Source organism: Lathamus discolor, chromosome W (assembly GCF_037157495.1).
Source record: "Lathamus discolor isolate bLatDis1 chromosome W, bLatDis1.hap1, whole genome shotgun sequence".
NCBI classification, from domain to species: Eukaryota; Metazoa; Chordata; class Aves; order Psittaciformes; family Psittacidae; genus Lathamus; species Lathamus discolor.
The window spans coordinates 25827529-25971707 of record NC_088908.1 but is presented as its reverse complement, the minus strand read 5'-3'; the positions used below and the strand labels follow the sequence as shown (position 1 = coordinate 25971707).

The window sequence follows — 144179 nt, the reverse complement described above, 5'->3', positions numbered from 1 at the left end:
GAGGGATCGCGTCGGGGTCACCATTTGTGGGAATCGCCGGGAGACGAGCTCATCAGATGATGACCAACAAGTCTCATTTATTGCTAAGCAGATGGATACTTATATACCTTGCTTGCATGTTTATAGTTTGGTTACAGAGAGATCATTGGCTTACAGCTTTTACATGTTACAAGATCATTGGTTTGTAGCTTCTACATTTTTGCAGCTACACCGTACACCCCCCCACCATCCTCCTTCTCATGCACTTATCACTTAGTGGCCTTGGCTGTGATTGGTCATAGTATGTTGCTGTTTGCCGGTGTCCTTCATTTCCTCATTATCTGGCGTGAGAGGTTTGCACCATCTTCTACACAGATGTCTTGTTTCAGCTCGTTGATGGGAGCATGACCTTTTGACCTTTTTCGACAAGCCAATCCTCCACATTTACCTGCTGATGTGAAGTTTTAGTCCCAGAACTGTATCTGGTAGGAACTTTCATGGAATGGTTTATGTTAGAAATGTGAAATACGAGTTCACTCCTCTAATAGAGATAACAGGGTTTTATTGAGGGACAAAGTCAATAAAGCAAAATCATTAGCACTGGGCACATGACTGCAGCCAGAGGAGCACTGATTAGCATTTGTTATAGGTTTATATACTTTCACTACTGCATTAACCATATACATATTCATAATTCCTGCATATAGGCTGGGAATACTATAACTACCTCCAGGAACTTATTATCATAAGTCTCTTCCTCTTGGCATCTACGCACTGCTCTCCAGTGATTGTGGGCAGGGGTCTTGAGGATGAAGTAAGCAGTCTTTCTCATGTGAGTAGGGGTCTTCAAGATGAAGTAAGCAGTCTTCCTCACAGTGTACTTTTCACCTTTGGCACAGTTGGATGCCCCAGTAATCACAAAACCAGCTGAAACCAGCCATATCTGCAATTCTTCTGATAGCTGGCAAAGACTTAGAACAGTGTGACCTTCCTGCAAATTTATTGCAGGATGGGCAAACAAGGAGTATCCCAAGCTAGCAGATGTTTGGGAGGCTCTGTCTCTAAACTAACTGATAAGTAGGAGGATGGTGTGAAATAATTTGTTCATGTTTAGTGGGGCCACTAAATTCCACAGATTTACAACACAAACATTGTTCTTTATCTTTGACCTAAGTTAGGCTAAAAGTACTTTAAACCCTATGTTTTCTAGGCACTAGCTTTTCTTATATCAAGCCCCCCCCCTTTTCTTTTACCTTTACAAATTCTTTTGCTATTGAAGAATGGGGTTGATTGAAGAATAGGGTGGATTGAAGAATGGGGTTGACTGAAGAATAGGGTGGATTGAAGAATGGGGTTGACTGAAGAATAGGGTGGATTGAAGAATGGGGTTGACTGAAGAATAGGGTTGTAAATAAGTAACCTCAAGAACGTTAGGCTTTGTTAGCAGCTATAGAGAAAAGGAAATTACTAAGATAAACTTTGCCAGAACCACCTGGTGGTTGCTGGTGTGACAATGATCCTAAAACAAAGTGATGAAGAAATAATCACCAGGGGTCCAAAAGCCCACTACCCCATTTTTATATGCATACAGGAGGCATTCTATAAAAAGTATGATGTAATGTATGTAATCTAATGATTATGTATGTTTAAGGACAATATAATCACAACCTGGTTGATGCCTGGGAGAGACATGCTTGGAGGAGTGATCCCTCGTGTCTCCTGGCATTGCAATAAAGAATACCTGCTTGTCAACTTAAAACTTTGTTGGCAAGTTCCTGGAGATTTCTCTGAATCAATTTGGCACCCCAGATGGGACACTCTCTGCTCGGCTGCAGGATCGGCTGAGGACGAGGCTCCCTAGGGCTCTTGGAATTTTTTCCCGAAGGGACCCCTCGACTCATTTGGATCACTGTGGGAGCAGGCAAGGATCATCTCATAAAAGGTATTATTTTCTTTTATATAGTCTGTAAGATGCAGGGGGCATCTTGGTTTGGTAAATTGATTTGGAAAGCATACGCAAGGTTTGGAAGCCTTCCGTAAATCGAGATAGGAAATCTCATGGGTAAAGGCGTATACCCAATTGCTAGTGTCCGTTTGGTATACACCCACAAGAAGCAGGGAGCATCTTGTGGTTTGGGTCCTAAAAGACGCAGTGGGTGTCTTGTAGAAAAGGTTTTGAATTTTACTGGTATTTGACTTATGTTGTGGCTTGTTATAGTTATGATTTTGGTCTTGTGATTTTGGTATTGGTGACAGGCTGTTATAACTGTGTCATTAATTGTTGTCTCTGTTTCAAGTGTTGTAACTGTGTGGAGTGTGTCTATTTTGTGACTTGTTACAGTGATGATTTTGGTCTTGTGATTTTGGTATTGGTGACAGACTGTTTTAACTGTGTCATTAATTGTGGTTTGTTTGGTAGAATTTTAGTCTCTGTCTCTGTTTCAAGTGTTGTAACTGTGTGGAGTGTGTCTGTGGGATCCCATGTGAGTGTGTGTGTGAATGTGAGATTAGTAATGGGAAATTGACAGAGTGGAGAAATCTTGAAAAAGAGTCCTTTAGGGTATATTTTGGCACATTGGAAAGAACTGGGAGGGTTTCCTGGGGGTTCATTAAATAAGAAAACTTTGGTGAAATATTGTAACCAATGGTGGCCATTGTATACTCTGGAGGATCAGGAGAAATGGCCTAAAAATGGAACTCTGAATTATAATACATTGTTATAATTAATGTTGTTTTTGAGGCGGCAGGGAAAATGGGATGAAGCAATATATGCAGATATGTTTTTCATGCTGTGAAACTACCCGGAATGGCAGAAAGGATGTGGAATTAATATAGCACCTTCGGATCCTTTAATTTTAGCTTTAGAAAAAGAAAGGAAGCAGGCTGGGAATAGATTGGAAAGATGTTGTTCAGGTTATGATATTGGGGAAATGTGTTTGAAACTTAAGAAAAGAGTTTAGGATAACATGGTTGGGGACAGAATGGAGGATTATGTTTCTCCAAAGGTACCAGATCAGAGATCACCTCCTATTCAGGAGGAATCCTCTGATTCAGATGAAGAGCAAGAACAAAGTGTAGAAAAAATTTCTTCCACTCCTGTTGCCGCCCATGTCCGTAGTAAAACTAAGACTGTCCTGCAAGCCCCTCTTACGGAAGCAATGGGACCGGAGGGATGTACCAGGATAAAAGTAAATTTCTCTTTAGGAGATTTGGATAATTTGAAGCAGATTGCAAAAGAGTATCTAAATGACCCTGTAGGGGTAGTTAAGAAATTTGAGATGCTGGTAAAAAGTCAGGATCCTGATTGGAAGGACATAGATATAATATTGGATGCATTAACAGAGACAGAAAAACAATTGGTTATAAAAACTGCTTGTACACAGGTAAATGCTCAAATTACTGCAGGGGCAATAGCTGGGAGGGTTGAAGATCATATCCCCCTTACAGCTCCAGACTGGGATTATAATGATGCTGGAGATTATGCATCTCTAAAGAGATATCAAAATTGGATTAAATATGGGCTTGAAAATGCTATACCTAAAGTAGTAAATTTGTTGGTGCTGTTTGGGGGGGGAGGGGGGTGTTATAGAAGGACTTCTCTTAGTCTGGATCAATGTGCAAACTGTAAAGGGTTTGGACACTTGAAAAGGGAATGTCCACAAGGAAAACAACAAACTCAACTGACTACTGAACTAGAATTAGATTGACGGTGACCTGGGGAATCTACCATAGCGGATCCACTGGTTAAAATCAAGCTAGGGACCACAGAAAAAGAAGTGGAATTTCTTATAGATACTGGGGCAACTTATTCGGTCCTGAATCAAGATCTAACATTAAAAGGAAAAGAGTCTGTAACGGTTGTGGGAGCTACTGGCCGTCAAGAAAAAGCATTCTTTCTAAAACCTTTAAAATATAAGATAGGAAAACAGATTGGTGTGCATAAATTCTTATATATGCCAAATTCACTGAAATCCTTAGTGGGACAAGACTTATTAGAACATTTGGAGGCAATAATAACATTTAAAGAAGGAGAAATGGAATTGAAGGTAAAAGATGATCAGTTGATTAAAATTCTGAGTTTATCTTTAATCCAACAGAAAATTAATGAGAACCTTCCTGAAATAGAAGAAGTTTTTAACCAGATATACCCAGGAGTATGGGCATCTGAAATTCCAGGTAAGGCAAAAAATGCTTTGCCTATTAAAGTAGAAATAAAAAGGGGGGCCTGCCCAGTTAGAATAAAACAATATCCCTTAAAATTGGAGGATCGGAAGGGAATCAAAGAAATCATTGATAAATTTTTAAAATATGGATTATTAATTGAATGTGAATTGGAATATAATACTCCTATCTTGCCAGTAAAGAAATACGATGGGAAAAGTTACAGATTATTTCAAGATCTCAGAGCAATCAACAAAATTGTGGAGGATATTCATCCAGTAGTAGCTAATCCATATACCTTATTAATTAAATTGAATAATAATCAGAAGCGGTTTACCATTCTGGACTTAAAGGATGCATTTTTCTGTCTGCCCCTGGCCAAAGAAAGTCAAGATTTATTTGCTTTTGAATGGGAAAATCCTGAAACAGGAAGAAGGACGCAGCTCACCTGGACGGTGTTACCTCAGGGATTTAAAAACAGTCCAACCATTTTCGGAAATCAATTGGCACAAGAATTAGAATCCTGGAAAGCACCCACCCAGACAGGCACTTTACTACAATATGTTGACGACCTGTTAATTGCTACCAAAACTGAGAAAGAATGTGTACAATGGACTGTAGAACTGTTAAACTTTCTAGGGCTAAATGGATACCAGGTATCTAAATTGGAGGCTCAACTAATTCAAACTAGAGTATCTTATTTAGGATACGAAATAACAGGAGGACAATGAGAACTTGGAGCAGCTCGGAAGAAAGCAATCTGCCAAACACCACGACCATCCACGGTTAAAGATCTCTGGACATTTCTGGGAATGACAGGATGGTGTTGACTCTGGATCCATGATTATGGTGTTCTAGTAAGACCCTTATATGAGCTGCTAAAAGAAAATCCAGCATTTCTAAAATGATCAGATAAAGCTGAAGAAGCATTTAAATGTTTAAAGACAGAACTCATGAGATCTCCAGCTCTGGGGCTCTCAGACATAACTAAACACTTTTCACTATATTCCTGTGAGAAACAGGGAATTGCCTTGGGGGTTTTGGCTTAAAGATTGGGACCTTATAAAAGAGCAGTGGCCTATTTTTCAAAACAACTGGATGAACCAAGTAAACGCTGGTCTGGATGCTTGAGAGCAGTGGCAGCAGTTATCTTAAACATCCAAGAGGCCCAAAAATTTACACTGGGACAAAAGATCACCATGTTAGTATCACATGCAGTATCAGCAGTCCTAGAACAAAAAGGTACACATTGGCTATCGCCATCATGTTTCTTGAAGTATCAAACCATCCTAGTAGAACTGGATGATGTGGAAATTGTGATCACTAATGTTGTGAATCCAGCATCTTTCCTTCAGGAAACCCCTACTGAACTGTTGACTCACGACTGCTTGGCCACTATAGAGACGGTATATTCAAGCCGACCAGATCTGAAGGAGGAGCCTCTAGAGGGTGCAGATTCCTGGTTTACCAATGGCAGCAGCTTTGTTAAAGATGGTAAACAAAGAGCAGGATATGCCATAACTACAACTTCAAAGGTAATAGAAGCTAAACCATTACCTTCTAACGCCTCAGCACAAAAGGCAGAAATAATAGTCCTGACTAGAGCCTTGGAGTTGGCAAAGGACAAGTGGATAAACAGGCAGCAGAAACAGAAAGAATGGAGGTGATGTCCTTAATTCCTGATGGTAAACTGGTAGTTGAGCAAAATAAACCTAGGTACTCTAAAGAAGATATGAAACTAATTGAAGACTTGGAAGGACAGGAAAATGAAAAGGGTTGGATAAAAATACCTGATGGGCGAGTAGTGTTCCCCTATAATCAATTATGGAAGTTGATACAAGAAGAATATAACAAAACTCACTGGGGAAGTAATGCCTTGTATAAACATTAAAACAAACAGATCATAGGAAGAAATTTATATACCATAGTGTAATTAGTGACAAAACAATGTCAACTATGTCTGAAAAATAACCCTAAGACTGAAAACAGGAATCAGGTAGGGACAACTGGAAAAGGGAATTATCTGGGACAACAGTGGCAAATCGATTTTTCTGAATTACCTAGAAAAGGAGGTTATCGATATTTGTTGGTATTGACAGATACTTTTTCAGGGTGGCCAGAAGCATTTCCTTGCAGGACAAATAATGCAAAACAAGTGATTAAGGTGCTATTAAGTGAAATAATACCTCGTTTTGGGGTACCAGCAACTATCTCCTTTGACCACGGTACACATTTCAGTGCAAAATTATTACAAGAAATCAGCAAGAAATTGGAAATAGATTGGCAATTACATGTTCCATATAGGCCTCAGGCCAGTGGGCAAGTGGAAAAAATGAATTACTTAATTAAACAACAGCTTGGGAAGATTTGTCAAGAGACTAAGTTGTATTGGTATCAAGCATTACCATTGGCCTTATTGAGAATCAATCAGAACAAAACCTTGGTCAAAGGAGGGAATTAGCCCATTTGAGATTCTATATGGAAGGCCATATCAATCTCAATTTAAAGGAGAGAGCCTTCAAGAAGTAGGAGAAGGATACCTTCAACAGTTCTTGCTAAACTTGGGAAAACAGTTAGAAGAAATAAATGGCAGAGTGTTAGGGACCAGGGCCAGAGGTTTAGATTATCCTATTCATCCTTTTAAGCCAGGAGATTGGGTTTTTATTAAGAATTTTGCTGGTGATCCCCTAGAAGAGGAGTGGACCATACCAGGTATTACTGACTACCTTTACAGCAGTGAAGATAAAGGAACAGCCTGCTTGGATACATTACTCAAGAATCAAGAAGGCGCCAGAACCAGAAACACATCAGAACCAAGAAAAAGTATGGTGCATCAAGTCTTCAGGACCCACGCATATGAGACTACATCAATCATAATTTGGACTTGTATAATAATAGGTGTAGAAGCATGGAATCAAAATCTATATCTGAGATTGATACAAAATGTTACTAATGTCTTAAACAAGAGTGATTGTTGGATCTGTACTTAGCTCCTTAAATCAGGAGAGAGACTGGGTATTCCTTTAATTGGCCTCCCTATCCCCTTTAAGACAAATTGGAATAGATTCTGGAGAGATCCTGTTTATACCGACAAGAGCCATGCAAATTTACAGGTTTTAAGGATACAAGACTCAAATATGTCAGAAGTTAAATGTGTAACCCCTAACAAAACTCTTAATCAAGGCAACATGTCAGTAGGAAATTACCCCTATTGCAGCTGGGCAATGCAACTTCACCTTCGAAAACCTTTAACTGGTTATTGGAATGCTCCTGAAGGGAAAGGGTGGTATTGGTTATGTGGAGAAAATACCCATAAGGCTTTGCCTCCTAACTGGAAAGGGACATGCACACTAGGAGTAGTGGTTCCAAACTTTACAGTAATTGATATTCATCCCTCTGGAACCTGAGTTCGGAGTTTTATTAAAAGAATCAAACAAGGATATAATCCCATAGCAGAATGAAACACTGCTTTCCATAGCTTTGTTAGATGGCTTATTCCATCTCTAGGTGTTAGTGAATTAGAAAAAGCAATTGTAAATATCTCAGCTGCAATTCAGGAAATGGAAAATCTGCTGATGCTATTCTAGCATTACAAGAAGAAATAACCAGCCTGTCTAAAGTAGTGCTCCAAAATCGAATGGCATTAGATACACTGTTAGCATCCCAAGGAGGAGTTTGTTCTGTAATCAATGATAGCTGTTGTTCCTATATAGATCAAAATGGAAGAATTACTACTGATTTAAAGGAAATGTGGAAACAAGTTAAAATATTTCATGAGGTGGCGCAGGACAACACCTCATGGGGATTTGAGGAAATTTGGGAAAAATTAACATCATGGGTACCCAATCTTTCCTGGTTGAGACAGTTGTTTTTTACTGTATTTGTAATAATAGGAATGGTTGTAATTACATGCGTAACGGTCCAATGCTCCTTTTGGTGTTGCAAACAAACCATGATGAACTATGACGAATGGAAGAGAAACAAAAGTAAGCATCAAGTAGAAGCAGGGAAATACTTCAGGAAACTTTAAATAAAAATGAAATAACTCAGTTGCAAAAGAATTTGCAATAGGACAAGAAAAGGGTGGATTGAAGAAGGGGGTTGATTGACTAGATGATCTTTTGAGGTCCCTTCCAACCCTTGGGATTCTGTGATTCTGTGAAGAATAGGGTTGTAAATAAGTAACCTCAAGAATGTTAGGCTTTGTTAGCAGCTATAGAGAAAAGGAAATTACTAAGATAAGCTTTGCCAGAACCACCTGGTGGTTACTGGTATGACAAGGATCCTAAAACAAAGTGATGAAGAAATAACCACCAGGGGTCTGAAAGCCCACTACCCCATTTTTATATGCATACAGGAGGCATTCTATAAAAAGTATGATGTAATGTATGTAATCTAATGATTATGTATAAGGACAATATAATCACAACCTGGTTGATGCCTGGGAGAGACACGCTTGGAGGAGTGATCCCCTGTGTCTCCTGGCACCGCAATAAAGAATACCTGCTTGTCAACTTAAAACTTTATTGGCAAGTTCCTGGAGATTTCTCTGAATCACTATGTCACCCCATTTTGCTCAAGAGTTCTGGCCATTTTCAACTTGTTGTCTAATCTTGCATCTTTAGCAAGCTTTGTGAACTCATACAGTTATATCCACGTAGTAACACCTATGTTTTGCAAAAGGCAATACATTTATGTGTTTATCACAGAAGGGACCTTAAATATAATCTGATTTTTTTTTTCATTCCCGATCATCTATGAATTCAAAGCTGAAAGGGGTATTTGTTTCTCTCTGCTGTTTTCCTTTAAAAATGCACTTTATAAAGCCTCGCGTTGCCTCCTCCAGCTGCCATGCTAAGTGATGCTTGCTCTGTGCTGGGTTGGGTAGGGTTCGCTGAGGTTTTGCAGACTGTGGCTGGTGCCGTGTCCCTGTCCTTCCGCCTGGCACCCTGGCAGCGGTGGCAGCATCTTTACCGAGCATGTCCTCCAACAGGGCCAGGAAAGTGAAGATGGCCAACAAGTCCTGTTCGGAGTGCGACCAGTAGATGAGGCGGCTGCTAGGCCCGCTCCCCGCTCGAGCCGCGGTGGTTAGTAACTACGGGGTTCAAAGGGCGGCCCCGCGAGTGGAGAGAGTGCTGTCCCGCCCCCCCCCCCCCCCCCCCCCCCCCCCCCCCCCCGCCTGAGGCAGGATACGAAGCCTGCCCCGCCAGCCCGTGGTTGGGGTTGGCTGTCTCAGGCCGATAGGGAGCTCTGTGGTGGAGGACTCTCCGGCCGCCTCATCGAGGATAGGTGTCGCCACGGCTGACGTGAGGGATGGGAGCCGGGGGAGGCCCGCATCCCTCGTCTGCGGTCGGTGAGGGTGGCTGGGCCGAGCGGAGCTGTGGGTGAAACACCGTTTTCCTCTTGCGAGTAATGTGATAGTTATGCTGAAGGATTTCTGTGGGATGTGAAGAAGTGTTTATGTTCTAGTGTTGTTTAGAAACTAGGTAATTTATTAAGAACTTAGTAATTTATGTCATGGAGTTTGCCCTTTAAATGAATAATGAGCCTAAGGCTACTCAGAAGAGCCTTCAGTTTTCTCATGGAGCAGTTCATAAACAGCAAGATTTAGACCTTTGCTGCCATTTCTATCGTGCAAATGTAAAGGTGATCTGTTGTTTGTGCCTCACTGTGGTTTTGTTATGGGTACAGAATGGAGCTACTTAAACGTTAACAGCAGATGATTTTCACTGTTACAGTATCAGAAGCTGTCTTCATCTGTTTTCTTTGCCAGTGATGATTTTGCTGTAAAACCAGGCCGTGTGATGGAGACAGCAGCATCCCACTGCAGGAGGCTGCTGGGGGCTTCTCTGTGTGACCCTGAGAATACCAGGTTTTTTGTTTGTGTTTTGGTTTTGGTTTTGTTTGGTGGATTGGGTGGTTTGGTTTTTTTTTTTTTTGTTTTAACTTACAAAGACTAAAAAGAGTCATTTCTTCTGACTTGAATAGATTTTATAGTGTTCCAGCTCATTCTGGAGTGGTTTGGAATGTTAAGCTGTGCAGGGCCATCCTTTCATTTTTTAAGGAAGAGATGAAACTTTGCAAATGCTCATGTGTTGAGCATACAATTGAAGTACTACCTAAGGGGGGGGGGGGGAAGTCATGTGCCAAGTTCTGCTTGTTCAGTTGGTGAAAGAAGAAATGAAAATTACCAAGGAGTTGAATATGAGAGGGATGCTGGTTTTTTTTTATAATAACCGTGATGAATGTCAAACCGCCACCAGTAGGAAGAGCAAGTAAGCAAACATTACAGGCTCTTTAAACTGATGCTGATTGTTATAAATTGAGACCACAACGGATCATAATCCAATTGAAATTTTATTAATTATAGCAAGTAGAATATGAGCAAAGACAGCGCTGGACGACAGGGGAGTCTGCGCTCCGCCAACTGCCGTACTGAGCAGTTCAAACAGTCCCTTTTTATACATCTTTACTTCCGTGTTCATGAAGTAGTGGAGGTACTCTGCGCATGCTTCAGCTGTTGTTAGGGGGTCGTTTTCTGCCCCCTGATGGTCGTTGAGGCCGAAGTGAGAAGTCTTCCTCTTTTGTCCCATTGTTGACCCCTCTACTCCTATGTCCTTTGTTCGTCTTATCTCTGCCATTTCCTGGAACATCTTACAGCTATCTTTAGGCAACATCTGCTATGTTTGCATAAGCGATAAGCGATTGCGGTTGGCGACTGTTAGTCTATGTAAGCGATTGCGGTTATTGCCTAACCTTTACATTGGGCTTAACATAAATCTTAATAAACAATATCCTAATTCATAGTTTCTTACAATCCCCCCTTTTTCTTTTATCCTATTATTGTTTATTAGATGCTGCTTTCATTTTCAGAATTGTAAGCCAACCTTTTTCCACACTCACAACATTTATCATAACACTCACAAGGTAATTCCTTACAATCACAGGTGTAAGAAACTATGAATTAGGATATTGTTTATTATGATTTATGTTAAGCTCAATGTAAAGGTTAGGAAATAAAAAGTATGAAATTGTTTACTCAAACAGTCATCGGACGCAGCTTGTAAAATCACCGCAATCACTTACATAGACTAACAGGCGCCAACTGCAATCGCTTATCACTTATGCAAATATAGCGGATGTTGCCTAAAGATAGCTGTAAGATGTTCCAGGAAATGGCTGTAAGATGTTCCAGGAAATGGCTGTAAGATGTTCCAGGAAATGGCAGAGATAAGACGAACAAAGGACATAGCAGTAGAGGGGTCAACAATGGGACAAAAGAGGAAGATTTCTCACTTCGGCCTCAACGACCATCAGGGGGCAGAAAAAGACCCCCTAACAACAGCTGAAGCATGCGCAAAGTACCTCCACTACTTCATGAACACGGAAGTAAAGATGTATAAAAAGGGACTGTTTAAACTACTTAACACGGCAGTTGGCGGAGCACAGACTCCCCTGTCGTCCAGCGCTGTCTTTGCTCATATTCTACTTGCTATAATTAATAAAATTTTAATTGGATTATGATCCGTTGTGGTCTCAATTTATAACAATTTCTGGTACCGTGACTCGGATAAGGAACGGTGGGCTTTGGTCCTCCGGGGAGGCGCCCCACGACATTTCGCGGCCCCGCGACCAACAGCTTACCTCATCCTTACCGACGAACCTAAATGCTAGAATATGAGCAAAGGAGAAAACGGCAAAATCCCATAAAAATTCTGTGCACGAGAGTCCGGACGAAGACGCAGGACGCGTAAGTATATTGCGAAATTTTCCGCGGAGCGAAATTGTTCACGGCAGGTCTGCAGAGTGAAATTGTTCACGGCAGATCTGCAGAGTGATTGTTCACGGCAGGTCTGCAGAGTGAAATTGTTCACGGCAGATCTGCAGAGTGATTGTTCACGGCAGGTCTGCAGAGTGAAATTGTTCACGGCAGATCTGCAGAGTGAGATTGTTCACGGCAGGTCTGCAGAGTGAAATTGTTCACGGCAGATCTGCAGAGTGACATTGTTCACAGCAGGTCTGCAGAGTGAAATTGTTCACGGCAGATCTGCAGAGTGAGATTGTTCACGGCAGGTCTGCAGAGTGAAATTGTTCACGGCAGATCTGCAGAGTGAGATTGTTCACGGCAGGTCTGCAGAGTGAAATTGTTCATGGCAGATCTGCAGAGTGATTGTTCACGGCAGAGTTGTTCGCGGGTTTACCGTTTGGGCGGGATTGGGTTTCCTGGAATATAACGAATGAGAGGTTCGATATACTGAACCAAACGAGTGTGGACCCTTAAGTACTGTGGTTCCCATCTCCCGCGAGGGACTGGGCCAGGAACAAGGGGGAGCGAGTGAGTGTGTGTTCGGAGATATTCCAGAAGATGGGGGCAAAGGGCAGCAAGCCTTCGACTCCCATAGGAAGGGTACCCGTTGTACCTAGGAATACCCCTCTGGCATATATCTTAGACAATTGGAGATATCTCACTGGAGCCCTAGGGAAAGATAAGCAAAAAATGATAGAATATTGTACTAAGATATGGGGAGGGAAGAAGATTTCTAAAAATCTTTTTTGGCCAGTTTATGGGTCAGAAGAAGATTGGGTAAGACAGCAATTAAACCTCTGGGTTAATAATAAAAAACCCCTTAACCCGGAGGAGAGTCAATATGCGGAAGTGTGGTTAGAAAAACCGGGAGCTAGACTTTATCCGCTGAATGAAATAAAAGCTAAACAAAAAAAAAAGAAGGAAGAGTTAAATGAAACCCTTCTAACCCCCCCTCCTTACATTCCTCCTCCTGCTCCCACAGCCCCCCCAGAGGTCCCCAGAGCATCCACTCCCCCACCAGAGTCGGAACAAGAGTCTCCCCCTCCTCCTAGACGCATAACTAGGAGTCAAAAAGGGGCAGCTCAGATGTACCCCCTAAGGGAAATACCCATGGGGGGACCTCAACCTGTGATCGGATATATTTCCATACCCTTAAATTCGGCTGACCTACGAGATTTTAAAAGAACCGAGATGGGAAACTTAATTGAGGACCCACTCGGAGTGGCAGAAAGATTAGATCAATTTTTGGGACCAAACCTTTATACTTGGGATGAGATGCAATCTATCCTTGGTCAATTATTTACTACTGAGGAAAGAGATATGATTAGACGAGCAGGAATGAGACTGTGGGATGCTCAACATGTCCAGGGACCCCAAGCAGATGTTAAATGGCCACTACAAAGACCTAATTGGGATAATCAGGATCCGGTGCATAGAACTCATATGCAGGACCTGAGAACTATAGTAATTCAGGGAATTAGAGAAGCAGTACCCCGTGGCCAAAATATTAATAAAGCATTTAACAAAATGCAAAAGAAAGATGAAAGCCCTACTGAGTGGCTGGAACGACTGAGGAAAGCCCTTCAGCTGTACTCTGGGATAAATCCAGATGACCCTTTAGGGCAAGCGCTCCTAAAAACTCAGTTTGTAGCAAAATCATGGGAAGATATCAGAAAGAAGATTGAAAAGTTAGAAGACTGGCAGAATAGAGGGTTGGATGAATTATTAAGGGAAGCTCAGAAAGTCTACGTAAGGCGGGAAGAAGAAAGCAGAAAGCAACAAGTAAAAATGATGGTAGAAGCGGTCAGAGAGGATCGCAAAGGGCGAACTGATGAATATAGATTTGCGGGAACGAAACAAGGGAATGTAATAATAGAGAAGGAGCAGAGACGCTGTTTTTACTGTGGAAAGAAGGGACATATAAAGAAGAATTGTAAAGAAAGGATCAGGGACGAAGGCATATTGAAAATGGAATAGGAAAGTCAGGGGCTCTATATTTTCGGGGACCGGAGTCATCAAGAGCCCTTGATAAAATTAAAAATAGGTCCCCATAAACAAGAGTTCACCTTTTTAGTAGACACTGGAGCTGAGAAATCAACTATTAAGCAAATACCTGAGGGATGTAAAGTTTCCTCTGAAAAGGTACAAGTAATTGGGGCAAAAGGAGAACCCTTTAAAGTAAGCAAAATCAAAAATGTGGTATTCGAAACTGAAAATAAATTTGGAATGGGTGAACTCTTGCTCGTCCCCGAAGCAGAAGTTAATCTGTTAGGACGACATTTAATTGTTGAATTACAATTGGAGATAAAAATACAAAATCAAGAGCTAACAGTGTCTGCTTATCCTTTGACTGTGGATGATCAAAAACAAATTAACCCCGATGCCTGGTACTCTCCGGACACAATTAGTAGACTGGAAATTCCACCGATTAAAATCAAAATTTCCGAACCCCACATACCTGTGAGGGTAAGGCAATATCCCATATCCCTAGAGGGACGGAGGGGATTAAAGCCAGAAATTGATCGATTGTTAGCACAAGGAATCTTAGAGCCTTGTATGTCACCCTTTAACACCCCCATTTTGCCTGTAAAGAAATCAAAAGGGAAATATCAGCTCTCACATGATTTAAGGGAAATAAACAAAAGAACCATCACCCGGTTCCCTGTAGTAGCAAATCCATACACACTGCTAAGCAAACTAGGACCCCATAGCTCCTGGTATAGTGTGGTTGATTTAAAGGATGCCTTTTGGGCCTGTCCACTGGCAGAAGAATGCCGTGATTATTTTGCCTTTGAATGGGAAGACATAGAGACAGGTCCTAGACAGCAATTGAGATGGACCGTGCTTCCCCAGGGGTTCACTGAGTCCCCTAATCTGTTTGGACAGGCCCTGGAAGAGCTCTTAAAAGAATACCAGGTACAAACGGGAAATGTGCTGTTACAGTATGTAGATGATCTGCTCATAGCAGGGAATAATCAGGAGGATGTAAGAAAGGAAAGCATTCGACTTCTAAACTTTCTTGCACAAAAGGGATTGCGGGTATCACAAGAAAAATTACAATTTGTGGAGGAAAAAGTGAAATATTTGGGACATTATTTGTTTAATGGCCAAAAGATATTGGATCCAGAGCGCATTAAAGGAATTCTGGAACTACCTATGCCTGTTACTAAGAGGCAAATTCGGCAGGCATTAGGGTTATTTGGGTATTGTAGGCAGTGGATAGAGAACTATAGTTTTAAAGTTAAATTCTTATATGAACAATTGTCCAAGGACAAAATACCCAAGTGGACCCCTCAGGATCAAGAGCAGTTTGCTAGTCTCAAAAGAGAGTTAAGTCAAGCACCAGTTTTAAGCCTACCTGATTTAAAGCGGCCATTCCATTTATATGTTAACATACATGAAGGAACGGCATTTGGGGTATTAACACAAGAATGGGCCGGACAAAAGAAACCGGTGGCATACTTATCAAAGCTGCTGGACCCTGTGAGCAGGGGTTGGCCGAGTTGTTTACAAATCATTGTTGCTGCTGCCTTATTACTTGAGGAAACAAATCGCATTACCTTTAATGGAGAAGTTGTCTTATATGCACCTCATAACATCAGGGGAGTGTTACAACAAAAAGCAGAAAAATGGCTTACAGATAGCCGATTATTAAAGTATGAGGGAATACTTATAGAATCCCCTAAACTATCTTTGAAAACTATTGGAGCAGTTAACCCTGCTGAATTTTTGTACTCAGGAGAAGGTAATGAACTAGTGCACAATTGCTTTCAAACAATTGAACAGCAGACGCGCATTAGGCCAGACTTAGAAGAAGAAGAACTACAATGTGGAGAAGTATTATTTATAGATGGGTCATCACGAATAATGGAAGGTAAACGATTGTCTGGATATGCCATTGTTAAGTTGGAAAAAGGAGAATTTAAGACAATAGAATCAGGCCCCCTGAGTGCCAGTTGGTCGGCTCAAGCCTGTGAGCTGTATGCATTGTGGAAAGCATTAGTGTCGCTGAAGGAAAAGGATGGAACTATATATACAGACTCACGCTATGCGTTCGGAGTAGTACACACTTTTGGAAAAATATGGGAGGAAAGAGGATTCGTTAACTCACAGGGAAAAGAACTGATACACCCAGAATTAATTCGGCAAGTTCTGGGGGCATTGAAAATGCCGAATAAAATAGCAGTTGTACATATAAAGGGACACCAGCGAGGTACAAGTTATCAAGTTAGGGGAAATAATGCAGCCGATACAGAAGCAAAGCGAGTGGCAGGCAATTATAGTATGATTTTGACTATGCAACAAGTACCTGTTAATAAAAATTTAAATTTTGAATCTGCAGAAAAGGAAAAACTAGAACAAATGGGAGCTAAGGAACAAGATGGCAAGTACATATTGCCAGATGGGAGAGAAGTCTTGCCAAAGGGCATTGCACTCGAAATATTTTCAAAAATACACAGTAAAACACACTGGGGAACCCAGGCGTTAGTTGATCATTTCAATCAAGTTTGCCTGTATAGGCGTGTATAATATAGCAAAGGCAGTCACAGCAGCCTGCGAGACCTGTCAAAAGGTCAATCGAAACAATATGAGACAAAGATCTTTTGGAGGACGTTCCCCAGCATACAGACCTTTCTCACACATACAAGTGGATTTTACTGAACTACCCAGGGTAGGACGTTACAGATATTTATTAGTAATAGTGGATCATTTAACACATTATGTTGAGGCTTTTCCTACCTCCAAGACAACTGCTAACCAAGTTACTAAAGTGTTACTTGAAAACATTATACCTCGATATGGAGTACCTGAAGTAATTGATTCAGACAGAGGAACACACTTTGTGTCAAAAATTGTTAGAGATCTAACAGAGAGCTTGGGTATTAAATGGGAATACCATACACCATGGCATCCACAAAGTTCGGGAAAAGTTGAAAGAATGAATGGAGAAATTAAAACTATTTTGACTAAATTAATGATAGAAACCAAATTATCATGGATTAGGTGCCTACCCATGGCATTGTTAATCCTCAGAACAAGACCCCGAGCAGATACGGGAATATCAGCGTTTGAGATGATGTATGGAATGTCTTATAGGATTGAAAATCCACAAACAAATATTTTAATTCGAGACCGTGTGATTAATGAATATGTTTCACAATTAGCAGAATATCGTAACAAGCTCTGGGAACATGGACTGATTGTGCAACGACCCCTTTTGGACTTAAAAATTCACAACGTTAAACCCGGAGATTGGATACTGATTAAAGTGTGGAAGGAAGAAACCCTAAAACCCAATTGGGAGGGACCTTATCTTGTTTTGCTTGCAACAGAAACAACTGTCCGGACTGCTGAGCGCGAATGGACTCATGCCAGTCGCATTAAAGGCCCAGTGACGAGACCCCACTGGAAAGTAATCAGTGCTCCAGGTGACACCAAGATAATCTTGAAAAGATAACGTAATGATAGAAACTTTATTTGATTATTTTGCCACATTGCCTTTTGGTATAAAGTGTGTATTGCTGTTTATATTGGCTATATTTGGTTCTCTTTTTATCTATTATATATGGAAGCATACAAACTGTGCTAAAGGAAATTGCTAAGTTCATGCAAGCACACAATATTGAATATAGAAAATATACTGATGTAAATAATGTATGTACTCTAAATATACGAATTAGGTGTAATAATTTGAATTCAAATTGTTATCCATTTGCTTGTTTTAAGTGTAAGGTATGTCAGGATAAATGGTGGACAGACTGTAAATATGGATACCCTCCAATAGGAGTTTGTACACAGTGTTGGAAAATCCAGAGAACTCTCATTGAGTGGAAACTAAAACAATTAGAGTCTAAACAAGAAATTATTCAAGAATCCCATGAGTGGTGGGAAATTTTCACCAAAGGAATAAACCCTCAATATTATTGTTACCATCCCAACCAAACAGTCCCATTTGTGGCTGACATCTTAGCCATAAAAGTGTAGAAGGGAAGTACTAACTGTGTCTTGCTTTGCCCCATTGATTAGAGCTGCAAAGTGGGAGGTCTATGTAAACAGGCAGAAAGCCCAAAGCAGCTATTCTCCTGAAGAATTCCCTTGCTGCCAAGAAGATGGTACACCCCGTGGCTCGAAGCAACCGAGTCAACGGGCGAGGCAGAGGAGAACTAAACTGTGGAGAAAAGAACCAGAACAATGGGATGCAAAAACAGCAATGGCCAAACTTCCCCAGGACTGGTGAAAATATACTTAAACTGGAAAAATTGACAGACACCCTTTTTCCTGGTATACCGTTAGTTTTGTTATTGATAATAACGCAAGCAAATGAAAACCCTCATGAACCTATGAACTGGACAATAACAAACATAAAATATCCAAATAATCCAAAATTAGTAGCAACAAAGAAATGGAAAGGATTCCACCCTTTTTGGCACATCCTAAACACACAGTTTATTCTACGTATAATATGCCTACCACAAACATGGGCTAAGGGAATGAACTACCAACCCCACCAACCTTTTAAGTGGACCCTACTCCGATTTGAAGATCAACAGGTTATCACAACCCAAATAACACCGGGTGAACCAAGCTTTAATGTTACTCTATGTCAGCTTGTCCCGAGACCCCGATGCTGGGAATACCTGGGATTCTATATGTGCCCTAGTTCGAATCCTGGAAAGGGATATTGTAACTTCCCTAATCAATATTACTGCAGTTATTGGGGTTGTGAGACCATAGCCCCTGGTTGGATACTGGGCAGTGGTATAGACAAATACCTAAAGGTTCAGTGGGGTCCATATGGGTGCAGACCACCACAAGGGTGGAAAGGACATGGAAACTGTAAATACCTCTTCTTAAATGTCACCAACCCCGGAGACAAAGGATGGATAATTGGAAAAGTGTGGGGAGTGAGGTATACGGAACCAGGGACAGATAAGGGCGGTTTAATTCTCATAAAAAAGGAAGTAGTCCCAAACGATCCCTTACCAGTAAGACCAAATCTGGTCCTGAATCCACCCACTTTCTCTGAAGAAAAGGTTGCCCCCGCAAGTATAGCACCCACTTCTCCTGACTCCCTTTCGGAAACGACTAATAACATTGTATCCTGGGATCTAAAATTACCAGAATCCAAAGATCCTTTATGGAGTATAATGCAAGCCTCTTATCGTGCCCTTAATGAAAGCCAGCCAGATTTTACTAAAGAGTGCTGGTTGTGTTACGATGTTAGACCACCATATTATGAGGCAATTGGAAAAGTAGGAAAAATTCAATGGTCTAGTGGTTTGAATCCCCGAGAATGCCCATGGAATGAACAGAAAAATCATACGCAAGGAATTACTATTCAAATAGTAACAGGTCAAGGAAAATGTATAGGTACAGTGCCCAAAAATTATCAGTATTTATGCAATTTAAATGCATCAATTACTACAAAAACTATAGAGAGACACAAAAATAGAAATGACAAATGGGCCATCCCGACACCAGGAACTAAATGGGTTTGTTCAGACATCGGAGTAACGCCTTGCCTATCCCTGAATGTGCTTGATCAATCTCAGTTTTGTATACAGGTAATTATTGTTCCTCGCCTGATCTATCACACCTCTGAGGAGGTGTTACGCCACTTTGAAGGAAACCTGAGTATACAAAAACGAGAGCCAATTACAGTAGTAACCCTAGCTACACTGCTGATAGCGGGCGGAGTTGGAGCAGGTACAGGCATAGCCTCCATAGTAAAAAGTCAAGAATTACAAAATCTACAGGTGGCTGTAAATGAGGATTTAACAAAGATAGAACAATCTATTGAAAATTTAGCTGATTCCATAAAGTCTTTGTCAGAAGTAGTCCTGCAAAATAGAAGAGGACTGGATTTATTGTTCTTAAAAGACGGAGGATTGTGTGTAGCTCTTAACGAAGAATGTTGCTCTTTTGCTGACCATAGAGGAGTAGTTAAGGACACCATGGCCGAACTTCGAAAAAGGTTAGAGCAACGAAAGAAAAATTACGAGGCAAATAGGTCATGGTATGAAAACTGGTTTAATGTGTCACCTTGGTTAACCACTTTGTTGTCTGCTTTAGCAGGACCGCTTATTATATTGGTTTTGGGACTTATATTTGGGCCTTGTATATTACGCTATATTTTACACTTTATTAGAGAACGGTTTGACATAGCTAAACTGCTTATTTTAACTACGGGATCTGGGGTAAAATATAAGAGTGTATCTATTGATGAGGATGAAGATTGTTGTCAATGTATCATGCCACGTAAAAAATATACCTGTGATTGTAAGGAATTACCTTGTGAGTGTTATGATAAGTGTTGGGAGTGTGGAAAAAGGTTAGCATACAATTCTGAAAATGAAAGTAGCGTTTGATAAACAATAATAGCATAAAAAAAAAGAAAAAGGGGGGATTGTAAGAAACTATGAATTAGGATATTGTTTATAAAGATTTATGTTAAGCTCAATGTAAAGGTTAGGAAATAAAAAGTATGAAATTGTTTACTCAAACAGTCATCGGACGCAGCTTGTAAAATCACCGCAATCACTTACATAGACTAACAGGCGCCAACTGCAATCGCTTATCACTTATGCAAATATAGCGGATGTTGCCTAAAGATAGCTGTAAGATGTTCCAGGAAATGGCTGTAAGATGTTCCAGGAAATGGCAGAGATAAGACGAACAAAGGACATAGCAGTAGAGGGGTCAACAATGGGACAAAAGAGGAAGATTTCTCACTTCGGCCTCAACGACCATCAGGGGGCAGAAAACGACCCCCTAACAACAGCTGAAGCATGCGCAGAGTACCTCCACTACTTCATGAACATGGAAGTAAAGATGTATAAAAAGGGACTGTTTAAACTACTTAACACGGCAGTTGGCGGAGCGCAGACTCCCCTGTCGTCCAGCGCTGTCTTTACTCATATTCTACTTGCTATAATTAATAAAATTTTAATTGGATTATGATCCGTTGTGGTCTCAATTTATAACAACAGGTATAGATTTTACGTGGTATGACACATTCACAACAATCTTCATCCTCATTAATAGATACACTCTTATATTTTGCCCCAGATCTCGTAGTTAAAATAAGCAGTTTAGCTATGTCAAACCGTTCTCTAATAAAGTGTAAAATATAGCGTAATATACAAGGCCCAAATATAAGTCCCAAAACCAATATAATAAGCGGTCCTGCTAAAGCAGACAACAAAGTGGTTAGCCAAGGTGAAATATTAAACCAGTTTTCATACCATGACCTGCACGCCTCACGATCTTTCTTACGTTGATTTAACCTTTTCCGGAGTTCTACATTAAGGTTGTACAGGGAATTCAGGTTGTCCCGTCCCAGTGAAAGTGGTTATCACTTTGGATGTTTCTCAGGATATTAATTCCCACTTTAATGGTTCATGGGGGTTTCCATTTGCTTGGGTTATTATCAATAACAAAACTAACGGTATACCAGGAAAAAGGGTGTCTGTCAATGTTGCCAATTTAAGTATATTTTTACCAGTCCTGGGGAAGTTCGGCCATTGCTGTTTTTGCATCCCATTGTTCTGGTTCTTTTCTCCACAGTTTATTCCTCCTCTGCCTCGCCCGTCGACTCGGTTGCTTTGAGCCACGGGGTGTACCATCTTCTCGGCAGCAAGGGAATTCTTCAGGAGAACAGCTGTTTCGGGCTTTCTGCCTGTTTACATAGGCTTCCCACTTTGCAGCCTTAACTAATGGGGCAAAGCAAGATACAGTTAGTACTTCCCTTCTACACTTTATAATCAAAATTTCGGCTATAAAGGGGACTGGTTCATTGGAGTGGTAACAATAATATTGAGGGTTTATTCCTTTGTCAAAAATCTCCCACCACTCATGGGATTCCCAAATAATTTCTTGTTTTAGACTCTAATTGTTTTAATTTCCACTCAGTGAGAGTTCTTTGGATTTTCCAACACTGTGTGCAAACTCCTATTGGAGGGCATCCACATTCATAGTGTGTCCACCATTTATCCTGACATACCTTACACCTAAAACAAGCAAAAGGATAACAATTGCAATTCAAATTATTACACCTAATTCGTATATCTAGAGTACATACATTATTTACATCAGCATATCTTCTATATTCACTATTGTGTGGTTGCATAAGTTTAGCAATTTCCTTCAACACACTTTGTACGCTTCCATATATAATAGAAAAGAGGAGAAATAATTATAGCAAATATAAACAGCAATACACACTTTATACCAAAAGATAATGCGGCAAAATAATTAAATAAAGTCTCTATCATTACGTTATCTTTTCAGGATTTTCTTGGTGTCAGCTGGAGTACTGATTACTTTCCAGTGGGGTCTCGTCACTGGGCCTTTAATGCGACTGGCTCCAATATTTTCTGGCCGTTAAACAAATAATGTCCCAAATATTTCACTTTTTCCACCACAAATTGTAACTTTTCTTGTGATACCCGTAGGCCCTTTTGTGCAAGAAAGTTTAGAAATAGAATGCTTTCTTTTCTTACATCCTCCTTATTATTCCCTGCTATGAGCAGATCATCTACATACTGTAACAGCACGTTCCCCGTTTGTACCTGGTATTCTTTTAAGAGCTCTTCCAGGTATGTTTGTAGCCCATATCCCTGGGAATACCTGATACAGTATATCTTCAATCTGACTTCTCCCTCGACATGATTAGTGATCAAAATTAAGCTCTTAACATTTCTATATACTGTTGGTCGTTTACTTTTAAAGTGATCTCGCCTCCTTTGAAAGTAAAGGTTGCTCCCAAGTGTTCTAACAAATCTCTCCCCAAAAGAGCTTTTGCGGAGTTAGGCATATACAAAAACTTATGGATGCCCCATTGTTTTCCCAATTGATATTTTAGTAGTTTACAAAAATAAGCCTTTTCACCTTGGCCAGTCGCCCCTTTTATCATCATATAATCGTCCCCAAAGGTATTAAAGCTTTGTTTAAAACTGAATACATTGCACCTGTATCAACCAAAAATTCCATTATAACCAGTGGATCTGCTAGGGAAGATTCCCCTGGTCCCGTCAGCCTAGTTCCAATTCAGTCACCCGAGCCACCCCATGGCACTCCCACTAGGGTAGTCTCACTCCCAGCGTCCAAACTCCTCATAGCACTCACACCGATCCGGTTCCACAGAAGAGGAGGTCACTCCCCCACTTCTGTCCGACATTCGTCCTCCACCAGTTTCAAAGCAACCAGCGCAGCCGTGGCTGTAGCACGACCCAGCTTTTTCTTTTCTACCTATTTCCAATTCCTATACACTCTCCATGCTTCCTCCTTCACTCCCATCCACATTTATTCATCAACCGTTCAATCCCGTCTGTCAACATGTCTGTCTGCCTGCCCCAGCACCCATTCCATGCTCAAACACAGGAACTGCGGGAGCTTCCCTCCTTTCCCCTTCGGTTTTCCCTTTTTTATTTATTTATTTATTATTTTTCACAGGTGCTCACCCTGCTCTGCAGGGGTTACAGATGCCTGCCTCTGCAACAGCACTTCTGGTTTAACCCCTTCTTAACCCTGAATGTGAATGTGCTGCTTGTTGCCAGTGACAGCAATTTCCTCCTCCTTATCAATACCTGATAGGACAGAGGCAGAGGGTGCTCCTCTCGGAGGTACCTGTGATATATAATTTTCTTGATGACTGTCCCAATATCACAGGCTGAACAACATCTCTCCAGCTTAGCTTTCTGTTTTTCCCTGTCCTTTTCCAAAACCAAAATTAGGGATCTGGCAGAGTTATATTAATTTCACATTCTGTCTGCCACACCAGGTGCTTTCTTAAAGTGAAACATATCTGCATGCATTACTTCATTGCATTTTCTTGGCCACCTCAAAACCAACATAAATTGTAAAAAAAAAAAGCATTAGAATTCAGAGTTCCATTTTTAGGCCATTTTTCCTGATTTTCCAAAGTTTATAAAGGCCACCATTGATTACAATATTTTACCAATGTTTTCTTGTTTACCGAGCCCCCAGAAGAACCTCCCAGTTCTTTCCAATGTGCCAAAATGTAACCCAATGGGCTTTTCTTCACAATTCCCTTGTTTTGACCGGCTCCCATTTCAAACAATCACTTACAAATCTCTATAGCTTCTCTTTCCCAGTGCTCTGCAAATGCACTTAAAATATGAGAGCACCTACACACAAGTTTTATGATATTCCCAGGGGATTCAGTAAGATAGTATCTCTGGGTTCTGCAGATCAACTCCCCTGTCATTAGAACATAGTTTCAGTTCCAGCAAAATTTACACTGCCTTAGTATCCACAGCAGGTTCCACTGTTCAAAACTTATTATGCACTCATATGTCAGGTTACGAAGGTTTTCCTGATATCCCCCGTTGATTGTCCCAAAAAGAGAGACATTAATTGTTGTATTCCCATTTTATTTTTTTTTTCCTTTGTAACCACATCTTCTCAAATTTTCTTTGATACCTTTTATAAACCCTTTCTCAGTTTTCCATTCTAACTTCCCGGAAGTCCGCCAGGATTTTGTGGTTTTTCTCCACAAAGTAATCTTTTATTTCTGGTCACCGATTAGATAATTATAATTTTCTACCTGGCAGTGTTTTGTAAGAGACCCCGAGCAGTATCTGCCCCACCGGTGTCCTGAGTGGCAATATCCACGTGAAATGCCACCCATCACATACAGTTACACTCCTACAAGGCACATACTCTCACAGGGCATATAGGAAATTCCCTTGCCCTTGTATTTCGTAAAGTTATCCACTGCGGGAGGGGTAGCCGGACCTTCCCCCGCTTTCTAAGTTGCTTGATGGTTATACACAGACAAGACACAGGACAGAAAAAAACATAAACGCTTCGTCCGTCTCCGGCCGCTCCCCTCGTGGAGACACGGAACCGCGAATTAGGACTCCACACTCGCTTCGTAGCTACGCTACGTCTCAGTCACACAGAAACACATGGGATCCCACACACTCCCACTATGGTTCCGCTTACCCTTCTCCTGCTTCCTACACGGTCATTAGCAGGTCCGCCCTGGCTCCCAAAACTTGGGATGCAGCGAAAACCCGGGCTCGCCCGATCCGCCTCCAGGATCGCTTGCAGCCGCGCTATCGGTCGACGAGCCCCCAGCTTGCAAGCCCTACCTGCCAAGGGGAACTCCGCTGTGCGCCAGACGTCTCTGCACGCCTTACCAGCAGCCCCGGCCACGCGTACGCCCTACAGGCCCCCCAAAGTACCTAAATTCCAAGCATACCGCCTCTCCGCAGCCGGCGCAGGTCGCTGTCTGCCCCCGCAGTGAGCGGATGAGAAGCGGAGCTCCCCCAGGCAAGCGGCCTGGGGGTGGGGCTTAGGATATCCGCTCCTCACCCGATCCTGCAGCCGAACAGGATCGCCAAATTGATTTTTGGCTCGCCAAATTGATACGCGGATTGACTCCACAACTCGTTAAAGTTGTAAAGTAGGTATGCTTTATTCAGCGCTGAGGTGCATGGGGATCGTTCCTCCAAAGTATGCACACCCAGGGTCGTTTTTCCTTTACATTTATTCCCTTACGCCTATACATATTTAGTATCTGTCCCCGCTTCATATTATACCTTCTTTTTCTTTTGTTTAGTTTTTTTTATCTCATTCAGCGGGTAAAGTTTAGCTCCCGGTCTTTTTAGCCACACTTCCGCATATTGACTCTCCTCAGGGTTAAGGGTTTTTTTATTATTAACCCAGAGGTTTAATTGCTGTCTTACCCAATCTTCTTCTGACCCATAGATTGGCCAAAAAACATTTTTAAAAATCTTCTTCCCTCCCCATATCTTAGTACAATATTCTATCATTTTTTGCTTATCTTTCCCTAAGGTTCCAGGGAGACATCTCCAATTGTCTAAGATATATGCCAGAGGGGTATTCTTAGGTACAGTGGGTACCCATCCCATGGGAGTCGAAGGCTTGCTGCCCTTCGCCCCCATCTTCTGGAATATCTCCGAACACGCACTCACTCGCTCCCCCTTGTTCCTGGCCCAGTCCCTCGCGGGATATGGGAAACGCAGTACTTAAGGGTCCACACTCACTTGGTTCAGTATATCGAACCTCTCATTCGTTATATTCCAGGAAACCCAATCCCGCCCGAACGGTAAACCCGCGAACAATCTCTGCCATGAACCAATTTCACTCTGCAGTCCTCCGCCGCGAACAATTTCGCTCTGCGGAAAGTTTCGCAATATACTTACGCGTCCTGCGTCTTCGTCCGGACTCCCGTGCACAGAATTTTTATGGGATTTTACCGGTTCCTTCTTTGCTCATATTCTAGCATTTAGGTTCGTCGGTAAGGATGAGGTAAGCTGTCGGTCGCGGGGCCGCGAAATGTCGCAGGGCGCCTCCCCGGAGGACCAAAGCCCACCGTTCCTTATCCGAGTCACGGCACCAGAAATTGTTATAAATTGAGACCACAACGGATCATAATCCAATTGAAATTTTATTAATTATAGCAAGTAGAATATGAGCAAAGACAGTGCTGGACGACAGGGGAGTCTGCGCTCCGCCAACTGCCGTACTGAGCAGTTCAAACAGTCCCTTTTTATACATCTTTACTTCCATGTTCATGAAGTAGTGGAGGTACTCTGCGGATGCTTCAGCTGTTGTTAGGGGGTCGTTTTCTGCCCCCTAATGGTCGTTGAGGCCGAAGTGAGAAGTCTTCCTCTTTTGTCCCATTGTTGACCCCTCTACTCCTATGTCCTTTGTTCGTCTTATCTCTGCCATTTCCTGGAACATCTTACAGCTATCTTTAGGCAACATCCGCTATGTTTGCATAAGCGATAAGCGATTGCGGTTGGCGACTGTTAGTCTATGTAAGCGATTGCGGCTATTGCCTAACCTTTATATTGGGCTTAACATAAATCTTAATAAACAATATCCTAATTCATAGTTTCTTACACTGATCCTTTCCTGTTCTTCTGTGCTTTAAAACTGAAACACATGGTATGCATGTTTCAATTCAGGACAAGAGGAAACTGCCTCAAGCCACACCAGGGGAGGTTCAGACTAGATATTAGGAACAATTTCTTCCCTGAAAGGTCATGTTATAAATTGAGACCACAACGAATCATAATCCAATTGAAATTTTATTAATTATAGCAAGTAGAATATGATCAAAGACAGCGCTGGACGACAGGGGAGTCTGCGCTCCGCCAACTGCCGTGCTGAGCAGTTCAAACAGTCCCTTTTTATACATCTTTACTTCCATGTTCATGAAGTAGTGGAGGTACTTTGCGCATGCTTCAGCTGTTGTTAGGGGGTCGTTTTCTGCCCCCTGATGGTCGTTGAGGCCGAAGTGAGAAATCTTCCTCTTTTATCCCATTGTTAACCCCTCTACTCCTATGTCCTTTGTTCGTCTTATCTCTGCCATTTCCTGGAACATCTTACAGCTATCTTTAGGCAACATCCGCTATGTTTGCATAAGCGATAAGCGATTGCAGTTGGAGCCTGTTAGTCTATGTAAGTGATTGCGGTTATTTTACAAGCTGCGTCCGGTGACTGTTTGAGTAAGCAATTTAATACTTTTTATTGCTTAACCTTTACATTGGGCTTAACATAAATCTTAATAAACAATATCCTAATTCATAGTTTCTTACAATCCCCCCTTTTTCTTTTTTTTTATGCTATTATTGTTTATCAAACGCTACTTTCATTTTCAGAATTGTATGCTAACCTTTTTCCACACTCCCAACACTTATCATAACACTCACAAGGTAATTCCTTACAATCACAGGTATATTTTTTACGTGGCATGATACATTGACAACAATCTTCATCCTCATCAATAGATACACTCTTATATTTTACCCCAGATCCCGTAGTTAAAATAAGCAGTTTAGCTATGTCAAACCGTTCTCTAATAAAGTGTAAAATATAGCGTAATATACAAGGCCCAAATATAAGTCCCAAAACCAATATAATAAGCGGTCCTGCTAAAGCAGACAACAAAGTGGTTAACCAAGGTGACACATTAAACCAGTTTTCATACCATGACCTATTTGCCTCGTAATTTTTCTTTCGTTGCTCTAACCTTTTTCGAAGTTCGGCCATGGTGTCCTTAACTACTCCTCTATGGTCAGCAAAAGAGCAACATTCTTCGTTAAGAGCTACACACAATCCTCCGTCTTTTAAGAACAATAAATCCAGTCCTCTTCTATTTTGCAGGACTACTTCTGACAAAGACTTTATGGAATCAGCTAAATTTTCAATAGATTGTTCTATCTTTGTTAAATCCTCATTTACAGCCACCTGTAGATTTTGTAATTCTTGACTTTTTACTATGGAGGCTATGCCTGTACCTGCTCCAACTCCGCCCGCTATCAGCAGTGTAGCTAGGGTTACTACTGTAATTGGCTCTCGTTTTTGTATACTCAGGTTTCCTTCAAAGTGGCGTAACACCTCCTCAGAGGTGTGATAGATCAGGCGAGGAACAATAATTACCTGTATACAAAACTGAGATTGATCAAGCACATTCAGGGATAGGCAAGGCGTTACTCCGATGTCTGAACAAACCCATTTAGTTCCTGGTGTCGGGATGGCCCATTTGTCATTTCTATTTTTGTGTCTCTCTATAGTTTTTGTAGTAATTGATGCATTTAAATTGCATAAATACTGATAATTTTTGGGCACTGTACCTATACATTTTCCTTGACCTGTTACTATTTGAATAGTAATTCCTTGCGTATGATTTTTCTGTTCATTCCATGGGCATTCTCGGGGATTCAAACCACTAGACCATTGAATTTTTCCTACTTTTCCAATTGCCTCATAATATGGTGGTCTAACATCGTAACACAACCAGCACTCTTTAGTAAAATCTGGCTGGCTTTCATTAAGGGCACGATAAGAGGCTTGCATTATACTCCACAAAGGATCTTTGGATTCTGGTAATTCTAGATCCCTGGATACAATGTTATTAGTCGTTTCCGAAAGGGAGTCAGGAGAAGTGGGCGCTATACTTGCGGGGGCAACCTTTTCTTCAGAGAAAGTGGGTGGATTCAGGACCAGATTTGGTAGAGCAACCTTTTCTTCAGAAAAAATGGGTGGATTCAGGACCAGATTTGGTCCTACTGGTAAGGGATCGTTTGGGACTACTTCCTTTTTTATGAGAATTAAACCGCCCTTATCTGTCCCTGGTTCCGTATACCTCACTCCCCACACTTTTCCAATTATCCATCCTTTGTCTCCGGGGTTGGTGACATTTAAGAAGAGGTATTTACAGTTTCCATGTCCTTTCCACCCTTGTGGTGGTCTGCACCCATATGGACCCCACTGAACCTTTAGGTATTTGTCTATACCACTGCCCAGTATCCAACCAGGGGCTATGGTCTCACAACCCCAATAACTGCAGTAATATTGATTAGGGAAGTTACAATATCCCTTTCCAGGATTCGAACTAGGGCACATATAGAATCCCAGGTATTCCCAGCATCGGGGTCTCGGGACAAGCTGACATAGAGTAACATTAAAGCTTGGTTCACCCGGTGTTATTTGGGTTGTGATAACCTGTTGATCTTCAAATCGGAGTAGGGTCCACTTAAAAGGTTGGTGGGGTTGGTAGTTCATTCCCTTAGCCCATGTTTGTGGTAGGCATATTATACGTAGAATAAACTGTGTGTTTAGGATGTGCCAAAAAGGGTGGAATCCTTTCCATTTCTTTGTTGCTACTAATTTTGGATTATTTGGATATTTTATGTTTGTTATTGTCCAGTTCATAGGTTCATGAGGGTTTTCATTTGCTTGCGTTATTATCAATAACAAAACTAACGGTATACCAGGAAAAAGGGTGTCTGTCAGTTTTGCCAATTTAAGTATATTTTCACCAGTCCTGGGGAAGTTTGGCCATTGCTGTTTTTGCATCCCATTGTTCTGGTTCTTTTCTCCACAGTTTATTCCTCCTCTGCCTCGCCCGTTGACTCGGTTGCTTCGAGCCACGGGGTGTACCATCTTCTTGGCAGCAAGGGAATTCTTCAGGAGAATAGCTGCTTTGGGCTTTCTGCCTGTTTACATAGACCTCCCACTTTGCAGCTCTAATCAATGGGGCAAAGCAAGACACAGTTAGTACTTCCCTTCTACACTTTTATGGCTAAGATGTCAGCCACAAATGGGACTGTTTGGTTGGGATGGTAACAATAATATTGAGGGTTTATTCCTTTGGTGAAAATTTCCCACCACTCATGGGATTCTTGAATAATTTCTTGTTTAGACTCTAATTGTTTTAGTTTCCACTCAATGAGAGTTCTCTGGATTTTCCAACACTGTGTACAAACTCCTATTGGAGGGTATCCATATTTACAGTCTGTCCACCATTTATCCTGACATACCTTACACTTAAAACAAGCAAATGGATAACAATTTGAATTCAAATTATTACACCTAATTCGTATATTTAGAGTACATACATTATTTACATCAGTATATTTTCTATATTCAATATTGTGTGCTTGCATGAACTTAGCAATTTCCTTTAGCACAGTTTGTATGCTTCCATATATAATAGATAAAAAGAGAACCAAATATAGCCAATATAAACAGCAATACACACTTTATACCAAAAGGCAATGTGGCAAAATAATCAAATAAAGTTTCTATCATTACGTTATCTTTTCAAGATTATCTTGGTGTCACCTGGAGCACTGATTACTTTCCAGTGGGGTCTCGTCACTGGGCCTTTAATGCGACTGGCATGAGTCCATTCGCGCTCAGCAGTCCGGACAGTTGTTTCTGTTGCAAGCAAAACAAGATAAGGTCCCTCCCAATTGGGTTTTAGGGTTTCTTCCTTCCACACTTTAATCAGTATCCAATCTCCGGGTTTAACATTGTGAATTTTTAAGTCCAACGGGGGTCGTTGCACAATCAGTCCATGTTCCCAGAGCTTGTTACGATATTCTGCTAATTGTGAAACATATTCATTAATCACACGGTCCCGAATTAAAATATTTGTTTGTGGACTTTCAATCCTATAAGACATTCCATACACCATTTCAAACGCTGATATTCCTACATCTGCTTGGGGTCTGGTTCTGAGAATTAATAGTGCCATGGGTAGGCATTTAATCCATGATAATTTGGTTTCTATCATTAGTTTAGTCAAAGTAATTTTAATTTCTCCATTCATTCTTTCAACTTTTCCTGAACTTTGTGGATGCCATGGTGTATGGTATTCCCACTTAATACCCAAGCTTTCTGTTAGATCCCTAACAATTTTTGACACAAAATGTGTCCCTCTGTCCGAGTCAATTACTTCAGGTACTCCATATCGAGGTATAATGTGTTCAAGTAACACTTTAGTAACTTGGTTAGCAGTTGCCCTGGAGGTAGGAAAAGCCTCAACATAATGTGTTAAATGATCCACTATTACTAATAAATATTTATAATGCCCTACCCTAGGTAGTTCAGTAAAATCCACTTGTATGTGTGAGAAAGGTCTATATGCTGGGGAACGTCCTCCAAGAGGTTTTTGTCTCCTATTGCTCCGATTAACCTTTTGACAGGTCTCGCAGGCTGCCGTGACTGTCTTTGCTATATTATATATGCCAATACAGGCAAACTGTTGATTAAAATGATCAACTAACGCCTGGGTTCCCCAGTGTGTTTTACTGTGTATTTTGGAAAATATTTCAAGTGCTATGCCCTTCGGCAAGACTTCCCTTCCATCTGACAATATGTATTTCCCATCTTGTTCTTTAGCTCCCATTTGTTCTAGTTTTTCCTTTTCTACAGACTCAAAACTCAAATTTTTACTAATAGGTACTTGTTGCATAGTCAAAATCATACTATAATTGCCTGCCACTCGTTTTGCTTCTGTATCGGCTGCATTATTTCCCCTAACTTGATAACTTGTATCTCGCTGGTGTCCCTTTATATGTACAACTGCTATTTTGTTCGGCATTTTTAATGCCCCCAGAACTCGCCGAATTAATTCCTGGTGTATCAGTTCTTTCCCTTGTGAGTTAACAAATCCTCTTTCCTCCCATATTTTTCCAAAAGTGTGTACTACTCCGAACGCATAGCGTGAGTCTGTATATATAGTTCCATTCTTTTCTTTCAGTAATACTAATGCTTTCCACAATGCATATAGCTCACAGGCTTGAGCCGACCAGCTGGCACTTAGGGGGCCTGATTCTATTGTCTTAAATTCTCCCTTTTCTAACTTAATAATGGCATATCCAGACAATCGTTTACCTTCCACTATTCGTGATGACCCATCTATAAATAATACTTCTCCACATTGTAGTTCTGTTTCTTCTAAATCTGGCCTAATGCGCGTCTGTTGTTCAATTGTTTGAAAACAATTGTGCAATAGTTCATTACCTTCTCCTGGGAACAAAAATTCAGCAGGGTTAACTGCTCCAATAGTTTTCAAAGATAGTTTAGGGGATTCGATAAGTATTCCCTCATACTTTAGTAATCGGCTATCTGTAAGCCATTTTTCTGCTTTTTGTTGTAACACTCCCCTGATGTTATGAGGTGCATATAAGACAACTTCTCCATTAAAGGTAATGCGATTCGTTTCCTCAAGTAGTAAGGCAGCAGCAACAATGATTTGTAAACAACTCGGCCAACCTCTACTCACAGGGTCCAATAGTTTTGATAAGTATGCCACCGGTTTCTTTTGTCCGGCCCATTCTTGTGTTAATACCCCAAATGCCGTTCCTTCATGTATGTTAACATATAAATGGAATGGCCGCTTTAAATCCGGTAGGCTTAAAACTGGTGCTTGACTTAACTCCCTTTTGAGACTAGCAAACTGCTCTTGATCCTGAGGGGTCCACTTGGGTATTTTGTCCTTGGACAATTGTTCATATAAGAATTTAACTTTAAAACTATAGTTCTCTATCCACTGCCTACAATACCCAAATAACCCTAATGCCTGCCGAATTTGCCTCTTAGTAACAGGCATAGGTAGTTCCAGAATTCCTTTAATGCGCTCTGGATCCAATATCTTTTGGCCATTAAACAAATAATGTCCCAAATATTTCACTTTTTCCTCCACAAATTGTAATTTTTCTTGTGATACCCGCAATCCCTTTTGTGCAAGAAAGTTTAGAAGTCGAATGCTTTCCTTTCTTACATCCTCCTGATTATTCCCTGCTATGAGCAGATCATCAACATACTGTAACAGCACATTTCCCGTTTGTACCTGGTATTCTTTTAAGAGCTCTTCCAGGGCCTGTCCAAACAGATTAGGGGACTCAGTGAACCCCTGGGGAAGCACGGTCCATCTCAATTGCTGTCTAGGACCTGTCTCTATGTCTTCCCATTCAAAGGCAAAATAATCACGGCATTCTTCTGCCAGTGGACAGGCCCAAAAGGCATCCTTTAAATCAACCACACTATACCAGGAGTTATGGGGTCCTAGTTTGCTTAGCAGTGTGTATGGATTTGCTACTACAGGGAACCGGGTGATGGTTCTTTTATTTATTTCCCTTAAATCATGTACGAGCCGATATTTCCCATTTGGTTTCTTTATAGGCAAAATGGGGGTGTTAAAGGGTGACATACAAGGCTCTAAAATCCCTTGCGCTAACAATCGATCAATTTCTGGCTTTAATCCTCTCCGTCCTTCTAGGGATATGGGATATTGCCTTACCCTCACAGGTATGTGGGGTTCAGAAATTTGGATTTTAATCGATGGAATTTCTAGTCTGCTAATTGTGTCCGGAGAGTACCAGATATCGGGATTAATTTGTTTTTGATCATCCACGGTCAAAGGAAAAGCAGACACTGTTAGCTCTCGATTTTTTACTTTAATTTCTAATTGCAGTTCAATAATTAAATCCCGTCCTAACAGATTAAATTCTGCTTCGGGGACGAGCAAGAGTTCACCCATTCCAAATTTATTTTCGGTTTCGAATACCACATTTTTAATTTTGCTTACTTTAAAGGGTTCCCCTTTTGCCCCAATTACTTGTACCTTTTCAGAGGAAACTTTACATCCCTCAGGTATTTGCTTAATAGTTGATTTCTCAGCCCCAGTGTCTACTAGGAAGGTGAACTCTTGTTTATGGGGACCTATTCTTAATTTTATCAAGGGCTCATGATGACTCCGGTCCCCTAAAATATAGAGCCCCTGACTCTCCTATTCCGTTTTCAATATTTCCTCATCCCTGATCCTTTCTCTGCAATTCTTCTTTATATGTCCTTTTTTTCCACAGTAAAAACAACGTCCCTGTTTCTTCATTACCACTACGTTCCTTTGTTTTATTCCATCAGGTCTGTATTTACCAGTTCGCCCTTTGCAATCCTCTCTGACCGCTTCTACCATCAATTTTACTTGTCGCTTGCTGCTCTCTTCTTCCCGCCTTACGTAGACTTTCTGAGCTTCCCTTAATAATTCATCCAACCCTCTATTCTGCCAGTCTTCTAACTTTTCAATCTTCTTTCTGATATCTTCCCATGATTTTGCCACAAACTGAGTTTTGAGGAGCGCTTGCCCTAAAGGGTCGTCTGGATTCACCCCAGAGTACAACTGAAGGGCTTTCCTCAGTCGTTCCAACCACTCAGTAGGGCTTTCATCTTTCTTTTGCATTTCATTAAATACTTTATTAATATTCTGGCCACGGGGTACTGCTTCTCTAATTCCCTGAATTACTATAGTTCTCAGGTCCTGCATATGGGTTCTATGCACTGGATCTTGATTATCCCAATTAGGTTTTTGGAGTGGCCATTTAATATCTGCTTGGGGTCCCTGAACATGTTGAGCATCCCACAGTCTCATTCCTGCTCGTCTAATCATATCTCTTTCCTCAGTAGTGAATAATTGACCAAGGATAGATTGCATCTCATCCCAAGTATAAAGATTTGGTCCTAAAAATTGATCTAATCTTTCTGCCACTCCGAGTGGGTCCTCAATTAAGTTTCCCATCTCGGTTCTTTTAAAGTCTCGTAGGTCAGCTGAATTTAAGGGTACGGAAATATATCCAATCACAGGTTGAGGCCCCCCCATGGGTATTTCCCTTAGGGGGTACATCTGAACTGCCCCTTTTTGACTCCTAGTTACGCGTCTAGGAGCAGGGGGATACTCTTGCTCTGACTCTGGTGGGGGAGTGGATGCTCTGGGGACCTCCGGAGGGGCTGTAGGAGCAGGAGGAGTAATGTAAGAAGGGGGGGTTAGCAGGGTTTCGTCTAACTCTTCCTTCTGTTTCTTTTGTTTAGTTTTTATTTCATTCAGCGGGTAAAGTCTAGCTCCCGGTCTTTTTAGCCACACTTCCGCATACTGATTCTCTTCCGGGTTGAGAGGTTTCTTATTATTAACCCAGAGGTTTAATTGCTGTCTTACCCAATCTTCTTCTGACCCATAGACTGGCTAGAAGACATTTTTAAAAATCTTCTTCCCTCCCCATATCTTAGTACAATATTCTATCATCTTTTGCTTATCTTTCCCTAGGGCTCCAGTGAGACATCTCCAATTGTCTAAGATATATGCCAGAGGGGTATTCCTAGGTACAACGGGTACCCTTCCCATGGGAGTCGAAGGCTTGCTGCCCTTCGCCCCCATCTTCTGGAATATCTCCGAACACACACTCACTCGCTCCCCCTTGTTCCTGGCCCAGTCCCTCGCGGGATATGGGAACCGCAGTACTTAAGGGTCCACACTCGCTTGGTTCAGTATATCGAACCTCTCATTCGTTATATTCCAGGAAACCCAAACCCGCCCGAACGGTAAACCCGCGAACAATTCTCTGCCGTGAACAATTTCACTCTGCAGACCTCCGCCGTGAACTATTTCGCTCTGCGGAAAGTTTCGCAATATACTTACGCGTCCTGCGTCTTCGTCCGGACTCCCGTGCACAGAATTTTTATGGGATTTTACCGGTTCCTTCTTTGCTCATATTCTAGCATTTAGGTTTGTCGGTAAGGATGAGGTAAGCTGTTGGTCGCGGGGCCGCGAAATGTCACAGGGCGCCTCCCCGGAGGACCAAAGCCCACCGTTCCTTATCCGAGTCACGGCACCAGAAATTGTTATAAATTGAGACCACAACGGATCATAATCCAATTAAAATTTTATTAATTATAGCAAGTAGAATATGATCAAAGACAGCGCTGGACGACAGGGAAGTCTGCGCTCCGCCAACTGCCGTGCTGAGCAGTTCAAACAGTCCCTTTTTATACATCTTTACTTCCGTGTTCATGAAGTAGTGGAGGTACTCTGCGCATGCTTCAGCTGTTGTTAGGGGGTCGTTTTCTGCCCCCTGATGGTCGTTGAGGCCGAAGTGAGAAATCTTCCTCTTTTGTCCCATTGTTGACCCCTCTACTCCTATGTCCTTTGTTCGTCTTATCTCTGCCATTTCCTGGAACATCTTACAGCTATCTTTAGGCAACATCCGCTATGTTTGCATAAGTGATAAGCGATTGCGGTTGGCGCCTGTTAGTCTATGTAAGTGATTGCGGTTATTTTACAAGCTGCGTCCGGTGACTGTTTGAGTAAGCAATTTCATACTTTTTATTGCCTAACCTTTACATTGGGCTTAACATAAATCTTAATAAACAATATCCTAATTCATAGTTTCTTACAGTCAGGCATTGGAACAGGCTGCCCAGGACAGTGGTGGAATCACGGTCCCCGGAAGTGTTCACAGCCCGAGTAGATGAGGCCTTCAGTGACATGGTTTAGTGGTGGCCTTGGCAGTGCTGGGAAAACAGTTGGACTTGATGATCTTAATGGTCTTTTCCAAGAGAGTTGATTCTATGATTCTAATGTAGATTTTCTGTTAGCAGCTCTTCTGTGGCTAACATAAAATTAATGTGCATTGCATGTGTCCTGCCCTGGCACAAGTATTGCTGTAGGACCTTGCTCTCCAGTCCCAAATGTTTGAGAGGGGACAAAAAAAATAAACCCACAGTACAAGTCAGCCCCTTGCAGAGTGTGGGGAAGCTCCTGTATGACTTTGATGCAGAGGGTTGACCAATGTACAGGGGGGTCGTACAAGGGGGTCGTACAAGGGGGTCGTACAAGGGGGTTGTACAAGGGGGTTGTACAAGGGGGTTGTACAAGAGGAGATAAAGGAATTTTGCCTGTTTAACAGAAAGCATTGTTTGCAAATACCTGTCAAGCTTGCCATGCAGTACCAGGACAATAGGCTATTGATAAGGGGGAGAAACAGTCTGATAAGAGGAAGAAACACATTGATAAGGGGGAGGAACAGTTACTTAGTTCCAGTGAAGACCAGCTTTGTGGTTTGGACTTCGACCAGACACCTAAAGAGCATGCGTGACAGCTAGAGGTGAAAAGTTCAGGCTCGAGGAAGACTCATTTACTTCATCTTGAAGACCCCTACTCACAAGAGGAAGCCTCATTTACTTCATCTTGAGACCCTCGCCCATGACCGGGGGGGGGGGGGGCACTGCGCAGACACAAAGGACCTTCTAGCTCATTATAATATGAAGCGGGGATAGGACATGAATATGTATAGGTTTATTGTGCAACCTTATGAATATGTATAACTTTAGAGAATAAATGTAGAGGGAAACAACACTGAGGCAGGGATGCCTTTGGAGGAGCTATCCCCCATGCATCTCAGCGCTGAATAAAAGCGTATCTACTTTACAACTTTAACGAGTTGTGGAGTCTCTCCGCGTATCAACTTTTAAGTGGTTGTCCTGTGCTAGCATTTCTTAAATCCTTCCATAAACAAGGGCATTGCATTTGTTTCTGATTACTTCACCAGAAGTGGCATGCATGGAAGTATTTAGACAACCACAATTATTGGAGTCTAATACTGAGTAACACTACTTAGTCTTTCAAACTTTTTCTGTTGTAATTAAAATCATATGTAGTTGTCATTTAGGCTTCTTTTCTCTTAATTAAAAAAAAAAGTTTTTGATATTTTCACCGTCGAAGCACAGCCCCGTTTAACTAGGGAGCCTGAAGTACTTGCAGTCAGAATAAATAATTATAATTTCTTAATTCATGTAAACTTTCTTGTATAAGAAAATAGTTTTCTTTTTGCTTATGAAAATGTTGGAGTAAAATAGTGTTTGTAGGGCTATGTTGCATTAGTTATGTTACAGGATGCTATCAGTGTAGGTCTTCAAAGGGTAACTGGTACATTTCAGTGAATAAGCCCCTTCCTACCTAATCCCCTCATGGCCCCTGTCCTGGGTTCAGCAGTAGCAGTCATTTTTTCTCCTTCTTAGTAGCTGGTGCAGTGCTGTGTTTTTGACTTTCGGCCTGGGAACAGCGCTGATAACACTGATGTTTAGTCTGACCAAGGACTTTGTGAGTTTCATGCTCTGCCAGGGAGGAGGGGAAGCTGTGAGGAAGCAGAGACAGGACACCTGACCCAAACTGACCAAAGAAGTATTCCATACCACAGCACGTCATGCCCAGGATGTAATGGAGAGTTACCCGGAAGGGCTAGTTTACTGCAGGGTTGGACTAGGTATCGGTCGGTGCTTGGTCGGGCTGGGGGGGTGAGTTAGAGAGAGACTTCGTGGCTGACTTGCCGACAGGGTTTAAACCACGACAGTTCTTTTTGGTGCCCAATGTGGGGCACAAGGGGTTGAGATAACGACAGATCTGACCAGAGTGTGTCTAATCGTATTTGTGATAAGCATTTATTGTTTTGGATTAATAGTCACTCGTCACAATGCTGATTTATTGGCTGTCAAAGTTGTTGCTTCTGATCTCACAGTTTCAAAATGTTGTACATTACTTAGAGCTGGTATTTGCTGCGTTAGTGTTTATCAAGTGTGGGGCTTGGGCTAAGGTTCTTGTTTCACTGTACTTCATGGCAATGACTTGTAATACGGGCGGGCTCCGGCAAGAGGGCGGGATGGACGTGGCCATGGACTTGTACGTGGCCGTCCCGCTGCTCTTCACCATCCTGGCCCTTGTCCTTGCCTCTGTCTTCGTAAGGCTGCGGGGAGCCAAGGAGGAGTGGCCCCGGGAGCCAGCGTTGGCCGAAGTGGCCCGGGAGAGCGGCCCCAGGGACCAAGTGGCGGCGGGAGCGGGGCCGGAGGCCAGGAGGGAGCGGCTGCCGGTGGAGGAGGTCGGGGCGGTCGAGGAGCGGGAGGAGGTGGCTGCTGAGCAGCGGGAGAAGGCATCGAAGGAGCCAAGCCCCGCGGAAGAGCTGAGCCCTGCAGCCGAGCCCAGCCCCGCGGTGGCTGAGAGCATTCCCCGGCAGCTGCCTGCCGAGCCCCACAAGCCTGAGCCCCAGGAGGATGCAGAGAGCAAGATACCACCTTTGGGAGCCTCAGCTGGGTCCAGCCTCGGGCACCTGGGACAAGTGGAGGATGCAGGAGAGCACGCAGCATTTCCCAACAAGGCAGAGGAGGAAGATCTGGACTCAGAAAAAGAGAAGCTGGTGGTGAGAGAGCCGGCAAGCACAGCAGCTACACCAGCCCCAGTGACAAGTACAGCAGCATCATTTGAGAGTTCTGAAGGTTTTGAATGGCCTTTGGGTACCCTTGGGACCTGCCTGCTGATTGTGATGGGGATCATCATGTTGGCATACATACAGAGTGTGTTTTACCCACGACCATTTTGTCTGAACTCAAAAGTTAAGCAGAGTCATGTTTGGGTCTTGTCTAGGGTTAGACGACAATATAGGAGGTGCAGGAGATTTTCCCCAAGGCTGGACAGTCATGAGTGGCAGGGTGTGTGAGAGAGTATGGGCCAGTATCTAGTCCACTGGGCCCCTCCAGTGCTCTGGAAGTGTCAGAGATAGAAGGCAGCTGTGTGTGGAGTTCCTGACGACAGCTTGCAGAGACTGCTGAAGGGGACGGTGAATTATTTTGAGCCTGGGGGGCCCATGACACTTCAGGCCATCAGAGCAGAGATGGAACATAGAGATGGACTCATGATTGAGGGGTGGACTTAGCAATGGACACTGTTGCCCAGGTTATTCACAAGTGTGAACACTGCACACAGCCTCTCCTGCTCTGAGAGACTGTTACAAGAGATGGAGCCTGACATCATGGACTAGATGGATTCAGCAGCTTTATAGGGACTGGTCCATGCACTAAGATAAGAGTGCACTGAGATAAGAGTGATGGTATATCGAAAATGTGGGATCTGAGCATGACGTGAATGGTATGGAATAAGGGGTGGATACTGTCCTGGGTTCAGCAGCAGCAGTCATTTTTTCTCCTTCTTAGTAGCTGGTGCAGTGCTGTGTTTTTGACTTTCGGCCTGGGAACAGCGCTGATAACACTGATGTTTAGTCTGACCAAGGACTTTGTGAGTCTCATGCTCTGCCAGGGAGGAGGGGAAGCCGGGAGGAAGCAGAGACAGGACACCTGACCCAAACTGACCAAAGAAGTATTCCATACCACAGCACGTCATGCCCAGGATGTAATGGAGAGTTACCCGGAAGGGCTAGTTTACTGCAGGGTTGGACTAGGTATCAGTCGGTGCTTGGTCGGGCTGGGGGGGTGAGTGAGAGAGAGACTTTGTGGCTGACTTGCCGACAGGGTTTAAACCACAACATCCCCAAACACACACACCCCACCTTTGTGCCAAACCTGTAATGCAAGAACAATCTTGTTCTGTTATGTACGGTTAAGTTCATTGAAAAATATGTGTCTGTTCCAACCCCCTTGGTTGATTTTAACCAAATTATTTTAGTCTGAATCTGGAAAGATAATTATTGGAGAGACCCTGGTCTTCAAAGCTAGGATTAAATGGCTACTCCTCTATCCCCTTAACAATGCAATCTATCTGCTAGATAGTGTTTTCTAGTACTCTTATACTGACATATGAATAAGGAGATAAGTGTGCGCATAGTCTGCTAAATTCTGAGCTTTATGGTTCAATAAACCTTGATTAGAGTCTCGATAAAGGGAATGAAAAGGTCTCTGTTTATAGATACCTGTATTAAAATTCTATCTGTAAGCTGTTTGTAGGGTGAAGTACAAGAGTTAAGATGTGCTACAGAAAGCAAAATAACTTGTTTATTCTGAGTAGCAGTTAAGTTCCCCTTTACAAATTCATGTACTAATTTGGTAGGTCTTTTCCTAGCCAGTAGAACACTGGAATTTGGTTCTTGTGTGTGTCCAGTAAAACTGAGCAGGCAGTCACGGTTCTGTATTCCTTTTTGTTTCTGTGGACACAGGCAAGCTTGCAGAGACATGTCTTAAAGAATTACCCGTCAGAAATTATAACCTGCTTTTTTTCCCCCACTGTCATGCTTCAACATAACTTGACTTTAATGTGTGATCTTTTCCAGATCTTTTAAACTTGCTTTGATTTGTTTTCAGTTTTAAACCTAATCAAAGCAACATTGTGTATTCCTTACTATTTTAAAAGATGTCAGCTTTAAGTGAAAGTAATGAAGTTTGTAATTTATCAGCATCCCTTTTTTTAATTGCTCAGTATAAGGTTTTCGTCTTTTTTCCATGTAAGTGTGTGTCGTGGTTTAAACAAAGTCACCCATATTTCACACAGTTGCTCTCACTCCCCCCCTTCTTGCCCTCCCCCTACTCCTGGAGGGACGGAGAGGAGAATCAAAAAAAATGCAACTCCCACGGGTTGAGGTAAGAACAGTTTAGTAACTAAGCTATAACACAAATCACTACTGCTACCACCAATAATAACAATGGTAAAGGAAATAACAAGAGGAAAGAATACAACACCTCAACACCAGCCGACCAATAACTCACCCCACTCCCCCCAGCCGAGCACCGACCAATACCTCGTCCAGCCCTGCAGTCCTCGCCCTTCTGGGTAACTCTCCATTACATCCTGGGCATGACGTGCTGTGGTATGGAATACCTCTTTGGCTAGTTTGGGTCAGGTGTCCTGTCTCTGCTTCCTCCCAGCCTCCCCTCCTCCCTGGCAGAGCATGAGGCTCAGAAAGTCCTTGGCCAGACCAAACATTTGAGCAGCAACTAAAAACATCGGCGTTACCAGCACTGTTCCTAGGCCAAAAAATCCAAACACAGCACTGCACTAGCTCCTAAGAGAAAAATGACTGCTACTGCTGAACCCAGGACAGTGTGGTATTTCCAGCTTTTCTCATCTTGTTTTAAATCGACTTATGCTGGGGGGATGTACTGCTCCTGACAGCTTAGCTGAGGAGGAGAAGCACTAGAGTCTCAAACCTTTTAGTCTGCAGTCACCTTTGCCTAGCTGTGGTAGATTATTTGCATTTTGCCTTAACCAGGCCCTTGTATAACCACCCAGAGTCATCTGCAGGTTTCTGTAGAGTGTGGTACAAATGCACTTGGTTTGCTTTGGGTCTGTTGTACCTCCTGTTTGAAGCTGCTCCTGCTCTGTAGAGCAGTTGCTTTCAGATGCTTCCAAAAGTGAATGGATTGAGAATGTACTGACACTTTGAATTCATACTTTTCTTTTTTTTTTTTTTAACATTTTTCAAAAGTAAATAAAGGAAGCAAACCTGGGAATGTCTGACTGATTTGACTGGGTTATTTGAGAGTTCTGAAGAGAAACTGTATTTCTACTTGTCCTGGGTTCAGCTGTAGTAGCTGGTACAGTGCTGTGTTTTTGACTTTAAGAACAGTGCTGAAAACACATCAGTGTTTTAGTTGTTGCTAACTAATGCTTGCCCCAATCAAGGACTTTGCAGTCTCTCATGCTCTGACAGTGAGGAGGGGCACAGGAAGCCAGGAAGAAGCAGAGCCAGGACACCTGACACAAAATAGCCAAAGGAGTATTCCATACCACAGCATGTCATGCCCAGTATATAAACAGGGGGGAGTCACCTGGAAGGCCCAGATATGGCTGTTTGGGTTGGGCTGGGTATCAGTCAGTGGGTGGTGAGCAATTGTATTCTCTCCCCTTATTTTCCCTTATCATTATTATTATTGGTAGTGGTAGTAGTAGTTTTGTGTTACACCTTAGTTACTGGACTGTTCTTATCTCAACCATGGGATTTACATTCTTTCGATTCTCCTCCCCATCCCTCTGGGAGCGGGGGGAGGAAGGGGGGGAGTGAGCCAGCAGCTGTGTGCTTCTGAGTTACGGGCTGGTCTTAAACCAGGACACTACTCTAGTTCACCCTTGCTTTACTGCTCTCTACTTTCCTCTACCCTCTTCCTGACAGTCTGGGGAAGAGGGTTTATAGTATAAAACAGTCACAAACTCTACGTTTCAAGCTTGGTTTCTAACAACTGCATAAAGAAAAGGCTTGGCAGGTGATTCATAGCAGAACCTGTTTTTTACTATGCTTAAATACAAATATATAATAGCACAGGCCATAATTTCCACTATAGAATGAATTTGAAGAGGTATCTCCAAGGACAAAATGCAAGTTACGAGTGGTTTTTGTTCACTGGACAGGAATTTTGTCATTGATACATGGACTGACTCCACAACTCGTTAAAGTTGTAAAGTAGGTATGCTTTTTATTCAGCACTGAGATGCATGGGGATAGCTCCTTCAAAGTATGCACACCCAGGGTAGTTTTTCCCTCTACATTTATTCTCTTAAGGTATAAATATGCATTAGATAACTCAATACGCCTATACATACTTAGTATCTATCCCCGCTTCGTATCATAATGAGCTAGAAGGTCCTTTGCACCTGTGTAGTGCCCCCCTCTTGTCATGGTCAGGGGTCTCAAGATGTAGTAAACGAGTCTTCCTCTTAAACTTTTCACCTTTTAGTCTTTATGCACGGCCTTAGGGTTTGGTCGGTGTCCCAGCCATAAACCATCTGCTTCTCCTCCTTATCAGTAGAATCAGGTGCCTGCTTTTCCTTATCAATAGCTGCTTATCAATAGAACCAGGTGTATGCTTTTCCTTATCAACAGAACCAGGCATCTGCTTCTCCCCTTATCAGTAGTTAGTGCCTTTGTTCTGCTTAGTAGGCATGATAGGTATTTACAACAGGCAATACTTTTGCTTAAGCAATCAAATTCCTCTAACCCCCTTGTACACCCCCCCCCGTACATTAATTGGACCCCCGTACATTGGTCAGCCCTCTGCATCAATAAGATCCAAACCTGTAACTCTGACTTCAAAACCAAGCAGATGGAAAAACCCACCAGCATTAAACATTCAGTTATTCAAAGCTTTTTTTGCATGTAGCATTTTGCAAGAATAATGTTCCCCCTGGTTATTGTTGTAGGTTTGCTTAGAGATGTAACAAAAATGGCATTTTATTTATTTTGGGGGGGGGGGAGGGGAGGGTGGGTGTTTGTTTGGTTGGTTTTTTTACTGCTTTTTGGGTGTTCTTTTTTCAGAGAAGGAATATCTGGGGGGCTCTGTAGGATCTATATGGTTGGAGCATCAGATCCTAAATTACTTTTACTAACAAATGAAGGGGCTGCTTTGCAGCAATCTTGTAATCAGTTATCTGCAGAAATATTTTAAATGTTGCTTATTTGCTTGTACAAATAAGGCCAGGAAACTGCTCATCACTGGATTTTTAACTATATACCATTCAAGAAATATGTTAAGCCTGTTCCTGTTTTTGTGTAATTTTTTTTTGCTAAACACTACTTTTATTTCAAGTGTATTGCTGTGTGAAGTGTTTAATGGGGCTATTACAAAATATCCCTTCTTTGTGCTTTCTTAACTGGAGGAAATTATTTGCTTAAAAATCAAAATCTATTTCTAAAAGACAGCAAGTCTGGTTTTAACCATGACCGAGGTGAAACATGTAATGTCGAGTACATGTACAAGAGTTGCCATAAAGCCAGAGGTTCTTTTTTGGTATCACCTCTATCATAGTTGGAACCATGAATCTTCAGATGACTTGAGGCAAATAAATTAACCGTATCTTCAGAGACATTTCTTATCTTTCAGTCACCAGCTAAAAAATAACAGAAATAGAGCATAATTTCTTCTTCTAATCTCTCTCGTGTTTCACATATCATGGTTTTTAAGGAATATGAGTAAATATGACAGGAGGCAAAAACTGACAGTCAAAGTTCTGGAAAGCAGTGAGCTAACGTATTATTCTGTGTCATCTTGTTTTAGAAGTATGCCTGTCTGCAAAAGTGGGGAGAAATTGGAAGAAGGGAGTAAACACAGCAGTAACTAAAATTTTAGAAAATCAGGTAAGCTCAAGGAAGAGAGTAGTGCAAAACCTAAGCATGTGCTTAGTAACAGAGGAACCCAAGCTGAAAGCAAGAAGCTTCTGGAAGGTATGTATTACTCCAGGCATGCTCAAGCTTTGACTCTTGAATGTGCAGCAGACAAACTGGAAATTAATAGCCTTTTATTTCTCACTACCTGATTTACTCAAATATAACTAACTTTGTCCACCAGTACTGGGAAAACAGATTTGGTCTCATCTCCTCCAAGATGACTGTCCCTTAGATCAAACTCCACAAAATGCTGGAAAATCAAGACATTGAAAGCAGCACCTTTGGTTGGACAGTTGTTTTTTTTTGATTTTTTTTGTTTTGTTTTGTTTGTTTTTTTGTTTGTTTTTTGTTTTCTTTGGAATTACAGTGAGCCAAACTGAGATCAGTAGCTGTTCAGAGATAGCATGAAGGTAGTGGCAGTATCACATAACAAACCTAATAAATTCTTTCCCCTTAAAAAATCTGAACAAGCCCTCCCTCTTACCCTCTCTGAAAAAGGGGCATGTTGTCATTGGGAATATTTTTTTTTTTTTTTATCAGCAAGTTTCATTGCCATGTCAGGGCTAGATTCCTAGGATGCATCTGTCAGGGCATTGCCTTCTTGCCCCTTTTGTGGAAAACCCAAGAAGCACTGCCTCAAGGCATCCCTTGGAGTCTTGCTCACTCTGTCTCTGCCCTCTAAGCAGGTAGAGGGTGTACCAGGGGGAGGAGTGTCCTGGATGGGTCTGCAGTGCCTGAGCTACCCATTGTATTTGCCCGCAGAGTGATTTCAGATTTTAGGTGCAGTGAGCTTGAACCCTGCAGGTTTTTTGTTTGCTTTATGGAAATCCAGGTTCAATCCGTAGCACTGCTGGAAAGCCAGCAGAGCAATTAAACCTCTGATTAAGCCATGAACATGAATAATGGCTGTCTCAAGCCTGTTGGTGTTAGGATTTTAAACCTTTGGGAGGGTTTCTTGATACCTTTTCAGATGCATAACTGTGTAGGTTATTTTAACTGATGGGTTACTTTGTTCCCTCTGTTTTGCTGTCATTTTTGTCAAGGATAGTTTATTAACAGCTTATTTTATTCAGAGACAAAAAGTAGGAAAAAGCTGGAGAAAACAAGGGAGCATGTGAGAAGGTGAGCATTTTTAGTGCTGTAGCCCACAAAGCTGACTCCAAATGCCAAGTTAAGGAGAGAACAGCACAGCAGCAAGTAGTAGAAGGTGCTGGCAAAACACATAGCTCTAAGAGCTGTCAACAGCAAAAAGACTTTGGCGTCAAAGCTTTGAATCAACACAATGGTCTTCCCTTTGTAAATCAAGATCATGTGGGCAAGCAAAATGTTCCTGCTAAAGCACATGATATGGACAGAGTCCCATGCCTAGATGAGTGCTACAGGCAGCGTGTTCAACAGAAACTTTAAGAGGATGAAAACAAACCTTCATTGTAAAGTGCGGCATCCCAAGAAGCTGTACCCTCCACATCTTGGGCTATATCTCACACAGGGTATGAAGTGACACATACCAGATAATGGCCTTGTTGGTAGCTTTCTGTGTGATCTGAAACAATTTCATGTGCTAGAAGGAAAAAAAAGTTAAAGCATTTATTGAAACACTTATTTGCTACAGCCCCAAGAAACGGTTGGCAGAGTGCACGTGTATCACTTGCCTTACTTTTGGTGTGAAAAACACTGGTTAAAGCATAATGGCTACTATGAGTTTGAGATTTTTTTTGAGCTTTACATGATACCAATAATGACCTCATCAGAAATACCTAATTGAAGGTATACACCTTCTTATGCAACTTAAACCACTGCCTTTTCAGCAACAGCTCAGGAACTAATGGAGTTTCAGAGCCCTGCTGACAGACCTAGCTTTCCCATTTATAACAAACCAGAGTCAGCTTTACGTCAAATTCTGTCTGCATCAAGAGAAGACATTGACAGTATTTCCATTTCTGCTCAAAATCTGAGCAGCAAGGTCCCATGCTGCATTCAACACCGGGACATACAGTAAAAGCCTACCAACCACAGTTAGCAGGGTACACACCAAACTGGAAACTACTTCTGTCAGACACAATGTTCTCTATCTTCCACTTTAAATTAGGAAAATAATAACAAAAGATGGCATTTTCAAGTGTTATTTTACATATTAAAAAAAGGAAAAAAAAAAAAAAAGAGCAACTGCACTGTGGAGTCCTATGCCAACCTACAAATGAGAAACCAGAACATAAGCTTTTGAAGTAGAAGATACTTCGACACTAGAGAAAAGCAGCAGTACTCCATAATCAAGGCACAAAATGTCCTGGTGCATCAACAACACCTACAATAAGGTATAAACTCCTGCATGAACACAAGATAAGCAATTTATAGGCTTTTAGAAATGCCTGAGCCTTATCCCCGTTAGATACGCTGCAAATACTGAAGAAAAACAGTTGATGCAAACACAATTTTCTGCTTTACTTGTTCATTAACCTTTTTTCCTCTGAAAAAAAGGTTTAAACCATGACAAGCAACAAGGAAGCAAGGGACAGATAACTGCCTCCTTCAGCTGCACTATCAGCTCCTGCACTGTAGCCTTTGCCTAGCTTTGAAGAAAGGACTATCATAAGTTCCCACAAGCAAGTTACAGAAGTCACAACACACAGCAGCTGAACTCAGCAGAAGTTGAGGGGAGCTGGCTTTTGGTGTGGGTTTTTTTTTTTTTTTTGGTGTGTGTGGCTTTTTTGGTTCTTTCAGGTTTTGTTTCTCTGTTGTTTGGGTTTTTTGGTTTTGTTTTGGGGGGTTTTTGAGGGGGGGGTTGTTTTGGGTTTGTTGTTTGTGTTTTTTTTTAAATAAAGCCTGGTGATCTGTAAGTTACCTTGCACTTGGTAAACAAGATTCTTTTTTTTTTTTCTTCAAAACCCACCAAACTAGCTTGTGAGAAGTCTACTGCATGGATGATCAGAGTAGGTAATACAAGTTATCCTGCAGATAACAATTAGAAAAGTGTATTATCACAGCAGCAAACATAATTCTGGATCATGCCTTTCCTCATAACAGCAACTATTCTTCAACATACAAAGTGAACATTATACCTATGGTGTAGAATTTTCTTATTTTCTAATAGCTCTATGGGAAGACTTCATAAGATCCATACTTAGTTTCATACTTGATTCAGCTGCACTCTGTAGATGGTTAATATTTTGGGTGAATGTGTGACTAGTTAGGATGTTCATTTCACTTAAAAACCTGGTAACTTGCAGTACTCAAGTGAATTACATAGTATTGAAATACAGCAGAATTTATGGCAAGCTTATGGAGCCTACCAAACAGCCTGAATTGTGTCTATACAGGTACCTTAAGCTGGATAACAGAGTATAAATAAAATAAGCAGAAGGTTTTGCTTCTGTTCCATTCTAAAGTGCAATTTCATCTAATCTCCAAATAATTAAATATTTTTCTTTAGATAACTGATGTGCTCACAGCCTGTTCCACACATTAATTTTACTTCCATCTACTCACATGCTTGTGCTTAGTACCGTAATGAATGAGATTTATCCAAGGAGGTTTTCTGCTTCTTCCTAGTTGGATTTATTAGGACTACAACCAACCAGTCACCCTTAAGACATTTAAAATGAACACTACCCAAGACAGAAGATGGGTTAGCTACAGAAGCAGATCAGGACAGCTGCCAGACTACAGATGAAGCCTGGGTGCACACAATGCAACTCTGCAAAAATCATTGAGCTGCCTGGAATTCACCAAAAACGCATAAGCATTTTATACCACATCTGAAGCATTATCCTGCAGTATTTAAGGCAACTTCAGAACTTCTCTCTCACAGTACAGGAGCTCAAAGATGAACCAGAGAGAAAAAAAATATTTTTCACATATTTAAACTGGTACTTACTGCCACAGGAAATCACAAGACATTAACAAGAATTAAGGGGCTGGAATTTTAATCAGGGGATGATCAAGAACAAACAGAGCCCTCTTAAAATCAGTCTTGTTAAAAGCACTTAAACATCTACATAAATTTAGCATTTTGCATTACCTAATTTTTTCCATTCATCTCTCAAATAATATTACAGGTTTTGCCCCCTCCACCTCTAGAGAATGTAGTATTAAACTGATAACAACATACACAACTTGAAAGTCTGTCCAGAAGCATAAGAACTCTGCAATTCTTGCTTTATAAATCATACAGTTAATTTCTGCCTCATTATCTAGATACTACTGCTACTGTTTATATTCCACACTTAGGTCAATTAACAGACTGTGATGGTTACAGCAAGTGCTGCTTAAAGTTTGATTATTAAATGCTGCAGGCAGACTTTCAGTTTTACTAGGAAAACTGAATGTCCCCTTATTTTTACTGGAAACTAAAAAGCATTTCTCAATAAGAGATATTTCTATGCTAAAATTTCAGGTTTTCCTCCCTAAGAAACACCAACGTGTGCTCCAGAAGCTCTATAGAGCTGAGCTCAGCAACGGAAAGCCACCTTGTTTGCGAGAAAGGACGTTCACTAGGACAGTCTGAAACCGCAGGCCTGAAAGGTCGGGAGAAACTACCCCGGGGGGAGACTACTAAGCAGACAAGAGAAGCGCACCTGCACAGCGCCAGAGGAGCCACAGCCCAGGGCCGGCAGGAGCAGCACGCCATAACATACCTCAACTCGGGCCCTCCTACGGCCTCCGCAACCAGCCAAGGCCCGCCCTCACCGCTCGCCGGAAGCGGCCGCTGACAGCGCTCCCGAGTAGGAACTCGCTCGCTCACACTCGCTCACACTCGCTCACACTCGCTCACACTCGCTCACACTCGCTCACACTCGCTCACACTCGCTCACACTCGCTCACACTCGCTCACACTCGCTCACACTCCAGCGACTGGACTACACCCAGTGCTCCCGCAGCCACCCAGTGCTCCCGCAGCCCCTCACCATAGTCGCCCCGCCGCCACACACGACCCCTGCCAACAACAGCCTACAGCCCCACGCACCGTCATATGACTACGCCACCACACCCTTCCCATTGGGCCGCTCTGAGGAAGTGGTGCGCTCCGGGCCAATTGGCGTAGAAGCCGATGATTGGCGGTGAAGCCAGCCAATCTGCTGTCGGACCTTGCCGCGCAGAGGTTTGCGCGCTGCGGTGGGGCGAGTGGGAGTGGCGATTGGTCTTCACTCAGCCCAGCGTCATCAAGTACCGCGCGGGGACGGTGGGGGTGACGGCAGTGGGGCTCGCCGGGGCCTGGTCAAGCTGCGCCGCCAGGCTCCTCCCCGGTTGGTTTCGACCTTCTTTGTCTGCGATTGGTGTGAAAGAAGCCACAGGCCTGAGGGTGTGGCGGTCAGTGGAGCTGCCGCCGCGGGCCTCGGACTGCCAGTGATGAAGAAAGGGCGGCGCGACCCTGGATCGCTGAGCTCTGCCGCAGCTCTTTCCCTGAGCGTGTGCTGCAGCCGCGGTGCCTTGATCAAGATCCCTAATTTAAAATATCCTTAATTAAAAAAGAGGAGGTGATCCCAATCCCCTTCTTTTCCCTAGTCTCTTTTGCTCTTCTCAGCCAGTAGTGGCTCTTTCTGCTTCACTGGGTTGCAAAGGACCAAATGGTTAAACAGGAGACCTGTTCAACCGCTGAGTACTTCACAAATTAATGCCAACAGTTTCATTTGAGGCAAATGCACTATACAATTATCACTCTTGTTGTTCTTTAGGTATAAATCCAGCCTCTCTGAAGCACAGCAGATGAACCTTGATTTCTCAAAACCACTCTATAACGGCTGCACTATTCACTGCATGCAGGTGGGTAATGCTTGGAGGGATCCTTATGTACTTAAATGCTTAGTGAAACACCAAACAGAAATAGCACTCACAATGTAAGCAGCTGATTCATTCAGTATATCTGAAGGGTCTTGCTTAGCCCATCCTGGAAATGGAGACAGCTGTAGCAAACCAGGACTTTCCTTACAGTGAAATCTCCAACCTATGCCATATTTGCCTTAAGGAGAAAGCAAAAGTTTTGTATCAAACATACAGAAAAGGATCTTGAGTTACTTATCCTAAAATAAATGAAACCTGTGTGAGAAACTATAGACTAGTGTATTGTTTATTAAGATATATGTTAAGCCAAATGTAAAGGAACTGACAGAGATAAAACACAGCTGGCCAAGATAAGATAGCCGCAAGATGTCCCAGGAACTGGCAGAGATAAGACTAACAACTCCCTGCAAAGACATATGGGTGAAGTATCAAAGGAGGATGACTTCTCACCTTGGTCTCATCGATCACCAGGAGGCAGGAAACTACCCCCTAACAACAACTGAAGCATGCGCAGAGTACCTCCACTATTTCATGAACACGGAAGTAAAGATGTATAAAAAGGGGCTGTTTGAAATACTTAACACGGCAGTTGGCAGAGCGCAGACTCCCCTGTCGTCCAGCGCTGTCTTTGCTCATATTCTACTTGCTATAATTAATAAAATTTTAATTGGATTATGATCCGTTGTGGTCTCAATTTATAACAATTTCTGGTGCCGTGACTCGGATAAGGAACGGTGGGCTTTGGTCCTCCGGGGAGGCGCCCCGCGACATTTCGTGGCCCTGCGACCAACAGCTTACCTCATCCTTACCGACGAACCTAAATGCTAGAATATGAGCAAAGAAGGAACCGGTAAAATCCCATAAAAATTCTGTGCACCGGAGTCCGGACGAAGACGCAGGACGCATAAGTATATTGCGAAATTTTCCGCAGAGCGAAATTGTTCGCGGCGGAGGACTGCAGAGTGATTGTTCACGGCAGAGTAGTTCGCAGGTTTGCCGTTCGGGCGGGATTGGGTTTCCTGGAATATAACGAATGAGAGGTTCGATATACTGAACCAAGCGAGTGTGGACCCTTAAGTACTGCGGTTCCCATATCCCGCGAGGGACTGGGCCAGGAACAAGGGGGAGCGAGTGAGTGCGTGTTCGGAGATATTCCAGAAGATGGGGGCAAAGGGCAGCAAGCCTTCGACTCCCATGGGATGGGTACCCATTGTACCTAAGAATACCCCTCTGGCATATATCTTAGACAATTGGAGATGTCTCCCTGGAACCTTAGGGAAAGATAAGCAAAAAATGATAGAATATTGTACTAAGATATGGGGAGGGAAGAAGATTTTTAAAAATGTTTTTTTTTTTTTTGGCCAGTATATGGGTCAGAAGAAGATTGGGTAAGACAGCAATTAAACCTCTGGGTTAATAATAAGAAACCCCTTAACCCTGAGGAGAGTCAATATGCGGAAGTGTGGCTAAAAAGACCGGGAGCTAGACTTTACCCGCTGAATGAGATAAAAAAAAAAAAACTAAACAAAAGAAAAAGAAGGTATAATATGAAGCGGGGACAGATACTAAATATGTATAGGCGTAAGGGAATAAATGTAAAGGAAAAACGACCCTGGGTGTGCATACTTTGGAGGAACGATCCCCATGCACCTCAGCGCTGAATAAAGCATACCTACTTTACAACTTTAACGAGTTGTGGAGTCAATCCGCGTATCAATTTGGCGAGCCAGCCAGGAGGCCTCTGTTCGGCTGCAGGATCGGGTGAGGAGCGGATATCCTAAGCCCCACCCCCAGGCCGCTTGCCTGGGGGAGCTCCGCTTATCATCCGCTCACTGCGGGGACAGACAGCGACCTGCGCCGGCTGCGGAGAGGCGGTATGCTTGGAATTTAGGTACTTTGGGGGGCCTGTAGGGCGTACGCGTGGCCCGGGGCTCCTGGTAAGGCGTGCAGAGACGTCTGGCGCACAGCGGAGTTCCCCTTGGCAGGTAGGGCTTGCAAGCTGGGGGCTCGTCGACCGATAGCGCGGCTGCAAGCGATCCTGGAGGCGGATCGGGCGAGCCCGGGTTTTCGCTGCATCCCAAGTTTTGGGAGCCAAGGCGGACCTGCTAATGACCGTGTAGGAAGCAGGAGAAGGGTAAGCGGAACCATAGTGGGAGTGTGTGGGATCCCATGTGTTTCTGTGTGACTGAGACGTAGCGAAGCTACGAAGCGAGTGTGGAGTCCTAATCCGCGGTTCCGTGTCTCCGCGAGGGGAGCGGCCGGAGACGGACGAAGCGTTTATGTTTTTCTGTCCTGTGTCTTGTCTGTGTATAACCATCAAGCAACTTAGAAAGCGGGGGAAGGTCCGGCTACCCCTCCCGCAGTGGATAACTTTACGAAATACAAGGGCAAGGGAATTTCCTATATGCCCTGTGAGAGTATGTGCCTTGTAGGAGTGTAACTGTATGTGATGGGTGGCATTTCACGTGGATATTGCCACTCAGGACACCGGTGGGGCAGATACTGCTCGGGGTCTCTTAAAAAACACTGCCAGGTAGAAAATTATAATTACCTAATCGGTGACCAGAAATAAAAGATTACTTTGTGGAGAAAAACCACAAAATCCTGGCAGACTTCCGGGAAGTTAGAATGGAAAACTGAGAAAAGGTTTATAAAAGGTATCAAAGAAAATTTGAGAAGATGTGGTTACAAAGGGAAAAAAAAAATAAAATGGGAATACAACAATTAATGTCTCTCTTTTTGGGACAATCAACGGGGGATATTAGGAAAACCTTCGTAACCTGACATATGAGTGCATAATAAGTTTTGAACAGTGGAACCTGCTGTGGATACTAGGGCTGTGTAAATTTTGCTGAAACTGAAACTATGTTCTAATGACAGGGGAGTTGATCTGCAGAACCCAGAGATACTATCTTACTGAATCCCCTGAGAATATCATAAAACTTGTGTGTAGGTGCTCTCATATTTTAAGTGCATTTGCAGAGCACTGGGAAAGAGAAGCTATAGAGATTTGTAAGTGATTGTTTGAAATGGGAGCCGGTCAAAACAAGGGAATTGTGAAGAAAAGCCCATTGGGTTACATTTTGGCACATTGGAAAGAACTGGGAGGTTCTTCTGGGGGCTCGGTAAACAAGAAAACATTGGTAAAATATTGTAATCAATGGTGGCCTTTATAAACTTTGGAAAATCAGGAAAAATGGCCTAAAAATGGAACTCTGAATTCTAATGCATTTTTTTACAATTTATGTTGGTTTTGAGGTGGCCAAGAAAATGCAATGAAGTAATGTATGCAGATATGTTTCACTTTAAGAAAGTATCTGGAGTGGCAGACAGAATGTGAAATTAATATAACTCTGCCAGATCCCTAATTTTGGTTTTGGAAAAGGACAGGGAAAAACAGAAAGCTAAGCTGGAGAGATGTTGTTCAGCCTGTGATATTGGGACAGTCATCAAGAAAATTATATATCACAGGTACCTCCGAGAGGAGCACCCTCTGCCTCTGTCCTATCAGGTATTGATAAGGAGGAGGAAATTGCTGTCACTGGCAACAAGCAGCACATTCACATTCAGGGTTAAGAAGGGGTTAAACCAGAAGTGCTGTTGCAGAGGCAGGCATCTGTAACCCCTGCAGAGCAGGGTGAGCACCTGTGAAAAATAATAAATAAATAAATAAATAAATAAAAAAGGGAAAACCGAAGGGGAAAGGAGGGAAGCTCCCGCAGTTCCTGTGTTTGAGCATGGAATGGGTGCTGGGGCAGGCAGACAGACATGTTGACAGACGGGATTGAACGGTTGATGAATAAATGTGGATGGGAGTGAAGGAGGAAGCATGGAGAGTGTATAGGAATTGGAAATAGGTAGAAAAGAAAAAGCTGGGTCGTGCTACAGCCACGGCTGCGCTGGTTGCTTTAAAACTGGTGGAGGACGAATGTCGGACAGAAGTGGGGGAGTGACCTCCTCTTCTGTGGAACCGGATCGGTGTGAGTGCTATGAGGAGTTTGGACGCTGGGAGTGAGACTACCCTAGTGGGAGTGCCATGGGGTGGCTCGGGTGACTGAATTGGAACTAGGCTGACGGGACCAGGGGAATCTTCCCTAGCAGATCCACTGGTTATAATGGAATTTTTGGTTGATACAGGTGCAATGTATTCAGTTTTAAACAAAGCTTTAATACCTTTGGGGACGATTATATGATGATAAAAGGGGCGACTGGCCAAGGTGAAAAGGCTTATTTTTGTAAACTACTAAAATATCAATTGGGAAAACAATGGGGCATCCATAAGTTTTTGTATATGCCTAACTCCGCAAAAGCTCTTTTGGGGAGAGATTTGTTAGAACACTTGGGAGCAACCTTTACTTTCAAAGGAGGCGAGATCACTTTAAAAGTAAACGACCAACAGTATATAGAAATGTTAAGAGCTTAATTTTGATCACTAATCATGTCGAGGGAGAAGTCAGATTGAAGATATACTGTATCAGGTATTCCCAGGGATATGGGCTACAAACATACCTGGAAGAGCTCTTAAAAGAATACCAGGTACAAACGGGGAACGTGCTGTTACAGTATGTAGATGATCTGCTCATAGCAGGGAATAATAAGGAGGATGTAAGAAAAGAAAGCATTCTATTTCTAAACTTTCTTGCACAAAAGGGCCTACGGGTATCACAAGAAAAGTTACAATTTGTGGTGGAAAAAGTGAAATATTTGGGACATTATTTGTTTAACGGCCAGAAAATATTGGAGCCAGTCGCATTAAAGGCCCAGTGACGAGACCCCACTGGAAAGTAATCAGTACTCCAGGTGACACCAAGAAAATCCTGAAAAGATAACGTAATGATAGAGACTTTATTTAATTATTTTGCCGCATTATCTTTTGGTATAAAGTGTGTATTGCTGTTTATATTTGCTATAATTATTTCTCCTCTTTTCTATTATATATGGAAGCGTACAAAGTGTGTTGAAGGAAATTGCTAAACTTATGCAACCACACAATAGTGAATATAGAAGATATGCTGATGTAAATAATGTATGTACTCTAGATATACGAATTAGGTGTAATAATTTGAATTGCAATTGTTATCCATTTGCTTGTTTTAGGTGTAAGGTATGTCAGGATAGATGGTGGACACACTGTGAATGTGGATGCCCTCCAATAGGAGTTTGCACACAGTGTTGGAAAATCCAAAGAACACTCACTGAGTGGAAATTAAAACAATTAGAGTCTAAAACAAGAAATTATTTGGGAATCCCATGAGTGGTGGGAGATTTTTGCCAAATGAATAAACCCTCAATATTATTGTTACCACTCCAATGAACCAGTCCCCTTTATAGCCGAAATTTTGATTATAAAGTGTAGAAGGGAAGTACTAACTGTATCTTGCTTTGCCCCATTAGTTAAGGCTGCAAAGTGGGAAGCCTATGTAAACAGGCAGAAAGCCCGAAACAGCTGTTCTCCTGAAGAATTCCCTTGCTGCCGAGAAGATGGTACACCCCGTGGCTCAAAGCAACCGAGTCGACGGGCGAGGCAGAGGAGGAATAAACTGTGGAGAAAAGAACCACAACAATGGAATGCAAAAACAGCAATGGCCAAACTTCCCCAGGACTGGTAAAAATATACTTAAATTGGCAAAATTGACAGACACCCTTTTTCCTGGTATACCGTTAGTTTTGTTATTGATAATAACCCAAGCAAATGGAAACCCGCATGAACCATTAAAGTGGGAATTAATATCGTGGGAAACATCCAAAGTGATAACCACTTTCACTGGGACGGGACACCCTGAATTCCCTGTACAACCTTAATGTAGAACTCCGGAAAAGGTTAGATCAACGTAAGAAAGATCGTGAGGCGGGCAGGTCATGGTATGAAAACTGGTTTAATATTTCACCTTGGCTAACCACTTTGTTGTCTGCTTTAGCAGGGCCGCTTATTATATTGATTTTGGGACTTATATTTGGGCCTTGTATATTACGCTATATTTTACACTTTATTAGAGAATGGTTTGACATAGCTAAACTGCTTATTTTAACTACGGGATCTGGGGTAAAATATAAGAGTGTATCTATTGATGAGGATGAAGATTGTTGTGAATGTGTCATGCCATATAAAAAATATACCTATGATTGTAAGGAATTACCTTGTGAGTGTTATGATAAATGTTGGGAGTGTGAAAAAAGGTTGGCTTACAATTCTGAAAATGAAAGTAGTGTTTAATAAACAATAATAGGATAAAAAAAAAAGGGGGGGATTGTGAGAAACTATAGACTAGTGTATTGTTTATTAAGATATATGTTAAGCCAAATGTAAAGGAACTGACAGAGATAAAACACAGCTGGCCAAGATAAGATAGCCGCAAGATGTCCCAGGAACTGGCAGAGATAAGACTAACAACTCCCTGCAAAGACATATGGGTGAAGGATCAAAGGAGGAAGACTTCTCACCTTGGTCTCATCGATCACCAGGAGGCAGGAAACTACCCCCTAACAACAACTGAAGCATGCGCAGAGTACTTCCACTATTTCATGAACAAAGAAGTAAAGATGTATAAAAAGGGGCTGTTTGAAATACTTAACACGGCAGTTGGCGGAGCACAGACTCCCCTGTCGTCCAGCGCTGTCTTTGCTCATATTCTACTTGCTATAATTAATAAAATTTTAATTGGATTATGATCCGTTGTGGTCTCAATTTATAACACCTGTCTTCCCTGTTGTGTAATTGGATGCTGTGGTTAATTCTATTAGCACGTATCCATGGCACTGCTGAAAAGCTTCTGTTAGTGTTTAGCACTTCACCTTCCTTCCTCTGAGTCTAACAAGAAGTCATAGTTTAAGCCCAGCCGGTAACTCAGAACCACGCAGCTGCTTGCTCACTCCCCCACTTCTCCCCCCACACACACACTCCTGGAAGGATGGGGAGGAGAATTGAAAGAATGTATATCCCACAGGTTGAGATAAGAACAGTCCAGTAACTGAGGTATAATAAAAAACCGCTAATACTACTACCAATAATAATAATAATAATAAGGGAAATAACAAGGGGAGAGAATACAATTGCTCACTACCCACCAACTGATACCCAGCCCGACCCGAGCAGCAGTCTGGGCCTTCTGGGTAACTCTCCCTGTTTATATACTGGGCATAACGTGCTGTGGTATGGAATATCCCTTTGGCTAGTTTGGGTCAGGTGTCCTGTCTCTGCTTCTTTCTGGCTTCCCATGACCCTCCTCCCTGGCAGAGCATGACACTGAAAAGCCCTTGATCGGGGCAAGCATTACCTAGCAACAACTAATAAAATCAATGTTTTATCAGCATTATACTAAAGTAAAACACAGCACTGCACCAGCTACTCAGAAGGAGAAAAATGACTGCTACAGCTAAACCAAGGACACCAGCATAGCATGACCAAACAAAAGGTCCAACTAACCCAAACCTGAGTTTCCTACCTAGGATATGAAATAGCAGGAGGACAGAGAGAACTTGGAGCTGCTAGAAAGGAAGCCATTTGTCAGACTCCATGACCGTCGACCATCAAGGAGATCCGGACATTCCTCAGAATAACTGGATGGTGCAGACTATGGATCCATGATTATGGTGTTCTGGTAAGACCACTATATGAACTGTTGAAAGGAACCCCTCACCAGGAACCAGGGTAGGAAATCCTGTTTGTTTAAATGCCACAGATGTAGGTCACCATTCAAACTGCAATCATACTATTAATGTAGATGGTATCGTAGTTCGGTAGCGGCCCATTCCTAAAGGGAAAGGATGGTACTGGTTATGTGAAGAAAACGCTTTTAAAACTCTATCACCCAACTGGAAGGGGACATGCAGCTTAGGTGCTGTAATACCCAATTTCACTATTATTGACAGGTATCCTTCCGGGACCTCAATTAGAAGCTTTGCTAAACGGATTAAGCGAGGGTTTAACCCTATTGTTGGACGGCACACTGCATTTCATAGTTTTGTAAGAGGGCTAATTCCATCTTTGGGAATAAGTGAATTAGAGAAGGCAATTGTAAATATCTCAGCAACCATAGAGGAAATGGAAAGTAAAAACATTGATATAATCCAGGCAGAACAACAAGAGATAACCAGCCTATCTAAGGTGGTATTACAAAACCGAATGGCTCTAGACATGTTATTGGCATCACAAGGAGGGGTTTGTTCCATAATCAATGAAAGTTGTTGTTCCTATATAGACCAAAGTGGCAGAACTGAAACAGATCTGGAGGAAATTTGGGAACAAACTAAGGTATTTCATGAAATGGCCATGGATGACACCTCCTGGGGGTTTGAAGAAATATGGAAAAAGTTAACTTCATGATTACCTGATCTCTCCTGGTTGAGGCAACTGGTTGCATGAATATTGGTGTTAATTATTTTAATATTGATTACTTGTGGTATGATACAATGTTCCCTCTGGTGTTGCAAACGATCTATGATAAATAATGAAGATGGGAAAAGGAATGAAATTAAGCACCAAGTAGAAACGGGAAATTATTTCAAAAAGACTTTTGATGGTAATGGTAATATATGAAACGTTGCAAAAGAATTTGCAAAAGGACAGAAAAAGGGGGGATTTGAGACAAGTGGGGCACAAAATCGGAAAATGGAATATATAAACCTTTAGAATTAGTTTTAAGTAATGTTAAGTTTGATGGCTTTGTAACAGTAGCAATGGAAAATTACTGAGGTGTAGGATACATAGAGAAAAAATAGAGTCCAGCTAGATATCATACTGAGAATTCTCACACAAGATAAATCATTATAGTTGACATAGTTTTAAGAAAAACAGTCTAGAAGAACAGGACACAGGGATAAGGAGTATCTGGGAATTGCAGGCGTCCAGGATGGGCTACAGTTAAACTAACTGATAAGTAGGAGGATAGGAGTCTCTGGTGCTAACAAGCCAATTAAACTGGTATGAGCATCTACTGCGCATGCTTCAAAGGCTGCCAGAAGCGATGAAGATTGTTGGAAGAAGTAAACGACCCTCAGAGACCACCACCACAATTCTGTACGCATGCAGGGAACTTTCTGGAAAGTTATGTAATCAATACATAGCCTCATGAATATGTATGTATGCCCAGTGACTATAAAAGGACGGCTTGTGTGGCAATTGGGGAGACACACATTAGGTGGAGCTGTCCCCCGTGTCTCTCAGCGCCACAATAAAGAATACCTGCTTGTCAACTTGAAAACTTTGTTGGCGAGTTTGTTCCTGAAGTCTTCTCCAAATCATATGTTCTGTTTAAAACAATTTTTAAAAAATTCTTCCCTGTGAGGGTGGTGAGGCACTGGCACAGGATGCCCAGATAAACTGTGGCTGCCCCATCCCTGGCAGTGTTCAATGCCAGCTTGGACAGGGCTTGGAGCAACCTGGTCTACTGGAAGATGTCCCTGCCCATGGCACAGGGGTGGAACTGGATGAGCTTTAAGATCCCTTCCCACCCAAACCAGGCTGAGATTCTATGATCTTACTCTGCTTGCTCGCCTTCATCTGGTAAGATATTCCTGGTACACTGCAAGAGATAGTTCCTAAGAAAGAGGCCTCTAAGAGGATGCTGTACTCCGCGGCACATCTCCACCAGGTCTTTCAAAATATCTTTCCTGGACTGTGGAAATGACTTGACATAGACCACACCTACTGTTATCAGGAGATACCTGCAAAAGGCACAGGATCAAACAATAAATTGTAAACAACAACAAAACACTTAAAGGTAACAGTTCCTTTCTTCCATCCTGGCAGTATTACCAAAGCACAGAAAGCAATACAGTATCACCTAGGTCCCATAATTTTGGATATTAAATTAGCTTTCAACTCCTGCTATCCTCTGCCAGAGAGCACAGCAAGTCTGAACAGCTACCTGGCCTCATCACAATGCTTTACACATAGTTCTGAATGCTCTCAGATCAGCTTGTCTATACTTTCAGCACTCCACTAAACTGGAAAACAGCTCCAGCACATGTAGATAAGTAATCTGTTATGGTGAAGCAGTTAAGCCTCCTTCACACTTTAGTCTAGCAGGAGAGGTGTTATGCTCTGCAGAAACCCCCAGGCCTGTACTTATTCCTTCAGCACCTCTGTATTAAGCAACAGGTAGAAGGGACATGCAAGATGCAAAGGACTGATGCTCAAGTGTATTGGACTCCCCTTCAGCTTAAGAGAAAAAACTTATAACACTCAGAATTTTCACATATTCTGTTTAGAGGCCTTAAGCCTCTGGTGCCTCTGTCTCCTGCATGGATGTGCACAGAACCTCCATGAAAGCACCAGAAATGCTCATGAGGGATAATGAGAGTCTACATCAAACAGCCAAGAAGACAACTCAAATTATTATGCAAAGGGGTAAAGATGTTGTGGCAGTCATTAGCCAAACTCCAGAAACCGCATGAGGATGCAGCCTTGTGTCTCCAAAGCCTCTTCATGGCATGAACATAATGTCAGGAATTAATAACTGCATTACCAAACAAAATCCAAGTCCTAAGTCTGAATATCTAGATCTACTCCAGCCTAATGGTCACATATTTAAAGATAAGCCTTCCAGTATCATCTTCAGCATGCTATCACCAAAAGCACACATTCAGAATCACAAAGCTTTTTAAAATTAAGTTACAGAAATTTTCAGCTTCCTTCTCACACTTCTTACCCTCCAAGAGACAGACAGTTATGAAGCATCTGCTCTATGTGAGGATCTAAGACCTAGATCCTCAGTTACAAGTTCATTAACAGATAACTGAAAATGTTAATAAATGTGCAACCAATCTCACTGATCAGAATGTGATACTAATCTTCCACTGACCAGCTCTTTACCCAAAAGCCAACTTTTTTCCAATATCAAAGTGCCTCCATCTTGGTCATGTGCAAAACCAACACACTGGCAGGAAGAACTGACCCTGCAGCTAGCTGCACTCTTGGCCTAAATCTCAGAAGTTCCATAGCAATCAACTCTTAAGATATGCAGAAATACTGTTCACCATTGAAAACTGAAATCTTGCTGTCAAGCAAGAACAGAGTCAATCATTATTCTGAACCCAAAGTCCAACCATTATTCACTATTTTTAACACACACAGTAACATATACGCACTTACAGTCTTGGAATAATATTTCCAGCGTACTGTACTAGCTCATAAAGGTCTGCCACTTTCCTTCCTTTGGCAAATTCATCTGTCAGGTAGACTTCCAAGTAGTGCAGCTCATCAGAAATTGCCATGTCTTTCTCATAGTTAAGGATTTTAATTTAAAATATTTATAGCAGGTTTACATAGTAACTTGCTCATTCACACCAAGGAGGAAAGATGCTGTAACCAAATACAATCATGCCCAAGTAAGTAGTACTTCTGAAACAACAATCACTACTGGGATAAACACGCACAACTAACCCCAAGCCTCCAATTGTCAGCTTTAGCATATTAAAGGGGGGGAAAAAAAAAAAGTCAAAAGAGCAAGCAAATTAATGTGACTGAACAGAGTATCTAAAGTAAAGGTATACTATGTGTTACAGAAGAACATCACCCACACCTGGGAAAAGCAGTATTTGAATATATTCACATTCTATTCCTAAGTCTCATGAAAAGGCTCCCCCTTCTTCAGATACCACAGTATGCACAAGTAAACACACTGAGGAATTGACTTATGGTTAGAAGCTAATAAAATAACAACAGGCAAAAAAAAAAAGTTGGTTTTACAGATTTTTGGGGTAGCATACCGCGAGATGTTTTACAGAGCTGCTATTTTTACAGAGCTAGACTACTGAAGCCTCCCAGAAGATATAAAAGACATTAAAGACCTGCTTTATACCAAAGGGAAAAGATAAACTTACACAGTGAGCAAATAAGCGTATATTCTCCTACAATATATCCAGATAACCAAATACTGAGAAAAGTGCTAGTAAATACAAGACAGAAGAGATGCCATTGTACCAAAAAAGCAGATGAACATTTAATTCAAAATCAGCATTTCAACTATTTGTTTCCTCTTCAAAGGATACAGAGCTCATAATAGCTCTTTGGAGATAACATAGAAGTCCGCAGCTCACCAAGCATGTTGGAAGCATGTTTCAGAGCATCCATGAGCTTGTTTTTGTCCTATAGAGGAAGGGAGAATATTCCATAAGAAATATTAGGCAACTACAGTATTTTAGAAAGCTACACTTTTAGCCTTTTTAAAAAAGCAGATGGAGGATACATACTGCCAGCAGACCACTGTTAGAATTCCTCTTTCCCTGCTTCTTGCCCAACACCACCACTTCACTGAAAGCCACAGTTTATTAGGCTGCATATAACTTAGACTTACGCTGCATAGAATCACCTGGCATCACAGGATACAAGACAAACTTCTAATCTACCACCTACACATACTTGGGTTACTTTTCCTCATAGCACTGGAGATTAGTATTGATTTACTTGTTTACTCCTAGCAGATAAGAAGCCTCATTGCATTTTAAAGTCACATTCTTACCAAGCATCTCTTCATCTGGAAAGACTGCACCTTCACAGCCTGAATGGCTTCATCCAGAAGTTTTTCCTGTTCATCCTGAGAAGATTGCTGTGTTATTGGCTTGAAAGAAAACCAATCAAAAAAACAAAAAAACGCAACACAAAAAAACCACCACACCACAAACAAACAAAACCCCAGAATTCAGTAATTTCTATGAAGCTGTTTATGACTTCATTCAAACTGGGTTCACTCAGTTTAGAATGAAGTGCAAGTGACGCTGCGGCATGACCACTCAAGAGTTATTGAACAGCTGTGTGATATGCAAGGGAGAAAGCTCCCAGGACTCCGCAAAAACCTCAGGTCAGGGAGGAGATTGGTTATGAGTAGCCTGTGAACACCACTGGTTCTTGGAGTGCAAAGCCAAGAGGACACAACAGGGTCAACTTCTCCCTTCTAACATTTAGAGGTCAAAAACCCAGTGCAAGCATCTGGCAAGAGAAAAGCTTCAAGAGAATGCAAAGACATGACTATGCTGAGAGGAAGCATTGTTACTTCCTTACACAGAGCTTCAAAGCAAAGCCTAGACTGCACAGATGCTTTCCTGTACTCACAATTCTCAATTACCTACTGTCTAAGCCACAGAACTCTATTAAGGACAAGTTTCAGACAAGCAAAGGATAACGTACAGTTAGTGCTTTCTGGAAGGTAGAAGTGACTTACAGAAAGCAATAGAAAACTGAAAAGAAGCAACAACTCTTCATGTCCACTACTTATCCCAGTGACCCTCTTCCTCTTACCTTTCCTCAAAAGCCTTCAACATCTTTTGCCTTTCCAAGGATCATACTGCGTTTCCTTATGATTCAGAGACTATGATCTTTCTAACTAAATCTCAGTAATGAGCTAGCAGGCTATGAGCTACATCACCCTAACCTTAAAACCAGTATCCTCAGTAACATCTCCTCCCACACACCCCATGTGTGCAGTCCCCATAAGTGTCTTTTTGGCACTGAGGTGTTCATTAAAATAGAGAGGTTTTAATTTATCAGAAACTTCCTCGTTATAGAGCACTGCAGCTTTAGCACACCCCTGTTTTCTCCCATATTTAATTAGGTTCTTGTTCTGCAATTGAAATCTCCCCAAAGACTCACAGACAGTATCTCCCCCTTGTTTTCCCATGTACCCTTTTCCACATACAGGAAACAGACAATGCCAAGCAACACTCTTCTTGCCTCCATCGCACCCAAATAGGCAGCAAAACTGCCCTTGAAAGTCTTCCATCACCCAGCTAGATAAAAGCAAGGCTGATCTGATCAAACATTGATGATCCTGCTTCAAGGAGGAGGGTTATAGAAGATAAAGGTTCCTTCTAACCATCACTTCTAGGACTCAATGTGCCTCAGCAATATTCAAACCACACCAATAATTAATGAGTCCATTTAGTCAATGGAAAAAGCCACCTATGCTAATTAGAGTGACTGCACCTCTTACAAAGCTCTCTCTGTAATTAACAAAGTGCAGATGTTTCAAGAAACAATTTAAGCATAAGGCAACAATAGCATCCATGGCTAGATGAACCTACTTCCCAGGCCATTCAATAGCAGAAGCAGAAGTTTTTGAGAAAGGGAGGAAAATAATCCAAATCCTTCTGAAGGCAGGTTGTGCCTTAAAATGGAGTAATGTCAAGGGACTTGCACAGGAGATTCAATTTTTGGGAATAAAATGGCAAGATGGACATCACCAGATCCCCACAGATGTGATCAACAAGATAACAGCAATGTCTCCACCAACTAATAAGAAAGAAATGCAAGCTTTCTTAGGTGTTGTGGGGTTCTGGAGAACGCACATCCCAAACTACAGTTTGATTGTAAGCCCTCTCTATCATATGACCTGGAAGAATGATTTCAAATGGGACCCTGAGCAACAACAAGCCTTTGGAAAAATTAAATAAGAGATAGTTCATGCAGTAGCCCTTGGACCAGTCCAGAACAGGCAAAATGTAAGAAATGTACTCTACACCACAGCTGGGGATTATGGTCCTACCTGGAGCCTCTGGCAGAAAACTCCAGGGGAGACTCAAGGTCCACCCCTCAGCTTTCGGAATCGGGAACACAGAGGATCCAAGGCCTGCTATACTCCCACTGAAAAAGAGATGCTGGCAGCCTACAAAGGAGTTCAAGCTGCTTCAGAAGTGATTGGCACTGAAGCACAGCTCCTCCTTGGCACCCCGGTTGCCCATGCTGGGCTGGATGTTCAAAGGCAGGGTCTCTACACATCATGCAACTGATGCTACATGGAGTAAGTGGGCTGCACTAATTACACAACGAGCTCGAATAGGAAATCCCAGTTGTCCAGGAATTCTAGAAGTCATCATGGACTGGCCAGAGAGCAAAGATTTTGGAATGTCACCAGAGGAGGAGGTGATGCGTGCTGAAGAGGCCCCACCATACAATAAACCGTCAGAAAGTGAAAAGCAATATGCCTTGTTTACTGATGGGTCCTGCCGTATTGTGGGAAAGCATCGGAGATGGAAGGCAGCTGTAGGGAGTCCCCTATGACAAGTTGCAGAAACTGCTGGAGGAGAGGGCGAATCGAGTCACTTTGCCGAGGTGAAAGCCATCCAGCTGGTCTTGGACATTGCTGAATGAGAAAAGTGGCCAGTACTTTATACTGACTCATGGATGGTGGCAAATGCCCTGTGGAGGTGGTTGCAGCAATGGAAGCAGAACAACTGGCAACACAGAGGTAAACCCATCTGGGCCACTGCACTCTGGCAAGATATCGCTGCTCGGGTGCAGAACCTGGTGGTGAAGGTATGCCATGTAGAGGCTCATGTACCCAAGAGTTGGGCCACTGAGGAACACCAGAACCACCAACAGGTGGATCGAGCTGCTAAGATTGAAGTGGCTCAGACGGATTTAGATTGGCTACATAAGTGTCATTTACTTTTAGCCCCGTGGGCCCATGACACTTCAGGTCATCAGGGCAGAGATGCAACATACAGATGGACTCGTGATCAATGGGTGCCCTTTAGCAACGGACCCTATCACCCAGGTTATTAACAAATGCTGAACGTGTTTCAAATAAGCAAGCCAAGCAGTTAAAGCCTCTCTGGTATGGAGGGCAATGGCTGAAGTACAAATATGGGGAGGCCTGGCAGATTGATTATATCACACTCCCACCAACCTGCCAAGGCAAGTGCTATGGGCTTACCATGGTGGAAGCAACCACTGGATGGCTGGAAACATATGCTGTGCCCCACGCCACTGTCCAGAACACTATCCTGGGCCCTGAAAAACAAGACTTGTGGCGATACAGCACCCCAGGAATAACTGAGTTAGACAATGGGACTAATTTATGGAATAGCCTTATAGACACTTGAGCCAAAGTGCATGACATTGAGTGGGTATACCACATCTCCTATCATGCACCAGCCTCTGGGAAAAACGAATGGTACATTGGGCAGTTAAAAACTACACTGAGAGCAATGGGTGATGGGACTTTCAAATATTGGGGTCCACATTCAGTAAAAGCCACCTGGTTGGTCAACACTAGGGGATCTGCCAACAGGACTGGCCTAGCCCAATCAGAACTTTTATGTACTGTAGAAGGGTATAAAGTTCCTGTGGTACATAAAAAGAAATTGCTGGGGAAGAAAGTCTGGGTTATTCCTGCTTCAGGTAAAGGCAAACCCACTTGTGGGATTGCTTTTGCTTAGGGACCCAGTTATAATTGGTGGGTAATGCAGAAAGTTGGGGAAGTCCAATGTATACCTCAAGGGGATTTGATTTTAGGGGAAAACAGCCAATGAACTCGATTATCTGCTGTTGCCTGCTATATAACACTTTTATCACCTATCACCTTGATGCCTGTCACTCTTTGCTTTGAAAAGAAGATACGTGCCATCATGATCATCAGGAGATAATAAAATCATGGGAAAGGCGGCAGCAGCAGAACTGTCCTCAGATCACCATCGACTGACCCTGCTTCCCTCGGATCATCACACCAACAAAAAAAAAATTTTTTTTTTGCTTTTGAATGGGAAAATCCTGACACAGGAAGGGAAACTCAATTAACTTGGACAGTATTACCTAAAGGGTTTAAAAACAGTCCAGCAATTCATGGAAATCAGCTAGCACGAGAACTAGAATCATGGAAGCCACCTACTCAGACGGGGACTCTTACAATATGTGGATGACTTATTAACTGCTACAGAAACAAAGGAAGAATGTATCCAGTGGACAGTGGAATTATTAAATTTTCTGGGACTGAATGGTCATCAGGTATCCAAACAAATGGCCCAACTAATCCAAACCTGAGTTTCCTACCTAGGATATGAAACAGCAGAAGGACAGAGAGAACTTGGAGCTGCTAGAAAAGAAGCCATTTGTCAGACTCCATGACGGTCGACCATCAAGGAGATCCGGACATTGCTGGGAATGACTGGATGGTGCAGACTTCGGATCCATGATTATGGTGTTCTGGTAAGACCACTATATGAACTGTCAAAAGGAAACCCTCCCTCTTTAAAATGGACTTTAAAACCTTATGAATTAGTTTTAAGTAATGTTAAGTTTGATGGCTTTGTAACAGTAGCAATGGAAAATTACTGAGGTACATGACACAGAGAAAAAAAAAGTGCAGCCAAAGAACACACTGAGAATTCTTGTACAAGATAAATTGTTATAGTTGACATAGTTTTAAGAAAAACAGTCTAGAAGAACAGGACACAGGGATAAGGAATATCTGGGAATGGCAGGTGCCCAGGATGGGCTACAGTTAAACTGATAAGTAGGAGGACAGGAGTCTCTGGCGCTAACGAACCAATTAAGCTGGTATGAGCATCTACTGTGCATGCTCCAAAGGCTGCCAGAAGCAATGAGGATTTTTGGAAAAAGTAAACGACCCTCAGAGACCACCACCACAATTCTGTAAGCACGCAGGGAACTTTCTGGAAAATGACGTAATGTATGTATGCCTAGGGACTATAGAAGGATGGTTTGTGTAGCAACACAAAGACACACGTAAGGAGGAGCTATCCCCCCTGTCTCCCAGCGCCGCAATAAAGAACACCTGCTCGTCAGCTTGAAAACTTTGTTGGCAAGTTTCTTCCTGGAGATTTCTCTGAATGAATCTGGCACCCTAGATGGGACCCTGTCTGCTCAGCTGCAGGACCCACTGAGGACAGGGCTCCCTAGGGCCCTTGGGAATTTTTCCAGGAGGGACCCCTCAAATCATTCAGATCACTGCAGGAGCAGACAAGGACCATCTTCATAAAAGGTATTCTTTTCTTTTGTAAGGTCTGTAAGGTGCAGGGGGCATCTTGCATAAAGACTAAATTGGTAATTGGATTGGTTTGGTAAGTGGACACAACGTTTGGAAGCCTTCTGTAAATCAAGATAGGAAATCTTGTAGATAAAGATGCATACACAGCTGCTAGCATCCATTTGGTATACACCCACAAGAAGCAGGGGGCATCTTGTGGTTTGGGTCCTACAAGACGCAGGGGGTGTCTTGTAGAAATGGTTTTGGATCTCGTTGGTATTTGATTTATTTTGTGGCTTGTTACATTAAGGACTTTGGTCTTCTGATTTTGATATCAGTGACAGACTTGTAACTAAGCAGGGGGCATCTTGTGGTTTGGATCATACAAGACACAGAGGGTGTCTTGTGGAAATTGTTTTGGGTCCAGTGTGCTATCAACAGCCCATAAGGGATTTGATTCATGATACTGTCAGCATGGGTCCCTGAATAGGTTAGTCAAATCACCCTCCAAAACAATGGGCCGTCTAGTACGGTTCCCACAGTGGGACTCAGACAGGCTGGTCAGACACAAGGGTCTCATCCTTCTTGGGACACTGACAGGCTGGTAAAATATAAAGGGTTCAAGGAAACCCCCCTATTAATGTTACAATATGGTCTAAGCCATAGTGGTTAGGAAGTATTGCCTTTGATTCTACTGGTATTTGTCTTATTTTGTGGCTTGGTACAGTAATGATTTTGGTCTTGTGATTTTGGTATTGGTGACAGGATGCTATAACTGTGTTATTAACTGTTGTTTGTTTGACTGAATTTTAGTCTCCGTCTCAAGTGTTGTAACTGCGTGGAGTGTGTCTGTGGGATCCCGTGTGTGTGAATGTGAGATTGATAATGGAAAATCATCAGAGTGAAGAGATCTTGAAAAGGAGTCCTTTAGGGTGCATTTTGGCACACTGGAAGGAACTTGGAGGGTCTCCTGGGGGCTCGGTAAATAAGAAAACATTGGTTAAATACTGTAACCGATGGTGGCATTTGTATATTTTGGAAAATCAGGGAAAATGGCCTAAGAATGGAACTCTGAACTATAATACATTGTTACAATTAAAGTTGTTTTGAGGGGGCAAGGAGAATGGGATGAAGTCATGTATGCAGATGTGCTTTTCACTTTAAAAAACCACGTGGAGTGACAGACTGAATGCAGAATTAATATAGATCCGCCAGATCCCTTAATTTTGGCTTTGGAAAAGGACAGGGAAAAACTGAAAGTTAAGCTGGAGAGATGCTGTTCAGCCTGTGATACTGGGGAAAGATGTTTAAATTAAAAACAATAATCAGGAAGATAGGCTGGAAAATTATGTATCACAGGTACCTCTGAGAGGAGCACCCTCTGCATCTGTCCTATCAGATAAAGAGGAAGAGACTGCTGTCACTGTTCTGGCACATTCACATTCAGAGTTAAGAAAGGGTTAAACCAGAAGTGCTGTAGCAAGGAAGGCATCTGTAACCCCTTCAGAGCAGGGTTGAGCAGCTGTGAGAAAAAAAAAAAAAGGGAAAACCAAGGGGAAAAGGAGGGGAGCTCGAGCAGCTCTTGTGTTTGAAGGTGGGAGGAGGGATGTCAGGCAGAGGTGGGGAGTGGGCTCTTCTTCTGTGGAACCGGACTGGTGTGCATGCTATGGGGAGTTTGGGCGTTGGAAGTGAGACTGCCCTGGGGGGGAGCAGTGCCATGGGGTGACTCTGGTGACTGAATTGGAACTAGACTGACAGGGACCTGGGGAATCTACCCTAGCAAATCCACTGGTTAAATTAAAACCAGGGACTAGAGGAAATAAAGTGGAATTTTAGTGGATACAGGAGCAACTTATTTGGTATTAAATCAGAGAGAAAAGAATTAGTTACAGATGTGGGAGCTACTGGCCACCAAGCAAAAGAAAGAAAAAAAAAAAAAAGAAAAAAAAAAGAAAAAAAAAAAAGAGAGGCAAACAGGAGGACATCCCTGAAACAGAAGAAAACCTTAATCAGGTATATCTGGGAGTATGGGCATCTGAAGTTCCAGGAAAGGCGAAAAATGTTTTGCCTCTTAAAATGGAAACAAAAAACAGGGGGGGCTTCCCAAATAGAATAAAACAATATCCCTTAAAATTAGAAAAATCAAAGGGAATCAAAACAGCATTGATAATTTAATATAGATTATTAATTGAATGTGAATTGGAATCTAATACTCCTATCTGGACAGTAAAAAATATGATGGGGAAAAGTTGAAGATTAGTTCACGATCTCAGAGCAATCAACAAAATTGCAGAGGATATTCATCCAGTAGTAGCTAATTCGTATGACTTATTGACTAAATTGAATAATAATCAGAAATGGTTTGTCATCCCGGAATTAAAGGACGCTTTCTTTTTCTTGCCATTGGCCAAAGAAAGCCAAAACTGGGGTACATAAATTTCTATATATGACAAATTCACCCAAATCATTATTGGAAAGAGATTTATTAGAACATTTGGAGGTGATCATAACTTTCAAAAGAGGTGAAATAGAACTAAAAGTAAAAGAGGACCAATTAATTGAAGCTATGAGTGCGTCGTTAATTCAACAGGAAATCGAGAAGTCCAATTCACCTGAAGTAGAAGAAATCCTCAATCAGGTTCATCCAGGAGTTTGGGCATCGGAAATTCCAGGCAAGGCAAAGAATGCTTTGCCTATTAAAATAGAAATAAAAAGGGGGGCCAGCCCAGTTTGAATAAAACAGTATCCTTTAAGAATACAAGATAGAAGGGGAATTAAAGGAATAATTAATAAATTTTTAAGATATGGTTTATTAGTGGAATGTGAATCAGAATATAACACCGCCATTTTATCAGTAAAGAAAGCAGATGGGAAAAGCTATAGCCTAGTTCAAGATTTAAGGGCAATAAATAAAATAGTAGAAGACATTCACCCTGTGGTGGCTAATCCATATACTTTATTGACCAAAATAAAATTAAATCAGAAATGGTTTGCCATCCCGGAATTAAAGGACGCTTTCTTTTGCTTGCCATTGGCCAAAGAAAGCCAAAATTTATTTGCTTTTGAATGGGAAAATCCTGACACAGGAAGGGAAACTCAATTAACATTGACAGTATTACCTAAAGGGTTTAAAAAAAGTCCAGCAATTCATGGAAATCAGCTAGCATGAGAACTAGGATCATGGAAGACACCTACTCAGACGGGGACTCCGTTACAATATGTGGATGACCTATTAATTGCTACAAAAACAAAGGAAAAAATGTATCCAGTGGGCGGTAGAATTATTAAATTTTCTGGGACTGAATGGTTACTGGCTATCCAAACAAAAGGTCCAACTAACCCAAACCTGAGTTTCCTACCTAGGATATGAAATAGCAGGAGGACAGAGAGAACTTGGAGCTGCTAGAAAGGAAGCCATTTGTCAGACTCCATGACCGTCGACCATCAAGGAGATCCGGACATTCCTCAGAATAACTGGATGGTGCAGACTATGGATCCATGATTATGGTGTTCTGGTAAGACCACTATATGAACTGTTGAAAGGAACCCCTCCCTCTTTAGAAAGGACTGATACAGCAGAGTGGGCTTTTAGAAATTTAAAAACAGAGCTAATGAGAGCTGCAGCCCTGTGACTTCCGGATGTGACTAAATCCTTTTGGCTATAGTCCTACGAAGAACAAGGAATAGCTTTGGGGGTCCTTGCTCAGAAAATAGGACCATACAGAAGGGCAGTGGCGTATTTTTCAAAACAACTGGATGAAGCGAGCTAAGGATGGCCCGGGTGCCTAAAGGCTGAGGCAGCAGTTGTCATGAATATTGAAGAGGCTCGCAAATTCACCTTGGGACAAAAGATTACTGTGCCAGTGTCCATGTGGTATCAGCAGTCCTGGAGCAGAAAGGAGCCCACCGCTTATCTCCTTCGCTGTTTTTAAAATACCAGGCCACCCTTGTGGAACAGGATGATATAGAAATTGTGGTCACTAACGTTCGGAATCCAGCATCCTTTTGCAGGAACGACCGACAAAACCACCAACGTAAGACTGTTTGGCCACCATGGAGACTGTATATTCGAGCCAACCAGACTTGAAAGAAAAACCTCTGGAAGACGCTGATTCTTGGTTTACTGATGGTAGTAGCTTCATGAAAAATGGTGAACGAAAGGCAGGATATGCTGTAACCACCACATCACAGGTAACGGAAGCTAAACCTTTAACCCTTGAACACCTCTGCCTAGAAGGCAGAAATAATAGCATTAACGAGAGCCCCGGAACTGGCTAAAGATAAAAGGATAAATATTTGGACTGATTTTAAAATTGCATTTGGTGCCATCCATACACATGGAGCTATCTGGAAAGAGCGAGGACTTTTGAACACACAAGGGAAAAAGATTAAACATGCTACAGAAATTCTACAATTACTGGAAGCTGTTCAGCTACCTGAGAAAGTAGCTATTATGTACTGTAGAAGGGCATCAGCAAGGTGACTCTGATCAGGAAACTGGAAATAATATAGCTGATTTTGAAGCCAAACGAGCAGCTGAACAATCTCAAATTATGTCCTTAATCCCTGATGGCAAACTAACAATTGAAAAATCTAAACCTAGGTATTCAAAAGAGGATAGAAAGTTGATTCAAGATCTAAAAGGACAGGAAAATAAAGAAGGTGGGGCTCAAATACCTGATGGGCGAATTGTAATCCCCTATAACCAACACTGGAAATTAGTTCAGGAAGAACATAATAAAACTCATTGGGGTAGCAACTCTTTGTATAAATATTTAGACAAACAAGTTGTAGGAAGGAATCTATATACTGTAGTTCAATTAGTGACAAAACAATGTCAGCTAATAATCCTAAAACTGAAAATAGAAATCAAATTGGGACAATTGGGAGAGGAAGCTATCTGGGACAGCAGTGGCAAATAGATTTTTCTGAATTACCAAGAAAAGGGGGTTATTGATATTTGTTGGTGTTAACGGATACTTTTTCAGGCTGGCCAGAAGCATTCCCTTGTAGGAAAAATAATGCAAGACAGGCGATTAAAACATTATTAAATGAAATAATACCTCGTTTTGGAGTACCAGCGGCAATTTCTTCTGACCGGGGTTCACACTTTAGTGCAAAATTGTTACAAGAAATTAGCAAAAAATTAGAAATTGATTGGCAACTACATGTTCCATACAGGCCTCAGGCCAGTGGGCAAGTAGAAAAGATGAACCATCTGATTAAACAACAGATTAGTAAAATATGTCAGGAAACAAATTTATATTGGTACCAAGCGTTACCACTGGCTCTATTAAGAATTCAAACTAAACCTCGGTCGAAAGAAGAGGTTAGCCCATTTGAGATTTTGTATGGAAGACCATATCAGTCCCAGTTTAAAGGAGAAAGTCTTCAGGAAGTGGGGGAAGGCTATCTCCAACAGTTTTTGATCAATCTGGGAAAACAATTGGAAGAGATAAATAAGAGAATAGTAGGGACAAGAGCAAGACGCTTGGATTATCCGATTCACCCTTTCCGATCTGGAGACTGGGTTTATGTTAAGAATTTTTCAGGAGATCCTCTACAGGAGAAGTGGAGCGGACCGTACCAGAGATTACTGACCACCTTTACAGCAGTGAAGATAAAGGAACAACCTGCTTGGATACATTATTCAAGAGTAAAGAAAGCACCAGAGCCAGAGAAGACAGGGCAGACCAAACCTTCAGGACCCCTGCGTATGAAATTGCGTTGGTCATAATTTGGACTCATATGATAACTGTTGTACCAGCTTGGGACCAGAACTTATACCTGAAATTAGTGCAGAATGTCACTAAGGTTTTTAATCGTAGTGACTGTTGGGTGTGTGCACAGTTGCCTAAATCAGGAGAAAGCCTGGATCTCCCACTAATTGGAGTTCCAATTCCTAACACTGTCTCATGGACAAATTTGTGGGTGAACACTAGCAATCTGTATTCGAAGGAAAGGTTAAAATTTGGAACAGTTACCTAATCCAGGTAATAAATATTACACCTGTGCACAAACATGTATTACACCAGGAACCAGGGTAGGAAATCATGTTTGTTTAAATGCCACAGATGTAGGTCACCATTCAAACTGCAATCATACTATTAATATAGATGGTATCGTAGTTCGGTAGCGGCCCATTCCTAAAGGGAAAGGATGGTACTGGTTATGTGAAGAAAACGCTTTTAAAACTCTATCACCCAACTGGAAGGGGACATGCAGCTTAGGTGCTGTAATACCCAATTTCACTATTATCGACAGGTATCCTTCCGGGACCTCAATTAGAAGCTTTGCTAAACGGATTAAGCGAGGGTTTAACCCTATTGTTGGACGGCACACTGCATTTCATAGTTTTGTAAGAGGGCTAATTCCATCTTTGGGAATAAGTGAATTAGAGAAGGCAATTGTAAATATCTCAGCAACCATAGAGGAAATGGAAAGTAAAAACATTGATATAATCCAGGCAGAACAACAAGAGATAACCAGCCTATCTAAGGTGGTATTACAAAACCGAATGGCTCTAGACATGTTATTGGCATCACAAGGAGGGGTTTGTTCCATAATCAATGAAAGTTGTTGTTCCTATATAGACCAAAGTGGCAGAACTGAAACAGATCTGGAGGAAATTTGGAAACAAACTAAGGTATTTCATGAAATGGCCATGGATGACACCTCCTGGGGGTTTGAAGAAATATGGAAAAAGTTAACTTCATGATTACCTGATCTCTCCTGGTTGAGGCAACTGGTTGCAGGAATATTGGTGTTGATTATTTTAATATTGATTACTTGTGGTATGATACAATGTTCCCTCTGGTGTCGTAAATGATCTATGATAAATTATGAAGACTGGAAAAGGAATGAAATGAAGCACCAAGTAGAAACGGGAAATTATTTCAAAAAGACTTTTGATGGTAATGGTAATATATGAAACGTTGCAAAAGAATTTGCAAAAGGACAGAAAAAGGGGGGATTTGAGACAAGTGGGGCACAAAATCGGAAAATGGAATATATAAACCTTTAGAATTAGTTTTAAGTAATGTTAAGTTTGATGGCTTTGTAACAGTAGCAATGGAAAATTACTGAGCTGCATGATACATAGAAAAAAAATAGAGTACAGCTAGAGAACATACTAAAAATTCTTGTACCAGATAAATCGTTGTAGTTGACATAGTTTTAAGAAAAACTGTCTAGAAGAACAGGACACAGGGATAAGGAGTATCTGGGAATGGCAGGTGTCCAGGATGGGCTATAGTTAAACTAACTGAAAAGTAGGAGGACAGAAGGATTATTATGTCTCTGGTGCTAATGAACCAATTAAACTGGTATGAGCATCTACTGCGCGTGCTTCAAAGGCTGCCAGAAGCGATGAAGATTGTTGGAAGAAGTAAACGACCCTCAGAGACCACCACCACAATTTTGTACGCATGCGGGGAACTTTCTGGAAAATTATGTAATTCATACGTAGCCTCATGAATATGTATGTATGCCCAGTGGCTATATAAGGACGGCTTGTGTAGCTAAAAGTAGACACATGGTAGGAGGAGCTATCCCCGGTGTCTCCCGGCGCCACAATAAAGAATACCTGCTTGTCAGCTTGAAAACTTCGTTGGCAAGTTTGTTCCTGGAGTTTTCTCCAAATCAGTACTGGGTTCAGTAGTAGCAGTCATTTTTCTCCTTCTTAGTAGCTGGTGCAGTGCTGTGTTTTTGACTTTCAGCCCAGGAACAGTGCTGATAACACCAATGTTTTTAGTCGTTGCTAAGTAATGTTTACTCCAACCAAGGACTTTCTGAGTCTTATGCTCAGCCAGGGAGGAGGGGGAGTCCGGAGGAAGCAGAGACAGGACACCTGACCCAGGCTGGCCAAAGGGGTATTCCATACCACAGCATATCATGCCCAGTATATAAACTGGGGGCAGTTCCCCAGAAGGGCTAGATCACTGCTCAGGTTGGGCTGGGTATCGGTTGGTGGGTGGTGAGCGTCTGTATTCTCTTCCCTTGTTATTTCCCTTATCATTATTATTATAGGTGGTAGCAGTAGTGGTTTTGTGTTATACCTTACTTACTGGACTGTTCTTATCTCAACCTGTGGGAGTTGCATTCTTTCAATTCCCTTCCCCATCCCTCTGGGAGCAGGAGGAGGAAAGGGGGGAGTGAGTGAGCATCTGTATGGTTCTGGGTTACTGGCTGGGCTTAAACCATGACACTGTGTTATTCATAACTTTATTGCATGCTTGTATAACTTATTATTTGCACGTGCTTTTGCAGACAGTGTATTTATTACCGTCAATCCATAAGAACCTGTAACTGTTGATGCAATAAGCTGCACTGTTTAAGTAGCTAATCGTAATAGTTTTCTCATTTAATGCGTCCAAATCCTTCAGCGTGGCTGTGTTAGCTCATGAGCACGATTAGACTGAAAGTGCAGTGTGCCTTTAGTGCATTCGGAATGGTGATTGTTCAATATATTGAATGTGACCGGACCGATAGTGGTAAATTGGGCATCGCTCAGAATCTAAGCCTAGCCTCGCCCAGCCCCTCTAATATCTTAAAGCCAGCTGGGGGTTTACTTTCTGCCAGATTGTTTTGCTTTTTAATGCAACAGCATCCCACTTGGCTGCCTTTGACTCCAGTTCATATTGAAGTTCTAGCATGTCCAGTACGGCAGCAATGGTGGTGTGACTTTATTCAGGCCACAATAGTCTACTGTTAGTCTCCACTCTCCATTAGACTTTCGCACTGGCCATATGAGACTGTTAAAGGGTGAGCGGATCCTACTGATCGCTCCTTGGCTCTCCAGTCTACAGATCAGCTTATGGATGGGAATCAGGGAGCCTCGGTTTGTGCGATATTGCCGCCGGTGCACTGTTGTCGCAATTGGCACTTGTTGTTCTTCAACCTTCAGCAACCCCACAATAGAAGGATCCTCTGAGAGACCAGGCAAGGTGGACAGCTACTTAAATTCCTCCTTCTCCAAGGCAGCTATACCAAAAGCCCATCGGTACCCTTTTGGGTCTTTGAAGTACCCTCTCCTGAGGTAATCTATGCCGAGGATGCATGGAGCCTCTGGACCAGTCACAATGGGGTGTTTTTGCCACTCCTTCCCAGGTAGGCTGATTTCAGCCTCCAGTACAGTCAACTCTTGGGATCCTTCTGTCACTCCAGAAATACAAATGAGTTCCACCCCTTGACGGCATCAGCGTACACTGTGCACCGGTATCTACTAGAGCCTTATACTTCTCTGGGACTGTTGTGCCAGGCCATCTGATCCACACAGTCCAATAAATCTGATTGTCCCTCTCTACCACCTCTAATAGTGATCATAAGATTCTCCAATTATGTCTAGAAGAAAGGGATTAGAATTCCTGATTACAGGAGTTAGAGTAAAATCAGCTCTTCCACTCCATCTGGGAAGCTGCTCACCAAAGACTGGAGCAGCAACTTTCTTGAGAGGATCATCCCTGACTGTTGTTTTCAACTCACACACCTGTTCCTCCAGAACTGAGGTAGGTTTTCCATCCCATTTTCTCATGTCATGATCCCGTGGAAAAAAAAACATAGGGTGGCTCGTGGCATGTACCTCCTGTATCTTCTCTCTTGGGTAATACCCTATTGTTACGTCTTCTGCTAGTGGCTAAGACAGGTTGGTATACATGGGGAGCTCTCAGTTGTTTGAACATTTACTAAGGGATTATGCTATGCTGGTGTCCTTGGTTCAGCTGTAGCAGTCATTTTTCTCCTTCTGAGTAGCTGGTGCAGTGTTGTGTTTTACTTTAGTATAATGCTGATAAAACATTGATTTTATTAGTTGTTGCTAGGTAATGCTTGCCCCGATCAAGGGCTTTTCAGTGTCATGCTCTGCCAGGGAGGAGGGTCATGGGAAGCCAGAAAGAAGCAGAGACAGGACACCTGACCCAAACTAGCCAAAGGGATATTCCATACCACAGCACGTCATGCCCAGTATATAAACAGGGAGAGTTACCCAGAAGGCCCAGACTGCTGCTCGGGTCGGGCTGGGTATCAGTTGGTGGGTAGTGAGCAATTGTATTCTCTCCCCTTGTTATTTCCCTTATCATTATTATTATTATTATTGGTAGTAGTATTAGCGGTTTTTTATTATACCTCAGTTACTGGACTGTTCTTATCTCAACCTGTGGGATTTACATTCTTTCAATTCTCCTCCCCATCCTTCCAGGAGTGTGTGTGTGGGGGGAGAAGTGGGGGAGTGAGCAAGCAGCTGCGTGGTTCTGAGTTACCGGCTGGGCTTAAACTATGACTTCTTGTTAGACTCAGAGGAAGGAAGGTGAAGTGCTAAACACTAACAGAAGCTTTTCAGCAGTGCCATGGATACGTGCTAATAGAATTAACCACAGCATCCAATTACACAACAGGGAAGACAAGTTTCATTTATTTTAGGATAAGTAACTCAAGATCCTTTTCTGTATGTTTGATACAAAACTTTTGCTTTCTCCTTAAGGCAAATATGGCATAGGTTGGAGATTTCACTGTAAGGAAAGTCCTGGTTTGCTACAGCTGTCTCCATTTCCAGGATGGGCTAAGCAAGACCCTTCAGATATACTGAATGAATCAGCTGCTTACATTGTGAGTGCTATTTCTGTTTGGTGTTTCACTAAGCATTTAAGTACATAAGGATCCCTCCAAGCATTACCCACCTGCATGCAGTGAATAGTGCAGCCGTTATAGAGTGGTTTTGAGAAATCAAGGTTCATCTGCTGTGCTTCAGAGAGGCTGGATTTATACCTAAAGAACAACAAGAGTGATAATTGTATAGTGCATTTGCCTCAAATGAAACTGTTGGCATTAATTTGTGAAGTACTCAGCGGTTGAACAGGTCTCCTGTTTAACCATTTGGTCCTTTGCAACCCAGTGAAGCAGAAAGAGCCACTACTGGCTGAGAAGAGCAAAAGAGACTAGGGAAAAGAAGGGGATTGGGATCACCTCCTCTTTTTTAATTAAGGATATTTTAAATTAGGGATCTTGATCAAGGCACCGCGGCTGCAGCACACGCTCAGGGAAAGAGCTGCGGCAGAGCTCAGCGATCCAGGGTCGCGCCGCCCTTTCTTCATCACTGGCAGTCCGAGGCCCGCGGCGGCAGCTCCACTGACCGCCACACCCTCAGGCCTGTGGCTTCTTTCACACCAATCGCAGACAAAGAAGGTCGAAACCAACCGGGGAGGAGCCTGGCGGCGCAGCTTGACCAGGCCCCGGCGAGCCCCACTGCCGTCACCCCCACCGTCCCCGCGCGGTACTTGATGACGCTGGGCTGAGTGAAGACCAATCGCCACTCCCACTCGCCCCACCGCAGCGCGCAAACCTCTGCGCGGCAAGGTCCGACAGCAGATTGGCTGGCTTCACCGCCAATCATCGGCTTCTACGCCAATTGGCCCGGAGCGCACCACTTCCTCAGAGCGGCCCAATGGGAAGGGTGTGGTGGCGTAGTCATATGACGGTGCGTGGGGCTGTAGGCTGTTGTTGGCAGGGGTCGTGTGTGGCGGCGGGGCGACTATGGTGAGGGGCTGCGGGAGCACTGGGTGGCTGCGGGAGCACTGGGTGTAGTCCAGTCGCTGGAGTGTGAGCGAGTGTGAGCGAGTGTGAGCGAGTGTGAGCGAGTGTGAGCGAGTGTGAGCGAGTGTGAGCGAGTGTGAGCGAGTGTGAGCGAGTGTGAGCGAGTGTGAGCGAGCGAGTTCCTACTCGGGAGCGCTGTCAGCGGCCGCTTCCGGCGAGCGGTGAGGGCGGGCCTTGGCTGGTTGCGGAGGCCGTAGGAGGGCCCGAGTTGAGGTATGTTATGGCGTGCTGCTCCTGCCGGCCCTGGGCTGTGGCTCCTCTGGCGCTGTGCAGGTGCGCTTCTCTTGTCTGCTTAGTAGTCTCCCCCCGGGGTAGTTTCTCCCGACCTTTCAGGCCTGCGGTTTCAGACTGTCCTAGTGAACGTCCTTTCTCGCAAACAAGGTGGCTTTCCGTTGCTGAGCTCAGCTCTATAGAGCTTCTGGAGCACACGTTGGTGTTTCTTAGGGAGGAAAACCTGAAATTTTAGCATAGAAATATCTCTTATTGAGAAATGCTTTTTAGTTTCCAGTAAAAATAAGGGGACATTCAGTTTTCCTAGTAAAACTGAAAGTCTGCCTGCAGCATTTAATAATCAAACTTTAAGCAGCACTTGCTGTAACCATCACAGTCTGTTAATTGACCTAAGTGTGGAATATAAACAGTAGCAGTAGTATCTAGATAATGAGGCAGAAATTAACTGTATGATTTATAAAGCAAGAATTGCAGAGTTCTTATGCTTCTGGACAGACTTTCAAGTTGTGTATGTTGTTATCAGTTTAATACTACATTCTCTAGAGGTGGAGGGGGCAAAACCTGTAATATTATTTGAGAGATGAATGGAAAAAATTAGGTAATGCAAAATGCTAAATTTATGTAGATGTTTAAGTGCTTTTAACAAGACTGATTTTAAGAGGGCTCTGTTTGTTCTTGATCATCCCCTGATTAAAATTCCAGCCCCTTAATTCTTGTTAATGTCTTGTGATTTCCTGTGGCAGTAAGTACCAGTTTAAATATGTGAAAAATATTTTTTTTCTCTCTGGTTCATCTTTGAGCTCCTGTACTGTGAGAGAGAAGTTCTGAAGTTGCCTTAAATACTGCAGGATAATGCTTCAGATGTGGTATAAAATGCTTATGCGTTTTTGGTGAATTCCAGGCAGCTCAATGATTTTTGCAGAGTTGCATTGTGTGCACCCAGGCTTCATCTGTAGTCTGGCAGCTGTCCTGATCTGCTTCTGTAGCTAACCCATCTTCTGTCTTGGGTAGTGTTCATTTTAAATGTCTTAAGGGTGACTGGTTGGTTGTAGTCCTAATAAATCCAACTAGGAAGAAGCAGAAAACCTCCTTGGATAAATCTCATTCATTACGGTACTAAGCACAAGCATGTGAGTAGATGGAAGTAAAATTAATGTGTGGAACAGGCTGTGAGCACATCAGTTATCTAAAGAAAAATATTTAATTATTTGGAGATTAGATGAAATTGCACTTTAGAATGGAACAGAAGCAAAACCTTCTGCTTATTTTATTTATACTCTGTTATCCAGCTTAAGGTACCTGTATAGACACAATTCAGGCTGTTTGGTAGGCTCCATAAGCTTGCCATAAATTCTGCTGTATTTCAATACTATGTAATTCACTTGAGTACTGCAAGTTACCAGGTTTTTAAGTGAAATGAACATCCTAACTAGTCACACATTCACCCAAAATATTAACCATCTACAGAGTGCAGCTGAATCAAGTATGAAACTAAGTATGGATCTTATGAAGTCTTCCCATAGAGCTATTAGAAAATAAGAAAATTCTACACCATAGGTATAATGTTCACTTTGTATGTTGAAGAATAGTTGCTGTTATGAGGAAAGGCATGATCCAGAATTATGTTTGCTGCTGTGATAATACACTTTTCTAATTGTTATCTGCAGGATAACTTGTATTACCTACTCTGATCATCCATGCAGTAGACTTCTCACAAGCTAGTTTGGTGGGTTTTGAAGAAAAAAAAAAAAGAATCTTGTTTACCAAGTGCAAGGTAACTTACAGATCACCAGGCTTTATTTAAAAAAAAACACAAACAACAAACCCAAAACAACCCCCCCCTCAAAAACCCCCCAAAACAAAACCAAAAAACCCAAACAACAGAGAAACAAAACCTGAAAGAACCAAAAAAGCCACACACACCAAAAAAAAAAAAAAAACCCACACCAAAAGCCAGCTCCCCTCAACTTCTGCTGAGTTCAGCTGCTGTGTGTTGTGACTTCTGTAACTTGCTTGTGGGAACTTATGATAGTCCTTTCTTCAAAGCTAGGCAAAGGCTACAGTGCAGGAGCTGATAGTGCAGCTGAAGGAGGCAGTTATCTGTCCCTTGCTTCCTTGTTGCTTGTCATGGTTTAAACCTTTTTTTCAGAGGAAAAAAGGTTAATGAACAAGTAAAGCAGAAAATTGTGTTTGCATCAACTGTTTTTCTTCAGTATTTGCAGCGTATCTAACGGGGATAAGGCTCAGGCATTTCTAAAAGCCTATAAATTGCTTATCTTGTGTTCATGCAGGAGTTTATACCTTATTGTAGGTGTTGTTGATGCACCAGGACATTTTGTGCCTTGATTATGGAGTACTGCTGCTTTTCTCTAGTGTCGAAGTATCTTCTACTTCAAAAGCTTATGTTCTGGTTTCTCATTTGTAGGTTGGCATAGGACTCCACAGTGCAGTTGCTCTTTTTTTTTTTTTTTCCTTTTTTTAATATGTAAAATAACACTTGAAAATGCCATCTTTTGTTATTATTTTCCTAATTTAAAGTGGAAGATAGAGAACATTGTGTCTGACAGAAGTAGTTTCCAGTTTGGTGTGTACCCTGCTAACTGTGGTTGGTAGGCTTTTACTGTATGTCCCGGTGTTGAATGCAGCATGGGACCTTGCTGCTCAGATTTTGAGCAGAAATGGAAATACTGTCAATGTCTTCTCTTGATGCAGACAGAATTTGACGTAAAGCTGACTCTGGTTTGTTATAAATGGGAAAGCTAGGTCTGTCAGCAGGGCTCTGAAACTCCATTAGTTCCTGAGCTGTTGCTGAAAAGGCAGTGGTTTAAGTTGCATAAGAAGGTGTATACCTTCAATTAGGTATTTCTGATGAGGTCATTATTGGTATCATGTAAAGCTCAAAAAAAATCTCAAACTCATAGTAGCCATTATGCTTTAACCAGTGTTTTTCACACCAAAAGTAAGGCAAGTGATACACGTGCACTCTGCCAACCGTTTCTTGGGGCTGTAGCAAATAAGTGTTTCAATAAATGCTTTAACTTGGTGTTGCTCTCAAAAGGCTGCCTTCTCACAGTCCTGCTTGCAATGTTTTATGTGCTTGTAGGGTGAATGGTAAATGGTGAAACAGCTGTGGTAGTCTTTCAGCTTATTTGATGCTTTACACCCTAAACAGCTCTCCCAGCACTACTCGGCTCTGTGGACAACTGGGGATGGCAGAGCAGGACTGATGGAATTGCAAGCTTAATGCCCATTAGGAGAAGGGGGCATGGGAAGTTGTGGTTAGTGTCAACGTTACTGCACTGTATCTGGCTGTGCTTTAACACAGATCTGATGAGGTTATAGCATATGACAGTCAGCTCAGTAGTGATGTATCTTCTCGAAAGCACTAATGTGGGTTCAGGGGATTGTAGAGTGTGGCATGTTCTGGCAAAGATATAATTCAGCAAGTCTGTTACATGATGGTTTGATATTTGTTGCACACTTGTCCCAGCACTGTCAACTTCAGTTCCTTGAAATTCCAATCTGTTGTGGAATAAATAAAGCTTAGCAATGGCAGCAAAGTTCTGCTGGCAGAATATTCTTGCTTCACAGCTGTAGGTTTTCCAAGAATTTGCCAACCGATACCCAGCCCGACCCAAGCAGTGATCTAGTCCTTCTGGGTAACAGCCCCCAGTTTATATACTGGGCATGTCATTCTGTTTATTCAATACCCCTTTGGCTGGTTTACGTCAGGTGTCCTGTCTCTGCTTCCTCGGGGCTTACCCTAATCCCTGGTAGAGCATGAGACCCAGTGAGTCCTTGGTCGGAGTAAACATTACTTAGCAACAACTAAAATCATCAGTGTTACCAGCATTGTTCCCGGGCTGCATGTTAAAAACAAAGCACTGCACCACCTACTAAGAAGGAGAAAAATGACTGCTACTGCTGAACCCAGGACAGTATCTACCTCTTATTCCATACCATTCATGTCATGCTCAGGTCCCATATTTTAAAAGGTAACATAGCTTTTTTTTTTTGTCTCATACATATTGTTTCGGAGAAAACTCCAGGAAAAAACTTGCCAACAAAGTTTTCAAGACGACAAGCAGGTATTCTTTATTGCGGCACAGGAAGACACGGGGGATAGCTCCCCCTAACGCATGTCTCTGTGTTGCTACACAAGCCATTCTTACGTAGTCTCTGGGCATACTTAAATAACATAATTTTCCAGAAAGTTCCCCGCATGCGTACAAAATTGTGGTGGTGGTCTCTGAGGGTCGTTTACTTCTTCCAACAATCTTCATCGCTTCTGGCAGCCTTTGAAGCACGCGCAGTAGATGCTCATACCAGTTTAATTGGTTCATTAGCACCAGAGACATAATAATCCTTCTGTCCTCCTACTTTTCAGTTAGTTTAACTATAGCCCATCCTGGACACCTGCCATTCCCAGATACTCCTTATCCCTGTGTCCTGTTCTTCTAGACAGTTTTTCTTAAAACTATGTCAACTACAACGATTTATCTGGTACAAGAATTTTTAGTATGTTCTCTAGCTGTACTCTATTTTTTTTCTATGTATCATGCAGCTCAGTAATTTTCCATTGCTACTGTTACAAAGCCATCAAACTTAACATTACTTAAAACTAATTCTAAAGGTTTATATATTCCATTTTCCGATTTTGTGCCCCACTTGTCTCAAATCCCCCCTTTTTCTGTCCTTTTGCAAATTCTTTTGCAACGTTTCATATATTACCATTACCATCAAAAGTCTTTTTGAAATAATTTCCCGTTTCTACTTGGTGCTTCATTTCATTCCTTTTCCAGTCTTCATAATTTATCATAGATCATTTACGACACCAGAGGGAACATTGTATCATACCACAAGTAATCAATATTAAAATAATCAACACCAATATTCCTGCAACCAGTTGCCTCAACCAGGAGAGATCAGGTAATCATGAAGTTAACTTTTTCCATATTTCTTCAAACCCCCAGGAGGTGTCATCCATGGCCATTTCATGAAATACCTTAGTTTGTTTCCAAATTTCCTCCAGATCTGTTTCAGTTCTGCCACTTTGGTCTATATAGGAACAACAACTTTCATTGATTATGGAACAAACCCCTCCTTGTGATGCCAATAACATGTCTAGAGCCATTCGGTTTTGTAATACCACCTTAGATAGGCTGGTTATCTCTTGTTGTTCTGCCTGGATTATATCAATGTTTTTACTTTCCATTTCCTCTATGGTTGCTGAGATATTTACAATTGCCTTCTCTAATTCACTTATTCCCAAAGATGGAATTAGCCCTCTTACAAAACTATGAAATGCAGTGTGCCGTCCAACAATAGGGTTAAACCCTCGCTTAATCCGTTTAGCAAAGCTTCTAATTGAGGTCCCGGAAGGATACCTGTCGATAATAGTGAAATTGGGTATTACAGCACCTAAGCTGCATGTCCCCTTCCAGTTGGGTGATAGAGTTTTAAAAGCGTTTTCTTCACATAACCAGTACCATCCTTTCCCTTTAGGAATGGGCCGCTACCGAACTACGATACCATCTATATTAATAGTATGATTGCAGTTTGAATGGTGACCTACATCTGTGGCATTTAAACAAACATGATTTCCTACCCTGGTTCCTGGTGTAATACATGTTTGTGCACAGGTGTAATATTTATTACCTGGATTAGGTAACTGTTCCAAATTTTAACCTTTCCTTCGAATACAGATTGCTAGTGTTCACCCACAAATTTGTCCATGAGACAGTGTTAGGAATTGGAACTCCAATTAGTGGGAGATCCAGGCTTTCTCCTGATTTAGGCAACTGTGCACACACCCAACAGTCACTACGATTAAAAACCTTAGTGACATTCTGCACTAATTTCAGGTATAAGTTCTGGTCCCAAGCTGGTACAACAGTTATCATATGAGTCCAAATTATGACCAACGCAATTTCATACGCAGGGGTCCTGAAGGTTTGGTCTGCCCTGTCTTCTCTGGCTCTGGTGCTTTCTTTACTCTTGAATAATGTATCCAAGCAGGTTGTTCCTTTATCTTCACTGCTGTAAAGGTGGTCAGTAATCTCTGGTACGGTCCGCTCCACTTCTCCTGTAGAGGATCTCCTGAAAAATTCTTAACATAAACCCAGTCTCCAGATCGGAAAGGGTGAATCGGATAATCCAAGCGTCTTGCTCTTGTCCCTACTATTCTCTTATTTATCTCTTCCAATTGTTTTCCCAGATTGATCAAAAACTGTTGGAGATAGCCTTCCCCCACTTCCTGAAGACTTTCTCCTTTAAACTGGGACTGATATGGTCTTCCATACAAAATCTCAAATGGGCTAACCTCTTCTTTCGACCGAGGTTTAGTTTGAATTCTTAATAGAGCCAGTGGTAACGCTTGGTACCAATATAAATTTGTTTCCTGACATATTTTACTAATCTGTTGTTTAATCAGATGGTTCATCTTTTCTACTTGCCCACTGGCCTGAGGCCTGTATGGAACATGTAGTTGCCAATCAATTTCTAATTTTTTGCTAATTTCTTGTAACAATTTTGCACTAAAGTGTGAACCCCGGTCAGAAGAAATTGCCGCTGGTACTCCAAAACGAGGTATTATTTCATTTAATAATGTTTTAATCGCCTGTCTTGCATTATTTTTCCTACAAGGGAATGCTTCTGGCCAGCCTGAAAAAGTATCCGTTAACACCAACAAATATCAATAACCCCCTTTTCTTGGTAATTCAGAAAAATCTATTTGCCACTGCTGTCCCAGATAGCTTCCTCTCCCAATTGTCCCAATTTGATTTCTATTTTCAGTTTTAGGATTATTAGCTGACATTGTTTTGTCACTAATTGAACTACAGTATATAGATTCCTTCCTACAACTTGTTTGTCTAAATATTTATACAAAGAGTTGCTACCCCAATGAGTTTTATTATGTTCTTCCTGAACTAATTTCCAGTGTTGGTTATAGGGGATTACAATTCGCCCATCAGGTATTTGAGCCCCACCTTCTTTATTTTCCTGTCCTTTTAGATCTTGAATCAACTTTCTATCCTCTTTTGAATACCTAGGTTTAGATTTTTCAATTGTTAGTTTGCCATCAGGGATTAAGGACATAATTTGAGATTGTTCAGCTGCTCGTTTGGCTTCAAAATCAGCTATATTATTTCCAGTTTCCTGATCAGAGTCACCTTGCTGATGCCCTTCTACAGTACATAATAGCTACTTTCTCAGGTAGCTGAACAGCTTCCAGTAATTGTAGAATTTCTGTAGCATGTTTAATCTTTTTCCCTTGTGTGTTCAAAAGTCCTCGCTCTTTCCAGATAGCTCCATGTGTATGGATGGCACCAAATGCAATTTTAAAATCAGTCCAAATATTTATCCTTTTATCTTTAGCCAGTTCCGGGGCTCTCGTTAATGCTATTATTTCTGCCTTCTAGGCAGAGGTGTTCAAGGGTTAAAGGTTTAGCTTCCGTTACCTGTGATGTGGTGGTTACAGCATATCCTGCCTTTCGTTCACCATTTTTCATGAAGCTACTACCATCAGTAAACCAAGAATCAGCGTCTTCCAGAGGTTTTTCTTTCAAGTCTGGTTGGCTCGAATATACAGTCTCCATGGTGGCCAAACAGTCTTACGTTGGTGGTTTTGTCGGTCGTTCCTGCAAAAGGATGCTGGATTCCGAACGTTAGTGACCACAATTTCTATATCATCCTGTTCCACAAGGGTGGCCTGGTATTTTAAAAACAGCGAAGGAGATAAGCGGTGGGCTCCTTTCTGCTCCAGGACTGCTGATACCACATGGACACTGGCACAGTAATCTTTTGTCCCAAGGTGAATTTGCGAGCCTCTTCAATATTCATGACAACTGCTGCCTCAGCCTTTAGGCACCCGGGCCATCCTTAGCTCGCTTCATCCAGTTGTTTTGAAAAATACGCCACTGCCCTTCTGTATGGTCCTATTTTCTGAGCAAGGACCCCCAAAGCTATTCCTTGTTCTTCGTAGGACTATAGCCAAAAGGATTTAGTCACATCCGGAAGTCACAGGGCTGCAGCTCTCATTAGCTCTGTTTTTAAATTTCTAAAAGCCCACTCTGCTGTATCAGTCCTTTCTAAAGAGGGAGGGGTTCCTTTCAACAGTTCATATAGTGGTCTTACCAGAACACCATAATCATGGATCCATAGTCTGCACCATCCAGTTATTCTGAGGAATGTCCGGATCTCCTTGATGGTCGACGGTCATGGAGTCTGACAAATGGCTTCCTTTCTAGCAGCTCCAAGTTCTCTCTGTCCTCCTGCTATTTCATATCCTAGGTAGGAAACTCAGGTTTGGGTTAGTTGGACCTTTTGTTTGGATAGCCAGTAACCATTCAGTCCCAGAAAATTTAATAATTCTACCGCCCACTGGATACATTTTTTCCTTTGTTTTTGTAGCAATTAATAGGTCATCCACATATTGTAACGGAGTCCCCGTCTGAGTAGGTGTCTTCCATGATCCTAGTTCTCATGCTAGCTGATTTCCATGAATTGCTGGACTTTTTTTAAACCCTTTAGGTAATACTGTCAATGTTAATTGAGTTTCCCTTCCTGTGTCAGGATTTTCCCATTCAAAAGCAAATAAATTTTGGCTTTCTTTGGCCAATGGCAAGCAAAAGAAAGCGTCCTTTAATTCCGGGATGGCAAACCATTTCTGATTTAATTTTATTTTGGTCAATAAAGTATATGGATTAGCCACCACAGGGTGAATGTCTTCTACTATTTTATTTATTGCCCTTAAATCTTGAACTAGGCTATAGCTTTTCCCATCTGCTTTCTTTACTGATAAAATGGCGGTGTTATATTCTGATTCACATTCCACTAATAAACCATATCTTAAAAATTTATTAATTATTCCTTTAATTCCCCTTCTATCTTGTATTCTTAAAGGATACTGTTTTATTCAAACTGGGCTGGCCCCCCTTTTTATTTCTATTTTAATAGGCAAAGCATTCTTTGCCTTGCCTGGAATTTCCGATGCCCAAACTCCTGGATGAACCTGATTGAGGATTTCTTCTACTTCAGGTGAATTGGACTTCTCGATTTCCTGTTGAATTAACGACGCACTCATAGCTTCAATTAATTGGTCCTCTTTTACTTTTAGTTCTATTTCACCTCTTTTGAAAGTTATGATCACCTCCAAATGTTCTAATAAATCTCTTTCCAATAATGATTTGGGTGAATTTGTCATATATAGAAATTTATGTACCCCAGTTTTGGCTTTCTTTGGCCAATGGCAAGAAAAAGAAAGCGTCCTTTAATTCCGGGATGACAAACCATTTCTGATTATTATTCAATTTAGTCAATAAGTCATACGAATTAGCTACTACTGGATGAATATCCTCTGCAATTTTGTTGATTGCTCTGAGATCGTGAACTAATCTTCAACTTTTCCCCATCATATTTTTTACTGTCCAGATAGGAGTATTAGATTCCAATTCACATTCAATTAATAATCTATATTAAATTATCAATGCTGTTTTGATTCCCTTTGATTTTTCTAATTTTAAGGGATATTGTTTTATTCTATTTGGGAAGCCCCCCCTGTTTTTTGTTTCCATTTTAAGAGGCAAAACATTTTTCGCCTTTCCTGGAACTTCAGATGCCCATACTCCCAGATATACCTGATTAAGGTTTTCTTCTGTTTCAGGGATGTCCTCCTGTTTGCCTCTCTTTTTTTTTTTTTCTTTTTTTTTTCTTTTTTTTTTTTCTTTCTTTTGCTTGGTGGCCAGTAGCTCCCACATCTGTAACTAATTCTTTTCTCTCTGATTTAATACCAAATAAGTTGCTCCTGTATCCACTAAAATTCCACTTTATTTCCTCTAGTCCCTGGTTTTAATTTAACCAGTGGATTTGCTAGGGTAGATTCCCCAGGTCCCTGTCAGTCTAGTTCCAATTCAGTCACCAGAGTCACCCCATGGCACTGCTCCCCCCCAGGGCAGTCTCACTTCCAACGCCCAAACTCCCCATAGCATGCACACCAGTCCGGTTCCACAGAAGAAGAGCCCACTCCCCACCTCTGCCTGACATCCCTCCTCCCACCTTCAAACACAAGAGCTGCTCGAGCTCCCCTCCTTTTCCCCTTGGTTTTCCCTTTTTTTTTTTTCTCACAGCTGCTCAACCCTGCTCTGAAGGGGTTACAGATGCCTTCCTTGCTACAGCACTTCTGGTTTAACCCTTTCTTAACTCTGAATGTGAATGTGCCAGAACAGTGACAGCAGTCTCTTCCTCTTTATCTGATAGGACAGATGCAGAGGGTGCTCCTCTCAGAGGTACCTGTGATACATAATTTTCCAGCCTATCTTCCTGATTATTGTTTTTAATTTAAACATCTTTCCCCAGTATCACAGGCTGAACAGCATCTCTCCAGCTTAACTTTCAGTTTTTCCCTGTCCTTTTCCAAAGCCAAAATTAAGGGATCTGGCGGATCTATATTAATTCTGCATTCAGTCTGTCACTCCACGTGGTTTTTTAAAGTGAAAAGCACATCTGCATACATGACTTCATCCCATTCTCCTTGCCCCCTCAAAACAACTTTAATTGTAACAATGTATTATAGTTCAGAGTTCCATTCTTAGGCCATTTTCCCTGATTTTCCAAAATATACAAATGCCACCATCGGTTACAGTATTTAACCAATGTTTTCTTATTTACCGAGCCCCCAGGAGACCCTCCAAGTTCCTTCCAGTGTGCCAAAATGCACCCTAAAGGACTCCTTTTCAAGATCTCTTCACTCTGATGATTTTCCATTATCAATCTCACATTCACACACACGGGATCCCACAGACACACTCCACGCAGTTACAACACTTGAGACGGAGACTAAAATTCAGTCAAACAAACAACAGTTAATAACACAGTTATAGCATCCTGTCACCAATACCAAAATCACAAGACCAAAATCATTACTGTACCAAGCCACAAAATAAGACAAATACCAGTAGAATCAAAGGCAATACTTCCTAACCACTATGGCTTAGACCATATTGTAACATTAATAGGGGGGTTTCCTTGAACCCTTTATATTTTACCAGCCTGTCAGTGTCCCAAGAAGGATGAGACCCTTGTGTCTGACCAGCCTGTCTGAGTCCCACTGTGGGAACCGTACTAGACGGCCCATTGTTTTGGAGGGTGATTTGACTAACCTATTCAGGGACCCATGCTGACAGTATCATGAATCAAATCCCTTATGGGCTGTTGATAGCACACTGGACCCAAAACAATTTCCACAAGACACCCTCTGTGTCTTGTATGATCCAAACCACAAGATGCCCCCTGCTTAGTTACAAGTCTGTCACTGATATCAAAATCAGAAGACCAAAGTCCTTAATGTAACAAGCCACAAAATAAATCAAATACCAACGAGATCCAAAACCATTTCTACAAGACACCCCCTGCGTCTTGTAGGACCCAAACCACAAGATGCCCCCTGCTTCTTGTGGGTGTATACCAAATGGATGCTAGCAGCTGTGTATGCGTCTTTATCTACAAGATTTCCTATCTTGATTTACAGAAGGCTTCCAAACGTTGTGTCCGCTTACCAAACCAATCCAATTACCAATTTAGTCTTTATGCAAGATGCCCCCTGCACCTTACAGACCTTACAAAAGAAAAGAATACCTTTTATGAAGATGGTCCTTGTCTGCTCCTGCAGTGATCTGAATGATTTGAGGGGTCCCTCCTGGAAAAATTCCCAAGGGCCCTAGGGAGCCCTGTCCTCAGTGGGTCCTGCAGCTGAGCAGACAGGGTCCCATCTAGGGTGCCAGATTCATTCAGAGAAATCTCCAGGAAGAAACTTGCCAACAAAGTTTTCAAGCTGACGAGCAGGTGTTCTTTATTGCGGCGCTGGGAGACAGGGGGGATAGCTCCTCCTTACGTGTGTCTTTGTGTTGCTACACAAACCATCCTTCTATAGTCCCTAGGCATACATACATTACGTCATTTTCCAGAAAGTTCCCTGCGTGCTTACAGAATTGTGGTGGTGGTCTCTGAGGGTCGTTTACTTTTTCCAAAAATCCTCATTGCTTCTGGCAGCCTTTGGAGCATGCACAGTAGATGCTCATACCAGCTTAATTGGTTCGTTAGCGCCAGAGACTCCTGTCCTCCTACTTATCAGTTTAACTGTAGCCCATCCTGGGCACCTGCCATTCCCAGATATTCCTTATCCCTGTGTCCTGTTCTTCTAGACTGTTTTTCTTAAAACTATGTCAACTATAACAATTTATCTTGTACAAGAATTCTCAGTGTGTTCTTTGGCTGCACTTTTTTTTTCTCTGTGTCATGTACCTCAGTAATTTTCCATTGCTACTGTTACAAAGCCATCAAACTTAACATTACTTAAAACTAATTCATAAGGTTTTAAAGTCCATTTTAAAGAGGGAGGGTTTCCTTTTGACAGTTCATATAGTGGTCTTACCAGAACACCATAATCATGGATCCGAAGTCTGCACCATCCAGTCATTCCCAGCAATGTCCGGATCTCCTTGATGGTCGACCGTCATGGAGTCTGACAAATGGCTTCTTTTCTAGCAGCTCCAAGTTCTCTCTGTCCTCCTGCTGTTTCATATCCTAGGTAGGAAACTCAGGTTTGGATTAGTTGGGCCATTTGTTTGGATACCTGATGACCATTCAGTCCCAGAAAATTTAATAATTCCACTGTCCACTGGATACATTCTTCCTTTGTTTCTGTAGCAGTTAATAAGTCATCCACATATTGTAAGAGTCCCCGTCTGAGTAGGTGGCTTCCATGATTCTAGTTCTCGTGCTAGCTGATTTCCATGAATTGCTGGACTGTTTTTAAACCCTTTAGGTAATACTGTCCAAGTTAATTGAGTTTCCCTTCCTGTGTCAGGATTTTCCCATTCAAAAGCAAAAAAAAAATTTTTTTTTTGTTGGTGTGATGATCCGAGGGAAGCAGGGTCAGTCGATGGTGATCTGAGGACAGTTCTGCTGCTGCCGCCTTTCCCATGATTTTATTATCTCCTGATGATCATGATGGCACGTATCTTCTTTTCAAAGCAAAGAGTGACAGGCATCAAGGTGATAGGTGATAAAAGTGTTATATAGCAGGCAACAGCAGATAATCGAGTTCATTGGCTGTTTTCCCCTAAAATCAAATCCCCTTGAGGTATACATTGGACTTCCCCAACTTTCTGCATTACCCACCAATTATAACTGGGTCCCTAAGCAAAAGCAATCCCACAAGTGGGTTTGCCTTTACCTGAAGCAGGAATAACCCAGACTTTCTTCCCCAGCAATTTCTTTTTATGTACCACAGGAACTTTATACCCTTCTACAGTACATAAAAGTTCTGATTGGGCTAGGCCAGTCCTGTTGGCAGATCCCCTAGTGTTGACCAACCAGGTGGCTTTTACTGAATGTGGACCCCAATATTTGAAAGTCCCATCACCCATTGCTCTCAGTGTAGTTTTTAACTGCCCAATGTACCATTCGTTTTTCCCAGAGGCTGGTGCATGATAGGAGATGTGGTATACCCACTCAATGTCATGCACTTTGGCTCAAGTGTCTATAAGGCTATTCCATAAATTAGTCCCATTGTCTAACTCAGTTATTCCTGGGGTGCTGTATCGCCACAAGTCTTGTTTTTCAGGGCCCAGGATAGTGTTCTGGACAGTGGCGTGGGGCACAGCATATGTTTCCAGCCATCCAGTGGTTGCTTCCACCATGGTAAGCCCATAGCACTTGCCTTGGCAGGTTGGTGGGAGTGTGATATAATCAATCTGCCAGGCCTCCCCATATTTGTACTTCAGCCATTGCCCTCCATACCAGAGAGGCTTTAACTGCTTGGCTTGCTTATTTGAAACACGTTCAGCATTTGTTAATAACCTGGGTGATAGGGTCCGTTGCTAAAGGGCACCCATTGATCACGAGTCCATCTGTATGTTGCATCTCTGCCCTGATGACCTGAAGTGTCATGGGCCCACGGGGCTAAAAGTAAATGACACTTATGTAGCCAATCTAAATCCGTCTGAGCCACTTCAATCTTAGCAGCTCGATCCACCTGTTGGTGGTTCTGGTGTTCCTCAGTGGCCCAACTCTTGGGTACATGAGCCTCTACATGGCATACCTTCACCACCAGGTTCTGCACCCGAGCAGCGATATCTTGCCAGAGTGCAGTGGCCCAGATGGGTTTACCTCTGTGTTGCCAGTTGTTCTGCTTCCATTGCTGCAACCACCTCCACAGGGCATTTGCCACCATCCATGAGTCAGTATAAAGTACTGGCCACTTTTCTCATTCAGCAATGTCCAAGACCAGCTGGATGGCTTTCACCTCGGCAAAGTGACTCGATTCGCCCTCTCCTCCAGCAGTTTCTGCAACTTGTCATAGGGGACTCCCTACAGCTGCCTTCCATCTCCGATGCTTTCCCACAATACGGCAGGACCCATCAGTAAACAAGGCATATTGCTTTTCACTTTCTGACGGTTTATTGTATGGTGGGGCCTCTTCAGCACGCATCACCTCCTCCTCTGGTGACATTCCAAAATCTTTGCTCTCTGGCCAGTCCATGATGACTTCTAGAATTCCTGGACAACTGGGATTTCCTATTCGAGCTCGTTGTGTAATTAGTGCAGCCCACTTACTCCATGTAGCATCAGTTGCATGATGTGTAGAGACCCTGCCTTTGAACATCCAGCCCAGCATGGGCAACCGGGGTGCCAAGGAGGAGCTGTGCTTCAGTGCCAATCACTTCTGAAGCAGCTTGAACTCCTTTGTAGGCTGCCAGCATCTCTTTTTCAGTGGGAGTATAGCAGGCCTTGGATCCTCTGTGTTCCCGATTCCGAAAGCTGAGGGGTGGACCTTGAGTCTCCCCTGGAGTTTTCTGCCAGAGGCTCCAGGTAGGACCATAATCCCCAGCTGTGGTGTAGAGTACATTTCTTACATTTTGCCTGTTCTGGACTGGTCCAAGGGCTACTGCATGAACTATCTCTTATTTAATTTTTCCAAAGGCTTGTTGTTGCTCAGGGTCCCATTTGAAATCATTCTTCCAGGTCATATGATAGAGAGGGCTTACAATCAAACTGTAGTTTGGGATGTGCGTTCTCCAGAACCCCACAACACCTAAGAAAGCTTGCATTTCTTTCTTATTAGTTGGTGGAGACATTGCTGTTATCTTGTTGATCACATCTGTGGGGATCTGGTGATGTCCATCTTGCCATTTTATTCCCAAAAATTGAATCTCCTGTGCAAGTCCCTTGACATTACTCCATTTTAAGGCACAACCTGCCTTCAGAAGGATTTGGATTATTTTCCTCCCTTTCTCAAAAACTTCTGCTTCTGCTATTGAATGGCCTGGGAAGTAGGTTCATCTAGCCATGGATGCTATTGTTGCCTTATGCTTAAATTGTTTCTTGAAACATCTGCACTTTGTTAATTACAGAGAGAGCTTTGTAAGAGGTGCAGTCACTCTAATTAGCATAGGTGGCTTTTTCCATTGACTAAATGGACTCATTAATTATTGGTGTGGTTTGAATATTGCTGAGGCACATTGAGTCCTAGAAGTGATGGTTAGAAGGAACCTTTATCTTCTATAACCCTCCTCCTTGAAGCAGGATCATCAATGTTTGATCAGATCAGCCTTGCTTTTATCTAGCTGGGTGATGGAAGACTTTCAAGGGCAGTTTTGCTGCCTATTTGGGTGCGATGGAGGCAAGAAGAGTGTTGCTTGGCATTGTCTGTTTCCTGTATGTGGAAAAGGGTACATGGGAAAACAAGGGGGAGATACTGTCTGTGAGTCTTTGGGGAGATTTCAATTGCAGAACAAGAACCTAATTAAATATGGGAGAAAACAGGGGTGTGCTAAAGCTGCAGTGCTCTATAACGAGGAAGTTTCTGATAAATTAAAACCTCTCTATTTTAATGAACACCTCAGTGCCAAAAAGACACTTATGGGGACTGCACACATGGGGTGTGTGGGAGGAGATGTTACTGAGGATACTGGTTTTAAGGTTAGGGTGATGTAGCTCATAGCCTGCTAGCTCATTACTGAGATTTAGTTAGAAAGATCATAGTCTCTGAATCATAAGGAAACGCAGTATGATCCTTGGAAAGGCAAAAGATGTTGAAGGCTTTTGAGGAAAGGTAAGAGGAAGAGGGTCACTGGGATAAGTAGTGGACATGAAGAGTTGTTGCTTCTTTTCAGTTTTCTATTGCTTTCTGTAAGTCACTTCTACCTTCCAGAAAGCACTAACTGTACGTTATCCTTTGCTTGTCTGAAACTTGTCCTTAATAGAGTTCTGTGGCTTAGACAGTAGGTAATTGAGAATTGTGAGTACAGGAAAGCATCTGTGCAGTCTAGGCTTTGCTTTGAAGCTCTGTGTAAGGAAGTAACAATGCTTCCTCTCAGCATAGTCATGTCTTTGCATTCTCTTGAAGCTTTTCTCTTGCCAGATGCTTGCACTGGGTTTTTGACCTCTAAATGTTAGAAGGGAGAAGTTGACCCTGTTGTGTCCTCTTGGCTTTGCACTCCAAGAACCAGTGGTGTTCACAGGCTACTCATAACCAATCTCCTCCCTGACCTGAGGTTTTTGCGGAGTCCTGGGAGCTTTCTCCCTTGCATATCACACAGCTGTTCAATAACTCTTGAGTGGTCATGCCGCAGCGTCACTTGCACTTCATTCTAAACTGAGTGAACCCAGTTTGAATGAAGTCATAAACAGCTTCATAGAAATTACTGAATTCTGGGGTTTTGTTTGTTTGTGGTGTGGTGGTTTTTTTGTGTTGCGTTTTTTTGTTTTTTTGATTGGTTTTCTTTCAAGCCAATAACACAGCAATCTTCTCAGGATGAACAGGAAAAACTTCTGGATGAAGCCATTCAGGCTGTGAAGGTGCAGTCTTTCCAGATGAAGAGATGCTTGGTAAGAATGTGACTTTAAAATGCAATGAGGCTTCTTATCTGCTAGGAGTAAACAAGTAAATCAATACTAATCTCCAGTGCTATGAGGAAAAGTAACCCAAGTATGTGTAGGTGGTAGATTAGAAGTTTGTCTTGTATCCTGTGATGCCAGGTGATTCTATGCAGCGTAAGTCTAAGTTATATGCAGCCTAATAAACTGTGGCTTTCAGTGAAGTGGTGGTGTTGGGCAAGAAGCAGGGAAAGAGGAATTCTAACAGTGGTCTGCTGGCAGTATGTATCCTCCATCTGCTTTTTTAAAAAGGCTAAAAGTGTAGCTTTCTAAAATACTGTAGTTGCCTAATATTTCTTATGGAATATTCTCCCTTCCTCTATAGGACAAAAACAAGCTCATGGATGCTCTGAAACATGCTTCCAACATGCTTGGTGAGCTGCGGACTTCTATGTTATCTCCAAAGAGCTATTATGAGCTCTGTATCCTTTGAAGAGGAAACAAATAGTTGAAATGCTGATTTTGAATTAAATGTTCATCTGCTTTTTTGGTACAATGGCATCTCTTCTGTCTTGTATTTACTAGCACTTTTCTCAGTATTTGGTTATCTGGATATATTGTAGGAGTATATACGCTTATTTGCTCACTGTGTAAGTTTATCTTTTCCCTTTGGTATAAAGCAGGTCTTTAATGTCTTTTATATCTTCTGGGAGGCTTCAGTAGTCTAGCTCTGTAAAAATAGCAGCTCTGTAAAACATCTCGCGGTATGCTACCCCAAAAATCTGTAAAACCAACTTTTTTTTTTTGCCTGTTGTTATTTTATTAGCTTCTAACCATAAGTCAATTCCTCAGTGTGTTTACTTGTGCATACTGTGGTATCTGAAGAAGGGGGAGCCTTTTCATGAGACTTAGGAATAGAATGTGAATATATTCAAATACTGCTTTTCCCAGGTGTGGGTGATGTTCTTCTGTAACACATAGTATACCTTTACTTTAGATACTCTGTTCAGTCACATTAATTTGCTTGCTCTTTTGACTTTTTTTTTTTTCCCCCCCTTTAATATGCTAAAGCTGACAATTGGAGGCTTGGGGTTAGTTGTGCGTGTTTATCCCAGTAGTGATTGTTGTTTCAGAAGTACTACTTACTTGGGCATGATTGTATTTGGTTACAGCATCTTTCCTCCTTGGTGTGAATGAGCAAGTTACTATGTAAACCTGCTATAAATATTTTAAATTAAAATCCTTAACTATGAGAAAGACATGGCAATTTCTGATGAGCTGCACTACTTGGAAGTCTACCTGACAGATGAATTTGCCAAAGGAAGGAAAGTGGCAGACCTTTATGAGCTAGTACAGTACGCTGGAAATATTATTCCAAGACTGTAAGTGCGTATATGTTACTGTGTGTGTTAAAAATAGTGAATAATGGTTGGACTTTGGGTTCAGAATAATGATTGACTCTGTTCTTGCTTGACAGCAAGATTTCAGTTTTCAATGGTGAACAGTATTTCTGCATATCTTAAGAGTTGATTGCTATGGAACTTCTGAGATTTAGGCCAAGAGTGCAGCTAGCTGCAGGGTCAGTTCTTCCTGCCAGTGTGTTGGTTTTGCACATGACCAAGATGGAGGCACTTTGATATTGGAAAAAAGTTGGCTTTTGGGTAAAGAGCTGGTCAGTGGAAGATTAGTATCACATTCTGATCAGTGAGATTGGTTGCACATTTATTAACATTTTCAGTTATCTGTTAATGAACTTGTAACTGAGGATCTAGGTCTTAGATCCTCACATAGAGCAGATGCTTCATAACTGTCTGTCTCTTGGAGGGTAAGAAGTGTGAGAAGGAAGCTGAAAATTTCTGTAACTTAATTTTAAAAAGCTTTGTGATTCTGAATGTGTGCTTTTGGTGATAGCATGCTGAAGATGATACTGGAAGGCTTATCTTTAAATATGTGACCATTAGGCTGGAGTAGATCTAGATATTCAGACTTAGGACTTGGATTTTGTTTGGTAATGCAGTTATTAATTCCTGACATTATGTTCATGCCATGAAGAGGCTTTGGAGACACAAGGCTGCATCCTCATGCGGTTTCTGGAGTTTGGCTAATGACTGCCACAACATCTTTACCCCTTTGCATAATAATTTGAGTTGTCTTCTTGGCTGTTTGATGTAGACTCTCATTATCCCTCATGAGCATTTCTGGTGCTTTCATGGAGGTTCTGTGCACATCCATGCAGGAGACAGAGGCACCAGAGGCTTAAGGCCTCTAAACAGAATATGTGAAAATTCTGAGTGTTATAAGTTTTTTCTCTTAAGCTGAAGGGGAGTCCAATACACTTGAGCATCAGTCCTTTGCATCTTGCATGTCCCTTCTACCTGTTGCTTAATACAGAGGTGCTGAAGGAATAAGTACAGGCCTGGGGGTTTCTGCAGAGCATAACACCTCTCCTGCTAGACTAAAGTGTGAAGGAGGCTTAACTGCTTCACCATAACAGATTACTTATCTACATGTGCTGGAGCTGTTTTCCAGTTTAGTGGAGTGCTGAAAGTATAGACAAGCTGATCTGAGAGCATTCAGAACTATGTGTAAAGCATTGTGATGAGGCCAGGTAGCTGTTCAGACTTGCTGTGCTCTCTGGCAGAGGATAGCAGGAGTTGAAAGCTAATTTAATATCCAAAATTATGGGACCTAGGTGATACTGTATTGCTTTCTGTGCTTTGGTAATACTGCCAGGATGGAAGAAAGGAACTGTTACCTTTAAGTGTTTTGTTGTTGTTTACAATTTATTGTTTGATCCTGTGCCTTTTGCAGGTATCTCCTGATAACAGTAGGTGTGGTCTATGTCAAGTCATTTCCACAGTCCAGGAAAGATATTTTGAAAGACCTGGTGGAGATGTGCCGCGGAGTACAGCATCCTCTTAGAGGCCTCTTTCTTAGGAACTATCTCTTGCAGTGTACCAGGAATATCTTACCAGATGAAGGCGAGCAAGCAGAGTAAGATCATAGAATCTCAGCCTGGTTTGGGTGGGAAGGGATCTTAAAGCTCATCCAGTTCCACCCCTGTGCCATGGGCAGGGACATCTTCCAGTAGACCAGGTTGCTCCAAGCCCTGTCCAAGCTGGCATTGAACACTGCCAGGGATGGGGCAGCCACAGTTTATCTGGGCATCCTGTGCCAGTGCCTCACCACCCTCACAGGGAAGAATTTTTTAAAAATTGTTTTAAACAGAACATATGATTTGGAGAAGACTTCAGGAACAAACTCGCCAACAAAGTTTTCAAGTTGACAAGCAGGTATTCTTTATTGTGGCGCTGAGAGACACGGGGGACAGCTCCACCTAATGTGTGTCTCCCCAATTGCCACACAAGCCGTCCTTTTATAGTCACTGGGCATACATACATATTCATGAGGCTATGTATTGATTACATAACTTTCCAGAAAGTTCCCTGCATGCGTACAGAATTGTGGTGGTGGTCTCTGAGGGTCGTTTACTTCTTCCAACAATCTTCATCGCTTCTGGCAGCCTTTGAAGCACGCGCAGTAGATGCTCATACCAGTTTAATTGGTTCATTAGCACCAGAGACATAATAATCCTTCTGTCCTCCTACTTTTCAGTTAGTTTAACTATAGCCCATCCTGGACACCTGCCATTCCCAGATACTCCTTATCCCTGTGTCCTGTTCTTCTAGACAGTTTTTCTTAAAACTATGTCAACTACAACGATTTATCTGGTACAAGAATTTTTAGTATGTTCTCTAGCTGTACTCTATTTTTTTTCTATGTATCATGCAGCTCAGTAATTTTCCATTGCTACTGTTACAAAGCCATCAAACTTAACATTACTTAAAACTAATTCTAAAGGTTTATATATTCCATTTTCCGATTTTGTGCCCCACTTGTCTCAAATCCCCCCTTTTTCTGTCCTTTTGCAAATTCTTTTGCAACGTTTCATATATTACCATTACCATCAAAAGTCTTTTTGAAATAATTTCCCGTTTCTACTTGGTGCTTCATTTCATTCCTTTTCCAGTCTTCATAATTTATCATAGATCATTTACGACACCAGAGGGAACATTGTATCATACCACAAGTAATCAATATTAAAATAATCAACACCAATATTCCTGCAACCAGTTGCCTCAACCAGGAGAGATCAGGTAATCATGAAGTTAACTTTTTCCATATTTCTTCAAACCCCCAGGAGGTGTCATCCATGGCCATTTCATGAAATACCTTAGTTTGTTTCCAAATTTCCTCCAGATCTGTTTCAGTTCTGCCACTTTGGTCTATATAGGAACAACAACTTTCATTGATTATGGAACAAACCCCTCCTTGTGATGCCAATAACATGTCTAGAGCCATTCGGTTTTGTAATACCACCTTAGATAGGCTGGTTATCTCTTGTTGTTCTGCCTGGATTATATCAATGTTTTTACTTTCCATTTCCTCTATGGTTGCTGAGATATTTACAATTGCCTTCTCTAATTCACTTATTCCCAAAGATGGAATTAGCCCTCTTACAAAACTATGAAATGCAGTGTGCCGTCCAACAATAGGGTTAAACCCTCGCTTAATCCGTTTAGCAAAGCTTCTAATTGAGGTCCTGGAAGGATACCTGTCGATAATAGTGAAATTGGGTATTACAGCACCTAAGCTGCATGTCCCCTTCCAGTTGGGTGATAGAGTTTTAAAAGCGTTTTCTTCACATAACCAGTACCATCCTTTCCCTTTAGGAATGGGCCGCTACCGAACTACGATACCATCTATATTAATAGTATGATTGCAGTTTGAATGGTGACCTACATCTGTGGCATTTAAACAAACATGATTTCCTACCCTGGTTCTTGGTGTAATACATGTTTGTGCACAGGTGTAATATTTATTACCTGGATTAGGTAACTGTTCCAAATTTTAACCTTTCCTTCGAATACAGATTGCTAGTGTTCACCCACAAATTTGTCCATGAGACAGTGTTAGGAATTGGAACTCCAATTAGTGGGAGATCCAGGCTTTCTCCTGATTTAGGCAACTGTGCACACACCCAACAGTCACTACGATTAAAAACCTTAGTGACATTCTGCACTAATTTCAGGTATAAGTTCTGGTCCCAAGCTGGTACAACAGTTATCATATGAGTCCAAATTATGACCAACGCAATTTCATACGCAGGGGTCCTGAAGGTTTGGTCTGCCCTGTCTTCTCTGGCTCTGGTGCTTTCTTTACTCTTGAATAATGTATCCAAGCAGGTTGTTCCTTTATCTTCACTGCTGTAAAGGTGGTCAGTAATCTCTGGTACGGTCCGCTCCACTTCTCCTGTAGAGGATCTCCTGAAAAATTCTTAACATAAACCCAGTCTCCAGATCGGAAAGGGTGAATCGGATAATCCAAGCGTCTTGCTCTTGTCCCTACTATTCTCTTATTTATCTCTTCCAATTGTTTTCCCAGATTGATCAAAAACTGTTGGAGATAGCCTTCCCCCACTTCCTGAAGACTTTCTCCTTTAAACTGGGACTGATATGGTCTTCCATACAAAATCTCAAATGGGCTAACCTCTTCTTTCGACCGAGGTTTAGTTTGAATTCTTAATAGAGCCAGTGGTAACGCTTGGTACCAATATAAATTTGTTTCCTGACATATTTTACTAATCTGTTGTTTAATCAGATGGTTCATCTTTTCTACTTGCCCACTGGCCTGAGGCCTGTATGGAACATGTAGTTGCCAATCAATTTCTAATTTTTTGCTAATTTCTTGTAACAATTTTGCACTAAAGTGTGAACCCCGGTCAGAAGAAATTGCCGCTGGTACTCCAAAACGAGGTATTATTTCATTTAATAATGTTTTAATCGCCTGTCTTGCATTATTTTTCCTACAAGGGAATGCTTCTGGCCAGCCTGAAAAAGTATCCGTTAACACCAACAAATATCAATAACACCCTTTTCTTGGTAATTCAGAAAAATCTATTTGCCACTGCTGTCCCAGATAGCTTCCTCTCCCAATTGTCCCAATTTGATTTCTATTTTCAGTTTTAGGATTATTAGCTGACATTGTTTTGTCACTAATTGAACTACAGTATATAGATTCCTTCCTACAACTTGTTTGTCTAAATATTTATACAAAGAGTTGCTACCCCAATGAGTTTTATTATGTTCTTCCTGAACTAATTTCCAGTGTTGGTTATAGGGGATTACAATTCGCCCATCAGGTATTTGAGCCCCACCTTCTTTATTTTCCTGTCCTTTTAGATCTTGAATCAACTTTCTATCCTCTTTTGAATACCTAGGTTTAGATTTTTCAATTGTTAGTTTGCCATCAGGGATTAAGGACATAATTTGAGATTGTTCAGCTGCTCGTTTGGCTTCAAAATCAGCTATATTATTTCCAGTTTCCTGATCAGAGTCACCTTGCTGATGCCCTTCTACAGTACATAATAGCTACTTTCTCAGGTAGCTGAACAGCTTCCAGTAATTGTAGAATTTCTGTAGCATGTTTAATCTTTTTCCCTTGTGTGTTCAAAAGTCCTCGCTCTTTCCAGATAGCTCCATGTGTATGGATGGCACCAAATGCAATTTTAAAATCAGTCCAAATATTTATCCTTTTATCTTTAGCCAGTTCCGGGGCTCTCGTTAATGCTATTATTTCTGCCTTCTAGGCAGAGGTGTTCAAGGGTTAAAGGTTTAGCTTCCGTTACCTGTGATGTGGTGGTTACAGCATATCCTGCCTTTCGTTCACCATTTTTCATGAAGCTACTACCATCAGTAAACCAAGAATCAGCGTCTTCCAGAGGTTTTTCTTTCAAGTCTGGTTGGCTCGAATATACAGTCTCCATGGTGGCCAAACAGTCTTACGTTGGTGGTTTTGTCGGTCGTTCCTGCAAAAGGATGCTGGATTCCGAACGTTAGTGACCACAATTTCTATATCATCCTGTTCCACAAGGGTGGCCTGGTATTTTAAAAACAGCGAAGGAGATAAGCGGTGGGCTCCTTTCTGCTCCAGGACTGCTGATACCACATGGACACTGGCACAGTAATCTTTTGTCCCAAGGTGAATTTGCGAGCCTCTTCAATATTCATGACAACTGCTGCCTCAGCCTTTAGGCACCCGGGCCATCCTTAGCTCGCTTCATCCAGTTGTTTTGAAAAATACGCCACTGCCCTTCTGTATGGTCCTATTTTCTGAGCAAGGACCCCCAAAGCTATTCCTTGTTCTTCGTAGGACTATAGCCAAAAGGATTTAGTCACATCCGGAAGTCACAGGGCTGCAGCTCTCATTAGCTCTGTTTTTAAATTTCTAAAAGCCCACTCTGCTGTATCAGTCCTTTCTAAAGAGGGAGGGGTTCCTTTCAACAGTTCATATAGTGGTCTTACCAGAACACCATAATCATGGATCCATAGTCTGCACCATCCAGTTATTCTGAGGAATGTCCGGATCTCCTTGATGGTCGACGGTCATGGAGTCTGACAAATGGCTTCCTTTCTAGCAGCTCCAAGTTCTCTCTGTCCTCCTGCTATTTCATATCCTAGGTAGGAAACTCAGGTTTGGGTTAGTTGGACCTTTTGTTTGGATAGCCAATAACCATTCAGTCCCAGAAAATTTAATAATTCTACCGCCCACTGGATACATTTTTTCCTTTGTTTTTGTAGCAATTAATAGGTCATCCACATATTGTAACGGAGTCCCCGTCTGAGTAGGTGTCTTCCATGATCCTAGTTCTCATGCTAGCTGATTTCCATGAATTGCTGGACTTTTTTTAAACCCTTTAGGTAATACTGTCAATGTTAATTGAGTTTCCCTTCCTGTGTCAGGATTTTCCCATTCAAAAGCAAATAAATTTTGGCTTTCTTTGGCCAATGGCAAGCAAAAGAAAGCGTCCTTTAATTCCGGGATGGCAAACCATTTCTGATTTAATTTTATTTTGGTCAATAAAGTATATGGATTAGCCACCACAGGGTGAATGTCTTCTACTATTTTATTTATTGCCCTTAAATCTTGAACTAGGCTATAGCTTTTCCCATCTGCTTTCTTTACTGATAAAATGGCGGTGTTATATTCTGATTCACATTCCACTAATAAACCATATCTTAAAAATTTATTAATTATTCCTTTAATTCCCCTTCTATCTTGTATTCTTAAAGGATACTGTTTTATTCAAACTGGGCTGGCCCCCCTTTTTATTTCTATTTTAATAGGCAAAGCATTCTTTGCCTTGCCTGGAATTTCCGATGCCCAAACTCCTGGATGAACCTGATTGAGGATTTCTTCTACTTCAGGTGAATTGGACTTCTCGATTTCCTGTTGAATTAACGACGCACTCATAGCTTCAATTAATTGGTCCTCTTTTACTTTTAGTTCTATTTCACCTCTTTTGAAAGTTATGATCACCTCCAAATGTTCTAATAAATCTCTTCCCAATAATGATTTGGGTGAATTTGTCATATATAGAAATTTGTGTACCCCAGTTTGTTTTCCTATTTTATATTTTAACGGTTTTAGAAAGAATGCTTTTTCCTGATGGCTGGTAGCTCCCACAACCATTACAGACTCTTTTCCTTTTAGTGTCAAATCTTGATTCAGAACCGAATAAGTTGCCCCAGTATCTGTAAGAAATTCCACTTCTTTTTCTGTGGCCCCTAGCTTGATTTTAAGCAGTGGATCCGCTAGGGTAGATTCCCCAGGTCCCCATCAATCTAATTCCAATTCAGTGGTCAGTTGAGTTTGCTGTTTTCTCTGTGGACGTTCCCACTTCCAGTGTCCAAATCCTTTGCTGTTTGCACATTGATCCTGACTAAGGGGAGTTCTTCTATAGCCCCCCCCCCCCTGCCTCTCATTCCCATTCCTCGGCCACGACCTCTGCATCTCATGCCACTATATCCCTCATTCACTTGTCTCAATGCTGGCAATCGTAGCTGTTGTTACCTTTCCTAATTTCTTTTCTTTAACTTGTTCTCTATTCCTGTATACTTTCCAAGCCACTTCCAGTAACTTTTCCATGTCTCTTATTTCAGTCACAGATAACTTTTGAAGCTTTCGCCTTATATCCTCCGATGACTGCCCCACAAAGGAATTTGCAAGCTGTAATTTTCCTTCCTCTGAGGAAGGATCCAGTGTGGTGCATTTTCGCATAGCTTCTCTGAGCTTATCCAGAAACTCTGTGGGTGACTCCCTCGGCCCCTGTCTTATTTCAAACAGCACCAGCCAATTTACTGCTTTAGGAATAGCATTTTCAAGCCCATATTTAATCCAATTCTGATATCTTTTTAAAGATGCATAATCTTCATCATCATCATAATCCCAATTTGGAGCTGTAAGGGGAATATGATCTTCGGCCCTCCCCTCTATCGCCCCTGCAGTAATCTGAGCATTTACCCCGAGTACAAGCAGTTTTTATAACCAATTGTTTTTCTGTCTCTGTTAATGCATCCAGGATTACATCTATATCTTTCCAGTCAGGATCCTGGCTTTTTACCAGTATCTCAAATTTCTTTGCTACCCCTATAGGGTCATTTCAATACTCTTTTGCAATCTGCTTCCAATTATCCAAATCTCCTAAAGAAAAATTCACTTTTATTTTAGTACGTCCCTCCGGTCACATTGCTTCCCTCAGAGGGGCTTGCAGGACAGTCTTAGTTTTACTACGAATCCGGGCAGCAACAGGAGAGGAGGAAATTTGCTTTACACTTTGTTCTTGTTTTACACTTTGTTCTTGTTCCTCATCTGAATCAGAGGATTCCTCCTCAGTCAGAGGTGGTCTCTGATCTGGTACTTTTGGGGAAACATAATCCTCCATTCTATCTTCAACCCTGTTATCCTAAGCTTGTTTTTTAAGTTTCAAACAAATTTCCCCAATATCACAACCAGAACAACATCTTTCCAATCTATTCCCTGCTTGCTTCCTTTCTTTTTCTAAAGCCAAAATTAAAGGATCCAAAGGTGCTATATTAATTCCACATTCTTTCTGCCATTCTGGGTGATTTCGCAACGTGAAAAACATATCTGCATATATTACTTCATCCCGTTTTCCTTGCCGACAACATTAATTGCAACAATGTATTATAATTCAGAGTTCCATTTTTAGGCCATTTTTCCTGATCCTCCAGAGTGTAGTAAGGCCACCATTGGTTACAATATTTTATCAATGTTTTCTTATTTACTGAGCCCCCAGGAGACCCTCCCAGTTCTTTCCAATGTGCCAAAATGCACCCTAAAGGACTCTTTTTCATGATCTCCTCACTCTGCTGTTTTCCCATTATCAAGCTCTTACTCACACACACTAGGGATCCCACAGACACACTCCACGCAGTTACAACACTTGAAACGGATACAGAGACTAAAATTCTATCAAACAGACCACAATTAATAATACAGTTCACCGATACCAAAATCACAAGACCAAAATCAGCACTGTAACTCTGGGGGAAACGTTAACATTACTTTTATCTAGTCCAGAGCCCTGCATATGCTGTGTGGTCCCAGTGAGGGGACTTCTCTCCTATCAAGTCATGCTGCAGTGGTACCTTGCTTATGTTTGTGTGTTGCTTATTAACTGAAAAAGGTGAAAATAATCATCTTTTCAGTGATATCCAGTGATAGGACAAGGGGCAATGGGTGTAAACTGGAGCATAGGAAGTTCCACGTTAACATCAGGAAGAACTTCTTTACTGTAAGCGTGACAGAGCACTGGAACAGGTTGCCCAGGGGGGTTGTGGAGTCTCCTACACTGGAGATATTCAAGGCCCGCCTGGACAAGTTCCTGTGTGATGTACTGTAGGTTACCCTGCTCTTGCAGGGGGGTTGGACTAGATGATCTTTTGAGGTCCCTTCCAACCCTTGGGATTCTGTGTAACAAGCCGCAAAACAAATCGACCAGTAAGATTCAAAACCGTTTCCACAAGACACCCCCTGTGTCTTGCAGGACCCAAAACCACAAGAAGCCCCCTGCTTCTTGTGGGTGTATACCAAACAGACGCTAGCAGCCGGGTATGTGCCTTTACCTACGAGATTTCCTATCTCGATTTACGGAAGGCTTCCAAACCATGCGTACGCTTACCAAACCAAACCGAGATGCCCCCTGCACCTTACAGACTATATAAAAGAAAAGAATACCTTTTATGAAGATGGTCCTTGTCTGTTCCTGCAGTGATCCGAATTAGTTGAGGGGTCCCTCCGGGAAAAATTCCTGAGGGCCCTAGAGAGCCCTGTCCTCAGTGGGTCCTGCAGCCGAGCAGAGAGTGTCCCATCTGGGGTGCCAAATTGATTCAGAGAGATCTCCAGGAACAAACTCACCAACAAAGTTTTCAAGTTGACGAGCAGGTATTCTTTATTGCGGCGCCGAGAGACACAAGGGATAGCTCCACCTAATGTGTCTCCCTAATTGCCACATAAGCTGTCCTTTTATAGTCACTGGGCATACATACATATTCATGAGGCTATGTATTGATTACATAATTTTCCATAAAGTTCCCTGCGTGCTTACAGAATTGTGGTGGTGGTCTCTGAGGGTCGTTTACTTCTTCCAACAATCTTCATCACTTCTGGCAGCCTTTGAAGCATGCGCAGTAGATGCTCATACCTGTTTAATTGGTTCATTAGCACCAGAGACATAATAATCTTCCTGTCCTCCTACTTATCAGTTAGTTTAACTGTAGCCCATCCTGGACACCTTCCATTCCCAGATACTCCTTATCCTTGTGTCCTGTTCTTCTAGACTGTTTTTCTTAAAACTATGTCAACTACAACGATTTATCTTGTATGAGAATTCTCAGTATGTTCTCTAGCTGTACTCTATTTTTTCTCTATGTATCCTACACCTCAGTAATTTTCCATTGCTACTGTTACAAAGCCATCAAACTTAACATTACTTAAAACTGATTCTAAAGGTTTACATATTCCATTTTGTGATTTTGTGCCCCCCTTGTCTCACATATTAAAATTTTCTTTATGACTTTCTTTGGGCTTGAGATAAGTAGATCCGTCAAGTCTGTAGAGTTCTAACAGGTGTTTTGTCCATTAAGAATTCTCTTTCAGAACTAAGATTTCTCACAAGGGAGGGTATTAACCTTTCTTGTGAGCCCAGATGTCCCACTACACACTTCCCTACCCTCCTACCTTCTTAAAATTTGATGTTCACCAGATGAAAGGATGAATACCTCTGAGCTTTTCCTGTTCTTAACCTGTTCTCGATTGCAGTGAAGAAACCACTGGAGACATCAGTGATTCAATGGATTTTGTGCTGCTGAACTTTGCTGAGATGAACAAACTTTGGGTGCGAATGCAACACCAAGGTCATAGTCGGGACAGAGAGAAAAGGGAGCGAGAAAGACAGGAACTGAGAATCCTAGTGGGAACAAACCTGGTTCGCCTCAGTCAGTTAGAAGGTGTTAATGTAGAGCGATACAAGCAGGTAGGATGTCTGTCCATCCTTTTTGACTTTTTACCTTTTGCAAACGAAACCAGTTTGGGCTTTCATATAGGCAGCTTGAAGTGTTACAGCTATGTTAAAAGTTCAGTAATCCTGGTGCTTCTCAAACTCTTCATCTGAAGAAAAGTCCTGAATGCTAATAAAGCTGTACAATGTGTTGTGAGGCTGACGATGACTAATGCATTTTTCCTTTAAGCTTATGTGTAATGTTAACAAGAAACTTTAAACCAACTTATTCTGTAAGTAAAATGGGAATCCAAAAGGGAAGTTTTAAGGGATGTGTACACATACCAAGTTCTGTGATAGGATTGACAAGTTAAATGAAGCTATGCTTCCCAAAACATTCAAGAGAACTGTTACTGCATGAGATGATAGTCAAGCAAATACATTGTTTAGAAGTTTGTCCTTTGAAAGTTCTACCATATAGCTGCTGAAAATTATTTTAAGCAGTACTGCTGAGGCCCTAAGTAGTGGTATGTGCCAGCAAAGCTAGTAGCACTGACGTTCTAAATCAGAGCTTACAGATTGTACAGTGTATGAAAGGGACAAATGTCTGAGACCAGGAGGTTTTTATTTATTTTATTTTATTTTTTTTTTTTTCTTATCAGATTTCTCATCAGAAAACTTTTACATAAAGAAAAAGCTGAGAAATGTTAGAAATACTGCACTGCTTGGATTAAATGTGCAAGTGAATATAAACTTAGGAAGTAATTGTCAAATCACTGTAAGATTCTTTCCTATTCCAGATTGTTCTGTCTGGAATATTGGAGCAAGTTGTAAACTGTAGAGATGCTTTAGCTCAAGAATACCTCATGGAGTGCATCATACAGGTGAGCTGCTTAAATTCAATTGCAGTGATGGGACACAGGGATACTTACTCTATTTTTAGTCAGATTCAGGCTTTCACCTCTTCCTCATGAACTGGAAAACATCATCACTGGGACTCTTACCTAGTGCCTTGTCCCATATTTTTTTAATAAGTGGGCGGAGCGGAGATTTGATTTTGTACTTCTGCTGCAGAAGCTTGTAGGCATCTGAGCTGCAGTGCCTGCAGTATGAATTATAACAGATAGCTGGTCCCTCAAGTTACCCATTTGTCTTCTGCCTCTTGCTTCATGCATTTACCCAGTCATGGTCAGCTTGGGGAGCCCTGAAGTACTGGTGGACCTGTCTGTATTTACTATGTGGCTATCTGCTTTAGAATTACTCTGTTGCATTTTACTGCTGTGTAACAATGGGCAAATTCAGTTTGTAACTTGATGACTATTGATCTAAAACTTTAGGTTTTCCCAGATGAATTTCACCTCCAAACCCTGAACCTATTTCTCGGAGCCTGTGCTGAGCTGCACCAAAATGTGAATGTGAAAAATATAATTATTGCTTTAATTGACAGGTGAGTGACCAAGGGTGTGAAAACTGGCTCAAAATTAGGTTTGTGTTGTGCACAAGGAGATGATAATTCTTCCAGCATTTGAAAGCTTTCCATTTTTGATATTGTGTAATTTCACTGTTTGTGTCTTTCCATCAGCTGTGATTAAGACTGTGAAGAACATTATAGCTTCTGCCCTCTGGACTCTGCTTTTACAGCTTCCTATAAAACCTGCTTTAAGGACTGATTAAAATTTGTGAACAGATTAAGCCACAAAGCAACCTATTTAGTATCAACCAATTTAATGTTTCTGAGCTAAAGTGGCAGCAGTGTTCTCACTTGGAGTACTGGGTGCAGTTCTGGTGTCCTCAACATAAAAAGGACATGGAACTGTTGGAACAAGTCCAGAGGAGGGCCATGAGGATGATCAGGGGACTGGAGCACCTACTGTATGAAGACAGGCTGAGAAAGTTGGGTCTGTTCAGACTGGAGAAGAGAAGGCTGCATGGAGACCTCATAGGCCCCCTTCAGATACTGGAAGGCTGCTACAAGGATGCTGGGGAGGGACTCTTCATTAGGGACTGTAGTGATAGGACAAGGGGTAATGAGTTAAAACTTAAACAGGGGAAGTTTAGATTGGATATAAGGAAGAAGTTATTTACAGTAAGGGTGGTGAGGCACTGGAATGGGTTGCCCAGGGAAGTTGTGAATGCTCTGTCCCTGGCAGTGTTCAAGGCCAGGTTGGACAGAGCCTTGGGTGACATGATTTAGTGGGAGGTGCCCCTGCCCTTGGCAGGGGGGTTGGAACTAGATGATCTTAAGGTCCTTTCCAACCCTAGCTATTCTATGATTCTATGATAGCCATGTTGGTCATAAGTACTTCTTGAAACCCTGAAAATCCTCATGGCTAAATCGTAGAACAAGGATGCTTTACCTTGCAGTTTTGATCAGAGAACCTAACACTTCTTCAGAAAAGAGGTAGTAGGAAATAGAGCTACCTTCTTAATTTCTTAGTTTACCACTAACTTCCTGCCTGTTCTCCCAAAAGTGTTTTTCCTGTAGAGATACAGCTTAAAACTGCTTGCACTGTATTCAAATATGGAGGAGGAATCATAGAATCATTTAGTTTGGAAAAGACCTTTAAGATCTAACTTGAAGTTTTGGTTTGTATCCTGAAAGGAAACAACACAGATTATCAGTGAGTGCCTGTACTTTCTTACTGCAGAAAGGAAGTGCACTTTCCTGGCTTTTTGAAGCTTCAGAAAAGCTTTGTCCTTGCATTTGCACACAAGCATGTGTACCTTTGTATTTGGTCCATGTATCAATGTATGGACTTCAGTCACTGTAGGGATCTTGAGTCCTACTTTCTACAATGAGTATGTTTGTTGTGGTTTTGTTTCTTTGTCTTTAATGTCTGGACACGGAACATGTATATTAAGCATGAATGGTGTAACTTAGGATCTTGTAGGTTTTACTAACAAATCTGTAGCTTGTTTTGTTCAGGTTACATTAGATCTATTTGTTCAGGACTTCAGTCTTACTGGAGTATCTTTCAGTATTTGTGCACTCGGCAGAGAAGCAGCTCTGCCTTCATCCAGAGATATTCACAGGAATTAATTGGTTTTCAACACTTTGCTGCTGTGCCTGAGTTGTTTTTGTTTTTATAATTTAGCTAGCTTACAACAAACAAACAAACAAACAAAAATCAATTAAAAAACCCACAAAGCCCCCGAATCCTCAGAAGCATTGCCTATAACAGTCTTATTTCTGAGACTGTCTTGTGACTGCTTTCAACAGAAGTCACAATCTTTTACTAGCTTCTTACGTTACTGCGTAGCAACATGATTCCTGCAAGAAGGTTTTCCTCTAGTAGCTTTTGTGGTTGTGTCTACTTAGAGGTTTTAAACAGCTTTGGTATTACTTCCACAGTAAGTTTTCACTGTTACAAACAACAGTAAGCAACTGACTTAAGAGTGAGCCTGCTGTCTTCCTAGACTTAATACTACTGTGTTTTGTTGGGCCACTAATAATGTCTTCCACAGCTTTCTTAATTGGCTATAGGACAGAGGTAGAAGCATGGTGGTGTGATGATCATCATCTTTGTAATATAGCAAGTTGTGCTTTTGACTGTAATGTTACTGCAAGTGTTGGAGGATGGATCTGTTTTTGGAATCCATGCATTGTGTTTGGATTTGGAGTTGTTAGGAGCGATTGTTGTGTGTTTCAGTATTGTGTAGTTAAGGTATGAATCTGCCCCATAGGGGTAGTGCCTGTTGGCATTTCTTATCTTTATTTCAGCTGACATAGAATAATTGAAACTGAATATCAGTGACTTCTGAGGAAGCTTGTGAAGCTGTAGTCCCTATTCCCATGGGGCTTTCCCATTATGGAATCTTTCTGCAAATACTCTTGCTGCTTTGGGATATTTCTTGCCTTACTAAACCATTCATAGCTTTTAATTATGCTATCATCTGCCTGCAACTTATCATACTTTGTAGCATGCTGGCCTTCTGAGCTGTTGCCAAGAAAAGTTGTCTTGTCCCTTTGAGAAAAGGCAGTGACTGTTCCTGGCTTTAGGAAGTCTGCTTGTTACCACCCTAATGAAATATGAGTAGTTCAGTGTCTATTAAAAAATAGCAGTGAAGCTTCTTGGCACCTCAGCCTTTTCTTACCTGACTTTCTTTCAGACTTAATGTTCATTCAGAATTAAAGTTTAATAACTTAAAAAAATTTAATTAGGTGCTTTTTTTCCTAAATACTTTCGTAGGTCTTTCTCTAATTTAGTATAGAATAATCCCTTAACAATTAGAAAGCAAAGATAGTAATGCTGAGCTTTTTTTAAGCTGCAGCCTTGGTAAGGTGCTCGCCTTCCTGTAGTGATTCTTCTGTTGTCTGATTTCTGCAAAAATAATGGTTGGCATGACTTTCTTTTGTTACAGATAGAGATGGCTCTACAACATCCAGCATTCTTTGGATGCTCTTGCTGGATAGGGATCTCTTGCTTTGTTTACTTTTTTTTGGGGGGGGGGGGGGGGGGCAAAAATTCTTCTCCATTTTAAATTTACTTTGTATTTTGCTCTTTGCAAACAGTAGAAGTACCAAACATGTTGGTCTGTCTTTGGAGACAAAGTATAGTTAAGTTAGCATATTTCTTCTGTTGTTTTTCTCTGGAGGCTGTTTTGCAGAGAATGCTACTGGATGTCTGACTTCAGTAATAACACTGAATAGATGCAGGATATTTGCTCTTCCATCAGCTGAGTAGAATATCTCTTTCTCTGCTAGAACAGCACACTTGCTCCTAGCTGAAAACATGGGATTACAAAACATCCTCCTTGCTCTTTCTTCATCTTGCCATCTCTGTCAACACTTTTCCAGGACTGATATTTACCAGGCTCAGTTGCTCTTGAGGTTTCTGACTTCCGTTAATTTAATTTTTGCTTGTAATAGAGCTTGCAAATATACCAAAGGACTTGCTTTTGCTGTCAGTATCTCTTTCTGGCCTGTGTCTGAGGAGTCGAAAGACTTTGCTGACCAAGCAGCTTTCCTTTATCTGTTACCAGGTTAGCTTTATTTGCACATCGTGAAGATGGACCTGGTATCCCAGCAGATATCAAACTGTTTGACATATTTTCACAGCAGGTGGCTACTGTTATACAGGTATGCTGGGTATTCTTGCATGCAGTTTTGGGGTGGTTTTGCTAAGTTATGTGCTTTTTTTTTTTTTTTCTTCTCTCTCTCCACTCAGTGCTGTCTTAAATTTCAGTCTCGCCAGGACATGCCCTCAGAGGATGTGGTATCTTTGCAAGTTTCTCTCATTAATTTGGCTATGAAGTGCTACCCGGACCGTGTTGACTACATTGATAAGGTGTTAGAGACAACTGTGGAAATATTCAATAAACTTAACCTAGAACAGTAAGTGTCTCCTGCATTCTCTCTGGTGTGACAATTAATACTTTAAAATCTTGACATTTCATATTTAGCAAAATAGCAGAGACGTGCTTTGATGTGTAAGATTACTGCCTTTGGGCCAAGCTATAGAGGATCATGATACACTACTGACTAACCAGGACTTACCTGTGCATAAATCCTACTGTGCAGCTCTACAGCTACACAGTGTGTGCCAAGCTGTGTGTAGTCATTATCTGTTTATCCCTTACAGCACTTCAGTTATCCCCTTGCTGAATTTGCAGCCACAGTCTCTGCTTCTGCTATCAGCAACTTTAAATGTGCATTTTCCACTGTACATCCTAAAGAGCAAGATATGAGTTGTTTTGATACCTCTTTCTTTCTCCCTAACAGCAAGTTGCTTAGATGTTGTGCTATACATCAGAATTGGTATTGAGACAGACTTTAAATTTGTCTGCATGTGTGAACTATTGACTGTGTGTTTTGCATGTATTTTTTTTTTTTTTTAGTATTGCAACAAGCACTGCTGTTTCAAAGGAACTGACTAGACTTTTGAAGATCCCTGTTAATACTTACAACAATATCCTGACAGTTCTGAAACTGAAACATTTTCACCCACTCTTTGAATACTTTGATTATGAGTCCAGGAAGAGCATGAGTTGTTACGTGCTTAGCAATGTATTGGATTATAACACACAAATTGTGTCCCAAGAACAGGTATGACATAATTTAACTTGAAATTTTAGGTATTTAAACAGCAGTTTGAAGACTTGAAAACACATACTAAATGACTTAGAATCATAGAATTATAGACTTCATGCAGGGCATGCTTTGTTTCCTAGTCTGCATGCCCCTGCCTTTCCGTCCTAGTAGCACAGCTTTATCCTATGTGATAATTCTTCCACCCATGTTCTTTAATATCTTGTCTTTGCACATCTTACCTAACCTCATCCTAGAGACTGTTTCTGTTAGGTTTGAATAAAGACTCTGAACCCCCTTAAAACTAGGCCCGTTACCTAAAGAAGACTAGATAGTACTTTTGGAATCTGAATTTCCTCTGTACTGCTATGCCGTCCCGCTTGTGCTAGGAGGTACTATTTCTTCAGGGAGTAAGGCAAATATATTCTAAAGCATCACCGACTCTGACTTTGCTTGTGCTTTGTCAGCACTATGAATGGCTGTAAAGATGTTCCTGGTTGACTTCAACTTATGCTTATAGGCTACTTGGGTTTAAATAGAGCTATTATTGCCTTTAACAGGTTGATGCTATCATGAATCTGGTATCCACACTGATCCAGGATCAACCGGATCAGCCTGCTGAAGATCCTGACCCTGAGGACTTTGCTGATGAGCAGAGTCTTGTGGGAAGATTTATTCATCTTTTACATTCAGATGACCTTGACCAACAGTATCTGGTATGGCCATCAGTGCTGTGAAATGCTTATGCTCCCTGAAGTGTCAGTTTTGCTTTATTTACTATGAGACTTCAGTGTAGCTGGGAACTGGGGCATCGCTGCTCTGGCACTACAAACTCAGTAGAGAACATTGTGTGAAATTTTTAATGCTAGTATGAAAGGTTTTTTGTTTGGAAAAAAGCAGGTGAAGACTTAAAAGCATTTTGTGGATTTAAACTTTTCAACCCATGAGGTGGCAGTTTGGATGCAACTGTATTAGTTTGTACTACTTGATAAGCATCACAAATACTTGTAGCAGATTTTCCTACATTACAGGAACAGTAGGAAAAAATCCAAGACTATGGGATTTTCACAACTCTTTCACAGTATCTCACTTTAAATTATGCATTCTGTATGGAAGAGAACTGAAATGCAAATTCAAACACCTTAGTGCATTACAAGCCAAAGTGTCTAATACAGTGACAGATTTCTGCTTGTTGATGTTATTTACATGAATTCTAGTAATTACAATTCATGCAATCTAAAAAGGTATGTAGGGTTGGACACTGAGCTTCACTTCTAGTGCTTGTTTCAAAGTGTTGATGGACTGCTGTGACCAGAAAGCAAGGTAATACCTAGCTGTAATAACTAGATGTTGTTCTGACACTTAAACTCGCTTTTTAACTCTGATCTCTAGTTGAAATTCTCTGAAATTTGGTTTCTGAAGTTTTAGTGTAAAATATAGCATGTCTGAGTTTTGTCCCCTTTGAAAGGGAGTCAGGTTATTACAAACAACTAATGTTTAGCTTGCCTGGAATGGATTGAATAATTTCTCTTCTGGTACCTGGAGTTCTTGCTATTCCCAAGAATTCTGGTTATGAGAATACATAACTAATTATATCAATACATAGAAATAATCCCAAAATAAGTGGAAGGGGAGAAGCTAACAGTACAAACAAGGAGAGCTCCTTAGTCCCTCTCTACAGGTTGAGAACAAGGGCAAAAGGCAAAGTAGTATCATGTTCATTTTGTATGTGTGGCTTGTGCTCAAAACTGAGAAATGCAATAAAAGAAGCATTAATGAGCATAGTGAAAACCTAAAAGCTGGGGGAAATGGCAACTGTTGCAGGTGTGGCTACCAGAATGTAGTGCTATAGTCTTTCTCTCAGAGTATGAGAAGCCTTATAGGCTTGTGTGTTCAGTTTCATGAAACTTGGCTTCTTTTATGTTCTTACAGGCTACTGTAAGGAAGTATAGTCCTTTTGTAGCTTCTGTTGAGTTGAGGACAGAATGTATCTGATATAATTATTAAATGCAAGCTCAGGCAACTTCCATCTTGCTGCACAGTCCAAAATGTATCTGCAGTTAATATAGTACAAGTGTTGCCTAACACTTAAGCAGCTGTAGGAAAAGTTTGAGGAGATGCTACAGAAACTGCACACTTTTAATTCAAGTAAAGCAACTTGTATGTAGTACCCCCCCCCCCCCCCAAATACTGTGATCTGATACTGGTGCCATGTCTTTCTGATGCTCTTATTCCATAGAGTGCAGACTAAGTTGTAGATGCAAATAAGACACATTTTCAAGAATGCTCTAGGCTTACGGTGCTTCTATTCTAGATCCTAAACACTGCCCGGAAACACTTTGGTGCAGGTGGAAACCAACGTATTCATTTTACACTGCCACCATTGGTTTTTGCTGCATACCAGCTTGCCTTTCGCTACAAGGAGAACTCCAAAGTGGTAAGTTAACCTCTAGGTAACTCTTGTATACTTGTGTCTTTTGGGCTTTCTTAAAAATGCATTTTGTCTGGCTATAGTACGCTAAAACTTGATACAGAACACTAAGGTTTTTATTTGTTTTTTCTTGAGGCAGATTTTTACTTGAGGTGTGAATGCTTTCTAAAGGAGGATTTTTATCAATTCATACTAAATTACCTCAGCACTTGAGGAACAGTGAAGCAGAAAGTGGCTAGTTATTTATTCATGAAGGTGACCGATGATTTGTTTTTACTTGGAGACCAGAGAACTGGGACATTGCAGTTGCTGGCATGAAACAGATTTAAATCTGGATATTGAAATTCATCAGCTTCTAAATCTGTAGCTGTACTGTTTTAATATTTCTAAAAGCAAGTGTTTCTTTGTAGGTTAACTTATATGATAGTTGCAAAAGTGCACACTAAAACAATCACTGATCCATCTTGGCCCTTTAATGCTTTCTGATTGAGATAGTTAGCTAAAATATATACTTTTTCTTATCATGGAGGATATACTGTGGGAAAGAAGTTAAAATGCTGTTTGTTAAAACACTCCTCAAAATTAATGTTTTAAAATGCTCTTCCCTTCCTGATTGATGCTCTAGACTGAATATAATTTTTCTCCACTTAACTGAGCAAAAGCCTCATTAGCTGTGGTAACTGCAATTCAGTGTGTAAACTTGTGAGGAAGGTTTCTATGAGCTGGTAGGAAAAATGGGTGTGAATTTTTTGTAAATGGAAGAAATACTTTGTGAACACCTACTGAGATCAACACAGTACTGCTAGGGTACTCTACTGCTTCAGTAAGTGGCTGGTGTGGCACATGGAAGAAAACAGGCTGGAGAACTTGACAGATCTTATTACAATTTAGATTCTCTTTGTATCAATATTCTTGTTCAAGCTTTGGCTTGTTTCTCTTCTCTAGGATGATAAATGGGAAAAGAAATGCCAGAAGATCTTCTCGTTTGCTCATCAGACCATCAGTGCTCTGATCAAAGCAGAACTGGCAGAGCTGCCTCTCCGTCTCTTCCTACAAGGAGCACTGGCTGCAGGAGAGATTGGCTTTGAAAATCATGAAACTGTGGCCTATGAATTCATGTCCCAGGTGAGTGTCCAATTATTACACTTACTGTCCTGTGCTACCTTAAACCTGGCTTGGGTAGGTTTCCTGAACACTGAACCATCCAGTGTGATTAAAACATCTTGAAATGATTGACGGCTAATGCTACTAGGTAGAAACTCCTCATCTTAATTCTTGCTTCCCAGGCTGCTGTGGAATTAAGCTCCATTGCTACAGATTTGAATACTCAGTCTGACAACATGTGGTATGTTGCGATACTGCCTACTAGTTGTATAGTTGGCTCACTGGAGGAGTGCAGCTTTCTCAACATGAAATGCTCCTTCACTGCTTCCAAGCCTGTGTCCCAGCTCCTGCTGTCTAGCTGGTGTTGCCCTGACCACAAGCCCTCTTTGGAAGCTCTCTAAAATTTGCAGTGTTCACAGCTGTCATGCTGGGCTTTGCTAATCAAAATCCTTGTGTTTAAACCTGTTATAAACTACTGTGAAAATCCACTTCAACCCATTTCTTGGTCTTAAGCCTTACTTGTTGCAAAAACATTGCCATCCTCCCTATCAGGTAAAGAACCTATGTATTTAATGTTATCCATGTTGCAAGCTTTGTCCTAATGTTTCCTCTAATACTGCTACTAATGCCTTTTCTTAAACTGAGTAGTTAACCTCAGCCTTTCCTCACTATCTTGTATCAGTTGTCTTTGTAGCACAATTCTGAAGATGAGAGCAGCATGGCAGTTATGTACCTTCTATTAGAGATGGCTCAAGATTTTGTCTCGTGTTTTCTCTCAAGGCTCTTCAACCATGTAGCAGCAGTGCCAATGGTTTTCTTACCTATTCTGTGGTCACTGACCTACCGCTCAACTTCTGCTCTACTGTTCTATGTGTTTCAAAGAACCAAATCCTCTTCAGGGACTACTACTGCTACAGAGGTTCCATATTCAAACAGATGCTTGAAATGAGGAAAAACTCAATCTTCAGATTATATGATCGCATTTGTTTACTATGACCACTTAAGTAAGAAGTATTTTTTGCAAGATATATTTCCAGTCTGTGGATTTAACTTAATTTTGACACTTAACGAAAGATCTGTTTTCCTGCCTGAAGCTTTTAACAAATGTAAAACTGGACACTTTACTGCCTTGTCACTGGCACATGTGATTTGGGTTTGTGTGTGTGGTTTTTTTGTTTTTTTTTTGTTCTGATGTGTTCTAAAGCAGTGATTAAAAGTCTTGCTTTCTCCCTTGATTAGGCCTTCTCTCTATATGAAGATGAAATCAGTGATTCAAAAGCTCAGCTGGCTGCAATCACCTTGATAATTGGGGCATTTGAGAGGATGAAGTGCTTCAGTGAGGAGAACAATGAGCCTTTGAGGACTCAGTGTGCATTGGCAGCCTCTAAGCTCCTTAAGAAGCCAGACCAGTGCAGGGCTGTGAGCACTTGTGCCCATCTGTTTTGGTCTGGCCGAAATACTGACAAGAATGAAGAGGAGGTAAGAATAAAGGGACAGCAGTGTAACACATCCTACCTCAGTAACATTGTTTTGCTTTGCTTCTGAAGGCACTTGCTTCTAAAGTAGATATAGAATCATAGAATTATAGAATAGTTAGGGTTGGAAAGGACCTTAAGATCATCTAGTTCCAACCCCCCTGCCAAGGGCAGGGGCACCTCCCACTAAATCATGTCACCCAAGGCTCTGTCCAACCTGGCCTTGAACACTGCCAGGGACAGAGCATTCACAACTTCCCTGGGCAACCCATTCCAGTGCCTCACCACCCTTACTGTAAAGAACTTCTTCCTCATATCCAATCTAAACTTCCCCTGTTTAAGTTTTAACCTGTTACCCCTTGTCCTATCACTACAGTCCCTAATGAAGAGTCCCTCCCCAGCATCCCTATAGGCCCCCTTCAGATACTGGAAGGCTGCTATGAGGTCTCCATGCAGCCTTCTCTTCTACAGGTTGAACAGCCCAAACTTTCTCAGCCTGTCTTCATACAGGGGGTGCTCCAGTCCTCTGATCATCCTCATGGCCCTTTTCTGGACTTGTTCCAACAGTTCCATGTCCTTTTTTTGTTGAGGACACCGGAAGTGCGCACAGTACTCTAAGTTGAGGTCTCATGAGAGTAGAGGGGCAGGATCACCTCCTTTGACCTGCTGGTCACACTCCTTTTGATGCAGCCCAGGATACAGTTGGCTTTCTGGGCTGCGAGTGCGCACTACTGGCTCATGTTCATTTTCTCATCAACCAACACCCCCACGTCTTTCTCCACAGGGCTGCTCTGAATCTTTTCTCTGCCCAACCTGTAGCTGTGCTATCAGTGATGTAGACTTCATCAGAATGTATTCTATATATATATAAAGCTTCCAAATCTCACTGCAGTGTAAGCTGCATACATATAAAAATGGAGACAACTTAAATTTAAGGGTGGAAGTATCATACAAACTTCGGAGCATCAACTAGTTGAAGACTGGCTGTCAAAGTACAGTCTGCATTTTGCATATGTCTATTACAGTAGATATGTGAACTATTAAACTTCTGAATTTAAGATACATGTTATTGAAGTTAAATGTAAAAAAAAAAATAAAAATGTATGGTGTTTGAGCACTGGAACAGGTTGCCCAGGGGGGTTGTGGAGTCTCCTACACTGGAGATATTCAAGGCCCGCCTGGACAAGTTCCTGTGTGATGTACTGTAGGTTACCCTGCTCTTGCAGGGGGGTTGGACTAGATGATCTTTTGAGGTCCCTTCCAACCCTTGGGATTCTGTGATTCTGTGATTCTGTGTTCAGGGCTGGTGACATAAACCGTTGTAATTATAAAGAGCAGTGTTTGAAATCTGTTTCTCAAAGTATGCATTAGTGTATGTATTATAAGATTGAGCTTATTCATCTTATTGGGGGCTGTCAACAACTGTTCATGTTATTGTCTGAATTAACAAGATGTAAAACTAGTGGTAGTCAGGCAAGGTGAGTTTTCAATGACAGCTTGTTTGCACGGTTTGTGTAGCTTTGTTTGTGGTAGACAACCAGGAAATGCCATACGTCTGCCAAGGGAAGAGATACTGGAACTCCCCAAGGTTATTTCTTCTAACCTTTGTTTTCTTTCTTCTAGCTTCATGGAGGAAAAAGAGTGATGGAATGCCTAAAAAAGGCTTTGAAGATAGCAAATCAGTGCATGGACCCCTCTCTGCAAGTCCAACTTTTCATAGAAATTCTGAATAGATATATCTACTTTTATGAAAAGGAAAATGAGGCAGTGAGTGGAAATGCATTCTCTCTATTGCATCTTTTTAAAAGAGGTTTTCTTTAAGTTCTTCATGCTTATACCCCAAATCATGTGTCTTTATCTTGCTCTGTAGTCTTTTATGAGAGGCACAAGTTCTGGCAGTAACAGAGTAGTCAATTCTTGATGTGGTAGTAAAATTGGGGATAAAGCTTCATTCTTACATGTGGGGAAAACGCCAAACATTTCCCATTTAGTTATGAATTTATATATTGTGGGACTTGGATACTGGAAATATTTATTAGATCAAAACTTACTAGGATTTAATTTTACTATTTTCTCATTTAACTTTAGAGTTACCTAACTTAATATATATATAAGGGAAGGAAAGTCCTTACAGGTGTTCAAGGTCACTGCTAAGTGCATCAAATGGTTGGTGAAAACTTTAGTTTTGAGAAACAGATAATTAACATCTCATGTACCAACTTAAATTCTGCATCTGGGATAGTTGCTGCATACACTTTCTGTTAGCAGATAACTAGTAAACTTTTTGAAAAACCTCTTTGGTTAAGTAGAAATTGGGATCTCCTCCAATGTTGGCATTTGGTCAAGAGCAGATGTTGATGAATACCCTGTACTTCTGGGAGAATGTCTAAAGAGATTTTAGGGATTTGCTGACTTTGCAGCAACTGAACTGGCTTCCTGCTGTAGTAGTGATCTAAGTGTAGGAGATGCAGTATCTGATAGAGATGAAAATAAGATTTTGAATTTCAAAGCACTTGGCAGACGTAAAAAGAGTCTTTGGATTCAATGGTGTTCTGTGTACTGTGGGACTGGACAGTGTAGGCAGATAAGCTTTCCTAGGCAATGACTTGGTCACCAAGAACTACTTTAAGTCTGATATTACCATCCTGACTTACTTCTACAAGAAACATTATGTTAGAGTGCACAGGCAATATGATTATGTGCTTTATTTGTTTAAAGTTTTTTCAATTTGCATTGAATAAACTGGAGAGAAATGCTGTAGTAAAAGTTATAAGTCTATCAGATTAATGACTGATTAAACTCTTTACATTTTCTGGGATGGGGGCAATTTCCACAAAGCTCTGAAATCAGTGTGGCCATATGAGAAGCAAGAGAAGGCAGTCTCCAACAGTTTGTCTGCATACAGCCTTGCCTATATTTCTAAGAACTGTCCAAATACCAACAGTTTAGACACAGGTCTGTTAAAGCCAATGTCAATGCACTTTTACGCAGGTCTTGCTGATGGCTTCTGTTTATGTTCTCCTGTAGGTGACAATTCAGGTTTTGAATCAGCTGTTACAGAAGATAAGAGAAGATCTCCCAAACCTTGAGTCTACTGAAGAAACAGAACAAATTAGCAAACACTTTCTCAACACACTGGAGCACTTGCGTCTGAGGAGGGAATCATCAGAATCTGAGGGGCCAATTTATGAAGGTCTTGTTCTTTAGGAGGATACACACCGTACTTTTTTCTTTTTATTTACATATCACATGTCGGGTTGATTGGTGTTGGGTTGTTTTCTTTGGGGGGGGGGTTGCTTGCTTTTTGTTTTTTTTGTTAGATTCATAGGTTGTGCCTTTCAGAAATGTCAAGTTAACATTCATGTGTTCAATCTGGCACTTCAAACACTTGTGTTGAGTACTTTAGCAAACTTGAAAGGTTGGACCAGCAACTGCAGGTTTCATCAGTTAGCATGGCCGAAACTTTCTTTGAAATCCATGTGACATGGTAGGGCTCTTCAGGTTCTGATTTCTGTCTGTTCATTGTTGCTTCTGTAGCACTAGAGTTCTAAATTGGCAGTGACTGTCAGCTGAAACTGTGTCTGATCCTCGTGGAGCATCAGTTTTTTGGGATTATTGTAAGATTCTGCTTGTGCTTTTCTTTTAATGCAAGTTAAGACTAAGTGTAATATTTTTCCCTAAAAACTAGAATATATTAATGCATGTTTGGAGAATTTTCAAGTACCATGTTCAAAACCAGAATTTATATTTTGCATATTAAGGCTCTGTGACATTTGATGAGGGCCAGTACTGTGCACAGGGCATATTTATCAAGATAACTTTGTTCCAAATAGTATAAAAATAGAGAACTTGTAATCTATAGATATGTATAACCTTCATTACTGTAAACTTAGGGGAAAATGCATTACACAAGTTTATTCAGTATCATGATTTTCCACCAGTGAAACAATAAAGTTGATATTAACACATGTTGTTTCATGTCTCTTCAGAGCCCACTGTTGAATTCAGTGTCAATCTTGAACCTTTTGATAAAAGCAAAAGAACTTCTTTTTTGTAGGGACAGAAAAATCAAGACATAGTTAACCTGGACAAGCTGGGAGGCCACTACCATTTCATGTCGTAGTTTAAACCCAACCACAAAACTCATTCACTCACTCCCCCCTTTTTTTCTCCTTCTTTCTTTCCTTCCCCCCCCCCTCCCCCTCCCAGAGGGATGGGGAGGAGAATTGAGAGAATGTAACTCCCACTGGTTGAGATAAGAACAGCCCAGTAACTAAGGTATAACACAAATCACTACTGCTACCACCAATGATAATAATGATAAGAGAAAATAATGAGAAGAGAATACAATACAATAACACTGCCGAACGAGTTCGACCCCCTGAAGAGCCTGTGCCCTTCCGGGTAACTCCCCATTACCTCCCTGTGCATGACGTACTGTGGTATGGAATACCTCTTTGGCTAGCTTGGGTCAGGTGTCCTGTCTCTGCTTCCTCCCGGCCTCCCCTCGTCCCTGGCAGAGCATGAGAATCACAAAGTCCTTAGCCAGAATAAACATTATTTAGCAACAATTAAAAACAATCAGTGTTATCAGCTCTCTGCCCAGGCTGGAAGTCAAAACACAGAGCTTGCACCAGCTACTAAGAAGGAGAAAAATGGCTACTGGTAAACCCAGGACAATTTCCTATGTGGAATTTTATCATTCAAACCCAGTATTTTCCCAACTGATGCTGAGATGGTGTGTGTTAACGTTTCAGAATGCTTTTATGACATATCTTGAGAGTGATAGAAAACCCTACCGGATTCTAGGTCTGTGCTGGAGTGATGAGTGGTAATTACATGAAAAGCCATAGGAAACAGAGCGGTAGAGCAATTGCCAATGTCAACTCCTGTGAAAACTGATCTGGTCTGTAAATTAATGCCAGTTTCTGAAAGCTTTGAAAAACTTGTTTTGCCTTACCTGAATGTAATGTTCTAAAGCTTAACTAATTGAACTTCCTTGTTTCTTGACTTGTGAAAATTGTCCTGGCTTAATTGGATAGTGAATGAGACTCCAGTAATTTAGTGTAACCTGTTGTATGAAAAAGGCAAGTATGATCCTAAGAAACAGGAATTAGGAAGCAGACGACAATGACAATTAGATTCTGGATTTATTGATTTGTAAGTCTAGCTTGGAGGAGAGGAGGAATGAGATGATCTAATGGCTTTACTTGCCCAAGTGGTATAATTAATGCTGTTGAAAAACCTGAATGTTGCTCTGTATCTGTTGGTAATGTTCCTCTTAAGAGAACTGTTAAGCTGATTTTTTTTCTTTTTTTTTTTTTTTTTAAATTATAAAACATCCATAGTAGAACATGATCATGTTTGTGTAGAACCATTCATGTAGTAGCAATATGCCCTCCTAGTATACAGTATTTGCTAACCATGTTTGTTTAATGCTCAGGGTTGGTCCTTGTAACTTTGGAATTGTCTTTGAGTAAGTTTTGCGGTGGTTTCCATTGCAGTAACCCAAATGCTGTAGCTAGTGCTTTTTCCTGTGTACCACTTGTTAAGGCTACAAAGCTATGACTTGTCCACAGTTCTTAATTGCTTTTATTGAAATTTTACAGAGTAAATAATTTGAAAATACTATCTGTAAACTTTAAGATTGACTGTACTAATATGCATTTTGGCTGTGGCAACGGACAACTACAGCTGTTCAATAGCTAGCACTTGTCAGCAAAGGAAAGTGTTAAGCTATGTAGAAAATGCTTATGATGGTGGAAACAAACTTGTATCATTAGTGACGTTCAAATTGATACCTCTTGTGGGACAAATCTAGTCAAAACTCGGGATCTAGCTGTGTGAGCTTCTCTAGTGGCAGAGGCAGAATGGCAAGAACAGTATGTAGTTTCACACTCACGGTCAATAGCAAGGCTGTAAATTTTAACAAACTTCTCCAAGTTGTGTCGTTCATGATGCATGACTTGGAAAATGTCTAAACAATTCAAGTCATACTTTTTTTTTTTTTTTTTTTTACACCACTGTCACTTGATTGATGAATAGATCCAATGGGTGGGGTAGGGGAAAACAACTTTTTTTTTTTTCTTCAGAACTGTCCGGAACTAGTAAAAGTCTAATTGGAAATACTGTAACAAATCTACTCCAAGGGAAGTTTACCTAAAGCTCTGTCTATAGCAAGATCTGTCTGACAGGATAATCGTGCTTACTCTATACTTACAGCAAAAGATAGAAAAGTAATACCTGTCAGTCCTGTGAGAAGTTTGACTTGAGTATATTCCTGCCCATGCAAAATCCTGACAGGGGGCAGGAAAGAAATCTTAGCTGAGGGAAGAAACTCATGGTGAAACTCTTCCAATGTATAAACTATCTCAATTCCCATTGCTTCTATCACAGAGCTCAAACCCATTTTATATTCCTGTTCCTGAACTTAATTCAGTCACCTGACTGAAACCTTTTCCACTGAAACAAGTGCTCTCTTACCTGCTACAATTGCTCAGCTGCTATGGTAACCTGACCGATCTGGTTCCTCTTGTCCCATGCTTTTCCTAGGTGCCAGTATTTAGTTTTTTGCATTGGTCACAATCTCATCTGGCTTGTCACTAAGTGGAGGGAAAATCATCCTACACTTAACAGCTGAGACCTTTGGTGTCCTAGAGTGGGTTTGGGGGTAAAATATAACAGGTCCAATGTTAAGACTTTATGAAATTCCTTAACAGTATTTACAGTTATGAAAAGTGAGAGAGCCTGAACTCTTATTATTGACCATGAATGTTGTATTCCTTTTTCAGCACTTTAATGCTAATGCACTGTTACCAGAAAAATATACTGTTGGCATAATTCCCAAAGAGCTTTGAGAAATTATCTTTCTTTTAATTGCTGTGATTTCTCCAGCTACATGGATGACTGTATTTTTATATATTCATAAATCTTTACACTTGTACCTAATTGCTAGTATTCATAAACTACCCAGTGCATGTTGAGCTTAATATTTGTAGGTGAATATTAGCCAGTTTATGCTCCCACTGAAAAGAAGATGTGTTGTCAGCCTTCACACTTTTCACATAAAACTATGAGGATGAATTTTGGCTTTTTCTGGACACAGGAGATTTTATAAAGACTTTCCTAATGCTCATGTGACACAGTGGATATAGAACAGGGTTAATAGGCCTTGAAGCCTTTTTAGTGGGGAGAAAGGCTACTTGTTTTTCTCATGTTTGTGTCTGTTAGTAGGTTTAAAAAAAAAAAAAACAACAAAAAAACCCCACAACCCTTTCCTCCCTCCCCCACCCCAACCTCATTTTACAGTCCTCTTGACCAGGTGATAGGTTTTCTTTTCTGAGGGACATGTATTTCCTGATGTTGAGGGTAAATACTTAAAGTATGTAACAGTGATGAAAGGTGTAAAGTATAGAGAAGAAAAGCAGCAATGCATACAGTGATCATCTTCAGCACTGCATTTCTGGTCAACCCTTTCTGAGCTTGAGAGAGGAGTGAAGTCACATATATTACCAGTATCTCAAATGTGGCTATATTGGGAGATGGGTCCCCTCAATCACTTTATATTGATTTAGGGGTGAGGGTTTATACCAAGCTTACCAGTATCACAGAAAATCTATTTCTGAAATATGCATTCCAACAAACGGTATCAAGGTGACTGGGTATGTTCCAACAAACGGTATCAAGGTGACTGGGTATGTTCCAACAAACGGTATCAAGGTGACTGGGTAAGTTTTGAGAATGTGCAACAGATATTAAAAGCTATAAAGCCAAGGCTTTCTATTCCTAGAAGTGGTTGTCACCAGTTGCTTATGTATTCAGTTGAGTTACTTGTGACATCAATTTACAAAGCATCTAAAAACACTTTAAAAGCTGCTTATTTAGAATTTTTAAATCATTTAATATAAAATATATAAAAGGATGTAGCTCCCCCCCCCCCCGCCTTAATGTGAAAATCATACCACAAGGAATGATTAAAAGCTCAGGAGTGTTGCATCCCAGCTAGAAGGAAGTGCTGCAGGAGGGCCAGGAGACCTCCTTGGATGGATAAGGAGCTGCTGAGGAAACTTCGAGGGGGGGAAAAAAGAGGCTTATAAAAGGTGGAAGCAAGGACAAGTGGCCTGGGAAGAATACAGGGATGTTCTCCGGGAAGCTGGGGACCAGGTTAAGAAAGCTAAGGCCCAGTTAGAATTAAACTTGGCTAGGGATGTGAAAGTTAACAGGAAGGGATTCTAAATGTACATTGCGAATAAAAGACAGACTACGGACAACATTGGCCCTCTCTGGAAGCTGTCAGGAGAAATGGCTACCTTGGAGAAAGCTGAGGTTCTGAATGACTTCTTTGCCTCAGTCTTCACTGGCAAATGCTCTGACCACACCACCCAAGTCTTGGAAGGCAGATGCAGGGACTGTGAGAATGAAGACCTTGGGCCCACTGTAGGAGAGGATCTGGTTCGAGACCATCTTAAGAACCTGAATGTGCACAAGTCCATGGGACCTGATGAAATCCATCTGTGGGTCCTGAAGGAGCTGGCAAATGATGCTGCTAAGCCACTGTCCATCATATTTGAAAAAATTATGGCAGCCAGGTAAAGTTCCCAATGACTGGCCATCGTATTTGAAAAATCATGGCAGTCAGGTGAAGTTCCCGGCAACTGGAAAAAGGGAAATATAACCCCCATTTTCAAGAAGGGGAAAATGGAAGACCCGGGCAATTACAGACCAGTCAGTCTCACCTCTATGCCTGGTAAAATCTTGGAGCACATTCTCCTGGACGGCATGCTAAGGCACATGAAAAACAACAAGGTGCTTGGTGACAGCCAGCATGGCTTCACTAAGGGGAAATCCTGCCTGACCACATTGGTGGCCTTCTATGATGGGGCTACAGAACTGATGGACAAGGGTAAAGCAGTTGATGTCATCTACCTGTACTTGTGCAAAGCGTTTGACACTGTCCCACACCACATCCTTCTCTCTAAATTGGAGAGATATCAATTTGATGGATGGACCACTCGGTGGATAAAGAACTGGCTGGATGGCCACACACAAAGAGTTGTGGTCAGTGGCTCAAGGTCTGGCTGGAGACCAGTAACGAGTGGTGTCCCTCAGGGATCGGTGTTGGGACCGGTCTTGTTCAACATCTTCATCGCTGACATGGACAGTGGGATTGAGTGCGCCCTCAGCAAGTTTGCCGATGACACCAAGCTGTGTGGTCCGGTTGATATGCTGGAGGGAAGGGATGCCATCCAGAGGGACCTTGACACGCTTGTGAGGTGTGCTGATGCCAACCTTATGAAGTTCAACCAGGACAAGTGCAAGGTCCTACACCTGGGTCGGAGCAATCCCAGGCACAGCTACAGACTGGGCAAAGAAGAGATTCAGAGCAGCCCTGCAGAGAGGGACTTGGGGGTGCTGGTCAATGAGAAAATGAACATGAGCCGGCAGTGTGCGCTCGCAGCCCAGAAAGCCAACCGTATTCTGGGCTGCATCAAAAGGAGCGTGACCAGCAGGTCGAAGGAGGTGATCCTGCCCCTCTACTCTGCTCTCATGAGACCTCACCTGGAGTATTGTGTGCAGTTCTGGTGTCCTCAACATAAAAAAGACATCGAACTGCTGGAACAAGTCCAGAGGAAGGCCGCGAAGATGATTAGGGGTCTGGAGCACCTCCCATATGAAGACAGGCTGAGGAAGTTGGGGCTGTTCAGCCTGGAGAAGAGAAGGCTGCGTGGGGACCTAATAGCAGCCTTCCAGTATCTGAAGGGGGCCTATAGTGATGCTGGGGAAGGACTCTTCATCAGGGACTGTAGTGACAGGACAAGGGGTAATGGGTTAAAACTTAAACAGGGGAAGTTTAGATTGGAGATAAGGAGGAAATTCTTTCCTGTTAAGGTGGTGAGACACTGGAATCGGTTGCCCAGGGAGGTTGTGAGTGCTCCATCCCTGGCAGTGTTCAAGGCCAGGTTGGATGAGGCCTTGTGTGGGATGGTTTGGTATGAGGTGTCCCTGCCTGTGGGAATCGCCGGGAGACGAGCTCCTCAGATGATGACCGACAAGTCTCATTTATTGCTAAGCAGATGGATACTTATATACCTTGCTTGCATGTTTATAGTTTGGTTACAGAGAGATCATTGGCTTACAGCTTTTACATGTTACAAGATCATTGGTTTGTAGCTTCTACATTTTTGCAGCTACACCGTACACCCCCCCCACCATCCTCCTTCTCATGCACTTATCACTTAGTGGCCTTGGCTGTGATTGGTCATAGTATGTTGCTGTTTGCCGGTGTCCTTCATTTCCTCATTATCTGGCGTGAGAGGTTTGCATCATGTTCTACACAGATGTCTTGTTTCAGCTTGTTGATGGGAGCATGACCTTTGACCTTTTTTCGACAAGCTAATCCTCCACAATTCCCCCTTTTTCTTTATAAAGGAATAAGGACTGAGTCAGGAGTCGTTGTAAACAAGCAGAACAACATTGCAAAGCATAACAAAGTAACAAACCCCCTATAATCATGAGACCTGTAATGGCGAAGCAGCTTGTAAAGCAAACGTATATGCAGCTCTATGAAGTGAAACTTCTAAAATCAGCTAAGTATTTCTGAAGCACTATAAGCGGGTTACGTAAAAGATAATTTGACAGACTATACAAAAGGTCTTTGTTTCAGCTAACTCTGGCGAAGATGCCTTATAGACTGACAACCACCACAATATAATTCTACTGTAGGGTCACACTGATGACAAAACTACAGAGTTATCGAAGCACTTGTTGTATCACCAATCTCAGTTGTACCACTATATGCCTGTGGCCATGGACCAGATCTAGGAGGTCGACCGTGCTCAACGAAAGCTCTGTGTTGACTAAGGAGTTAAGTTCTTCTATTAGTGGCTGTAGCGCTCGGTGCAAGCAACGCTCCTCCCGGGCCTGCGAGTCAGGGTCCATACACTAGCTCGGAGACGCCGTCACTGGAGCTTCTGCAACAGCCGGTCTTAGTCACTTGGATGGTACCCACAAGGGTCCTGCAGGAGCACAAACACAGGCGTAACCACGGCCCAGATATATTACTTCTGCCGGTCCCTGCCACAAATCTGTATCAGGATCTTGATAGTACGCCTTAAAAGAAGGCTTTATCTTCTGCGCTTGTGTTTGTACATAGTGCTTAATAACCGCTGGAGTTTGTTCATCACCAAAGATGCATAAATAATTTAACGTAATTTCACCCATATAATCAGCATTGATGACACCTGGAACAATGAATAGTCCTTTCAACGCAGATGATGATCTCCCCAGTAGCAAGGCTGGTCTCATAGATTCTTTTAACAATTCTGGACCTAGCTGGACTTGAGCCTCCTTAGTGGAGAACTGTCCAGTTCCCATCAGGTGTTGTAATTGCACCCCAATCAGGGGATCTCCCTGGCCTCGCTGAACTGCAACTGCCTCTTGACAGGTTTTCTGCCAATACATGTTCCATAACAACAACTGCGAAGGGGTGAGGATTAATTTCACAATACTTTTAATATAACAGCAAATCTGTTCCCCAAATATATGACAACATCTGCCTAGTGGGTTCAAACTGAATGCCTGTAGAAATAACAGTTTGCCTTAACTGAGATAGCAATTTCAATTTAAGGGAGACATTTCAGCATTTACTGCCTGACCTTGAGCGTTAATCTGGTACTTAACAGGAAAGGCGAGAATCTTTTCCTGCAACGCTTGCAAACAATCAAAATCATTGTTTGACAGAGCCTCTCTCTGAATAGATTTCCAATCTATCACCTGGATTCGCATTTGTCTACCTGTGCTCTGCAACTTTACCTTCCTTTCTTCTCTCCCCCCCCCTCTTTTTTTTTTTTTTTTTTTTTTTCAGAAGTTGTTCACTCTGCTTTGCACGGCTACAAACAGCAGCCTGCTCGGCAGCAGCTACAGCTGCCTGCCTGCTTCAGCAGCAGCCATAAATACCTGTCAGCAACCACACTTTTGCGTTAACCCTTTCTTGCCTGAAATGTTAAACCACTACCTGTTAAAAACTTTTACATGAACACGATAACAAAAAAAAAATACATAGAACACCATCTGCTCTCATCACAAACACACACACACACATACGTATGCATATGGGATCCCACAAGCACATTTCACACAACTACAATGTTTGAAACACAAAATCCAGACAATCATTACTCGCACTACACAGTTCCACGTACAGAACGTGGCATAAGGACTCTGTGAAGACTATCAGGAAACCAGCTCCAACAAGCATCATCGCAGTGTGAGGTGGCAGGCTCAGCCCTAGCGAGCGTCCCCGCAGAGGCTCTGCCTCCCTCACATCGCATGAGGCTAGGGCTTTTATACTGATCAAAATGCACACTCATTCTGACACAGGTGGCCAGTCTATGTCAGAAGAAGTGGCCAGCAATATCTATAAAGGTTTCCAAGCATCAATAGAATCATAGACATATTTGCTAACTTCTAGTACATGAGTATCACAGACAGACTGTATCAAATGAGTTGTATATGGGACCCCAAGTCCACGGTCCGCCACAGTCCTCCCAATACCCCTGATAAGGGCATATGAGACCTTCCCACCGCGGGTCTTGATCCAGCACATACATCACAGGGAAAGCACACAATACATCTGCATCCCCCACCCATCTCGCTTCTCCCTTTACAGCTGTCCATTTATCATGAGGATCTGGGGGATATAAATTAGGCTTCTTTTCCGGCTCCATGTCAAAAGGATCATCCAGGTCAGCATCAGAATTAACAGGCGTCAGAACTTCAGGAGCAGCAACAGCAGCCTGATGAGCACGCACAGGCTCTTTCTTGGGGTCAATAGGGTCTGGGTCAAAAAGAGTGTCTTCATCTCTGTTTTCAGACTTTGCAGCCGCGGAGGCAACTGGCAGAGGCTCAAGGGTGGCCAGGGGGGGGGACGGGACACTGGGTTCCATTTGCTTAATTTCTGTAGGGATCTTTTGAGGTTGTGAAGTTACAAGTGTTATTTCTACAGAGGTTGCCAGGTCCAAGCCGAGGCTTCCGCTGGTTGCGGGTTGCAAGGGGGTGGAATCATCTGAGCTGCAGCGGCAACTTGTTTCTGCACGCGGCCGTTGGTGTACGCGCTCCTGTTGCAGTTTCCCGAACCTCGCCGACACATAGAGGTTTTATGTGAGTTGTTTCGGCATTTCTGACACCACACTCCTGAGACAGTGCATTCTCGGCGGAGATGTCCCATTCCTCCACATCAATAACAGCATAGAGGGCTGCGGTTGCGCTGGCCAAGTGCGGCCGATGCTTGAAGGGGTGCAAGAGCGGCTAACACCTGAGTCTGTGAAGCCTTAGCTTGTTCCTGAATTCCCTCAGCTAGCTGTTTTATGGCATCTACTACCATAGCTTGTGGCCCTGTTGGTTGTGAGGCCATTCTTTCTAATGCTTCCTCTATAGTCCAATTAGCTCCCTAAGTAAGAATAACATTTCGGGTAATGGGGTTGCAGTTTTGTAAAGCACATTGTTTTAACAAGGCTCCCTTCATATAGTCTGGGACGCCTGCTTTCTCAATAGCTGCAGCAGCTCTGTCTATAAAGACCCAAATGATTCGTCTCGTCCTTGCTTGATAGCCATATATGAAGGCACACCTCCTGGGTCCTTAACTTGGTTAATAGCTTGCCGTACTAAATTCATGGCTGCTCTACACTTATCAGGTCCTAATAAAGCTTGTGCCTCGGTTCTAAAAAACGGTCCTGTACCCATTAACTCATCCAGGGTTACCCCGTAAAGGGGATCCCCAGGTTGTCTTTGTATAGCTACGAATCCATGAGCCAGATTTTGCCAATGAGCGTTAAAAAGCAACTGCTGATGTTGTGAGAATATAAGCTTAGCAATACTCTTGCAATCGGATGGTAGCAAGATATGAGCAGTCCAGATATAATCTAACACCTGCTTTACCGGCTCACTGGTGACTCCAAATTGACTGGCCGTCGCTCGTAATTGTGATAACAGTTTCCAATCTAAAGGGGTAACAGTTGCCATCAAACCACCCTGGTGTTGCTGAAAAGTCACCGGGCATGCCAACGAGGTCGCCACCTCATCGTCCCCCTTTTCAAGGCTGTCCTTAGCCACCGCTGCCCAAGCCTCCCTTCTTTCTTTAGCTATGGCCTCCACTAGGTCACTTTCTGCCCCAGGGATAGGCTCATTGCTTGAAAGAGGGTTAACAGAGGGCTTTTCTGATTTTAGAGTCGTAGTGGTGGGGGGAGCTGTTGGTTCCGAAACTGAAGGGCTTGCTCTGGTGTCATCTGCATTTTGTGGAGATGGCAACATTACTTGTGAAAAAGCAGATGGCATTGGAATGGAGGAAGGCCAGTCAATTTCATAACTTCTGTTTTTTGCCTGAGCCGTGAGTGCCTGCTCGGCAGCTTTCTTTTCTGCCTGATATTGTAAAAGTTCATTATGTACCACCCGCCATAATTTACCTAACTTTGACTTTAACATCTCTAAAATAGTTCTCCAAATGACCAACAAATGTTTCACAGTGTCACTGCCTTCTGTGGCTGCGTTCTTCGGAGCTTTCCCGATCCCTGCTGTCTTCCCAGCCTTTTGTTTTAACAGGGTATTATATATAGCTTGCCAAATCTTATCTCCAAATTTTCGCCTTTCTGCTAATTTATGGACAGTGTGAGGGTTAACAAAACATCCCTTAGACTGTCCATAAGCTAACAGTCCCTGCAGCTCTTTCTGCAGGTCGATCCCTTTAACCTGCCGCTTTTGTAAGAAGGCAGTAAATAAATCATACGCCGCTTGCCTTTCCATACCTTAGCGCGCTTGTTGCAGCCCCTTCAGGTTTCGGCGGCGCGTATCGGCCGGGCTCGTCTATACGGTCACCCAGGGTCCGGCGCTTAAAATCCTGAGATATTGGCACTTTGACCGTCCTGTGGCTGCGATCAGGACCCGAGCAGAACTTACGTCGTCCCACCGTGGTGTTCGAGGGATCACATCGGGGTCACCATTTGTGGGAATCGCCGGGAGACGAGCTCCTCAGATGATGACCGACAAGTCTCATTTATTGCTAAGCAGATGGATACTTATATACCTTGCTTGCATGTTTATAGTTTGGTTACAGAGAGATCATTGGCTTACAGCTTTTACATGTTACAAGATCATTGGTTTGTAGCTTCTACATTTTTGCAGCTACACCGTACACCCCCCCCACCATCCTCCTTCTCATGCACTTATCACTTAGTGGCCTTGGCTGTGATTGGTCATAGTATGTTGCTGTTTGCCGGTGTCCTTCATTTCCTCATTATCTGGCGTGAGAGGTTTGCATCATGTTCTACACAGATGTCTTGTTTCAGCTCGTTGATGGGAGCATGACCTTTGACCTTTTTTCGACAAGCTAATCCTCCACACCTGCCCATGGCAGGGGGATTGGAACTAGATGATCTTGAGGTCCTTTCCAACCCTAACTATTCTATGATTCTATGACTGGAAAAAGTTAAATATAACCCCCATTTTCAAGAAGGGGAAAATGGAAGACCCAGGAGTTACAGACCAGTCAGTCTCACCTCTGTGCCTGGTAAAATTTTGGAGCACATTCTCCTGGAAGACGTGCTAAGGCACATGAGAAACAACATGGTGCTTGGTGACAGCCAGCATGGCTTCACTAAGGGGAAATCCTGCCTGACCAATTTGGTGGCCTTCTATGATGGGGCTATGGAACTGATGGATAGGGGTAGAGCAGTTGATGTCATCTACCTGGATTTGTGGAAAACGTTTGACACTGTCCCACACGATGTCCTTGTTTCTTAAGTTGGAGAGACATCAGTTTGATAGATGGACTACTGGATGGATAAAGAACTGGCTGGATGGCCGTACGGAAATAGTTGTTGTCAGTGGCTCAGTGTCCAGCTGGGGACCAGTAACGAGTGGTGTCTCTCAGGGATCGGTGTTGGGAACGGTCTTGTTCAACATCTTTGTCGATGACATGAACAGTTGGATTGAGCTCGCCCTCTGAGTTTGCTGATTGCACTGAGCTGTGTGGTTTCATTGATATGCTGGAGGGAAGGAATGCCATACAGAGGGACCTTGAGGCACTTGTAAGGTGGGCTGATGCCAACCTTATGAAGTTTAACCATGCCAAGTGTAAGGTCCTACACCTGGGTTGGGGCAATCCCAGGCACAGCTACAGGTTGGGCAGAGAAGGGATTCAGAGCAGCCCTGTGGAGAAGGACTTGGGGGTGCTGGTCGATGAAAAAATGAACATGAGCCAGCAGTGTGTGCTCGCATCCCAGAAAGCCATCTGTATCCTGGGCTGCATCAAGAGGAGCATGACCAGCAGGTCAAAGGAGGTGATCCTGCCCCTCTACTCTGCTCTCATGAGACCTCACCTGGAGTATTGTGTACAGTTCTGGTGTCCTCAACATAAGAAGGATGTGGAACTGTTGGAACAAGTCCAGAGGAGGGCCATGAGGATGATCAGGGGACTGGAGCACCTCCCATATGAAGATAGGTTGAGGAAGTTTGGGCTGTTCAGCCTGGAGAAGAGAAGGCTGCATGGAGACCTCATCGCAGCCTTCCAGTATCTGAAGGGGGCCTATAGGGATGCTGGGGAGGGTCTCTTCATTAGGGACTGTAGTGATAGGACAAGGGGTAATGGGTTAAAACTTAAACAGGGGAAGTTTAGATTGGATATGAGGAAGAAGTTCTTTACTGTAAGGGTGGTGAGGCACTGGAATCGGTTGCCCAGGGAAGTTGTGAATGCTCTATGCCTGGCAGTGTTCAAGGCCAGGTTGGACAGAGCCTTGGGTGACATGGTTTAATGTGAGGTGTTCCTGCCCATGGCAGGGGAGTTGGAACTAGATAATCTTAAGGTCCTTTCCAACCCCAACTATTCTATAATTCTGAGGAAGTTAATGAGTAATATCTTTTACTTTTGTTTGATATGCTTTATTTTATTCTTTTATTACATTCTCTTATGAAGACTTGTAGAACTCTCATCTGCAATTAAGATGTATAGATGGAGTGTTGTGGTCTGCAATGTGCTTTGCAGGATCAGCAACTGATTTCCCTTATTTAGAAAATAAAGAAGCTAAGGTGCAAAAATTTATGTATGTCAGTAAACCTTATAAACAATGACATTCACTAGAATCTTAAATTCAGGATGATCTTTTCAATAGCCTGCCTCCCTGGTGTACTGGCCAACATTGATATAGCAAATTGGAATTCAATCTTCACAGCTCTGCTGTAACCACACAGTGTTTTGGGTTATGAAGTCCTCAAGGTTGAGTTCTGTATAGGATTCATGTTTACTGCCCTAGTCTGTGGATCTTGCTCTCCAAAGCCAGTGCTGTCCTGGTAGAATAGCCATCCAGCTGAGGAATCCTGAGTTTGTCTGAGTTGGTTCTGAGTTTGCAATCCCTGACAAAGCTATGTGTGATTTCAGGGGCAGTTCTGTAGGAAGATTAGCATTTTCATTGTGATAGAGAATAATTTAGAATTTAATAAATTCCTAGTTTGTATGTTCTTACACAGCCCTAACCCAACTGGCAGCTTTTGTACTCTTGTCTGGGGAGGGATCTTTATATGGAGGATTGATTTGAAAGTACTTTAAAGTGGCTGACTATTATAATTTATTATAACCATTTTTTTTTCTATTTCTGAAACCATCCACTTTATATTACTCATAGAGTCATGAGCTTGGTCGATGAAAGCAAAATTAATGACTAATTTAGAACCTAGAAAATAAAGGAATTTAAGTGTTAACTGTTTAAGAATTAATCTGTTGATTTCTTTCTCTTCTAAAAGAAGTTGGTAAAGCACCAAGTTGTAGATAAACTGTTACATGTTCTTGTAGCTTCTTTGTAGTGTTTGCCAAAAAAGTATAGTTGTCTTTTAGTGTGACTTAGAATGAGCAATCAAACTCAATGATCGTTTTAAGGAAATGGGGGTGGAACAGTGGGCTGAACCATAACCAAGGAGTGTGTGTAGAAGTGTGAAACCTTTCTCATACTCAGCTGGAACAGCATCACCTAAGACTGTGCCTAGTTGGTAAAGCAGCATACCTTTTCTAATGTGAAAATGAGAAACAAATGTGTTTTGTGCCAAAGCTTGTCACTACCAGGACTATTTCCAAGACTTGAAGGGAATCGCCTTGATTTTCCTCCTACCTACTGGGGCGTTTGAGTGAGGTGTGATGGGTCTGAGAGACAGGTGATTGAAGCAGATCCTCCTGCTTGACAGGGCAGCCTGCCTCCTGCTCCCCTCCCCCCCTCCCCAACCTCTGTCCAGCCCTTACCGCTCTGGTGACAGAGATGAACCATCAAAGATGATGAGGACGATGTTGAAGACTGAGGCAGTGCATGCCGGCTAGACCACCACAAGTCGTAGCAGACATAAGCCCCCGCTGCGTCTCCGCTCGCCTGTGTCCTGGGTTCAGCAGTAGCAATCGTTTTTCTCCTTCTTGGTAGCTGGTGCAGCACTGTGTTTTGACTTTTGACCTGGGAACGGTACTGATAACACTGATGTTTTTAGTTACCGCTCAAATGTTTTAGTCTGACCAAGGACTTCCTGAGTCTCATGCTCTGCCAGGGAGGAGGGGAGGCGGCCGGGAGGAAGCAGAAACAGGACACCTGACCCAAACTGACCAAAGAGGTATTCCATACCACAGCACATCATGCCCAGGATGTAATGGGGAGTTACCCGGAAGGGCTAGGGGACTGCAGGGTTGGACGAGATATCGGTCGGTGCTCGGTTGGGTGGGGTTGGGCGAGTTATTGGTTGGCTGGTGTTGAGGTGTTGTATTCTTTCCTCTTGTTATTTCCTTTATCATTATTATCATTGGTGGTAGCAGTAGTGATTTGTGTTATACCTTAGTTACTAAACTGTTCTTATGTCAACCCGTGGGAGTTACATTCTTTTCGATTCTCCTCTCTGTACCTCTGGGAGTAGGGGGAGGGCAAGAAGGGGGGGGGAGTGAGAGAGCGACTGTGTGATTTATGGATGGCTTTTGTTTAAACCACGACAGCCTGTCAACATGTACAGGATGCACAAGCCACCTGTGGACAGAGCTCAGTGGTGATGCTGGCAGCCTCTGCCTTCTGCCCCTCATGTCATCCTGGAACTTGCCCATCAGGAGGTTGATGATGGCCAGGTTGAGGAAGAAGTTGCCCTGTGTGCAGAGGCTCCTGTCCACTACAAAAGCCAAAATGACCAGGGCATTACCTAGCACTGTGGCCAGCACCAGTAGCCCCATGAATTGCTGACATGAGTAGCTCCAGAGAGGGACACCGTCAACAGTGGAGTTCAGCATCCAGGTGTCTCAATTCAGAGTGGCAAGAACCACTGAAGGAGCCTCAAGTCCTTGACAGGGCTTGCCCAGGAGCTGGCAGCTAAGCTGATGCAAGCGGCTGACTCACAGGGAGCAGTACCAGGAGGGACGGCAGAAGACCTAACTGGGTAAAAACCCAACAGGGAGCGAGAACAACCTGTAGTACCGCACGTCAGTCAGGGCATAGTGCGGTAGTTTGCGCAGGCAGGGCGAGCGGTCATGAGTACTCACCTCATGACCAGGGCCCGGTCTGGGAGCGTAGTCACCCAGACAGAGCAGATGAGAGGGGAGGCTGCAGTGCAGGCCTCAGGCTGTAGACAGTGCCTCTACTGGTCTCTTGAGGAGGGTGCACAATGGACAGGGCTGCACTCCGTGTGCCCCGGTGGAGGTCCTCCTGCAGCACGTGGCTGAGCTGTGGGACACAGTCAATAGGCTAAAAGATGTCAGGGAAGCTGAGAGGAAGCTGGACTGCTTGCCCCAGGTCCAAACTGTGCGGGGGCCTCAAGCGTCCATTGTAGCTCATGGAGGAAAGAAGGAGGGCATTAACCCAGAAAGCTGGGAGTTAGTTAAAAAAAAAAAAAAAGACAAAAAAAAAAAAAAAAAAAAGAGGAAGAGGACAATTTAAAGCAAGGGGCTTGTTCCTAAATCTGATGTCCCCACCCAGAACTGCTTTGCAGTTCTGCATGGGGCTAACGAGGAAACACATACCTCACTACATGAACAGCTGGCCGATGCACTGGTAAGGAGGATTACTACTGGTGCTGCCAGGAAGAAGTGGTGGGTCATAGTAGTAGGGCACTCTACTTTGAAAGGCACAGAGGCATCCATCTGTCAGCCTGACCCAGTCTCAAGGGAGGTGTGTTGCCTACCAGGGGCTTGGATCAGGGATGTTGCAGAAAGGCTGCCTGGTCTAGTAAATCCCACTGACTATTACCCACTTCTAGTGGTCCATGTGGGTGCTAGTGATATAGATAGCAGTAACCCAGAGAACATTAAGAAGGACTGCAGTGCCCTGGGAGAGGTGGTTAGGGGCTCTGGAGCTCAGATAGTCTTTTCATCAATTCTCCAGGATAAAGGGGAGAACTTTAAAAAGGCTAGGAAGATTGGCCAGGTTAATAAATGGTTAGAACAGTGGTGCCATAGTAGGGTTTGGGTATTTAGAACATGGGACTCAATTTAGGAGGCCAGGCCTACTGGAGGCTGGTGGAACTGGTCTGACAAAGAAGAGGGGGAACTGTTTTGGTAGGAGGCTTGCCAGCACCTATAATAAATGCTTGGACCGATAGAGAGATATTTCAGCTGCTCCAGCCAATGAGTCTGCTTCATTTGGATCTTGGCTCAGATGCCTCTATACAAATGCCTGAAGGGTAGGGAATAAACAAGAGGAATTAAAGATGTGTGCATGGCTACAGGGTTTTGATAGCATTGTATCACATAAACATGATGGGATGGTTCCTATGACTAGAATGTTGGAATGGAAGGCTACAAGCTCTTTAAAAAAGGCAAGCCCAGCAGACAGGGAGGGGGAGTTGCTATTTATGTTAGGGATAGGCTGGAGAGTATGGAACTCTGTCTGGGAACAGGTGAGCAGTCAACAGTTTGTGGGTCAGGGTTGAGACAAGGGGGGGGCACAAAATTACAAAATGGAATATATAAACCTTTATAATCAGTTCTAAGTAATGTTAAGTTTCATGGCTTTGTAACAGTAGCAATGGAAAATTACTGAGCTGCATGATACATAGAAAAAAATAAAGTTAGAGAACATACTGAGAATTCTTGTACAAGATAAATCGTTGTAGTTGACATAGTTTTAAGAAAAAAGTCTAGAAGAACAGGACACAGGGATAAGGAGTATCTGGGAACGGCAGGTGCCCAGGATGGGCTACAGTTAAACTGATAAGTAGGAGGACAGGAGGATTATTATGTCTGTGGTTCTAACGAACCAATTAAGCTGGTATAAGCATCTACTGTGTGTGCTTCAAAGGCTGCCAGAAGTGATGAAGATTGTTGGAAGAAGTAAATGACCCTCAGAGACCACCACCACAATTTTGTACACATGCGGGGAACTTTCTGGAAAATTATGTAATCCATATGTAACCTCATGAATATGTATGTATGCCCAGTGGCTATATAAGGATGGCTTGTGTAGCAATACAGGGACACACGTTAGGAGGAGCTATCCCTGGTGTCTCCTGGCACCGCAATAAATACCTGCTTGTCAGCTTGAAAACCTTGTTGGCAAGTTTGTTCCTGGAGTTTTTTCCAACTCAGGGTTAAAAGGAGAACAGCGATGGGAGACATTACTGTGGGGATCTGTTACAGACCACCTGATCAAGAGGACTCTGTGGATGGAGCATTCTATAGAGAGCTAAGAAAAGCCTCATTCTCACAGGCCCTTTGTCCTGGGTTCAGCAGTAGTAGTAATTTTTCTCCTTCTTAGTAGCCAGTGCAGTGCTGTGGTTTTGACTTTCAGCCTGGGGAAAAACACTGGTAAGACCAATGTTTTCACTTGTTGCTAAGTAGTGTTTAGTCTGACCAAGGACTTTGTGAGTCTCATGCTCTGCCAGGGAGGAGGGGAAGCCGGGAGGAAGCAGAGACAGGACACCTGACACGAACTAGCCAAAAGGGGCATTCCGTACCGGAACACATCAGTGTTTAGTATGTAAACTGGGGGCAGTTACCTGGAAGGGCTAGATCGCTGCTTGGGTCAGGCTGGGTATGTTCTGTTGTGCCAGGCCATTTGATCCACACAGTCCTGTAAATCCGATTGTCCCCTATCTCCACCTGGCTGGAGGCAGGGCCCCTCTAATAGTCATCACAACAGTGGTCACTTATGTCTTGTAGACAGGGATTAGTCTTCTTTATCACAGGAGCTGGAGTAAAATCAGCTCTTCCACTTCATCTGGGAACCTGCTTTCCAGAGACTGAAGCCGCAGCTTTCATGGGATGATCATCCTTGACCTTTGTTCTCCTCTTCAATTCACGCATCCATTCCTCCAGAGCTGAGGTAGGTTTTCCATCCTACTTCCTCATGTCTTCTCTGTGATCCCGCAGGTAAAACCAAAGGGTGGCCTGTGGTGTGGGCCTCCTACATCTTCTCTCTCGAGCAGTAGGATGCCTTTTGTTAATAACTGAGACGTGGGTTGGTACATGTGGGGAACTGGATAGATCGGATAAATCATCTCTCAATTGTTTGAACTCCTGGGACAGTTTTTCCACAGCTGAAAGGATGGAAGGGGTGAGATTGTCTTTGAACTCTTGGAGTTGATGAATCATTTCATCCATTGTTGGTGGTACTATGTCATTCCAGGTTACTGCTGCCAATGAGCGGGCATATGATGATGGTGCATTCCGTGTAAATTTCTGCCACATGGATCGTGTACATTTGACTTTATCTGGATCTATGGGTGCATTCCCATCATCCAGCCTGCGATAGATCATCTCTACAATGGCTGATTCCCTCAGAGACTGGATGCGTTTCTCTAGCATGGTCCAGTTGGCCAAACGACTTACAACATCATCCTTGCATGGAAACCTTTCTTTCACAGCTGTCAAGAGCTGCCTCCAAAGGCTGAGGGACAATCGAGAAGTCACCTCTTTTTCTTCCTCTTCCTCTGAATCACTTACTGATAACTCCTGAACATATGCTGTTCTGTGTAGTAAGTGCAGTTTCTTCATCTTTCTTCGCTGTACGCGTTCCTTTTTGTGCTTCTTTTTTGCTTTTCCCCTTGCACACAGGGGCACCCGATATTGGTACAAGTTGGTTCTTTGGTTTAGCTGCAGTGATTATCACAGTGGCTGGAGTGGCTGCAGTATCTGTTGTTGGGGTTGGTGCAGACACTGTGCTTGGGGTTTGAGTAGAACCAGCAGCTGCGCTGTCTGTTGCTTTCAGGGTTTGGATAGCTGCTGTATTTGTTACTTGGGCTGGTGTAGCTGCTGTGCTTGGAGCTGGAGTAGCTGCGCTGTCTGTTGCGCTCGGAGTTTGAGTAGCTGTGTACTTGATGCTGGGGTTGGTGTAGTTCCTGTACTTGGAGTTGGAGTAGCCTCATTGTCTGTTGCTTTGCCATCAGATCCAGAGATATTTTCTTTGAAGGTGCTGGATAGTGTCGAGCAGGGCGCTGTAAGCATAGGCCAATGCCCAGTATTTTGCCATGATTTGTCCCTCTCTTTTATGACCAGGATGAGAACAAACCTCATTTAAGTGTTTTATGTTGGCCGAACTACTCATACCATTATCCTTGTATGGAAAACTTTCTTTCACAGCTGCCAAGAGCTGCTTCCAAAGGCTGAGGGACATTTTCTCTCTTGAAATTGCTTTGTCAATTCCCCATTCCCTAGGAATGTGTGTTACCT

General features: G+C 42.2%; 3 protein-coding genes, 2 long non-coding RNA genes and 1 pseudogene across 10 annotated transcripts; 4 read left to right on the top strand and 2 right to left on the bottom strand.

Annotated features, from left to right (window-relative positions):
• Positions 1 to 38667: 38667 nt before the first annotated feature.
• Positions 38668 to 39264, top strand: LOC136004194 (heterogeneous nuclear ribonucleoprotein U-like protein 2; the record flags this gene model as incomplete). The annotated part of the gene is made up of 1 exon (XM_065660475.1): positions 38668 to 39264. A coding segment is annotated over exon 1 (585 nt), but the record flags the coding sequence as incomplete, so codon positions are not given.
• Positions 39265 to 43049: 3785 nt separating this feature from the next.
• Positions 43050 to 49920, bottom strand: LOC136004195 (uncharacterized). Its single transcript, XR_010608265.1, has 3 exons — positions 49848 to 49920; positions 46367 to 46504; positions 43050 to 44666 (listed from the first exon to the last, which is right to left on the bottom strand). It is a non-coding gene; the product is annotated as an uncharacterized LOC136004195 (long non-coding RNA).
• A 161-nt stretch (positions 49921 to 50081) lies between these two features.
• LOC136004196 (uncharacterized) lies at positions 50082 to 57390 on the top strand. 2 transcript variants are annotated; one of them, XR_010608267.1, is made up of 5 exons: positions 50082 to 50417; positions 50616 to 50703; positions 51193 to 51712; positions 52707 to 52855; positions 56116 to 57390. It is a non-coding gene; the product is annotated as an uncharacterized LOC136004196 (long non-coding RNA). The 2 variants fall into 2 exon arrangements; XR_010608266.1 differs by having other exon boundaries at positions 50082 to 50703.
• Positions 57391 to 60197: 2807 nt separating this feature from the next.
• Positions 60198 to 66443, bottom strand: LOC136004460 (vacuolar protein sorting-associated protein 35-like). Its single transcript, XM_065660946.1, has 5 exons — positions 66372 to 66443; positions 63183 to 63257; positions 62713 to 62809; positions 61814 to 61937; positions 60198 to 60384 (listed from the first exon to the last, which is right to left on the bottom strand). The coding sequence occupies exons 1-5, from the start codon at positions 66372 to 66374 to the stop codon at positions 60198 to 60200; spliced, it is 486 nt and encodes a 161-aa protein (XP_065517018.1). The 5' UTR covers positions 66375 to 66443.
• A 12481-nt stretch (positions 66444 to 78924) lies between these two features.
• LOC136004255 (vacuolar protein sorting-associated protein 35-like) lies at positions 78925 to 124485 on the top strand. Of its 5 annotated transcripts, XM_065660594.1 has the most exons (18): positions 78925 to 79025; positions 79417 to 79893; positions 97056 to 97130; positions 97504 to 97600; positions 98377 to 98500; positions 99930 to 100112; positions 109302 to 109515; positions 110280 to 110363; positions 110817 to 110926; positions 114463 to 114559; positions 114666 to 114814; positions 115318 to 115525; positions 116068 to 116223; positions 117822 to 117944; positions 118884 to 119063; positions 120282 to 120521; positions 122141 to 122284; positions 123545 to 124485. In XM_065660594.1, exons 2-18 carry the CDS (start codon positions 79861 to 79863, stop codon positions 123722 to 123724), a joined length of 2397 nt encoding a protein of 798 aa, XP_065516666.1. In that variant the 5' UTR covers positions 78925 to 79025; positions 79417 to 79860; the 3' UTR covers positions 123725 to 124485. The 5 variants fall into 5 exon arrangements, with proteins under 5 accessions (XP_065516666.1, XP_065516670.1, XP_065516667.1 ...); XM_065660598.1 differs by lacking the exon at positions 99930 to 100112 and having other exon boundaries at positions 78927 to 79025; XM_065660595.1 differs by lacking the exons at positions 78925 to 79025; positions 79417 to 79893 and adding an exon at positions 79902 to 79952.
• Positions 124486 to 144166: 19681 nt separating this feature from the next.
• Positions 144167 to 144179, top strand: part of LOC136004459 (SHC SH2 domain-binding protein 1-like) — a 13022-nt pseudogene continuing 13009 nt past the window's right edge.

What these genes read in the sequence shown, in the direction of transcription:
- LOC136004460 (XM_065660946.1), bottom strand. An exon ending in TCCAGATGAAGAGATGCTTG is followed by an intron (nt 62,810 to 63,182) that starts GTAAGAATGTGA and finishes CTTCCTCTATAG; the next exon opens with GACAAAAACAAGCTCATGGA. An exon ending in GGAAATATTATTCCAAGACT is followed by an intron (nt 60,385 to 61,813) that starts GTAAGTGCGTAT and finishes TGCCTTTTGCAG; the next exon opens with GTATCTCCTGATAACAGTAG.
- LOC136004255 (XM_065660594.1), top strand. Translation starts at nt 79,861, where the DNA reads ATGGGAAGGGTGTGGTGGCGTAGTCATATGACG. An exon ending in AGGTGGCTACTGTTATACAG is followed by an intron (nt 114,560 to 114,665) that starts GTATGCTGGGTA and finishes CTTAAATTTCAG; the next exon opens with TCTCGCCAGGACATGCCCTC. An exon ending in AATAAACTTAACCTAGAACA is followed by an intron (nt 114,815 to 115,317) that starts GTAAGTGTCTCC and finishes TTTTTTTTTTAG; the next exon opens with TATTGCAACAAGCACTGCTG.